At 45.0% G+C, this 144,179-nt stretch overlaps 4 protein-coding genes across 6 annotated transcripts; 1 reads left to right on the top strand and 3 right to left on the bottom strand.

Annotated features, from left to right (window-relative positions):
* Positions 1–23,667: 23,667 nt before the first annotated feature.
* CRELD2 (cysteine rich with EGF like domains 2) lies at positions 23,668–52,330 on the bottom strand. 2 transcript variants are annotated; one of them, XM_044280245.1, is made up of 10 exons: positions 52,077–52,330; positions 45,652–45,734; positions 43,728–43,838; positions 33,206–33,297; positions 32,888–33,064; positions 32,332–32,427; positions 31,911–31,994; positions 28,493–28,588; positions 27,328–27,468; positions 23,668–23,968 (listed from the first exon to the last, which is right to left on the bottom strand). In XM_044280245.1, the coding sequence occupies exons 1-10, from the start codon at positions 52,206–52,208 to the stop codon at positions 23,895–23,897; spliced, it is 1,086 nt and encodes a 361-aa protein (XP_044136180.1). In that variant the 5' UTR covers positions 52,209–52,330; the 3' UTR covers positions 23,668–23,894. The 2 variants fall into 2 exon arrangements, with proteins under 2 accessions (XP_044136180.1, XP_044136179.1); XM_044280244.1 differs by having other exon boundaries at positions 23,668–23,971; positions 52,077–52,329.
* Positions 52,331–52,470: 140 nt separating this feature from the next.
* ALG12 (ALG12 alpha-1,6-mannosyltransferase) lies at positions 52,471–78,316 on the top strand. Its single transcript, XM_044280242.1, has 9 exons — positions 52,471–52,876; positions 52,956–53,088; positions 64,512–64,685; positions 66,880–67,074; positions 68,180–68,283; positions 72,068–72,291; positions 73,618–73,787; positions 73,912–73,987; positions 76,826–78,316. Exons 1-9 carry the CDS (start codon positions 52,715–52,717, stop codon positions 77,049–77,051), a joined length of 1,464 nt encoding a protein of 487 aa, XP_044136177.1. The 5' UTR covers positions 52,471–52,714; the 3' UTR covers positions 77,052–78,316.
* LOC122927910 lies at positions 69,147–72,078 on the bottom strand. Its single transcript, XM_044280243.1, has 2 exons — positions 72,004–72,078; positions 69,147–71,724 (listed from the first exon to the last, which is right to left on the bottom strand). Exons 1-2 carry the CDS (start codon positions 72,075–72,077, stop codon positions 70,659–70,661), a joined length of 1,140 nt encoding a protein of 379 aa, XP_044136178.1. The 5' UTR covers position 72,078; the 3' UTR covers positions 69,147–70,658.
* A 46,982-nt stretch (positions 78,317–125,298) lies between the features above and the next one.
* Positions 125,299–143,546, bottom strand: ZBED4 (zinc finger BED-type containing 4). Of its 2 annotated transcripts, XM_044280240.1 has the most exons (3): positions 143,382–143,546; positions 133,869–133,934; positions 125,299–131,126 (listed from the first exon to the last, which is right to left on the bottom strand). In XM_044280240.1, exon 3 carries the CDS (start codon positions 130,930–130,932, stop codon positions 127,474–127,476), a length of 3,459 nt encoding a protein of 1,152 aa, XP_044136175.1. In that variant the 5' UTR covers positions 130,933–131,126; positions 133,869–133,934; positions 143,382–143,546; the 3' UTR covers positions 125,299–127,473. The 2 variants fall into 2 exon arrangements, with proteins under 2 accessions (XP_044136175.1, XP_044136176.1); XM_044280241.1 differs by lacking the exon at positions 133,869–133,934.
* Positions 143,547–144,179: the final 633 nt, after the last annotated feature.

The following is a 144,179-nucleotide window of genomic DNA, read 5'->3' as shown; positions in this document are numbered from 1 at the left end:
TTTGTTTCAAGTACATTCAAGTCATTCATTAGATTATTCTCCAGAAAGCCATCTAGATGACATGTGACAGCACTACTTATGTCCTAGTTTGCACATTTAATAGAGGTATATTTTTATAATCATGGAACCAGTAGTAAGTGGAGTAAGTGCTGTCAGTTAAGCAGTTTCAATGTTCAATGAATCAATCAATGAAATGTGTTACTACAGTAACTCGCTATCTCCCCTTCCGACGCACAGAGTAAAACTCAACATAATGCCTGCTGGCCGTATCAATCGTTATATGTAAATGTTTAATTATTATATCAGGTAATTATCTTATATCTTGAAAAACGCTTGGACTGAAGATTAATATGAAACCAGCTGACCTGTTACATGTGCGCTTGGCAGAAGAAGACATCTGTGTTGGTCCCATGTTCATATGTGCCTGCATTGTTGAGATATGTGCCCCAATAGTTGCAGTTCTACATATGTAAATCTGGAGCGACTAGCGGTGTGGCCAGTCAATCTGTGTGGAGGAGTGGGCCAAAATCCCTGTTGCAGTGTGTGCAAACCTGGTCAAGAACTACGGGAAACGTTTGACCTCTGTAATTGCAAACAAAGGCTTCTGTACCAAATATTAACACTGATTTTCAAATACTTCTGTTCAGCAGTGTAAGACAATAAATTCTTTAAAAAATACAATGTGATTTCCTGATATTTAATTCTGTCTCTCAGGGTGGGAATGCACCTACAATGTGAATTTCAGACCCCTCCAAGATTTCTAAATCGGAGAACAAAATCGCAGGGTGTTCGAATACTTTTGTTTCTCACTGTATATGTATTTCAATTCTTTTGGTATGATGATAGGTCTTTGTTAAGAAAGTGGGTACACATGCAAGTGGAGGGGGAGGACAAAGGGTTAATTTCCCTTAGGGCACCAATGGGGGAGATTTACTAATGTTGCCTAAAATTGGACTAAATAGTCAGAGCCAGAATTTTAGTGCCATTTTGAGGCACGATGACTAACTGTCACTAATGCCTGAGGGTCAGTTCTCTGTACTCACTTAATATTTTCTTGGGGGAGTTAAATTTGTTTAAGGCGCAGCATTAATGTACGGGATTACTGCATCAATACCGAAATTCTTACAGTCCAGGCAGGCAAAATGCAATCAATTGACCTCTCCTTGCTGCTGGTGCCCCCATCTTGCCAATCTTCTGCCTACCTACCATCACATTGTGTACGGCTGCTGCATTGTGCCACTTGCCAACCATCACGTTCCCACAAGCCCACTTTTTTTTTTTTTTTTCAGATAACATCATGTGTGTTTAACCACCTCAGGACCGCCGTACGCAGGATTGCGTCCTGGCGGCGGCCCTGCTCTTCTGGGTGGACGCATATACGCGTCCTCCCGCGAGAGCCAAGATCTCCTGTGAACGCGCGCACACAGGCGCGCGCGCTCACAGGATCGGAAGGTAAGCGAGTGGATCTCCAGCCTGCCTGCGGCGATCGTTCGCTGGCAGGCTGGAGATGTTTTGATAACAGCGTCTAATATACCTGCTACCTGGTCCTCTGGTGGTCCCTTTTCTTTGGATCGACCACCAGAGGACTCAGGCAGCTCAGTAAAGTAGCACCAAACACCACTACACTACACTAAACCCCCCCCCCCGTCACTTATTAATCCTTTATGAACCACTGATCACCCCTGATCACCCCATACAGACTCCCTGATCATCCCCCTGTCATTGATCACCCCCCTGTCATTGATCACCCCCTGTCATTGATCACCCCCCTGTAAGGCTCCATTCAGACAGTCCGTATGATTTTTACGGATCCATGGATACATGGATCGGATCCGCAAAACACATACGGACGTCTGAATGGAGCCTTACAGGAGGGTGATCACCCATATACACTCCCTGATCACCCCCTGTCATTGATCACCCCCCTGTAAGGCTCCATTCAGACGTCCGCATGTGTTTTGCGGATACGATCCATGTATCCGTGGATCCGTAAAAATCATACGGACGTCTGAATGGAGCCTTACAGGGGGGTGATCAATGACAGGGGGGTGATCAGGGAGTCTATATGAGTGATCACCCCTCTGTCATTGATCACCCCCCTGTCAGGCTCCATTCAGACATTTTTTTGGCCCAAGTTAGCGGAAAAATATTTTTTTTTTTGTTCGTTTTTTCTTACAAAGTCTCATATTCCACTAACTTGTGTCAAAAAATAAAATCTGACATGGACGCACCATACCCCTCACGGAATCCAAATGCGTAAAAATTTTTAGACATTTATATTCCAGACTTCTTCTCACGCTTTAGGGCCCCTAAAAAGCCAGGGCAGTATAAATACCCCACATGTGACCCCATTTCGGAAAGAAGACACCCCAAGGTATTCGCTGAGGGGCATATTGAGTTCATGAAAGATTGAAATTTTTGTCCCAAGTTAGCGGAAAGTGAGACTTTGTGAGAAAAAAAAAAAAAAAAAAAAACAATTTCCGCTAACTTGTGCCCCCCAAAAAAATATTTCTATGAACTTGGCATGCCCCTCATTGAATACCTTGGGGTGTCTTCTTTCAAAAATGGGGTCACATGTGGGGTATTTATACTGCCCTGGCTTTTTAGGGGCCCTAAAGCGTGAGAAGAAGTCTGGGATCCAAATGTCTAAAAATGCCCTCCTAAAAGGAATTTGGGCTGCTTTGCGCATCTAGGCTGCAAAAAAGTGTCACACATCTGGTATCGCCGTACTCAGGAGAAGTTGGGGAATATGTTTTGGGGTGTCATTTTACATATACCCATGCTGGGTGAGAGAAATATCTTGGTCAAATGCCAACTTTGTATAAAAAAATGGGAAAAGTTGTCTTTTGCCAAGATATTTCTCTCACCCAGCATGGTTATATGTAAAATGACACCTCAAAACACATTCCCCAACTTCTCCTGAGTACAGCGATACCAGATGTGTGACACTTTTTTGCAGCCAAGGTGGGCAAAGGGGCACATATTCCAAAGTGCACCTTTCGGATTTCGCAGGCCACACATTTGGGCCCCTAAATTGCTAGGGCAGTATAACTACCCCACAAGTGACCCCATTTTGGAAAGAAGACACCCCAAGGTATTCCGTGAGGGGCATGGCGAGTTACTAGAATTTTTTATTTTTTGTTCGCAAGTTAGTGGAATATGAGACTTTGTAAGAAAAAAGAAAAAAAAATCATCATTTTCCGCTAACTTGTGACAAAAAATAAAAAGTTCTATGAACTCACTATGCCCATCAGCGAATACCTTAGGGTGTCTACTTTCCGAAATGGGGTCATTTGTGGGGGTTTTCTACTGTCTGGGCATTGTAGAACCTCAGGAAACATGACAGGTGCTCAGAAAGTCAGAGCTGCTTCAAAAAGCGGAAATTCACATTTTTGTACCATAGTTTGTAAACGCTATAACTTTTACCCAAACCATTTTTTTTTTTTGCCCAAACATTTTTTTTTTATCAAAGACATGTAGAACAATAAATTTAGCGAAAAATTTATATATGGATGTCGGTTTTTTTTGCAAAATTTTACAGCTGAAAGTGAAAAATGTCATTTTTTTGCAAAAAAAATCGTTAAATTTCGATTAATAACAAAAAAAGTAAAAATGTCAGCAGCAATGAAATACCACCAAATGAAAGCTCTATTAGTGAGAAGACAAGGAGGTAAAATTCATTTGGGTGGTAAGTTGCATGACCGAGCGATAAACGGTGAAAGTAGTGTAGTGCAGAAGTGTAAAAAGTGCTCTGGTCATGAAGGGGGTTTTAGCTAGCTTTGGGTTGAAGTGGTTAAACATCATCTGCCCCTGATCAGGGACAATTTTGGGAAGTTTCGGAATATGAAAAAGCATGAGATATGTGACACTATTACTGTCATTGCGTTCCAGAGCTTAGGAGGAGAAAAAAATAATCATAAAAAATAAACAAAAGAGATAACAAGTTTTCCTAAGAATGTCAAGTCCTAGGAGGCTAGAGGGGGTTATATACCAACTAGTACAATTAATATACCAACTTGGGCACTTGGAGCAACTTCGGTTCGTCCCGAACCGATTTGAGTCCGAACTGAACTTTTATTTATTTATTGGCGAACCGGACCCGAAATGAATCTCGACTGGTTCGCTCATCTCTAGCTTGTAATTTAAAACCATACAGGATAACAAATGAATCCATTTCCCATTTCTACAAACTTGTGCACTGTGGATTCCAGAGCCCTCCACTCATCCTTCTGATTTTACTCTTACATTTGTCTTTTTTATAGCAACCACTACTTTACTAGTTTTGAGACAATTAGAGATGAGCGCACTTCGTTTGTTGGTAAAAAGTGAATTGCGTTGATTCCGTTACCTCTAAAGGCATTCATAATAGAAAAGGCTATGAAAAAGTATGTGACTAGGTTAGCAATGTAGGACATAGTACTGATCACACAAAACCCATAGCATTGTGAGTGAGGCTATTACGTCTACTTGAATGTGCCCTTTTAGGTGAATAATATAAGTTATTAAGTAAAATTCTATTTTATGCTTTCTCTCAGAAGCAGATTGCTTCAGTTATTAAAAGCTATCCCGTATCTATGTGTAGCTTTCAGAAATGTCAGCTAGCAAGCGTGCCAATTTTCAGCACTTTATTTCTTGTGGGATTTCAGATTATTCTATCAGAGAACATGATAATCATTTCATGTGACCATAGAGCTGCTGAACATGGAATAACTGCATTCAGTATAGTCCAAGGGAATGTTCTAAATCGGATTTGCTGATTTTGTCTGATGTTGGAAGAAATTGGGGTGACAGATATAGATTTAGTTTAATAATGGAGGATAAGCATAGGGAAGAATGGCTTGAAGATGGGTTTAGCATGGTAAGAGCACATACAACATAAGGCACAAATATTTTTATGTCACATTGGTATGGAATCTTTCAAAAAACACATGATATGCCTCCCCGGAATGTCAGAAGCACTTCCAACAGGTTAAATTTAAATTCACCTAATTTAATTGTTTTTACAAATTTGGAACGAACAGAAAATCAGATCAATATCTGCTATGAGCAGGTGTAGATTTGTGCCAGAATTTGCACCAAATTCAGCCTTTTGTGATAAACTTAGCTAAAACTATTCCTTGGAGTCCATGGTTACTGTAGGTGAGCGATAAGAAAAGTCACCATTTTTTGTGCAAATGTGTCACAAGTCATAATTTGTGACTTTAAGGTCTAGTTCAGGCATGCTCAACCTGCGGCCCTCCAGCTGTTGCAAAACTACAACTCCCATCATTCCCAGACAGCCTACAGCAGGGCATGGTGGGAGTTGTACAACAGCTGGAGGGCCGCAGGTTGAGCATCCCTGGTCTAGTTCACACTTCAGTGATTTGCTCAGTGATTTCCATCAGCGACTGGGCCAAAACCAGGAATGGAGCCTCCACAGAGAAAAGGTATAAGGGAAAGGTTTCCTCTTGTTCTGTGGTTTTGGCTCGCAATAAATGATGGAAATTAGAAAGGAGCGATGTTATGGAAAATTCGATTCGGCCGCTTTTCTGAATTTCACAAGGAAATTTGCTTTTTGACGAATTACTTCGCCATGAAGTGCATTTCATTGTAAGAAGCGGGCATAATGACTGGGAACGGCGATCATGCCGGCCCCTGTTATTGAACCCCTCAGATGCCGCATTCATTGCGGATCGCGGCATCAGGCCTTTAAGGGGTTAGTCGGGGTAAAAAATAAATACTCACCTTACCCATTTGATCGTGTAGAGGCAGTCTTTTTTGAAGACACCATGCAAAATCGGATGCCATACGCGAGGAAATTCGGCTTTGCAGCAAATCAAATTTTTCCTGAAATTCAGATTTAAGCCAATTCGTTTGATTTTGATTCGCTTTTGCGGTCACGGATCCGGTTTTGCGGTCTGCGCAGACCTTTAAAAATGAGAAAAAAATATATACCAGATCAGTTTTTCCAGGTGACAACCGGAAAGACGGATCCGGTATTACAATGCATCCGGATCTGTCTCACAAATGTATCTGTTTCAAAAATTAACCTAAAACTTTAAATATAACACATTGTATAAATCCTGGAGAACCTTATCCAGTGCAGCAGGTGGACAGACACTTTATTCAAATATATATTAGTGCTGGTAATATGGGTCTGCAATGTTGTGTCTTACTATCACTTGGACACAACTACACAGGCAATTTAAAGAAGCCAGTGTAGAGATGCTGAATGAGGCTCAGTACAGTAATCTGACATTCATGAGATCTGAATAATAATGTTCACTTATCTAGATTATATATTATAGCCCTTAACGACACCCTTTCCATGTCTCCACGTGCCTATTACTTACTCACTTATCTGCTAAAAATGCATTTATTCTATATATAGATATATTAGTTCTAACAGTCCTGCATAGGTTATTGCAACCCAGCAGCAAACAGGATGGCGCTAGAGATGAGCAACTGAATTGTAATGAATTGATTTGTCTCATTAGCAAGAGTTTTTCACTTGGAAAAGGCTGTCCCCACAGGTGAAGAAGTGCCCACCTGCCTGCTGATTGACAGGACCAGACGTGGCGCTTGCGCTGCCGCTATAAGTAGCGGTGCAAGAGGCTCTACTTCTGCAGCAGCAACTGTTCATGCGCAGCCATCCAGAAGACAGGGCGAGATGACCAGCAGGCAGGTGGGCGCTCCTCGAACTGTGGGAACAGCCTCTCACAGGTTAAGATCAGGGCAGAGACCCTCATTTCAGGGTATAGTATGTATGCCCTTGGTTCTAACAGTGCTTTAAATTACACAAGTGGCTTTGAGTAATCAGTAACATTATTCAGAATTCATTTTAAATGCTATTGACAGAGTTGCATTTTTTTTTTTTAATTCAACTGCTTCCTAAATGCAAAATTAATGCAACTAAGTAATCTTCATCAAAAATAATTTTCCTACCATTTTGCTTCGGCAAAGTGCGTGTAACGCCTTCACCTAAATGTGCAACTTTTTATTTTTTTTACTCAAGGTAACCATTAACATTTGTGAAAAAAAATCTTGTTTTATGTCAAGGGTGTGTTTATAGCCTTTAACCCCTTAAGGACTCAGTCCTATTTCACCTTAAGGACTTGGCCATTTTTTGCAAATCTGACCAGTGTCACTTTAAGTGGTGATAACTTTAAAACGCTTTGACTTATCCAGGCCATTCTGAGATTGTTTTTTCACATATTGTACTTCATGACACTGGTAAAATGAAGTAAAAAAAATCATTTTTATTTATAAAAAAATACCAATTTACCCCCAAAAAATTAAAAAATGCAAATTTCCAAGTTTCAATTTCTCTACTTTTATAATACATAGTAATACCTCCAAAAATAGTTATTACTTTACATTCCCCATATGTCTACTTCATGTTTGGATCATTTTGGGAATGATATTTTATTTTTTGGGGATGTTAAAAGGCTTAGGAGTTTAGAAGCAAATCTTGAAATTTTTCACAAATATTTAAAAAAAAACAATTTTTAGGGACCAGTTCAGGTCTGAAGTCACTTTGCGAGGCTTGCATAATAGAAACCACCCAAAATTTACCCCATTATAGAAACTACACCCCTCAAGGTATTCAAAACTGATTTTACAAACGTCGTTAACCCTTTAGTTTAGTTTGTAAAATATTTTATTGTACAAGTCAAGAAGAATGTCATACTTTGAAGACATCAATGGCATCATATTATGCATCTGCATAATGCACAGTAGGATTGACATTAACATATACATAAAATCTGTGAATTTGTATAGCAAAATGAGAACATGAACCTTAACATCAGACAGAGAATAAGGTCATATTAGTTGTATCGCACACCTTCCTAGTACTGTTCCTAGAATATAATTATTAATAACGGCTGAGTATCACTTAGTTCGGAGGACATATATGCATATACACAACAGTAAAATCTCTCAATTTCTTCCACCCCCCCCCCCGACTTTCTCAAACTTAGGAGTGTTATTACTCTCCCAGTGCGCTATTTGCTCAAGCATATAAACTTGGTCGCAGCGAGCCATCCAATGATGGGCAGCGGGCACATTTCTTGACTTCCAATTTGAAGCAATGAGGAGTCTGGCTACTGCCAGGAGATGTTGTTGAAGGCAATTGGCATGCGTTGAACTGCTATTAGATGGCTTAAGGCCAATTAAGCAGTGTTGTGGTGATAAAGGGAAGGGCTTATCCTGCAGTTTGGAAATAACCTCACAGACTTCCCTCCAAAAGGGTTTTATTAAGTGGCAGTCCCACCATATATGTTTAAAAGAGCCTTCAGAATCAAGGTATCTCCAACACAATGGCGAGGAGTTGGGGAAAATCCTGTGCAGCTTTGTAGGGGTATAGTACCACCTAGTGACCATTGTAAGGTAGTTCTCCTGCAGCCGCACACATCCGGATATTTTATTGGTTTGTGATAAGAGTGTTCTTATTTTGTCAGAGGAAAACGTGGTACCCAGGTCCTTCTCCCAGCCCTTGATGAATGGGGGGGCAACTGTCTGAGGAGATTCGAGTAGAGAAGCATAGATTTTGGATATTTTTTTACTTGGTTCTCTCTTCTCCAAGGATATTCGCTCAAAATGGGTGTGAATACTCCGGATCTGTGTTAGTCTCCCTGTCATGGCCTTAACTATATGGGAATAGTGAAATTGGGTTAGATTACCGAATTGGGGTTGAAGCAGAGATCCATCATCTCCCTAAGGGGGATTATCCAGTAGGTCAAGTATTGGGTTGGATTTGCCTTATGTCTTTCATTCAGAGTAGATCTAAATTCCGGGGAGGAGTCCCATAAGACTGGGACCAGTTTCTCTGATATTCCAGCAAACCATACTTTGAGCGTGTTACGTATTAGAGGATTAGTTATTTGCTTCATGATAGCCTGCCTGTGGCCTGTTAGTAGCGCTAATGAACGCAAGGGAAAGCTCACTAATACTTGTTTCAACCCCACATCTAACCTTTCTGGTGGGCTACGCATCCAATCCAAGACCCTCAATCCATGAACAGCTTTATAGTACAGAAGGAAATCAGGGATCCCTAAGCCTCCCATTTTCTAAGGTTTGGTCACTTGGCTGTACGGCAATCTAGGTCTGGCACTGCTCCAGAGGAAACGCGACAGTATCCCCCTCAGTTGAGTGAAAAACACTCTTGGTATAAAAATTGGCAATGCCTGCAGGTAGTACAGGACTTTTGGAAGGATCAATGTTTTTAATTAAGGTTCTGCGGCCAAACCAAGACGTAAATGGTAGATCCCAAGATGACATCAGGTCTTTAATCATTCGGGGAATATTTTTAAAGTTTTCCGTATACATCTGTGAGTAATGGGAAGTAATTTTCACCCCTAGGAAGGGTATACTGCTATTAGACCACTTGAATGGGGTACTGAGCTCTAAGTCAGTTTGTAGTTGCGCGCCAAGAGTAATATTTTAGACTTGTGACTTGGTGAGATTCACCTTAAAATTAGATAGGCACCCGAAATACTCCAGCAACACATGAATCGCCGGGAAGGCTTCAGCAGGATTTGTAATGATGAGGAGGAGGTCGTCTGCAAATGCTGCAAGAGAATGGGTTCTCCCCTTGATAGTCATTCCCCGGATCCTTTCATTTCGCCGGAGAGCCTGTAAGAGCGGCTCCACTGACAGAACGAAGAGGAGCGGTGAAAGGGGACAGCCCTGCCTAGTACCATTGCTAATGGTAAAGGGTGGGGAGAGTATGCTATTGACAAGAACTCTGGCGCTAGGATTATTATACATAGCCATTACTACAGCTATAAAGTTTAAAGGAATACCAAAGACTTTCAACGCCTCACTCATAAAGGTCCAATCCACTCTATCAAAAGCCTTCTCGGCATCTGTGCCGAGAAGGACTAATGGAGTGGTAGTGACATGTGCATGGTGAATGATATTGATCAAACGGGAAATGTTCATTCTTCCTTCACGCCCTCCCACAAAGCCCACTTGCTCCATATGGATCAAATGTGGCAGGAGCGACTGGAGGCGGGAGGCCAGCATCTTGGCTAATAATTTTAGGTCTGTGTTGAGCAGGGATATCGGCCTATAGCTGGCACATAACGAGGGGTCTTTCCCTTCCTTGGGAATTATTGTAATTTGAGCAGCTAGCATATGTGGATGTAATGATTTACCTTCCCATAGTGAATTGCAGACCAATAGAAATCTAGGCAGGAGAGTGTTTTGGAAGGAATCATAGTATTTCATTGGTAGCCTGTTTGGACCTGGGCTCTTATGAAGGGGGGGATTTTTAAGGGCCTTTTTCAGTTCTGCAGGATTAAAGGGGCGGGTCATATCCTGTGATTGTTCGCCCGTCAGCTTAGGGAGGTCAAGTGTTGCAAGCCAATTTTTCATCTCTGAGAGTTTAGTTACCCGATCTAGTGGTGATGTCTCCTGATTCAAATTATACAGTTGGGTATAATAATCCGTAAAGCAAGACGCAATCTGCTCAGTTTGATAGACTGTTTGCGCTGATGGGGATTGTATTTTCTGAATATATGATTGGGCTTTACGTTTTTTAAGCAGGGACAACATAAACTTAGAGGCCTTATCATCATGTGCATAATATTTGAACTTGGCGGATAGAAATAGTTTAGCTGACTTGGTGTTCAATAAGTTTTTCATTTGCGATCTAAGGAGATCGAGCTGTTGCAGAGCATCAGATGTTAGTCTTTTTTTATGCACAGATTCTGCTTTGGAAATCTGACTTTGCAAATCCACAATCTCCGCCTCTCTAAGTTTTTTAAGGTAGGAGCCTAAAGATATGAAGTGGCCCCTCACCACTGCCTTATGTGCCTCCCATATCGTCCCGGGGGATAAAATATATAGTCTAATCTTTGATAAGACTTGTGTGCTGGCGAGTAATAAGTATAGTCTTTTTGTCCCGGGTGATGCGCCCTCCAACTATCCACTAATCCGCTATTACTGAGGTTACTCTTAATAGATTTCAGTGCTCCATAAGAGACCGAGGACCTTCCAAGAGAGGTGTCTACATCAGGGGAAATAGCAACATTTAGGTCCCCTCCTAGGATTGTCGGACCTTCTGACAGGAAGGTAGTACTAAGCCACACAATATAGAAGCAGCTCTGTCAAAATTAGCCCAACAGAACAATGTTGGGAACAACATATAAAAATAAAAATAAAAGTAAAAATAAACTAAAACTGACAAAACCAAAAGTAAAGCTCCTTTAAGGAACAACTGATCCACACAAAATAGCATGGGGATCGTGGGCGTAGGCTGCCACCTAGAGGATCTAGGGCAGGGGTGTCAAACTCAAATTCATCGGGGGCCGCATCAGCAGTTTGGTCACCGTCAAAGGGCCGATTGTATCGGACTTATGGGGGGGGATCTGTGGTGACACTTATGGGGGGGGATCTGTGGTGACACTTATGGGGGGGGATCTGTGGTGACACTTATGGGGGGGATCTGTGGTGACACTTATGGGGGGGATCTGTGGTGACACTTATGGGGGGGGAATCTGTGGTGACACTTATGGGGGGGGATCTGTGGTGACACTTATGGGGGGGGATCTGTGGTGACACTTATGGGGGGGGATCTGTGGTGACACTTATGGGGGGGGATCTGTGGTGACACTTATGGGGGGGGGATCTGTGGTGACACTTATGGGGGGGGGATCTGTGGTGACACTTATGGGGGGGGGATCTGTGGTGACACTTATGGGGGGGGGATCTGTGGTGACACTTATGGGGGGGGATCTGTGGTGACACTTATGGGGGGGGATCTGTGGTGACACTTATGGGGGGGGGATCTGTGGTGACACTTATGGGGGGGGATCTGTGGTGACACTTATGGGGGGGATCTGTGGTGACACTTATGGGGGGGATCTGTGGTGACACTTATGGGGGGGATCTGTGGCGACACTTATGGGGGGGATCTGTGGCGACACTTATGGGGGGGATCTGTGGCGACACTTATGGGGGGATCTGTGGCGACACTTATGGGGGGGATCTGTGGCGACACTTATGGGGGGATCTGTGGCGACACTTATGGGGGGGATCTGTGGCGACACTTATGGGGGGGATCTGTGGCGACACTTATGGGGGGGGGATCTGTGGCGACACTTATGGGGGGGGGATCTGTGGTGACACTTATGGGGGGGGATCTGTGGTGACACTTATGGGGGGGATCTGTGGTGACACTTATGGGGGGGATCTGTGGTGACACTTATGGGGGGGATCTGTGGTGACACTTATGGGGGGATCTGTGGTGACACTTATGGGGGGATCTGTGGTGACACTTATGGGGGGATCTGTGGTGACACTTATGGGGGGGGATCTGTGGTGACACTTATGGGGGGGATCTGTGGTGACACTTATGGGGGGATCTGTGGTGACACTTATGGGGGGATCTGTGGTGACACTTATGGGGGGATCTGTGGTGACACTTATGGGGGGGATCTGTGGTGACACTTATGGGGGGATCTGTGGGTACTTACAACTACAAGCGCTCGCCAAGACTGAGAGGAGGGAGGAGGCAGGCCGGGAGGACAGGCGCTGGCAGCTTGAGTCATACGTCATGCGCCCACGCCGCCTGCTTCATTCATAAAGTGGGCGGCACAGGCGCGTGACGTATGACTCACACTGCCAGCGCCCAGCCTGCCTCCTCCCTCCTCTCAGTCTCGGCGAGCGCTTGTAGTTTTATTATCACTTCCTGCAGGGGCCGCCTGCAGGAAGTGATAATAAAAGGTGAAGGCCGGCGGCCGGCCACATGACAAGGTCTGGCGGGCCGGATTCGGCCCGCGGGCCTTGTGTTTGACACCCGTGATCTAGGGAGTTGAGCAGGCTGCAACTGCAACATAGGACCAGTAAAATACATTTCAATAAAAGGCACATATCTGATAACATCCTATGCATAAATACTGTATACTCAGTCATTATCCTGTGCCGGACTACTAGAACGGAGCTTCTCCATCCTTCTCCTCTGACGCTGGGGTCGTCCCGAGCCCACCGGTGTCCAAGGGGCTATCAGAGGTAACGCTGGCAGCTGGGTTAACTCCTGGACCAGGTTCCAGTCGTCGATCTGCAGGTCATCTATTTCCAATTTTTCATAGACCCTCCTGAGGTCGGCGGGTGATCTGATTGTAATCTTCCTGTCTGGAAAGCTTATCAGCAGACCGAATGGGTAAAGTCCAGTAAGGGCTTGAGCGCTTTCCTCTTTCTTAGGGTCAGCGGTGAGAGGTCTTGATAAATCAGGATATTAGAGCCTGCAAATGCAACTTGTGATTTAGCTCTGGCTGCTTTGAGCACATATTCTTTTGCTTGGAAACTAAGCAGCTCACAGACAATATCCCTTGGGGGCTCAGTCGGTCCAGGCAGTGGACGCAGGGCCCTGTGTGCTCTCTCCAGAGTAAAGTCCATAGTGTCCCCCTCCTGCAGTAAGCTCTTGAAAAATTCCATTAGAGTAGGCATGATGGCGTCTGTCTGAATAGACTCTGGAAATCCTCTTAGCCGCAAGTTGTTTCGTCTACCCCTATTGTCCTGATCTTCGATCTGGCTGTATAGAGAATTCAGATGAGCTTGTGCATGGTCCATATTGTGGGAGACCGCTGTATTAAAATCAACAATGGCCGCTTGTGCAGTCTCCAGCACTTCCACCCGGTCATTCTGTTGTTTAAGGTCACGTAAACTCTTTTAGTTCCATAACCAGGGGATCCAGTGCTTCTGACAACAATTGCCTCATAAAGGTTCTGGAGACAGGCAAGTCCTCATGTACCCCAGGCGCTGCCGCTTCACTGCCCGCTCAGTCATCTGAATCGGAGGCCTCAGGCGTCTCTGCTCTCGGCGCCATTTTGTCATTGCGCTTCACACTCTGGGGGGCCGCTTTTCTCACAAAGCGGTCTAAATCTCCTTGACCTGGCAGGGCTTTGCCGGTTCCTGGGGTCTCCTTTGCCTTGTCTCTTGTAGTTTTGCCCATGTTGGTGCTGTAAGAAAGAGCTAAATAGCCTGCTCAACAGCGATCCTCTGCAGAGCTCACACTAGTGCGTGCATCCGGCTAGGCTTCCCCCCCCCCCCCCGTTAACCCTTTAGGTGCTCCACAAGAGTTATTGGCAAATGGAGATAAAATTTCTGAATTTAAATTTTTTGTCAAATTTGCTATTTTAATCCATTTTTCCCAGTAACAAAGCAAGGGTTAACAGCCAAACAAAACTCAATATTTATGGCCCTGATTCTGTAGTTTATGTGGTCGTAAACCACTGTATGGGCACACGGCAGGGCGCAGAAGGAAAGGAATGCCATACGGTTTTTGGAAGGCAGATTTTGCTGGATTGTTTTTTTTTACACCATGTCTCATTTGAAGCCCCCCTGATGCACCCCTAGAGTAGAAACTCCAAAAAAGTTACCCCATTTTAGAAACTACGGGATAGGGTGGCAGTTTGGTTGGTACTAGTTTAGGGTACATATGATTTTTGGTTGCTCTATATTACACTTTTTGTGAGGCAAGGTAACAAAAAATAGCTGTTTTGGCACAGTTTTTATTTTTGGTTATTTACAACATTCATCTGACAGGTTAGATCATGTGATATTTTTATAGACCAGGTTGTCACAGATGCGGCGATACCTAATATGTATACTTTTTTTTTTATGTAAGTTTTGCACAATGATTTCTTTTTTTAAATAAAAAAAATCATTTTAGTGCTTCCATAGTCTGAGAGCCATAATTTTTTCAGTTTTTAGGCGATTACCTTGGGTAGGGTATGATTTTTGCGGGATGAGATGACGGTTTTATTGGCACTATTTTGGGGTGCGTGTGACTTTTTGATCGGTTGCTATTACACTTTTTTTATGTAAGGTGACAAAAAAAATGGCTTTTTTTTACACAGTTTTTATTTTTTATGGTATTCACCTAAAGGGTTAGGTCATGTGATATTTTTATAGAGCAAGTTATTATGGACGCTGCGATACCTAATATGTACAGGTCCTTCTAAAAAAATTTGCATATTGTGATAAAGTTCATTATTTTCTGTAATGTACTGATAAACATTAGACTTTCATATATTTTAGATTCATTACACACAACTGAAGTAGTTCAAGCCTTTTATTGTTTTAATATTGATGATTTTGGCACACAGCTCATGAAAACCCAAATTTCCTATCTAAAAAAATTAGCATATTTCATCCGACCAATAAAAGAAAAGTGTTTTTAATACAAAAAAAGTCAACCTTCAAATAATTATGTTCAGTTATGCACTCAATACTTGCCAATTGAGCACAGCAATACCATGGTCAGTAAACAATTTACCAGTGGTTTTGGCACTGTGAGCAGGTGCCAGGTCATGCTGAAAAATGAAATCTTCATCTCCATAAAGCTTTTCAGCAGATGGAAGCATGAAGTGCTCCAAAATCTCCTGATAGCTAGCTGCATTGACCCTGCCCTTGATAAAACACAGTGGACCAACACCAGCAGCTGACATGGCACCCCAGACCATCACTAACTGTGGGTACTTGACACTGGACTTCAGGCATTTTGGCATTTCCCTCTCCCCAGTCTTCCTCTAGACTCTGGCACCTTGATTTCCGAATGACATGCAAAATTTGCTTTCATCCGAAAAAAGTACTTTGGACCACTGAGCAACAGTCCAGTGCTGCTTCTCTGTAGCCCAGGTCAGGCGCTTCTGCCTCTGTTTCTGGTTCAAAAGTGGCTTGACGTGGGGAATGCGGCACCTGTAGCCCATTTCCTGCACACGCCTGTACACGGTGGCTCTGGTTGTTTCTACTCCAGACTCAGTCCACTGCTTCCGCAGGTCCCCCAAGGTCTGGAATCGGTCCTTCTCCACAATCTTCCTCAGGGTCCGGTCACCTCTTCTCGTTGTGCAGCGTTTTCTGCCACACTTTTTCCTTCCCACAGACTTCCCACTGAGGTGCCTTGATACAGCACTCTGGGAACAGCCTATTCGTTCAGAAATTTCAGTGTCTTACCCTCTTGCTTGAGGGTGTCAATGATGGCCTTCTGGACAGCAGTCAGGTCGGCAGTCTTACCCATGATTGCGGTTTTGAGTAATGAACCAGGCTGGGAGTTTTTAAATGCCTCAGGAATCTTTTGCAGATGTTTAGAGTTAATTAGTTGATTCAGATGATTAGGTTAATAGCTCGCTTAGAGAACCTTTTCATGATATGCTAATTTTTTTAGATAGGAATTTTGGGTTTTCATGAGCTGTATGCCAAAATCATCAATATTAAAACAATAAAATGCTTGAACTACTTCAGTTGGTGTGTAATGAATCTAAAATATATGAAAGTCTAATGTTTATCAGTACATTACAGAAAATAATGAACTTTATCACAATATGCAAATTTTTTTAGAAGGACCTGTATACTTTTTTTTTATTTATGCAAGTTTTACACAATGATTTCATTTTTGAAACAAAAAGAAAATCATGTTTTAGTGTCTCCATATTCTGAGACCCATAGTTTTTTCAGTTTTTGGGCGATTATCTTAGGTAGGGTCTTATTTTTGGCGGGATGAGATGACAGATTGGCACTAATTTGGGGTGCATATGACTTTTTGATCGCTTGCTATTACACTTGTAATGATGTAAGGTGACAAAAAATGATTTATTCAGCACAGTTTTTATTTTTTATGGTGTTTATCTGAGGGGTTAGGTCATGTGATATTTTTATAGAGCCGGTCGATACGGATGCGGCGATATCTAATATGTAAGTTTTACACAATAATGTCATTTTTGAAACAAAAAAAAAATAATGATGTTTTAGTGTCTCCATATTCTGAGCCATAGTTTTTTTTATTTTTTGGGTGATTATTTTAGGTAGGGTCTAATTTTTTGCGGGATGAGGTGACGGTTAGATTGGTACTATTTTGGTGGGCAAACTCCTTTTTGAGAGCTTGCTGTTGTACTTTTTCTGATGTAAGGTGACAAAAAAAAAAAAACTTAATTAGACTTACCGGTAATTCTGTTTCCTTGAGTCCACCATGACAGCTCTACTATGAGATTGACCCTTGACCTCTGTAGGGGCAGGAACACACAGAGTTTAAAAGGCCACCACCCACTCTCACCCTCAGTGCTTTCCAAATTACCAAGTGGGTGCAGCCTTAATTTAGGCAATATATAACTATATTTTAATTATATATATATATATATATATATATATATATATATATATATACATACACACACACACACAGTACAGACCAAAGACCAAAAGTTTGGACACCTTCTCATTCAAAGAGTTTTCTTTATTTTCATGACTATGAAAATTGTAATTTACACTGAAGGCATCAAAACTATGAATTTACACATGTGGAATTATATACATAACAAAAAAGTGTGAAACAACTGAAAATATGTCATATTCTAGGTTCTTCAAAGTAGCCACCTTTTGCTTTGATTACTGCTTTGCACACTCTTGATGAGCTTCAAGAGGTAGTCAATTGAAATGGTCTTCCAACAGTCTTGAAGGAGTTCCCAGAGATGCTTAGCACTTGTTGGCCCTTTTGCCTTCACTCTGCGGTCCAGCTCACCCTAAACCATCTCGATTGGGTTCAGGTCCGGTGACTGTGGAGGCCAGGTCATCTGGCGCAGACCCCATCACTCTCCTTCATGGCCAAATAGCCCTTAAACAGCCTGGAGGTGTGTTTGGGGTCATTGTCCTGTTGAAAAATAAATGATGGTCCAACTAAACGCAAACCGGATGGAATAGCATGCCGCTGCAAGATGCTGTGGTAGCCATGCTGGTTCAGTATGCCTTCAATTTTGAATAAATCCCCAACAGTGTCACCAGCAAAGCACCCCCACACCATCACACCTCCTCCTCCATGCTTCACGGTGGGAACCAGGCATGTAGAGTCCATCCGTTCACCTTTTCTGCCTCGCACAAAGACACGGTGGTTGGAACCAAAGATCTCAAAGCACAGATTTCCACTGGTCTAATGTCCATTCCTTGTGTTCTTTAGCCCAAACAAGTCTCTTCTGCTTGTTGCCTGTCCTTAGCAGTGGTTTCCTAGCAGATATTCTACCATGAAGGCCTGATTCACACAGTCTCCTCTTAACAGTTGTTCTAGAGATGTGTCTGCTGCTAGAACTCTGTGTGGCATTGACCTGGTCTCTAATCTAATCTGATTTCTGAGGCTGGTGACTCGGATGAACTTATCCGCAGCAGAGGTGACTCTTGGTCTTCCTTTCCTGGGGCGGTCCGCATGTGAGCCAGTTTCTTTGTAGCGCTTGATGGTTTTTGTGACTGCACTTGGGGACACTTTCAAAATCAGTTTTCCCAATTTTTCGGACTGACTGACCTTCATTTCTTAAAGTAATGTTGGCCACTCGTTTTTCTTTACTTAGCTGCTTTTTTCTTGCCATAATACAAATTCTAACAGTCTATTCAGTAGGACTATCAGCTGTGTATCCACCTGACTTCTCCACAATGCAACTGATGGTCCCAACCCCATTTATAAGGCAAGAAATCCCACTTATTAAACCTGACAGGGCACACCTGTGAAGTGAAAACCATTTCAGATGGACTACCTCTTGTAGCTCGTCAAGAGAATGCCAAGATTGTGCAAAGCAGTAATCAAAGCAAAAGGTGGCTACTTTGAAGAACCTAGAATATGACATATTTTCAGTTGTTTCACACTTTTTTGTTATGTATATAATTCCACATGTGTTAATTCATAGTTTTGATGCCTTCAGTGTGAATCTACAATTTTCATAGTCATGAAAATAAAGAAAACTCTTTGAATGAGAAGGTGTGTCCAAACTTCCAAACTTTTGGTCTGTACTGTATGTGTGTGTATATATATACATATATATATACACACACACACACACAGTCGTGGCCGAAAGTTTTGAGAATGAAACAAATATTAGTTTTCACAAAGATTGCTGCTAAACTGCTTCTAGATTGTTTCTGTGATGTAGTGAAATATAATTACACGCACTTCATACGTTTCAAAGGCTTTTATCGACAATTACATGACATTTATGCAAAGAGTCAGTATTTGCAGTGTTGGCCCTTCTTTTTCAGGACCTCTGCAATTCAACTGGGCATGCTCTCAATCAACTTCTGGGCCAATTCCTGACTGATATCAACCCATTCTTTCATAATAACTTCTTGGGAGTTTGTCAGAATTAGTGGGTTTTCGCTTGTCCGCCCGCCTCTTGAGGATTGACCACAAGTTCTCAATGGGATTAAGATCTGGGGAGTTTCCAGGCCATGGACCCAAAATGTCAACGTTTTGGTCCCCGAGCCACTTAGTTATCACTTTTGCCTTATGGCACGGTGCTCCATCGTGCTGGAAAATGCATTGTTCTTCACCAAACTGTTGTTGGATTGTTGGAAGAAGTTGCTGTTGGAGGGTGTTTTGGTACCATTCTTTATTCATGGCTGTGTTTTTGGGCAAAATTGTGAGTGAGCCCACTCCCTTGGATGAGAAGCAACCCCACACATGAATGGTCTCAGGATGCTTTACTGTTGGCATGACACAGGACTGAGGGTAGCGCTCACCTTTTCTTCTCCGGACAAGCCTTTTTCCTGATGCCCCAAATAATCGGAAAGAGGCTTCATCGGAGAATATGACTTTGCCCCAGTCCTCAGCAGTCCATTCACCATATTTTCTGCAGAAGATCAATCTGTCCCTGATGTTTTTTTGGGGAGAGAAGTGGCTTCTTTGCTGCCCTTCTTGACACCAGGCCATCTTCCAAAAGTCTTCGCCTCACTGTGCGTGCAGATGCACTCACACCTGCCTGCTGCCATTCCTGAGCAAGCTCTGCACTGGTGGCACTCCGATCCCGCAGCTGAATCCTCTTTAGGAGACGATCCTGTTGCTTGCTGGACTTTCTTGGACGCCCTGAAGCCTTCTTAACAAGAATTGAACCTCTTTCCTTGAAGTTCTTGATGATCCTATAAATCAGGGATGGCCAACTTGCGGCTCTCCAGCTGTTGCAAAACTACAACTCCCAGCATGCCTAGACAGCCTACAGCTATCAGCCTAAAGCAGGGCATGGTGGGAGATGTCGTTTTACAACAGCTGGAGAGTCGAAGGTTGGCCAGCCCTGCTATAAATTGTTGATTGAGGTGCAATCTTAGTAGCCACAATATCCTTGCCTGTGAAGCCATTTTTATGCAGCGCGTATGATGGCTGCACGCGTTTCTTTGCAGGTCACCATGGTTAACAATGGAAGAACAATGATTTCAAGCATCACCCTCCTTTTAACAGGTCAAGTCTGCCATTTTAACCCAATCAGACTGACATAATGATCTCCAGCCTTGTGCTCGTCAACATTCTCACCTGAGTTAACAAGATGATTACTGAAATGATCTCAGCAGGTTCTTTAATGATTTTTGGGATCAAGTTAATTTTCATGGCAAAGAAGGACTATGCAATTCATCTGATCACTCTTCATAACATTCTGGAGTATATGCTAATTGCTATTATAAAAACTTAAGCAGCAACTTTTCCAATTTCCAACATTTATGTTATTCTCAAAACTTTTGGCCACAACTGTATATATACACACACACACACACACACACACACACACACACACACACAGTGATCCCTCAAGATACAATGGCCTCAGGATACAATATTTTCAACATATAAATGGTCTTTTCTGATCCATTGTAAGTTGAAACTAGACTCAACATACAATGCCTCAGACTCAGATCCACCCAATCAAGGCCACTTCTCTGGTAAAATAGTTGTTTTAGTTGCTAGTGATCAGCTGTTCCATGACTGGTATATGTAAGGATCTTCCCTAGTTATCTGCTTATTTTTTTAAATCTTTATTTTCTCTTATCTTGGATGACATTTTGCAGCTTTGGAACCGATTACTAAACTTAGGTTTCAACATACAATGGTCGTCCTGGAACCAATTAATATTGTAACTTGAGGGACCACTGTGTGTGTGTGTGTGTGTGTGTGTGATCTATATATAGACTTTCTATGCTGCTCTAACTTGTGATTTCGTAAATATATGTTCAGTTCAGAGTGGTAATATTCTCTAAAAACATTTGATATCTTATTAAATTGCAATGTTGGCCCTTTAAACAATTTTCCTTCTCTGCAATGAACCTGAATGATTAATCAACTTTACAGGGAGAGTTTCGCTTTATAACTGTGTGACCAACATAATGCACATCAATAACAAATCTTGCTGTTTGGTGCCACCATGTGGTGCTTTCTAGTATTTCTCTGTCATTTCTATCAGATAATTTGCAGTAGCTAAATTCCAGGTATCTGCTTACAATGTGAAATTGATAGTCATTTTTTATTTGTTTTTGCTCTCATGAACAGGGCCCAGCGTGAACAAAGAGCAAGCCATGCATTTATTAGAATTGTGCTGTTAAAAATGGAAAATTAGGTTTTGTTTTTCAATCTAGTTTTATCTTGAAATTTGTCATTTTTCACAAGGAATATAGGAGAAAACACACACCACCATTTGTTACAAAATACCCTATTTGTAGTCGTATACTGTTGTTTGGGCACATGGTAGTACTCAGAAGGGAAGGTGCGCCAATTTTTGGGAGCACAGATTTGCTGGAATGGTTCTTAGGTGCAGCTTCACTGAGGTACCACTTCAATGGAACCCCCTGAGAACGGACCCGATTTTGGAAACTACACCCCGTACGGTATTCAGCTAGAGGTATAATAAGTAGAACATTTTGTTTGGGGTTCTACTGGTATTTCAATTTACAATGCAAGGTCATATGTAAGCTGTGCCAAGCACATCATGAAATACTTTTTTTTTTTTTTTTTTTTTAAGGGAGCAATGGAAAAAAAAAATGTAAGAAAACAGCAGGTTTGGGTTTCATTTTTACAGCTTTCGTCTTCTGCTATAAATGACATGGTAACTTTATTATGATGAATATGGCAATGCCAAACATATACCGTAGTTTTTTTTCTGTTTCTGTCTAAAAGATTGTTTTCTTGTGGGGCGAGTTGACCTTTTTTATTGGTACTATTCCAGGACAAATACAACTTTTTAATTGCTTTTTAATCTTTATTTTTGACGAAAAGTGACCAAAAATTCTGGAGTTTTTGACTATTTTTATTATAGTTCCACTATAAGGCATCACTATGCGATTGTTTGATCACTTGTATAAAAGACTGCCATACTTCTATATGTATTATAAATATAATTTTTTCACACATATAAAGCCTATTGGATACTGCCTCTCTAAGTACTTAATAGATCATCATAGCTGGTAGACCCAGAGGCCCTTATTCTTTATAGTGGGGGATGGGAAATTATATAATAATTAACACACAACAGAGTAAACTTTATAATAGGTGTTTGGTTGGGTCAGCATTTTAGTCAAAAAGTCGAATTTTTGAGCAATATTTGCTCACTATCACAGTTTAATGTAAAGTTGCTGAATCTCATACAGCCTGTCAGAGATGCCACTATCACTGCTGACTACAGTATCTAAGGGGTAAACTGTCAGGACCAGTGTTATGTCTGATCTTTGCTGATGTCATAGCAGGAGTTTAGGGGTGTAGTACACCAGACATACTGTACATCAGGATGCAGAAACTCACTCAGGATCCTGATGTACTAGTACGTCATTTTGTGGGAAAAGGTTTAAACCGGTGAATCTTTAAAATTATTTCCTTAATCCATCATTTACATGGATTTTTATTACTTTGGGACGTGGATCCGTGAGTTTACCGATTTATTCTACCATTCGGTGCTGGAGTATTTCACTTTAGTAAACGGCGACTACAGCATCAATGTTATTTTATTACAATTCCTAGCAGTGGGCAACTTTTTAAATATCGTATTTTTTGTCTCCATACAACGCACTCCCCCCCCCCCCCAAAAGTGGGGGGAAAATGTCAGTGAGTCTTATGGGGCAAATACTAATGAGCGCTTCTATTATGAAAGCGCTCATTAGTAGAGGAGGCCTAGGAACCAGTGAATGCAGCGCTCCCTGGGCTCTGTACTCACCGCTTCCTGGTCCGGCTGTGCTGCGACTGCGTACAGTGTCAGGACACTCTGTGACCTAACGCTGTGTGCGTCGGGTCACAGCACATCGCATGGCAGGAAGAAGAAGAGAGTTGGATCCTCGGAGCCACAGCGTTTGGAGCAGGAGAGGCAAGTTGATTTTTTTATTTATTTTTTCATTTGATCTGCAGAATGGGAGTCTGATCTGAGGCATAGGGAGCTGGTCTGAAGTCTGAATGGGGGGTGTTATTTATATTGGGGCTCTTATCTGGGGTCATTCACATTGGGGCCTGAGCTGAGGTCAGATCTTAGGTTTATTGGGGTCTTATTAACATTGCGGGTCTGATTGGTGGTCTGATAAGAGGTCTAATGAAAAATATTTTTCTTCCTTATTGTCCTCCTCTAAAACAACTCAACTATGAACAGTAATTATTTTTACATGTATAAATCAGCGAAAGGGTCTCTTTAAATGGAACAATACGGGTGAACAGCACTCCTAAGTAATAATGCTGCGGGTGCTCGTCTCCAGGGGAGGTGGTAAAAGCCCCCCAAAAATAACAACTAATGAATGTCCAAAAAATAAAAAAATGGAGACAGCACGTCCAAAAGGCGGAACTTGATTCCAGAAAGCATCTGGAATAAAGTTCCGCCTTTTGGACGTGCTGTCTCTATTTTTATTTTTTGGGGTTTGGACATTCATTAGTTTTTAAATGGAACAAGAGATTGTGAGGAATGACAGATGTGGAAACTGAATGAACGTTTATTAGAAAGTATTATATCAAAATAAAAGACACATCTCACTTATATTGAAAAGGGGCATGTACAACGTTTAGGACAAATCCAATCTGAATACCAGATAAGGGGCATTTATATCAGGTTAACAGAACCTGTAATCCACAGTATGCTGAGTGTAGAGATGGAGTCCAATAACTTAAAACAATACTTAAATTAATGTTAAGCCGGTGTCCGTCATAAATCTTCGTGCACGTCCAGAGAATCTTCTACTGCACTGGTAGACATGTTCTGTTCTGCCTCCTCTTCATCTTCTAAGCAGTAAACAGATGGTTAATAACGGAGCATTAACATCTTCTACCGGTATTAACATCTCACAATCGTGGCGATAAAGTGCGCAATGGTCAGACAAACTCAAACCTGCATAACCATGTGCGTGGGATAGCCTCAGGGTTCAGAGTCACCAGTGGTCCATCCTGCAACTCATGCCCCAGGAGTCCTGCTGCTAGAAAGATGTTCCCCTATAGTGAGGGAATACGCCACCATGCGTGGTTCAGATGATAATGCGGGCGGTTTCCAGCATTTTATCTGAGGCCCTGCTAAAAGTCACACAACAGGAAGTCTTACCTCTCAGGTCCAAACCCGATGATAGGGAAATAGAGCTGTCTATCACGACGAAAGAAGTATTAACCCATAGATGGCCTTGGAATTTGCCTACCGTTTCCAAAGGGGGTATGAGTTGCAGGATATACTACTGGTGACTCCGAACCCTAAGGCTATAGATTGCACACGGTCATGCAAGTATATGAGCTCAGAATATTATCAATATCAGTGAGCTGTCTTTGATGCACTTTATCATCTTGACTGTGAGATGTTAAAGCTGGTATTTGAAATGGGTCATATCTAGAATCCAGTACATGTCAGTGATATACGTCTACTTCAGGGATACATTGAGTTCTGGTAGATCGTTACATTGTGGTAACGATCTACCATGATCAGCAGAACTATCTTGGTGCACTGTGTCTGTTGTTCCATATGTCAATAATCCACAGGGTCTTTACAGCTCGGCGTTTCCCTCCTCTGATCTAATCAGTTAGCAATTTAATTATCTACTGTTGAGTGGCTATGGCTAACTTTGATATGGTGATATAATCTAATTGAGCTATTCATTTGCACCTTGTGATTTGTGTCCCCTAACGATACGTACATTGCAGGGAAACGTGTTGCGATTTGGACTGTGAGGATTTCGAGTTGTATATCCCTTTAGGAGTATTGCTATGGCAGCAGAGAGTCTTTTGTGCTTGCTTGTGGCACAGCTTAATAGGAATGCAGCATTTTTATCATACACAGCAATCGTAAACGATTATCATATACGCAATCATTGCAGTCTATGGTATCTGCAACCTAACAATCACATGTTCAAGGGGGGGGGGACGACGACTAAAAATAGAGTTTAAAAAAAGGTAAAAAATATTTTTTTCTAAATATAAAACAAGCCTAAATGAATTAGAAATTAAAATCACCCCCTTTTGCAGTGTTATGAATAAAAATGAAAGCATATACCATATTTTACGGTTTATAAGATGCATTTTACCCCCAAAAGTGGGGGGGAAATGGCAGTGCATCTTATAAAGTGAATACTAGCGAATGCTTCCATTATGGAAGTGTCCTCTAGTATCCAGGAGGTGTGGCGAGCAACGACTGTAGCCCTGCACAGCGTTAGGACATAATGTGCACACTCTGACCCGACATGGTCTGCAGTCAGGTCACAGTGCAGCGCGGCCCACAGAAGACCAGGGAATAGTAACTGCAGGGGCGACAGCTGAACCTGGAGAGTAGCAGCGGAGCAGGAAGTTAATTTATGTTAGTTTGATCTGATGTCTGACATGGAGGTCTGATCTGGGGTTTGAACAGGTGGTATAAGATGTTTGTGCTGATATGCTGTGCTTGGTTTTTGCTAGGGGTGCACCGAAATGAAAATTCTGGTCCGAAACCGGAACCGAAAATTCAGGATGCCCTTGACCGAAAACCGAAACTGCCTTTTTTCCCCAAATACTTTAAAAATACTTTTTTTAAGTAAAAAAAAAGGAAAGTGAATTAAAATATAAAGTTAAACAGATACATAGATATTATACACACAATGCCACCCAAAGTGGTTATTTTAAAAAAAATGTCACTCTCCCCCTCCCTCCTTTGTCACTCTCTCCCCCCTCCCTCCCTTGTCACTCTCATTTCCCCCCCTCCCTTGTCACTCTTATTCTACCCCCCCTCCCTTGTCACTCTCATTCTACCCCCTCCCTTGTCACTCTCATTCTACCCCCCCCCTTGTCACTCTCATTCTACCCCTCCCCCCCTTGTCACTCTCATTCTACCCCTCCCCCCCTTGTCACTCTCATTCTACTCCCCCTCCCCCCCTTGTCACTCTCATTCTACTCCCCCTCCCCCCCTTGTCACTCTCATTCTACTCCCCCTCCCCCCCTTGTCACTCTCATTCTACTCCCCCTCCCTTGTCACTCTCATTCTACCCCCCCTCCCTTGTCACTCTCATTCTACCCCCCCTCCCTTGTCACTCTCATTCTACCCCCCCCCCTTGTCACTCTCATTCTACCCCCCCCCCCCTTGTCACTCTCATTCTACCCCCCCCCTTGTCACTCTCATTTTACACACACCCTTGTCACTCTCATTTTACACTGCCCCCCCCTCCCCCTCCCTTGTGACCTCTAGTGTAGCCTGTGTAGCGTGGCCGAGCTCTGTTCAGTCCGCGGTACAGGAGCATTTGTTTCTTGTACCCGGCCGGACTGAAAGGAAGTGCACACTAAGTGAGCACTTCCTGTCAGTCCGGCCGGGTACAGGAAACAAAAGCTCCTGTACCGCGGAACGAACAGAGATCGGCCACGCTACACTAACAACAGCAGTAGCACAGAGCAGACACAGCAGGCTGCGCAGCACTGAGCCGGAGATTCTTTAGAGCGGCAAGCGTTTAGGAGGCACAGCATGAGGGGCGCTGCCGGCCGGCCGCCCGAACGTATATAACCAACCATATTTTCTGCCGATATGTACCAATATCGGCCAAAATGGATTAGGCCCATTTTCGGCCGCCGGAATTTCGGTGCACCCCTAGACTTTTTGCCAAATGTGGCCCTGTGCATTATGGCCAAACATATTCAGTATTTTCCCAATTGTACAGTCATGAACATTAAACATGTTAGCTGAAGCCTGCATAGTCTTCGATCTAGCGCCTGTGAGTTTCCCAATTTCACTTAACATTGCATGGTCTGAACTTGGGGTGAATTTGCTGGGACATCCACTCCTGGAAAGACTTATCTGTCTGTTTTCCGCTTGTGAATAATCTTTCTCACTGTTGAATGATGGACTTTGAAATTGTTTGGAAATGACCTTATAACCCTTCAGTGACTGATGGGAAGCAATGATTTCTTCTCTAAGATCATTGCTGAGGTCTTTCCTCTTTGGCATTGTGTAACACACCTGAATGCTCCAGACCAGCAAACTGCCCAAACCTCTGCTGTTACAGAGGTGATGACACTTGCCGAGGATCAGTTAATCAAGGGTAGTTAATTAGCGGCACCTAGCTGTTTATTTCATGACTTTATGACACATAGCAAATTCAACGACATATCTTGGAGGGCAAATGTCCTCTAATAATTATTACCTGTCTTCGTGATCTCCTCGCATTTTCCATCTCTGTCTTCAAATCCTTCTGCACAAACACATTTATAGCTTCCATGAGTGTTCACACAGTTCTCATTGTCTCTTAAACAGACCTGGTCAGAACTGTCACACTCGTTGATATCTGGAAGGGAAAGAAACATTACATATACATTTATAAGACAATAAAAAATGTCTTATCCCGAGATGGAACCGTTCTTTAACGCTGAGCTCACAAACCAATTTTCTGTAACTGAATACAAACTTTCATAAACAGCTTCACATAGTTCAATAATTCAACAGTTGCATTCAAATAAACAGATGGATCAGTTATTGATGTAAAAATGTATGTGTAGGTATGTATGAAGGACCATGTATTACAATGGCGGTACATGGCCGCCTGCTTCCTGTGTGTGAATAAGGGCAATTGTTTGTAGTAGCTCACCTCAGTTGTAGTACTGCAAGGGTTAACCATCTCTGGCTCTGTTCGCTGCTGTGAGGCTGTTTCCAATTGCTCATCAGCCTAGCGCAGTGATGGTGAACCTTTTAGAGACAGAGTGCCCAAACTGCAACCAAATACCCACTTATTTATCGCAAAGTGCCAACACGGCAATTTAACCTGAACACCAATATAGTATATCTTCCATGTACTTTATCATTTAGCTATAATAGCTTAATAGCCTACGTTCTTTGTGCTGCCTGTGCTGTTCATAGTGCGTCCTGTGCTGATGAATGGCAGGAAAAGTCTAAAGCATACTGGTACGCCATAGACTTTTTCCAAGGCACCCGTGCCATAGGTTTGCCATCACTGGCCTAGGCTATATAAGCTTTGCTGCTTCCTCACTTCCTTGCCTGAGCAATTGATCTCTGTAGATTCTGTCAGGTGTCTCTAGCCTGCAAGAATCTGTAAAGAGCTAGAATCCATTTGTCTGTCAGTGTACTGTCTTCTGCCTGTTTCCTAGATCCTGACTCTCTGGGGCCGATTGATTGCAGGGTGGTCATAAGCATGGAAATGAGTATAATGCAATGGAAAAATAAATCAAACCAGCAAAGGAAGCAATATGGACAATCCCAATACATTAGCAAGTGCCTTGTATTAATTTTCTCTACATGACAAGTGTCATTTGCTGAAGAGAGATAACCCATTTAATAAGTAAATGTATACTTGCCTGTACATTTGTCATCTTCTAACACATATCCATTCGCACAGTCTTTACATTTATCTGGACCCTCCCCGGAGCATCCTGCACAACTTTCATCACATCCTAGCATGACAAAACAATTATTACTAGGTATGAAATACTACTTCATTTAGAGACTCAAATTTAAAATCTTCATGAAGCGGCATAATAATTAAATGGATTGTCCAAGTTATCTTTTTTAAGTCATGGATGTCATTAGAATAAAAAAATTGAGTTTAAACACTCTCTCACTTCAGTGTTTACAAATTACCTTAGTGGGTGATATCAAGTATTTTCCCTAATTATATATAGTAGGGGGTTATTAGTATCACCGTTACTGGGTCTGTTAGAATTTTTTGTAGAACGCAGGGGATTAGCACCCAAGGAGGGAAAGCGTATGCTAGATGTCCATTTTACTGAGAAAGCGTCTACTGCCCATGGCTTTTCTCTGGGATCTAAAGAACAAAAGCACATGACCTTTGCATTTCTTTTTGAGGCGAACAGATCTATTTGCAGCAAGCCCCATTTGGTGGATATTTATTGAAAGATTCCTGGATTTAAAGACCATTCCCCTGGGTCTAGGGTCTCTCTGCTCAGGAAATCTGACTCTAAATTCTTTGATCCTCTGAGATGAACCACTGTAATGGATAGAACATTTTTTTCTGCCCAGGAAATAAAAATTCCACTAGAAATTTCAAACTTGGGGACCTCGTACCACCCTGATGCTTTAAATAAGCGACCGCTGTTGTATTGTCAGAAACATTTCTTAGATGTTTTTTTTTCTTAACAGACTTTGAGTTACTTTTAGAGTCTCCCAGACCGCACGCAAATCTCTGTAATTTGAGGATTAGTTTTTTTTTTTTATCTCTTCTGGCCACCTTCCTTGCCAGTTTGAGGAGGCTACCTTTGCTCCCCAACCCACACTAGTTGCATACGTTATGATCTTTATCTCAGTTTTTTAGCCAGATGACGCCCTTAGATAAATTTATCTTTTTCTTCCACCAATTCCGATCTGATTTTACGGGGTATGGAATGACTATTGTTTTGTCTAGGGACGATTGCTTTTTGTTCAAACTCCCTAAGATCCAGGTTTGCATAGTTTTGGTGCGGGCCAGACACCAGGCTACCGCTAGAATGCTCATAGCCTTCCTGATTGAGCACCGGTTTTGAGATTAGAAATTTTTAATTTTTTCTATGATGGCTTCTATCTTCTATTGTGGAGGAGATGATGTTTGTGATACTGAGTCCAACCTTACTCCTAGAAACTTCCTGTTGGGTGACGGGATTAAGTAGGACTTTTTTACATTTATTAACCAACCCAAGTCAGATATTTTTTGCAAAAAATAGTCTGTCTGACTGCTTCTTCTGAATTTCCTACTATGAGAAAATCGTCCAAGTATTAAGATTAACAGACCCTCTTGTCTGAGAGGAGATATCATTTCTACTACCAACTTTGTGAAGATTCTTGGTGCTGAGGAAATATTGAATGCAAAGGCGGAGAATTGGAAATGGTGCAATATGTCCCCGGGATCTTTTAGTGCAAATCGGAGATACTTTTGTGAGTTTAGATGGATAGGATTAGGATAATAGGCATCTTTGAGATCGATAGATGTCATGTAGGCTCCCTTTTTGATTAGGGGGACAATGGACGAAATTGATTCCATCTTGAACTTTCTTTATGTTATTGAATTGTTTAAATCCTTTAAGTTTATGATGGTATGGAAGGATTTGTCTGGTTTTTGGACTAGGAATAGCCTTGAATAGAACCCTTTCCCTTTTTCTGTCTCGGGTACATTTTTTTAATACACCTGTTTTTTTAATTCTAGAATTCCCTGCAATATTTTTTATTAAATGGTGGAACTGTGGGTAGTGGTCTGAAATCTTTTTTTTTTTGGGGGGGTTTGAGGCAAATTCTATTTTGCAACCGTTCTTCACGATGTCTGATGTTACAAATTCCTACTGGGTCAGAAAATTCCTCAACCTCTGACAGCTCCAGTGCCTTTTTTTATTTTCCCCTATAGGGTCTGGATTGCGAATTGAATGGACGAAAAAGTTTTCTTTTTACTTCTTCTGGAAAGCCCTTCTTTTTATCGGCCGCTTTTTCTAGGATTTTATCTGATACGGAACACATATTCTCCTGGAAAAGCAATGAAGCATAATTTTGCTTTGGAGGTTCTGTCACCCCGCCTCCTCCCTATAATGTCTTATAAGGGTGCATTCATGTAGATCCGCCAAAAATATGATGACATCTGTGTTGCATCCGTTTTTGTGGACCCACTGTATCAATACCTATCTTTGTCTTCAAAACTGACAAGAATAGGACATGTACTATCTTTTTTTGTGGGACTCAGGAATAGACACATGGATGCTCAGAGCACAGTGTGCTGTCCCATTTTATACAGTCCCATTGAAATAAATGGGTCTGCATCCAATCCGCAAAAAAATGTGGATAGGATGCGGACCAAAACAGTGGACAGTTGTGTGAATGGGGTCTAAGGGAGAGTCTTTCATATACAGTGTTCTGGCACACATTTCTAATAGAAGGTTGGACACAATGGACAGATTTATCAAATGTAATTGTACCTGTTTTCTGGTACAGTACAGTACATTACAAATATGGCAAAATGCCATAGTAATAAAGTTACTACTCCACTTTTTCTGGCATTAAGGGGTGTGGGCTTCACTGCATTTGTCCACACAGAAAACAATGTCAAGTCTGAATGTCCCCACTGTCTTTGAATGACCCTGCATCTCAGCTAGCCTCAGAGAGAAAGGCTTCATTTCTCTGCTCACATTCAGCGCTGGCCTTAGACAGGTCACTCATTCCAACATGTACAGTCAATAACAAGCTAAGCTACTTTCACACTTGCGTTGTTGTTTTCCGGTGTTGAGCTCCGACAGAGCATCTCAATACCAGAAACAAAGTGTCCGTTTAGTCCTTATGCATTCTGAATGGAAAGAGATCTGTTCAGGATGCATCAGGATGTCTTCCCTTCTGGCAGCATTCCGTTTTGAGGTTTTGTGTCCAGTCAAAAACAGATCTGGCGCTGAAAACAATGTAAGTCAATGATGACGGATCAGTTTTTTTTTTCCGTTTTGATTTCACACAACCACATCCTAACGGAATGGATGCATCCAGATGTGCAAAATCAAAACGGATCCATTTAATTCCACTGCCGGATCTCAAAATACCGGATTTAACAATGCCAGTGTGAAATTTGCCTTAGAAATGCACTGAATATTCTGACTGGTTCTCTTGTTTTCTAACAACCTAAATAAATGTGGAAAAACTAGACAAGTAGAAGATGAATGTAGGAAGCACTGAGGTGCTCTGATCCTTACATATGCAAGCAAAGAACAGGAAGGTGTTACAAAATTACTTATTAGGAACATAAAATATACTCACCTATGCAAGAAAAAGATCCTTCTATGTTCACACAGTACTGGTCCTCTTTACATGGAAGGTTTTCTGCTGCACATTCATCAACATCTAAAGAACCAAACAATAGAAGATATTGAAAATGCTTAGAAATATTAAAGTGGTTTTTCAAAATTACTATGATACAACTAAGAGTTGTCATGAGGACACAGACAAAGCAGTCTCGCAGCCAGCCAGTCATCTCCTAACAGTGGTGGCTTTCCACTAAGTTGCAGACTTTACTTTTGGGTGCATAAACTAGAAAGCCAACATTCAGGAGAACCCAATCATGCATTCTTTAGTCAATCTCAGCACAATTACACTAAATGCTCCTCTTAAATACTAAAACGAGCAGTGTTCCTTCTTTAATTTATTCCAAATGAAAAGTACACCATAAAGAGACACTAACCCACACAGCCGTCATCTCCTTTGGTCCACCCTTCCTCACATTCTTTGCAGCCTGTGTTAGATGGGCCATCACATGTTTTACAGGATTCGTGGCAAGCTGAATAGAGGAAAGATGACGGAGAAGTTTACTTTTAGAAGTATTCGTTTGAGAAACCCATGACCATCCTTCCTATTGCTACTGCAAAATCATATACATACATTGTCAATGCAAGAACATACCAATTTGGCTGGGACTTTTAACAGGGAGGTCGATTTGCATTTTTTTTTAAAATCACTTCCACTCTGTATTCTTGACTTTCAGTTATAACGTATAGATTTAAATGATCTACCTCCTGACATATACATTTAGTTAGGAGTCCAGTGGGAAGTCCTAATCAGTGATTGACTGCCTTCCATACATAGATAGCTGTCAATCACTCACTAGGAACGCTCACAGTAGGAAGACCAGAAAAAAATAATTTCCCCAAAAATCTGCCCAGTTCTTTCTGCTCTGGAACAATCTGAAGGGTTTCCTTTAGGTTAATCTGCATATAAAATATAGTAGAAATAGCCATTACCAGTACAGACAGAGTGAGTGTCATTTTTTTCTGAATTGAAGTATCCATCTGCACATTCAAGGCAAAATGGCCCAGAATACTCTGCCTTGCAACTGCACAATCCATCTCCACGTCTGGTACCGTCACCACTACAAAATCCATTCCCGTGACATGGCCGTTCTGCTCCACCTAGACAAGCTAGATTATAAAAAAATAAAAACAAAACACTGATTATGCTTAAAATGGAAGTTAAAAACCTATTAATTTTTTTACACTCATAATCAGGTACAAAGTACCGTATGCAAAATATATAGATTATTTTAATCCACTGCTCCTTACCTAAGCAGTCAGGTCCGTAAGTCCCAGGAGGGCAGCACACTTCAATCGTTTCTATGCAAAACCATTTCAGTAAATCTGGATACTTTTTCTTCCTGTCAAGCACCAAAAGACCAAATACCAATTTAAATTACAAAGTAAAAGGAAATTAAGATTAATCAAGAATTATAGGAAGAATTATCAGTCTCTTTTTTCATGATACGTCAACATCAAGCGCACAGCTCATCATACAAAGGGTTATCAAAAACTCAAAAATATCACAGTTCTTAATTCAAAATAAACCAACCCCTTTTAAAAGGAATGTATCACCGATATCGTTTTACTAATTAAACGCTGACATACATTCTTTTTGATTGTAACATTTTTGGATTCCATTTTTCTGTACTTCATTGCGAAGGCAACCATCTAGCCTGATTTTCTGCACTGCCCCTGTTAACAGCAGTTCAGAGGTGCTTTACAACATCCACATGGAGTATAGGAACCTGTAGGATAGGTCATCAATATCAGATAGATGGGGGTCCAACACCCGGAACCCCACAATCAGCTGTTACCTGAAGCCACCAGAACGATACTGGATGCACAGCTCCATTGAAAGTGTAGTGCCCGTATGTGGTTACTGCAGCTCAGCTCCCTTACAGGTAACAGCTGATTGGTAGGAGTACCAGGTATTGGAACTCCACCAGTATGATATTTATGAACTATCCTTAATCAATATTGCAAGCCTGTTAAATCCCTTTAAATGAGTTGTCCCATTCCAATGTATCCCTTATAGATGGGATAGGGCAGGGGTGGGAAACCTTTTTGCTGCCGAGGTCCATTTGGATATTTTTAACATCGTTACCCGCCATACAAAATTTGGTCAGCCTTAGATCAGACCCTCCCCAGCCTCAGATCAGACCCTCCCCAGCCTCAGATCAGACCCTCCCCAGCCTCAGATCAGATCAGACCCTCCCCAGCCTCAGATCAGATCAGACCCTCACCAGCCTCAGGTCAGATCAGACCCTCCCCAGCCTCAGGTCAGATCAGACCCTCCCCAGCCTCAGGTCAGATCAGACCCTCCCCAGCCTCAGGTCAGATCAGACCCTCCCCAGCCTCAGGTCAGATCAGACCCTCCCCAGCCTCAGGTCAGATCAGACCCTCCCCAGCCTCAGGTCAGATCAGACCCTCCCCAGCCTCAGGTCAGATCAGACCCTCCCCAGCCTCAGGTCAGATCAGACCCTCCCCAGCCTCAGGTCAGATCAGACCCTCCCCAGCCTCAGGTCAGATCAGACCCTCCCCAGCCTCAGGTCAGATCAGACCCTCCCCAGCCTCAGGTCAGATCAGACCCTCCCCAGCCTCAGGTCAGATCAGACCCTCCCCAGCCTCAGGTCAGATCAGACCCTCCCCAGCCTCAGGTCAGATCAGACCCTCCCCAGCCTCAGGTCAGATCAGACCCTCCCCAGCCTCAGGTCAGATCAGACCCTCCCCAGCCTCAGGTCAGATCAGACCCTCCCCAGCCTCAGGTCAGATCAGACCCTCCCCAGCCTCAGATCAGATCAGACCCTCCCCAGCCTCAGATCAGATCAGACCCTCCCCAGCCTCAGATCAGATCAGACCCTCCCCAGCCTCAGATCAGATCAGACCCTCCCCAGCCTCAGATCAGATCAAACCCTCCCCAGCCTCAGATCAGATCAGACCCTCCCCAGCCTCAGATCAGATCAGACCCTCCCCAGCGTCCAATCATACCTCAGGCTCCAGACGGTGCTGCCACTTGGCAGATTCACTTACCCTCCCTGGTCTTCTTCCTGCCGCGATGTACTGTGACCTGTATGTGTCAGGACACAAAGCGGGGCTGGAAGAAGACCAGGGAAGATGAGGACAGCCAGTGCAGTGCTGTTCTCACCTCCCTTGCCTCCCGCATGCTAATGACCACTTCCATAATGGAAGTGCTCATTAGCATTTTCACTATATGTTCTGGCACATAAATTGATCCCAGGGGACGGAGGTTCTCCACCCCTGGGATAGGGAATAAGTGTCTGAATGTCAGTGGTCCGACTACCAAGGCCCTCCGCTGATCTATAAAAATAGTGACCCGTTTGAATGGAGTGGTGGACATGCATGCGTGCTGCCACTCTGCCAGAGATAGCCAAGTGCTTGTACTTGACATTCTCCAACAGTTCCATGGAGAACACAGGCCTCCAATGTAGTCACCACTGGGGGCCCCAGGGTCAGACTCCTGCTGATCAGATACTTATCCCAAACCTACTGGATAAGGGATAAGTTGTTGAAATGGGCCAACCCTTCTTACTACATGTCTTTATGTGGTATTTGAATGTAACACAGTCAGATGTTTCAGATGTTAACAATACTAAAGAACACCTAAACCTGCGCTACGCTATTGTGCTAAATGACACATATTAGAAGTCCATTTATAAAGACTGTGTAAAGTGGGTTGGGAATCCAGGGTTTAGCTGCTGAGACTATGCCTGACCTACAGGTGAGTACTATGGGCCAGGGCATGTAACATCTCCAGTGCAGCAATTTTTTTTCCAAGGCCCAGTGCCACAGACTATCCTGAAACTAACGAGTAGCCCAATATAAGATATTCCTTTTAAAGATCTTTTGCAATCTTCAAAACTTAAAAGGGTTGTGTCACTTCATAGAATTATATTTATCGTGTAGACAACGTTAATACAAAGTACTTACTAAGATATTGTGATTCTCCATATTGCCTCCTTCGCTGGATGGATTCATTTTTCCATCACAATATACATTGCTCGTCTCCATGATTACGACCACCCTGCAATCCATCAGCGGTAGCTATGCTTGCACACTATAGGAAAAAGCACCAGCCTATGTGATCTCCCGCGGTCTCGGCCACCAGAGAGGTCATCACGTTTTCCGGTAGCGTGCAAGCACGGCCACTGCTGATGGATTGCAGGGTTGTCATAACCATTGAAACAAGCAGTGTATATTGTGATGGAAAAATGACTCCAGCCAACAAAGGAAGCAATATGGACAATCACAATACATTAGTAAGTGCCTTGTGTTAACTTTCTGTACATTATGAATGCCACTTGCTGAAGTGAGACAACCCCTTTAAGGCAGGGTTCGACAAATCCCAGGCGCCAGGTCGCTATGGCGACTAGGAATTTTGCCCTGGTGCCTGGGTATTTGCCTCTGCTTGAAAATAGGCCCCGCAGCCGGGCGCAGACACTGGAGGGTTAGGACCGCTAGCAAAATGAAACCTTTTTTTTTTTTATCACTTGCGCGGCGCGCCCAGGTTCGGACTGCCACCCTGCCCGGACCCCTCAGCTTTCGGCTCCATCGTGGTTTGGCCTCTCTCTCTCGCCATCTATCGGTCGCAGCGTGCGTCATCTCCAGGGCAGTTACAGGAGCCCGGCCGATACTTATCATCAGAGCCCGTGTGCCGGTCAGAGAGCCTCGGCGGGGAGAGAGGAGTTAGTGCAGGGGAGGCAGAGCGGGAGTACAGTTAGCGGCGCTGCACTCGCGGACAAGTGGAGGTAAGACAATCCGGCCGGCTCTGCTGCTGTAAATGAGGCGCTCTGCACTAAGTTTGTAATGTCTGCCTGCTACGGCCATGAACCCAGGGGGGAGCTGCACACCTGCTGCCGTCATTAGGCCGGAGCTCCTGCTAGCCACAACTGATGGCCATTCCTGCACCGTCCTCCATCCCTGCAGTTACCATTCGGCCACTTCTTAGTTCTGTCCCTTTCTAGGAAAGCTGGGTGACAGCCTGTACACCACACAGAAAGCCTGGTGGCAGCTCCTAGGAGAGCGGTGTGGTATACAGGCTGTCTGTCACCCAGCTTTCCTGGTCTCCTGAAGAGAATATATCTCCATATAGGAACATTTAGATACGATATCATATGATTTACCCATTCAGGAGTCTTGGAAAGCCGGGTTGCAGCTCCTATGAGAACTAAGAATGCTGAATGGCCAAATCATCTGACGACTTCTCTATATGTTTCCATACTGAGATATGTTCTCCTCAGGAAAGCTGGGTGACAGGCTGTATACCACACAGGTCTCCTAGGAGCTGCCATAAGACTCCAAAATGGCTAAATCATCTGATATAGCAAACTCAATTTATATCAAACTCTACATGTAGCGTGTGGATTTGCTGTGGAATTCAGTTACACGTGGTAAAATCCTATATTACCACAGTGCAGATTTGAATTGTGCACAGTAGGTTCATTTCCGTGTGGATTTTATGAAGTGTGAGGATTTTTGGTAAAATTTTATCCATTTTGCTGGTATTGGCTGCAATACGCTGTGGATTTCATAGCTGCAGTTCTATGAGATGAATGAGTCCGGACCAAACATCCTGGGGAAGGGATCTCAGTTCAGTCAGCTGCAGCGCAGGGATTATACACACAGTGACGTCACAGCGCAGGGATTACACACACACAGTGATGTCACAGCGCAGGGATTACACACACACAGTGATGTCACAGCGCAGGGATTACACACACACAGTGATGTCACAGCGCAGGGATTACACACACAGTGATGTCACAGCGCAGGGATTACACACACACAGTGATGTCACAGCGCAGGGATTACACACACACAGTGATGTCACAGCGCAGGGATTACACACACACAGTGATGTCACAGCGCAGGGATTACACACACACAGTGATGTCACAGCGCAGGGATTACACACACACAGTGATGTCACAGCGCAGGGATTACACACACACAGTGATGTCACAGCGCAGGGATTACACACACAGTGATGTCACAGCGCAGGGATTACACACACAGTGACGTCACAGCGCAGGGATTACACACACAGTGACGTCACAGCGCAGGGATTACACACACAGTGACGTCACAGCGCAGGGATTATACACACAGTGACGTCACAGCGCAGGGATTATACACACAGTGACGTCACAGCGCAGGGATTATACACACAGTGATGTCACAGCGCAGGGATTATACACACAGTGACGTCACAGCGCAGAGATTACACACACAGTGACGTCATAGCACACTGATAATAAACAATGCCCATGTTGTTTGGGTCTAGACTTCTTTATATGTTAATTTAAGAGGTGTTATTTTTGTCGCTGAAAAAAAAAAGGCTTTATAAAAGGTAAAAAAAAAACTTTAGCTGGCTCCTAGATTCCAAGGAAATTTGTCAAGCCCTGCCTTTAAGGTAATGACACTTATGAACACAGCACTTGTTTGCTATGTGCCGTTTGCTATATTTCATGAGTCGGGTTCCTTTGTTGGGCAAATATTCTCTGCGGTCCACAAGATGGCCGCTGATGGAGGGTTATGTGGCCAGGCAACAATAATTCCAGGCACATCACTCAGCCTTTCCATTTAAATACACTATAGACTGAGTGATTTGCCTGGTCACATGACCCTTCGTCAGAAGCCATTTTAAGGACAGAACCTCTGTGTGGACAAGGACAGTACAAAAGACTTGGCTAACAAGGGAAATCTCTTATAGAAAATGGTGCAAAATATCAACAAAGGCTATATTAGTAAGAGTGTAGTGCAGTGTCAAGCAGCTGCTTGTTGGGTCGTGTAGTCCACACCTTCACTTCACTGAGTTTCTTCAGACCAAACCCACCCACATTATTTTGGTTTACAGGGCAGTGTTTGGGAGGAGGGGGTGTCAAGCAGCTGCGTGTTGGGTCGTGTAGTCCACACCTTCACTGCACTGAGTTTCTTCAGACCAAACCTACCCACATTATTTTGGTTTACAGGGCAGTGTTTGGGAGGAGGGGGTGTCAAGCAGCTGCGTGTTGGGTCGTGTAGTCCACACCTTCACTGCACTGAGTTTCTTCAGACCAAACCCACCCACATTATTTTGGTTTACAGGGCAGTGTTTGGGAGGAGGGGGTGTCAAGCAGCTGCTTGTTGGGTCATGTAGTCCACACCTTCACAAATCCTCTTAAATTATAGTTTTGGTTTATAATGAAAACTTCTGTTTTTATTAGCTGCGAAGGAAGCTGGATGATATTATAGGTTTGCTTATGAGAGTGATGGTTTCTTTTTGTATATAGAAGTACAACACTAAATTAGGGTAACTTGTAGTCTCTTTATTCAGTCGTGGCTGGTATTTCCTTACTCAAGGCAACAATTCAGTTTTGCTGCCCTAGGCCAATACCCGAGTGCCTGTAGGCACCCACTTAGTACACAATATCCAGGGAGCATGCCCGGCCAGCCTACCTACGCCCCTGGACAATAGTAAATTGAATACACAAGCTGTTATGAAGCTGGCATGTATGCAGGGCAAGTGAAGAGGAATTCTGGGCAGTCCTGCTTGGTACTTCACACTGTTACTGCCTCTGCATGGGTGGTTTCTTATAGTACATATTGGTTTCAGTGGCACCACAGTAACTGCCATTGATTCGCGACTGGTTGGTTGGGGTCCGGGTGCTCAGACCACTGAAAAGAAGGGGCAGAACTCCTGAGCGGATTTTGAAATAAACTGTCTCTCATCAGGTAGACAGGTTATCATGTACTTCTAGTGTACAATTCTATATAGTCTGTCTTCCGCTAGCCCCCAACTCTCTAAGCAGAGTGTTTCTTCCCCTTCCTTTCCGCAATTTCTACGGTCTCAGCACCCTTCTGTTTCAGCACTTTGACATGTCACAAATCTGATGAAAAAGCAGCTATGCTTTAAAGGCGTATTCAAGGATTTTACTGTTGATGGCCACAATTCAGGATAGGCCATCAATATTTGATCAGCAGGGGTCTGACACCCCGCAAACCCATCGATTAGCTCCCGTAGCTACAACGCTCCATTCGTTGTGTAGTTGGTTACTGCAGTGCTGCTCCCATTCACTTCAATTGCCAATCCCTGCCGATTGGATATTAATGGCTTAAGGTGGTATTACACTGCCTGATGTACTGCCTGTGTCTGTGCCGTAGGATAATAAAACATTCATTAAATATGTCACATATGTATCTTACTTCCTTCAATGAAGGTAGCCTATGTGCGCCTACTTATGCAAATCTGCTCCTGGGCTGGTGGGAAGACACTGTGGTATTCTCCGAGTCTATGACCCACTGAACCAAATACATCCAGTTGAGGTTTATAGACGATATTTTGTTGTTGTGGTCCGGAACTGAGGAAGAATTCACATTGTTTATGGAGGAACTAAATGTGAAACATATAGGTTTATTTTTTTACTTTTGAACTGCACCATGATTCTATCGAGAACAACTGTATTAAAACGACCCTATACCGTAAAAACCGTATACCGTAAAAAAACGTCGACAAACAGCCTACTAAGATGGGAGAGCTTTCATCCAAAGGCATTAAAAAGAGGGATCCCGAAAGGGCAGTTTCTCAGAATTCGGAGAAACTGCTCTGATCATAATGATTTCACCAGGGAAGTGTCTAGACCAGGCATCCTCAAACTGCGTCCCTCCAGCTGTTGTAAAACTACAACTCCCACAATGCCCTGCTGTAGGCCGATACCTGTAGGCTGTTTGGGCATGCCGGGAGTTGGAGTTTTGCAAAAGCTGGAGGGCCGCAGTTTGAGGATGCCTGGTCTAGACTATTCCATTGCTTCAAACAAAGGAGGGTATCCGGACTCCTGTCTCTATGAGGCGTGGGGAAATGCTAACATCATAGATAGAGGTAGAGTACTCCAACCCAAAGAAAAGAAAAAACAAACTGAGGTAATCCGAATAATAGGGACTTTTGATACAGCATCCCATCAAATCTGGGAAATTCTTGTCCGGTATTGGTCCCTGTTAAAAATGGATCTAGATTTGGAGGAAATCCTCCCTGAGTTCCGGGCATCACCTTTAGACGTGGACGGAGCTTAGGGGACTCCATAGTACAGAGCCACCTTGAAACCCCCACTAAAAGTACATGATTGACCAATAAAAAAACCTGGTACATTCAAGTGTGGTATATGTAAAGCCTGCCAATACATCCATACGGGCGATACCTTCTCGGACAGCAAACAAAAAAAGATCTTAGGGCCCGTTCTTTCGCCAACTGCAATACAAGTGCTGTTGTTTATTTGGCCCAATGTGACTGTGGACTTAAATATGTAGGCAAAACCTGCAGAATATTCAAGAAAAGGACTTGGAACATATAGGAGATATTCGGAATAAACGCGATAAGCCATTATCCAGACATGTGGTACATTACCACTTGGGTGATCCCAAAATGTTAAATTTTTCAATTATTTGAGACCATTAGACAAGCTATAAGAGGGGGCGACATTTATAGGTTGCTAAAACAAAAAGAGTCAACATGGACCTATACCCTTAATACGGTCATCCCTTCAGGTCTCAACGAGAATATAGATTTTTCATGCTTCCTGTGAGAAACCAGCTTATTTTCCTTCTTTCTTTATACTAATAGTAATGTATTGCTAATATATGTAATAAAAACTTCATTTTATATCTAATAAACTTCCTTCATCTTCAAATAACCTAACAATTAGAGCTTTTTACATCCCATTATGGATGTGATAATAGCAATCTGACTATTGTATTGCTAATATAGAAAGATGTGCAGGCTGATACTACCCTTTTCCGATTCACCCTCCAACAGTATGATTCGAGCTGGGCATCTTATATCCTATATTGGTGTCATGGTTACCATGATGCCAACTCTCTGGTCATGTGATCTTAAACTTGGTCTTGTGACGGCAGGTCCCCAGATCAGGAAGTCTCGCGTTACTTGGCTCGATCAAGAGCGAGTCATGTGATCTTGGTTTGTGCATTGGCACTATATTTAAACAGCTCACCGCTAATTAGACCCGCCCTCCACTCTATCCTGCACGCGGGTACTACCGCTACTCTGGCGTCCTCATTATATCATGTTGGATATCCGCTGTAAGGTCTCCCGCTGTTACAATATGGATTCATCCCTGGCGAGACGCAAGTAACCGGCCGTGTTCGCTGAAACGAGTATCCTCTAGCTATTTAATGGCGTTACATAAATAGCGGTCTCTCCTGTAGATTGTTTACAGTGTGGGCATATGTAACTATTATACGGCATATGTACATACTTGATCGCTCAGTGTTGTGCAGCAATATATCTGCACGGGTAAACCGCCTTATATTACAGAATGCATCTATTCACTTACGGCTTAGGTGGCAATATTGTGTTGTAGCTATGGGACGTTGTGTAGCGTGGAGTAACACCCCATGATACTTACGTCTGCATCCCTTGACATTCGGCATCTGCTCTATGTCTCTATCAGAGATTACTTGACCTGGCTTTGATTCCTTCATTGGAGGAAGTAAGATACAGAGAGTTCATTGGGTCTCATGCAGTCACATTTTTGATCATCTTGGAGGACTAACTATATATTTGTTATAACGTAGGGAGCCGAGTTGTAGTCAGCTTTATCTTTGTAACACGAGTATGTAATCAGGTTACTGTGAAGGCACTTGGTGTAGGTTTTTGATTTAACCTGCATCAGTTTGACCTTGATATGTAATCAGCCTAATTAATATGTAATCAGTAACTAGCTAGCTTACACAAACAATGTGATTAGCACGTATTTGAACCTAGATATGTATTCAGTATGTACCCAGCTTATATTGTGAAGGTTCTTACATCCGGGGCATAATTAACCGCACACTAGGCCTGTGTTGAATTTGTGTTGGTGACACTGATTGCGGTGTACAGCTTTATTGTCCCCTGAGGAGCCCTAGATTGAACAGGGCGAAACGCGTTGGGACATGGGACCATATATTTAGAGATCTTGTATCTGAATAAACTATATTTATATCATCTTAGATAAGATAAGAAGCCTTTATTGTCACTGTACAATACAATACAATGTAATACAATGAAATGTTGTTTGGAGCAATCCTAGATGCCATGGACAGAGGAACAAGAACAAGCATTACACTAGAAAAAAAACAACCAACAACCATCACAACCATAGATGGATGGACAACTCAGATTGTGCGGTTATACCATTGTAGCTCGATTTGCGGTATTCTTTGTATAGACTAACTGTGTTTTCACATTTAATTTTCTCACAATTGCACATTATTGTTTATTCATTTTATGTACTTATGTCTAGTTGGGTCTATTATTTAGTGACAGGTCATCTCCATAATAGGTCTATCCCGAATTAGGGCCGTACTAAGGAATTTAGGAGGTTCCTGATACGGGATCGCCCCTATCGGGGACGCTATTCCGTCGTTGTAGGCAGGGTGTACAGTCTTAGGGTCAGATATAGGGACAGTGCCCAAGGTATATATCATCTTCGCCCTACCTACAAGACGGTGGACCATATCATATTTGACCGCGATAAATTGTCTAATTGTTATTTTGGGTTGTCATTTTTGGGAGGTTTTACCAATTTAGATTATAATAAAGGTTATGTTTTATGAGGGATAATCTGTGAATTCTGATTACTATATTACCTCAATGATTACACCCTTTAACGGGTAATTGTCCTAGCTGTGAATTCTTAGTAACTACATGACCTGCTGTCTGCCACAGTATGTCTCTCTGGTATTTCAGGTAGGATATAAAGCAGGAAACCTTTTCTAAAATCCCCAGAAAACTTACATTTTGAACCACCATTTCTCAATTTGCTCTTCGTGTTCTTCTACCATGACATTGCACTCAAAGTCACTGCTGTCACATAGATTTTCAATAATCTCCACAAGGCGGATTTCACTACAAGAAAAGTAGACAAACATTAACAAAATAACAATAAATGTACATTAACCCCTTCTACCCAGGCCATTTTATGTCACTTTATGTGGTAATAACTTCGGAAAGCTTTTACTTATCCAAGCCATTCTGAGATTGTTTTCTCGTGACACATTGTACTTAACGACAGTGGTAAATTTGAGTCAATATACGGTAGTTTACCTTTATGAAAAAATCCCAAATTTAACAAAAAGGTTGAAAAATGCAAAATTTTCAAAATTTCTATTTCTCTGCTTTTAAAACAGAAAGCGATATATTTTAAATTACTCTATATTATTGTTTTTTTGTGAGACAAGGTAAGCAAAAAAAGGCTGTTTTGGCACCATTTTTATTTTTTACAACATTCATCTGACAGGGTAGATCATGTGCTATTTTTACACAGCAGGTTGTTACAGACACATATGTCTACTTTCTTTGTTTGTTTCAGTTTTACATAATAAAGCATTTTTGAGAAAAAAAAATTATGTTTTTGTGTCTCCATTTTCTGAACGCCTTATTTTTTTTATTTTTCTTCCGATCGTCTTGTGCAGTAGCTCGTTTTTTGCAGGAAGAGTTGACGTTTTTATTGGTACTATTTTTGGGGACATACGATTTTGTGATCATTCATTATTACACTTTATGGGGTTGTTTTGGCACTGCTTCTATTCATTTATTTTTACAGCGTTCACCTGAGAGGTTAGGTCATGTGATATTTTTATAGAGCAGGTCGTTATGGACACGGCAATACTTAATATGTCTAACAAAAAAAAAAAATATGTTTTAGTGTCTTTGAGCGATTGTCTTATATAGGGTCTAATTTTTGGTGGGATCTGGTGACAGTACCATTTTGTGGGATATACGCCTTTTTGATCGCTTGGTGTTGCACTTTTTGTGATGTAAGGTGACAAAAACAGCTTTTTTTTAACACAGTATAGATCCGGTCGTTATTGATGCGATAATACCTAATATGTGTGTTTTTTCCATTTTATTTATTTTTTCCCCTCTGCAATGCATTACAAAACATCTGCGTGTTGCCCGCAAAAAAACAACAAAAATAAAAAACGGAACGGACACGGAAACAAAATACGTTTGTGTGCATTTAGCTTAATACTGTGAGCTCAAGGCAGAGGAGCAGTGGTCAGTCTAGGAATTACAGCAGTCACACGGATATTCCCTGGACTGAAACTGGCCGATGTCTGAATAGGCAGAGAAATATAACTTTCTAAGACTCTCAGAGTCAGTGGTCACACAAAGCGGGGAAACAAATGTTATGGATAACGGAATTAATGGTTGACATATGTGATGGTTAAGAGCCATAGCTATCCACATCAAACGCCATGATAACTGAAATCTAGTAGACCCTGTACTGCCACAGACATCCAGAATGTAGGTACATCAGGGCGAATTCAGGTTCAGCCATACTGGCTAGGTCGTCCTTCCAGAACTTCTGCATTTGGTGACTAGGTGCTTTCATCCAAGTGCTGTCCCTAACAGTATCTGAAGAGGTGGTCACAGACTACTGCTGCTGGGCAGACAGAACACGGACAGCCTTCCAGTCAACAGCTACTCCATGTGGTCCTTCTCTATCAATGTCCAATAGCGGAGACTGATGGAGGAAAAGGCAGCTACATCCACTGACTACTGAGGGAAGCTCCCTCTGCAAACATGGCCTCAGATTGTGTAAGGCTTGGCTTACAGGTGCATCTTAGGGCAGTCCTCCTACTTTTCATAACTAGCTCCAAGGCCTCTAGTTTACGGATACATGTGACACATCTGTAATCTAGACATACTTCAGTACCTAGATTCATATTTGGATAGTGTTTTTTCCTCCCAAGCAGTATTTCCTCCTCCAAAATTCTTTTTTGAGGTCTGTTCTAGTCCCTGCAATAACAAAATATCCAAAGATTAAAAGATACATTGAGCAGAGATAAAAAGAAGTAAAAAAACTAAATTAAAGGGGTTCCGCCAATTAAGTTGCTGGCTGCGCGTCTCCCGACAGAAGTATACAAGCAATGGAGGGAGAGGCAGAGAAAGTGGTTGGAGGCACCTTTTATAGCAAATCATGTGACTGCACATATCAATACTTGCACTAAAGTATAAAGCCGAATAAAACAAATACCAAATAATGACATCAAATTTCCCCTCTATACAATTATGTAGTGGAAGGTGCACATTGGGCCGAAGGATTTCTCCTTTACTTTATCTGTACACTCAGTGGTCCTAATATCAGTTGGTGACATTACTGATACATTATGTAATGGGCCCTTTAAAGGGAACCCGTCATCAACGTTATGCTGACCTCACAGAGGGCAGCATAAAATAGTGACAGAAATGCTGATCTCAGCGGGGTATCACTCATGAGCTAATAGTAAGGGGTTGCTGAGAACCAGCATCATAATCATTGCAGCCCAGGCCTGGAAAAGAGTCCAATCTACCTGAGAAGAGTCCTGGTTATCCATAATCTCCTGCTCTCCCGCCCGTCTGCTGATGATTGGCAGTTCTCTCCTAGAGATAAAGGGAGAAAACTAGGTAGAAGCTGTCGGTCATCAGCAGATGGGCGGGAGAGCAGGAGATTATGAATAACCAGGACTCTTCTCAGGTAGATTTTACTCTTCTCTAGGCCTGTGCTGCAATGATTATGATCCTGGTTCTCGCCAACCACTTACTTTTAGCTCATGAGTGACACACTGCTGAGTTCAGCATTTCTGTCACTACTTTATGCTGCCCTCAGTGAGGTCAGCATAAAGCTGATGACAGGTTCCCTTTAAATGGGTTATCCAATATCATAAACTGCCCCCCATATGCCGGGCCCCTCCACAGGGAATATACTTACCTCGTGCCGCTCCTGGTCCCTACGCCGCCGCTGCTGCTTCTCCTCCTCATCCAGTGTCAGGGGGAGCAGCCAATGGCAGGTGGGGATGGAGACTACCCTCCCTAGCATCGCGGGTGACGCTGGGGAGGCTCGTCCCCGCCGGCACAGAATGTTTTCATTCACACACGGGGAGAAGCAGCAGCTGTGGTATGGGGATTAGGAGCGGCACAGGGAGCGGGGTAAGTTAAAGGGACACTGACAGGCAAATTCAGCATATTGTGTTATATATCTGACATTACAGGTCTTATACAGTCTATTAAAAGCATGTAAGTATCCCCCCTGTCCACCTTCTAAATACCGAAATATAAAGTTTTATAACTTGCCTGTCTCCCCACCAATCTGCCCAAGGGGCGGCGTTTCATCTGAAAATGCGCCCAGCCAGCTGCTCCCAACTGCCGTTCTGTAGCCCCGCCCAGCTCATCAATATTCACTTCGCTGGGCGGGGCTACAACTCTCCGCACTATCATTAACCCCTTTGGAGATGTGAGTGAGCAACGCTCTGAAGCGCTGCTTTGAACAGTGCCTGGGGCATGCGCATGAGGCAGAGGCTGCAGCTGCCTCTGGGAACGCAGGCAGGGTGTGTACAGCAGGCGCGATCTAACCACGGCGGGGCGCAGAGGATTAGACGGACGCTGCCAAGAGGATTCTATCAACCATACGCAGGATCGTGACTGGGGAGAGTTGTAGCCCCGCCCAGCGAAGTGAATATTGATGAGCTGGGCGGGGCCACAGAACGGCAGTTGGGAGCGGCTGGCTGGGCGCATTTTCAGATGAAACGCCGCCCCTTGGGCAGATTGGTGAGGAGACAGGCAAGTTATAAAACTTTATATTTCGGCATTTAGAAGGTGGACAGGGGGGATACTTACATGCTTTTAATAGACTGTATAAGACCTGTAATGTCAGATATATAACACAATATGCTGAATTTGCCTGTCAGTGTCCCTTTAAGGCAGGTCAAGGAAAATAAGTAACAATTCAGATCTTTAGATTACAGACAATCACCAAGATTGCATTTCATTTAAAGAGGACCTTTCACCCCTCCTGACTCGCCTGTTTAATAGCTTCATGCATTCCCCATGTAATAACAATTCTGGAACATCTATTCTTATGTCTGTATGTTGTCCCATTCATCCTATTATTTGTACTAGAAGTTATGAATGAATTGCTAGCAGTCTACAGTAAGGGTACAGAGGGGCGTAACAGTTGGGGGGGGTGTACCTGCACAGACTGACTATCCAATCAGTGCTGCCATTTTCAGACTGTGCAGGTACACCCCCCCCCCCCCAACTGGTTACTCCCCTCTGTGTACTTACTTAAGGCTAATAGCAATTAATTCATAACTTCTAGTACAGGGCTCAGCAACCTTCGGCACTCCAGCTGTTGTGAAACTACAATTCCCAGCATGCTCCATTCATTTTTATGAGAGTTCTGAGAGAGTAGAGGAAGTATGCATGCTGGGAGTGGTAGTTTCACAACAGCTGGCGTGCCAAAGGTTGCCGTCCCCTGTTCTAGTAGAAATAACAGAGGAATGGCACAACATACAGACATAAGAATAAATGCTCCAGAATTGTTAGTACGTGGGGAATGCATAGAGCTAATAAAACAGGCAAGTCAGGAGTGGTGAAAGGTCCTCTTTAAGAAGCTTTGTCCTCTTAACATGTGGTCCAAATAGGTAGGAAATCTGAGGCCACCTTAAAGAGTTTGTCTCATCATGGATAATGGGGACATATCGCTAGGACATGCCCCTATTGTCTTATAGGTGCGGGTCCCAGCTATATCGAGAACGGAGCCCCACAAGCTGGTGGCTGGAGGACTCTGGTCCAGTCACCACCAAGCCGGCTCCCCATAGAAGTGAATGGGAGCGTACCGCGTATGCGCGGCCCCCACTCCCATTCATTACTATGGAGCCGACTGTTTACTAAAGGGAGATCATGTCAAACTAATCTTATTGATTTTTTTGACTGGGTGACTAAAATAATAGATGGAGGAGGTGCAGTAGACATCGCTTATCTGGACTTTAGTAAGGCTTTTGATGCTGTCCCACATAGAAGGCTAATCAATAAATTCCAGTCTTTGTGCTTGGACTCCCATATTGTTGAATGGATTAGGCAGTGGCTGAGTGACAGACAACAGAGGGCTGTAGTCAATGGAGAACATTCAGACCATGGTCTTGTTACCAGTGGGGTACCTCAGGGATCTGTTCTGGGACCCATATTGTTTAATATCTTTATCAGAGAAATTGCAGAAGGCCTCGATGGTAAGGTGTGTCTTTTTGCTGATGACACTAAGATTTGTAACAGGGTTGATGTTCCTGGAGGGATACACCAAATGGAAAAGGATTTAGGAAAACTAGAGGAATGGTCAAAAATCTGGCAACTAAAATTTAATGTTGATAAGTGCAAGATAATGCACCTGGGGCGTAAAAACCCAAGAGCAGAATATAAAATCAGTGATACAGTCCTAACCTCAGTATCTGAGGAAAGGGATTTAGGGATCATTATTTCAGAAGACTTAAAGGTAGGCAGACAATGTCACAGAGCAGCAGGAAATGCTAGCAGAATGCTTGGGTGTATAGGGAGAGGCATTACCAGTAGAAAGAGGGAGGTGCTCATGCCGCTCTACAGAGCACTGGTGAGACCTCACTTGGAGTATTGTGCTCAGTACTGGAGACCATATCTCCAGAAGGATATTGATACTTTGGAGAGAGTTCAGAGAAGAGCTACTAAACTAGTACATGGATTGCAGGATAAAACTTACCAGGAAAGATTAAAGGACCTTAACATGTATAGCTTGGAAGAAAGACGAGACAGAGGGGATATGACGGAAACTTAAATACATAAAGGGATTCAATAAGGTAAAAGAGGAGAGAATATTTAAAAGAAGAAAAACTGCTACAGGAGGACATAGTTTTAAATGAGAGGGGCAAAGGTTTAAAAGTAATATCAGGAAGTATTACTTTACTGAGAGAGTAGTGGATGCATGGAATAGCCTTCCTGCAGAAGTGGTAGCTGCAAATACAGTGGAGGAGTTTAAGCATGCATGGGATAGGCATAAGGCTATCCTTCATATAAGATAGGGCCAGGGGCTATTCATAGTATTCAGTATATTGGGCAGACTAGATGGGCCAAATGGTTCTTATCTGCCGACACATTCTATGTTTCTATGTAAATAGTAGGGATCGACCGATTATCGGATTTACCGATATTATCGGCCGATATTCAGGATTTTGAACGTTATCGGTATCGGCATTTATTTTGCCGATATTCCGATAACGTCCTGGGAACACAGATCGCGCTGCTGACAGCGCTCTCCGTGTTCCCTCAGCAGCAGCACAGGGGAGAAGGAGCAGTGTCTCCTCCCCCTGTGCTGCTGCTGCCGCTTCAGCCAATGGGAGGACAGGGGACAAGAGGAGGGGAGGAGCTATGGCCACTGCGCCACCAATGAAGCTTAATCTCACATTCATTCATATACAGGAGGCGGGAGCTGCAGGATCACATAGCCGGCTCCCGGCCTCTATGAGCTGTAGCTGCGATCTGCGGTAGTTAACTCCTCAGGTGCCGCGGATCGCAGCTACTGCTCATAGAGGTCGGGAGCCGGCTATGTGATCCTGCAGCCAGCTCCCGCCTCCTGTATATGAATAAATTAGAGATTAAGCTTCATTGGTGGCGCAGTGCGCCCCCCCTAAGCCCCCCAGTATCAGACATTGGTGGCGCAGTGCGCCCCCCCTCCCCCCCCAATATTAGGCATTGGTGGCGCAGTGCGCCTCCCCCCCAAGCCCCCCCAGTATTAAGCATTGGTGGCGCAGTGCCCCCCCCTCCCCCCCAGTATTAAGCAGTGGTGCGCCCTCCCCCCCACCCCAGTCGCAGTGCGCCCCCCACAGGATCCCCTCTCCCCTGCTCCTCCGATCGGAGCCCCAGCAGTGTAATGCTGGGGCTCCGATCGGTTACCATGGCAGCCAGGACGCTATTGAAGCCCTGGCTGTCATGGTAAGCTCCATGCTGCTGTGTGCACAGAGCACACAGCAGCAGGGACAGTGTGAGCTCCTATTCACCCTGATAGATCTCTATCAGGGTGAATAGGACAAGGGTTCTACTCTCTAAGGGGGCTAAAAGTTAGTTTAAAAAAAAAAAAAAAGTCATAAAAATAAAAACACCAAAATATTAAATATAAATGAAAAAGAAAGATTTACAAAAAAATATAAAAATACACATTAACAATAAACATTAATTTTCAGCAGATTTGTGGGAATTTTAATTTTTTTAAAAAATGAGAATTCCCAGAATATCGGTATAAATTATCGGCTATCAGCCTGAAAGTTCACAAACTATCGGTATTGGCCCTAAAAAATCAATATCGGTTGATCCCTAGTAAATAGCCGAGCCAGCACTCAGCTATTTTCACCAGCCCCATAGAAAATGAATGGAGGGTGGTAGCGCATGTACAGTGCGCCCTCCTTTACTTGCGGGGCCCTGTTCTCGATATAGGTGTGGGTCCCATCACCTATAAGACAATGGGGGCATATCCTAGCGATATGCCCCCCATTGTCCATGATGAGACAACCCCTTTAAAGGGGTTATCCAGGATTTTCATATGGATGGCCTAGCCTTGGAATCCTGAAGATGGACCTCTGCCAATCAGCTATTGATGGCCCCACACCCCGCACCCCCACAGATCAGATCAGTGAGGAAGCTCTGGGGCTGGAAGTTGACAGCTGTTGGCTGTGTAATGAACAGAGCTACTTATTGAATGGGAGAAGCCTTGAAGTAATCAGCTCCGTCCATGGCACAACAGACAGAGCTGTGTAGCTCTGGCATCAGAGCCACTTCGGAATAGCTGACCGGCAGGGGTGCGGATCAGATATTGATGGGTTGTCCTGAGGATAGGCCATCAATATAAACATCCTAAACAACCTCTAGTTCCTAAGGAGGGAGGGAAATAGGGAGAGCGTGGAGCAGGTCTAAATACTTAGACAAATGGATCTTTTTGAGAAGATTTATTCTTCCAATCCAAGATCTAAACGGGATCTGTCAGGAGCAATAATACATTATTTAAAAGTGGGAAGTAACTGAGGTCCTACCAGAAGGAAGGGACATGGAGTGTGATCCCTGAGGATTGGAAAGATCTAAACGCAGAGGACACTTACCTTTTAGATCCCTTCCTGCTCCAGCACTGATGGTTGGTCTCTATTTTCACCCCCACATCCCCTGTGGCTAAGGTGGCACTGGGCACCCTCAGGAACCAGGGCAAGGGCTCCCCTGCTACCTGAAGTCCAGATCCTATGGACTGGTGACAATGACAGTCAGCTGTCACTGCATGTGTCCCACGTGATAAGGAGGCTGATGTTGCTTTACCTTGTGGAACCTGTCCACCAACTTTCTGCAGGTGTCACACGGGTTCTTCTCTGCAGCTTTAGATGGAGTAGAGCAGCACAGCATCAGCATCCAGAGCAGCGACTGTAACGACACAGCAGCTCTGAGAAGCATAGCGGGAGGACTGCAGCTGGCTCACGTGTCAGGATACATACACGGACGGAGCACCGCTGCCAACGCCGCGCACAACCACAACACATTCATTCCAAGCGGCATCCCAGCCTCACTTCCGCGTCCTGCCCGCGCCCGCTGATTGGCTGGCTCTTCTAGTCAGTCAGGATGTGGACCAATGGGTGTTCGCCACGCTCGGGCCAATCGGCTCCCCACGCGTACTGAGATGACGTCAGTGTGTAGTGCGGAACTGGCCGCCCCAGCATGCACTGCGCGCCCATAGCTGTCACTGAGCCGGGGAATAGAAGCGCCGCTGCGGCACTAGCTAACATGCTCACCGCTACGAGGGGCGCATGAAGGGAACTGTACACATACATTGCGTCATTGTCATGGACGGGGGTCGCAGCGGCCATTCCTGACCAGCAGGGGGCGCTATGACATAAGGCAAAATGGTGTGGTAAATACCACCTTGCCAAGGGGCGTGTCTGTCTAGTGTCTTGCCGTCCAACATGGCGGTGAAGAGGGGCTCCAGGAGACAAGTTCTCCTGCTGCTCCTGTTCGTGTCCGTGGCGGCCGTGCATCTCCTTGCCTGTCCGTTCACCAAGGTGGAGGAGAGCTTCAGCCTGCAGGCGTGCCATGACGTGCTGTACCACAGGCTGGACCTGGACAAGGTAACCCCCGCCTGGCACGGGGAGTTGGGTGGTCCCTGGCAGTGGCGCTCTATGTACCATGTGTTTGTTTCCCGGACAGTACGACCATCACCAGTTCCCGGGGGTCGTCCCCAGATCGTTCCTCGGGCCGCTCCTCATCAGCGCGCTGTCTGCCCCTGGCGTCCACCTCCTCTCCCGCCTAGAGGTGGACACGTTCTACTCGCAGCTCCTAGGTATGGACAGCGTGGCTGCCGGACTTTTATCAAGTGCATTTATGTTTTTTATGGTCAAAACATTTAGGAACCCGCTTCTCACCCAAGGGACCCAAAGCTGAAGAACGTCCAGAACCTTCAGTATCTGTACTGAGGAGGGTCTCTGGTCTAGTTCTCTTCAGGGTCCCCTGGTGACATCTGCATCCATCTTCTCATGATGTAAGAAGCCCCATCTGATGCGAGTGAATGAGGTTTCTGCAACTCCATTGTTAGAGAATTTAGGTTGTGCGGGACCTCCACCTTAAGGGTCCATTCACACGTCCGTTGTTTCTTTCCTGATCTGTTCCGTTTTTTGCTGAACAGATCTGGACCCATTCATTTTCAATGGGTCCTGAAAAAAAATCTGACATTGTGCTGTCCGTTTTTTTTCAGGACCCATTGAAAATGAATGGGTCCAGATCTGGTCCAGATCTGTTCAGCAAAAAACGGAACAGATCAGGAAAGAAACAACGGACGTGTGAATAGACCCTAAGAGCTGTTTCACACGAGCGAGTCCATTGCAGGAATCACGCTCCGTGTGTGAGTGTGATCCTCTGCTCTGGACTTGCAGGAACGCCCGGCATTATCATGATTTATAATGCTATGTGTCTCTGCATGGCCTTATTTCTACAGAATCATACTGACAGCTTTATGTCACTATGATTCTGTGGAAAAAAGGCCATGCAGAGACACATAGCATTATAAATCATGATAATGCCGTGCGCTCCTGCAAGTCCAGAACGGAGGGTCACACTCGCACACGGAGCATGATTCCCGCAATAGACTCGCTTGTGTGAAACAGCCCTAAGGCTCCATTCACACATTCGTGTGTGTTTTGAGGTTCCGCAAAACACGGACATCGCCAATGTGCGTTCTGCATTTTGCTGACCGCACATTGCCGGTGTTCTGACAGATCTCTATAGCTTGCCGAAAGTCTATAGCGCAAGCGCACTTCCACAAATCATCAGAATCATCGTCTTAAAGTGACAGTCACCTCCAGTAAAATACAGCATCTACATTAATTTGTACCCTTGCGGGCACGCTTCGCTTGCCACGCATAGGGCTCGGCCTCGCTGCGCTCGGCATTTAGTAAAACTAACTGTGCCGCCATTGATAGTAAAGAAGGAAATGGATGGTAAAGAAAGAGACTATCCATCTCTTTCTTTACCATCCATTTCCTTCTTTACTATCAATGGCGGCACAGAGCTAGTTGTACTAAATGGCGAGCCCGCGAGGGTACAAATTAATGGAGCTGTATTTTAATGGAGATGACTTTCACTTTAAGAAATCTATACCCTTAAGTGTGCGCACGCGCGGTGTGCGAGCTACTGCAGTGGAGGCTGCAGGAATGCTTCACTGAAGTACGCTTGCGCAGCACGCCACGTGACTTCTGCTATAGACTTTCGCCAATCTATAGACTTTCGGCAGAACACTGGCACTAATGGAATATGCCTATTCATGTCCGCAATTGTGGACAAGAATAGGGCATGTTCTATTTTTTTCGGGAACAGAATTGCGGACGTGTGAATGGACCCTCAGTCACCCCAGAGATTCTGATTATTGTACAGAAGAATGCAGACGCACATTGGTCCAGATTCACTAATCGTAAAGATGGCATAAGCTTGAAGGGGTTCTCCGGGAATTAAGAAAATGAAAATATTTAACTATTACTTTATCATAAATATATTCCCAAATACATTTCATTAGTTATAATGGCTCATTTTGTCTAGTGAGCAATAATTAAAGGTGTTATCAAAGACTATTAAATTCCCCCCCATATGCTGGGTCCCTCACAATGAATCTACTTAGCAGGCTCCCTGCGCAAGGGAGAAGCAGCAGCGGCGCGGGGAGCCAGGTAGGTTAGATTCATTGTGAGGGGCCCAGGCATATAGGGGACATTTGTTAGTCCTGGATAACCCCTTTAAATAGCCCCCGTCCTATTAGTACACACAAAACCTGTTCTGATCACACAGCAGGACAAGTTACTTCACAACACGGAGCTAAAGAGCTGCCTCATCCTCCTCTCCTCTCTGCTCTGCTTGTCAGGGAATATGATCCTGAATACAGCCGATAAGATCTTCAGCTGAATCTCTGTAAAAATGGAGTTCATGAGGAGACATGAGGTACAGAGAGGACGGACAGGACAGGCTGTGGTAAAGCTAGGTCTACATGACGACATTTGTCGTGCAACAATTTTTATAATGGCACTTCGACACGACAGTCGCTAAGAACCTATTCCAGATGGATTTTTTTTTTTTCTGTGACTGTTGCAGCATGTCGCAGTGCGACACCATAGACTACCATTATAAAAATTGTCGCGCGACATTAAAGGGAACCTGTCACCTCCAAAAAATAACTCAAGCCGCCAGTAGCGTGTTTCCGACGTTAATTTTCTTCCTGAAGGCCGATGCGGCTAAAGCTTGGAAAATGTTTTTATCCCCTGCCGGCGCGCTTCTCTAGTCATGCTTGAAGTCAGGGGGGGAGCGGCCTCCTTGCTTCAAGTCAAGATAACCAGGCCCCCTTCCCTGCCCCTTCGCTGTGACTGACAGTGCATATGCAGAGAGTTCGGCAAAGCCGGCCAAACTGCTGGCTGGCTGTCACAGTAAAGGGGCAGGGAAGGGGGTCGCTGCCCCCCTGACTTCAAGCATGACTAGAGAAGCTCACCGGCAGGGGACAAAAGAGCGTTTTCTGAGCTTTAGCCGCATCAGCCTTCAGGAAGGAAATTATCATCGGAAACACGCTGCTGGCTACTCTCAGGTACTGCTGGCGGCTTGGGATGGTTTTTGGAGATGACAGGTTCCCTTTAATGTCACGCTACACATGTTGCAGTGTAGTTGTGCCCTATGTGTCGCGCGACTTATTGTCGTTGTGTAGACCTAGCCTAATGGAGACTGCATATAAGTGCTGCTCATTAGCCACATCCCCACCATCTTCTACAGTCAGGTCCATAAATATTGGGACATCGACACAATTCTAACATTTTTGGCTCTATACACCACCACAATGGATTTGAAATAAAACTAACAAGATGTGCTTTAACTGCAGACTGTCAGCTTTAATTTGAGGGCATTTACATCCAAATCAGGTGAACGGTGCAGGAATTAAACAGTTTGCATATGTGCCTCCCACTTGTTAAGGAACCAAAAGTAATGGGACAATTGGCTTCTCAGCTGTTCCATGGCCAGGTGTGTGTTATTCCCTCATTATCCCAATTACAATGAGGAGATAAAAGGTCCACAGTGCATTTCCAGCGTGCTATTTGCATTTGGAATCTGTTGCTGTCAACTCTCAAGATGAGATCCAAAGAGCTGTCACTATCAGTGATACAAGCCATCATTAGGCTGAAAAAAACAAATCGAAGCCATCAGAGAAATAGCAAACATTAGGCGTGGCCAAAACAACTGTTTGGAACATCCTTAAAAAGAAGGAACGCATCAGTGAGCTCAGCAACACCAAAAGACCCGGAAGACTGCTGAAAACAACTGTGGTGGATGACCGAAGAATTCTTTCCCTGGTGAAGAAAACACCCTTCACAACAGTTGGCCAGATCGAGAACACTCTCCAGGAGGTAGGTGTATGTGTGTCAAAGTCAACAATCAAGAGAAGACTTCACCAGAGTGAATACAGAGGGTTCACCGCAAGATGTAAACCATTGGTGAGCCTCAAAAACAGGAAGGCCAGATTAGAGTTTGCCAAACGACATCTAAAAAAGCCTCCACAGTTGTGGAACAACATCCTATGGACAGATGAGACCAAGATCAACTTGTACCAGAGTGATGGGAAGAGAAGAGTATAGAGAAGGAAAGGAACTGCTCATGATCCTAAGCATACCACCTTATCAGTGAAGCATGGTGGTAGCAGTGTCATGGTGTGGGCATGTATGGCTGCCAATGGAACTGGTTCTCTTGTATTTATTGATGGTGTGACTGCTGACAAAAGCAGCAGGATGAATTCTGAAGTGTTTCGGGCAATATTATCTGCTCATATTCAGCCAAATGCTTCAGAACTCATTGGACGGCGCTTCACAGTGCAGATGGACAATGACCCAAAGCATACTGTAAAAGCAACCAAAGAGTTTTTTAAGGGAAAGAAGTGGAATGTTATGCAATGGCCAAGTCAATCACCTGACCTGAATCCGATTGAGCATGCATTTCACTTGCTGAAGACAAAACTGAAGGGAAAATGCCCCAAGAACAAGCAGGAACTGAAGACAGTTGCAGTAGAGGCCTGGCAGAGCATCACCAGGGATGAAACCCAGTGTCTGGTGATGTCTACGTGTTCCAGACTTCAGGCTGTAATTGACTGCAAAGGATTTGCAACCAAGTATTAAAAAGTGAAAGTTTTATTTATGATTATTATTCTGTCCCATTACTTTTTGTCCCTGAACAAGTGAGAGGCACATATGCAAACTGTTGTAATTCCTGCACCGTTCACCTGATTTGGATGCAAATACCCTCAAATTAAAGCTGACAGTCTGCAGTTAAAGCACATCTTGTTTGTTTCATTTCAAATCCATTATGGTGGTGTACAAAGCCAAAAATGTTAGAATTCTGTCGGTGTCCCAATATTTATGGACCTGACTGTACTTCATGTCTCCTCATTAGCTCCATTCCTACAGAGATTCAGCTGAAGGTCTTATCATCTATCTTTAGGACCATAATCCCTGATGAGCAGAGAGGAGATTGAGGCAGCTCTTTACCTCAGTGTTGTGAAGTAACTTGTCCTCATGTGTGATTAGGACAGGTTTTGTGTGTGCTAATAGGACGGTGGCCATTTTATTTCCTACAATGATTGTTTCCTAGACGAAACAAGCCATTATAACTAATGCAAGGTATTTGGGAATATATTTATAATAACTTAGTATTTAAGTATTTTAATTTTTTTTATTCCCAAAGAACCCCTTTAAGGGGGGTTTACACTGCACAATCGCTGTGCAAATTATTGGGAACGAGTGCTCGTTCCCAATAATCTTCCTGTGTAACGGTGCCACAGATCACCCGGTGAGGGAGCAAACCTTCGTTTATCATTGAAGATACTCATCCTCATACAGAGGAGGTGATTGCTGCATGTAAATGTAGCTCTTTCCTCTGGTGGTTTCCCGATAATTACCTGTTTAGTGCTCCAGACTTAAAAATAAACCGAAGACTTGGAGAAGATGAGACGCGGGTCACAGTAGTGAGCCAGCACTACATACGTCTTACATCCAGTGACATGTTCTGTTTCCTCTTCTCCTCCATTTGACCCAGACCTCCATGACAAATTCTTTCAGCCACATCTCGTCTCTACAGAGTTTGTGACAGATGCGTTAGATTTCTTAATTTTTCCATCAACACCCCCCCCCACCATCCTGCTGCCACCCCCAATACTGTGCCTGTTCTGCCCCCCAATGCCCCAGGTACTACAGGGCTCCAGATGGCGACCAAAATGGTCACCAATGCGACTTAGAATTTACAAATGGCAACAAGACATTTTAGTCTTGTTGCCATTTGAGACTAGACCCTCCGCGGCAGCTCTGCCGTTGAACAGCGACAGGCGCAGGAGATGATAGTTCTCTGCCCCGCCGCCAATGTTCTTCTCAGTCTGAGTCAGTGAGTCACAGCACACATAGAGAGTGAGACGCTGGCAGCAGGGAGGGGAGGGACTCGGGAGGAGTGTAATCTGATCCTAGAGTGGACTGCTTCTGCCAGCCCCGCCCCTCCCCGCCCACCAACCAATCAGAGCTGAGGCAATGCAAGCACTAGCAGCTCTGAGTCTGAGTCACACACAGTACAGGGAGTCTAAGAAAGAATCGAATGAGTCACAGGTTAAAAGAATCTAAAGATCCAACTTAGTTAGAGACTCATTTGATTCTTTGAGTTAGAACCGTGAGTCAGACTCTAGAATTCTCAGCAGCGCAGTGGAGAAGGAGTCTCTCCCTACCCCTTGTGCTGCTTCTGCCCCCAATAAGGAGAGAGACGGGAGGAGGAGGGGAGGGGCTGTGGCCACTGCGCAACCAATGAAGATAACTGACCTGTTAATACAAATACAGGAGGCGGGTGCCGGAATCAAATAGCCGGCACCCGACCTCTATGACAGGGAGCTGCGATCAGCGGCAGTTGAGTTAACCCCTCAGGTACCGGACCTGAAGGGTTAACTGCTGCTGATCGCAGCACCCTGTCATAGAGGTCGGGTGCCGGCTATTTGATTCCGGCACCCGCCTCCTGTATTTGTAGAAGAAACATTGGTGGCACAGTGCGCCCCCCAACACCCCAGTATAAGAAACATTGGTGGCACAGTGGGAAGTGCCAATGAGGGCTAAAAAAAATATTTAAAAAATTAACTCGCCTCCTCCAGTTGATCGCGTAGCTGCCGGTCTCCTGTTCTTTCTTCAGGACCTGTGGTGACGTCACTGAGCTTATCACATGGTCCATTACCATGGTGATGTATCATGTGATGAGCACAGTGATGTCACCACAGGTCCTGAAGAAAGAACAGGAGACAATCAATTGGAGGAGGTGAGTTAATTATTTTTTAACCCTCATTGGCACTGCCCACTGCGCCACCAATGTTTATTATATTGAGGGGGGGCACACTGCGCCACCAATGTTTATTATATTGGGGGGGCGCACTGCACCACCAATGTTTATTATACTGGGGTTTTGGGGGGTTCACTGCGCCACCAATGTTTATTATATTGGGGGGCACACTGCGCCACCAATGTTTATTATATTGGGGGGGGTGCACTGCGCCACCAATGTTTATCATACTGGGGTGTTGGGGGGGCGCACTGCGCCAACAATGTTTATTATATTGACCTTCTACTATGCATTCTGTATTAAAGAATGCTAATATTTTCCCTTATAACCACGTTATAAGGTAAAATAATACAGTGAATAGACTTTCATCCTAGCAACCATGCGTGAAAATTGCACTGCATCCGCACTTGCTTGCAATTTTCACGCAGCCCCATTAACTTCTATGGGGCCTGTGTTGCGTGAAAAACGCACGACACAGAGCATGCTGCGATTTTCACGCAACGCACAAGTGATGTGTGAAAATCACCGCTCATGTGCACAGCCCCATAGAAGTGAATGAGTCTGGATTTAGTGCGGGTGCATTCCGGTATTTTGAATGCCAGATCTGGCACTAATACATTCCTATGGGGAAAAATGCTGGATCCGGCATTCAGGCAAATCTTCAGTTTTTTTCGCCGGAGATAAAACCGTAGCATGCTGCGATATTATCTCCGCCCTGAACAGTCAAAATGACTGAAATAAAGACATCCTGATGCATCCTGGACGGATTACTCTCCATTCAGAATGCATGATGATATGCCTGATCAGTTCTTTTCTGGTATAGAGCCCCTGTGACGGAACTCTATGCCGGAAAAGAAAAACGCTAGTGTGAAAGTACCCAAAAATATTTAAATCCCACCCTTTCCCAATTTTACATATAAAATATATAAACAATAAATAAATAAACATATTACACAGCGCTGTCCAAACTATTAAATTATTAAAAAATATCTCCTATGCGGTGAGCATTCGCCATTTTTTTGTCACCCCAAAAAATAGGATAGGACTGTTCTATTATGGGCCAAATGTTTCATAAAATGCGAAATGCACGCGGCTTTCTTTTTTTTTTTTTTTGCATGGTATTGAGTATCGCAATACTTTTTTATGGTGACGAAAGCGAATCAAAATTTTGGTATCAAAACAACCCTACGCTGATCTGATTGGCGTAGCGTTGTCACGATACCAAAATTTTGATTCGGTTTCGATTTGGCGACAAAAAATTTGATTTGGCTCCTAAATTTTTCACTTCAGGAGCCAATGGCTACTAGGTATTTTTTTTTTAGTCTGGAGCACTGTACTATACTGCTTAAAAAATAGTGACCCCAGTAGAAATAATGTCCCTATAGTGTCTACCTCAATTATAAATGCCACCTAGGGTGCCCCCAGTGATAATAAAACCTTAGATTAATTCCCCCACACACTGCCCTCACATAGTGATTTCCCCCACTCACACTGTCCACACATAGTAATTTCCCCCCACACTGCCCGCACAGTAGTAATTTTCTCCCACACTGCCCCCTTATAGTGATTTCCCCACACATAGTAATTATTGCCCCCACAGTAGTAATATGCTCCACAGTAGTAATTTCCCCCCACACTGTCCGCCCCCAGTGCCCCCCTTCCGGTGAGTGGTGTCTGCCCCCAGTGCCCCCCTTCCAGTGAGTAATGTCCCCCTCCAGTGCCCCCCACCTGCGCTAGGATTTCACTATCAAATAGGCCTCAGGCCTGTAGCCCATGACAGCGTAGGTCAGGCATGGCCAACCTGCGGCTCTCCAGCTGTTGTAAAACTACAACTCCCACCATGCCCTGCTGTAGGCTGATAGCTGTAGACTGTCCGGGCATGATGGGAGTTGTAGTTTTGCAACATCTGGAGAGCCTCAGGTTGGCCATCCCTGGCGTAGGTGATCGCGGCTGGGCAAGGAATTATGGGCTCCCGTGCCCCGCCGCAATATTCAGCTACAGCGCGGCAGCCCTGTCGCAAATCGCAACAAGGCTAAAAAGTCTTGTTGCCATCTGCAAATTTTAAGGCACATTTTGCGACCGTTTTGGTCGCCATCTGGAGCGATGCTGTTCCATCAGCACATGTAAATGCACATTTAGACAGGCTATGTAGATCGGCACCAGATTTATCACAGGTGCTCAGTCTGGATGAGAAATGGGGTGCAGGGATAGACACTGTCCACAGCTATTGGTTGGCAAATTTTTATGTCTGAATTAAGGTTGTTGCGGGTATCGAAATTTCGATACACAAGCGATACTTTAGTCCCGGTATAGCTAAGTAGCAGGCTACATAGCACGGCACCCAGAGATATCCCTGCACTTACTATTATTCCTGGGCGCCTCTCCATTCTCCCGCTGTGCACCCGTTGCCGTCTCCTGCTCTGTATGCTAATTACTACTATCGGAGCAATGGGGAGGAGACATCAGCTTCTCTCCTGGGCGTTCCTTCTCCCTGGCTGTAGCGCTGTCCAATCGCAGCGCAGAACGTCACAGCCAGGGAGAAGGAACGCCCAGGAGAGAAGCTGATGTCTCCTCCCCATTGCTCCGATAGTAGTAATTAGCATACAGAGCAGGAGACGGTAACTGGGGCGAACGGAGTGGCGCCCAGGAATAATAGTAAGTTCAGTGAGATCCCTGTGCGCCTCTCTTCATGTCCTGATATCATTAGCGGCTCAGTGCGCTTCCCCCTTCCCCCCCAGTACTAAAATCATTGGTCAAAGTAGAAAGCAGTTGGCACTCAACATAAAACTCAGTCCGCACGAGAAGGAAAAATGCTTCCAGACGGTATGTAATAAATATCAGCAGATGTTCTCTTCTTATATCAATATGCTTATTTTTATTCCAAAAATAAGCATAAAGATGTAAGAAGAGAACGTCAGCTGAGATTTATTACATTCAAATTATTGGTGGCAGTGGCCACAGTGTCCCCTCCCCTCCTCTTCATTGGTGGTGCAATGGCAGCTTCTGATCGGAGCCCCAGCAGTAACATCCCTGCTGCTGTGTGTATTATGCACAGGGCAGCAGGGACAGTGTGAAGTCCTATTCACCCTGATACAGCTCTATCAGGGTGAATAGGACAAGGGATTAAAAGATCCCAGGCTCTGGCCCCTAAGGGGGAAATAGTTATTAAATAAAAAGTAAAAAAAACAAACCACCAAAATATTAAGTATAAATCACCCTCTTTCCCAATTTCACATATAAAATACATAAGCAATAAATAAACATATTACATATCGCCACGTCCGAAAATCCAAACTATTAAAAAATTTATGCGGTGAACGCCGGAACAGGAAAAAAACGCACGTGGCTTTTTTGGTGTGTTTTTATTTATTTTTTTCACGTTGTATCGAGTTTCGCAATACTTTTTTATGGTATCGAAATCTAATCAAAATTTTGGTATCGCAACAACCCTAGTCCGAATTGTGCCGAAGTTTGATGCAAAATAATGGTGTCCTAGGCCCCACTCCCTTTCCCATGAAGTTCTGCCACTTTCCACCAAGCTTCGCCTTCTTGTCGAGCATGTCAGAAAAAAAGTGTAGAAACCCCTAGCAAATTTGCATCATTTTGCTTAACTTTCTTAGATTTGTGTCACAGATCCGTTAGTAAATCTGGGCCATTCTAAATTCAGCAAAGGTCTGACAATTTAGAACAAGAATAGCCAGCCTCTTCTATTTATTGGAGGGTTTAGTGTGACACATTTTATGTAGTTTGTAGATTGTGGCTTAATAACTAATATCTGTGGCGGTGACAGGGCCGTCTTTAATATTGATTGGACCCTGGGCAAAAATTTACTTGGGCCCCCTGGATCCCGCCTTCCCACACCTTAGCAGGCAATCACGCCCTCCACCACAACACACACACACAAAAATCCACACACCTGGTAGAGTCCAGTGAATGACTGTAAATACTTCCAGTTCTGAAGACTCCAGCGGCTCAGGATCAGTGCTCTGGGCAGCTGGGCTCAGGCTGGAAGTGGGCACCGCTCTGCAGGAAGGAGACCAGGGCTCTGCTCACCCTAGTGTTACAGTGCACCCCAGCACCCCACAGTATGCAATATAGCACCCTATAGTATACAGCACCACACAGTATGCAGTTTAGCACCCCACACTATACAGCCCCCCACACTATACAGTACAGCAACATAGCACCCCCCCCACTATACAGGCCCCCCCCCCCCACTATACAGGCGCCCCCCCCCCCCCACTATACAGCCCCCCCCCCCCCACTATACAGGCCCCCCCCCCCAGTATACAGCCCACCACACAGTATACCGGCCACCCCCCCCCCCCAGTATACAGCCCACCACACAATATACAGCCCATTACACAATATATAGCCCACCACACAGTATACAGCACCCCACTATACAGTATATTAACATAACAGCCCCTGTCACCTTTTTCTGATGTAATCTTTACACAAAAAAGCTCCAGTTAACTTCTGCAACACTCAGTAGGACCTGTGATGACATCATAGCCATGTGACCAGTAATTGCTAGGTTACTGGTCACATGGTAATGATGTCATTAAGGTCCTAGATCAAAACTCATTAAGGTCCTAGAATTAAGATCATTAACACAGTACGATCATGATGCCTGTGTAGCGGACCGCTTGACACCCGGGGCAGTAGCTAGCAGGGCTCAAGAGGCAGCTGCCTTGGGCCCCCCAGGAGCAACTGGGCCCAGGGCAGCTGCCCCTTTTGCCCCTTGGTAAAGACGGCCCTGGGCGGTGAAGGGGTTAAAGGTGCGCTGTGTCCCTGGCATTTAACAGGCTATGCTGGAAAAACCTGAGGAATATCTTTAAAGGTATAAAGTGTGTTGTGGGTGACTGTTTTCTGCCTTTATATCCACAGTACGAGCCTCTCTGGGTCTGATGGTCCTTTTTGCCCTATGGCAGCTGCAGAAGGAAGTGAGGAAGCAGTTTGGCGCTCATGTGTCTACATATTTCTGCCTGATAACAGCCACTCAGTTCCATGTGATGTTTTATTGCACTCGCACCCTCCCTAATATATTAGCGCTCCCTATTGGTATGTATGGTTGTAATTATTGCATTTTAGTGGTTACACAGCTTCTGTTCTATTCTGCCAGCATACATAATGTTCTCTGTTTTCTGTGCCGCACACAAGAATGGCTCCAGAAAGAAGAAAAAGAAAGGAAAGCTGACGTCTCTCCTCTCCTTTATATCCATCCCTGTGTATGGCTCAGAATTTGCATGTATGAATCTAACCTTACAGATTGCTCTGTATCTTCTATGACTTTGGTACTGTTTAGCTCCCTGGGATACAAAGGATCACGTACGTACAGACTCCAACATGCCTGATCCTTCTTTCCTGCAGCACCAGATGTCAAGGGAAAATCAGGTTACCCTTCATATTAGGCCTCATGCACACAGCCGTTGTTTTGTTCCGCATCCGAGCCGCAGTTTTTGCGACTCGGATGCGGAACCATTCACTACAATGGGACCGAATCTGTTTCTCCGTTCCATGGCCCTCCGTTCCATGGCCCTCGTTTGCGGACGAGAATAGGCAGTTATATCAATGGCTGTCCGTGCCGTTCCGCAAATTGCAAAACGTACACGGACTCCATCCGTGTTTTGCGGAACCGCAATTTGCAGACCGCAAAGCACACAGCGGTCGTGTGCATGTAGCCTTAGGCTGTATAGATCATACGAGTGTATTACTGTAGTGCCGCAGCAGCATGAAGCGCACGGCGTCATAGCAACTAATGACGCCATGCGCTCCTGCTCTCAGCAGGATGCCAGGCCGGGATACCACGGACCGCTCACGGCCGTGTGCATTTGGCCTTTGTGTAGCCCTTTTAAGGGGTTATCCCATGACTTATGTAAAAAATGAAAATCCGACATGATATAGTACATGACAACATCTTTGTAACAAAGCTAGAACCAGCCTTGTACCTGACATGGATCCAGAGATCTCCATAATCACTGCTATCTTCAGCCTGATAGCTCAGGGGTGCGTCCTTTCTGATGCCGCTCTCCCCCTGTAATGGCCACAGACAGAACAGAACATATGGCTGGTGGTAGTTGAAGATTTAAACTGAGCGCGTTCAAGCAGCTCAGTGAGACAGACAAAAAAATAAGGAAAGGACAAACAGCAGGTGGTGCTATACAGATACAGCCATTTTTAAGGGACACTGTGAGGCCTTCTGGGCATATTTAGATCTTTATATGCCCGCCTATGTCTTGTAATGCGTTTCCAATTCATATAAGTATTATCCCTGTGCGCATTGAAAACCGTGAAAAATAATCTTTATAATCACCTGTCAATCAACTGTCCTTTGTGCCCAAGGGGCGTTCTTTGCGCCGCATTTGTGCCCAGCCGCACCCCAACTGCCGGATCTTTAGAGACGCCCATCTCATTAGAATTCACTTCGTTGGGCGGTATTTTCCTGTCCCCGACATTCGGAGATCCCGCACATCCCCAATATGAAGTTACGGCAGGCGCAGAATGGAGAGGCTGAAGTGGCCTCATAGAAACATAGGAGACGCAGGCGCGATGTGATCCCAGCGAGTGAGGGTGCCGAGCGCATGCGCAGATGATGCTATTGAGGCTGATGAACGTAACTTCGTATTGGGCATGCGCAGGATCTCCGAATGTCGGGGACAGGAAAATGCCACCCAGCGACGTGAATTCTAACGAGATGGGCGTCTCTAAGGATCCGGCTGTTGGGGCGCGGCTGGACACAAATGCGGCGCAAAGAACGCCCCTTGGGCACAAAGGACAGTTGATTGACAGGTGATTATAAAGATTATTTTTCACGTTTTACAATGCGCACAGGGATAATACTTATATGAATTGGAAACTTATTACAAGACCTAGGCGGGCATATAAAGATCTAAATATGCTCAGAAGGCCTGACGGTGTCCCTTTTAAACTACATGAAATTTAGATCCAGGTGCTGGATTGATAAATGTAGAATGTGCTTTGTGATACAACCCCTTCAAAAATGTATCTGTATTGTGCATGGAATTAGAAATACCCAGCATGCCCTATCTGTCCATTACTTGCATTTGCTATGGTTTTCAACCTTGACGTTGCATGTGATCAGGGCCTTACTTTACACCTCTCTCTATATAGAAAATCTGGAAGCCAAGCTAGCGTTACAGGAATGGTTTGGTAAATGCACATATGGATAGTATTGTCCGCGTTTATCGTGTGGGAGACGTCTCAGCTAATTTACCTCCTCTCTCTTGTCTTTTAGTCCTGCTTGCTGTCACCTTCTGGATGAAACAGAAGCATGGTCCATTTATTTGGCTTTCTGCTTTGGCCATTATCGTCTTCAGGTCTGAGCTGTGTATACTGATGGGGCTGATGCTGCTGCTGTCGCTGAAGAAGGGAAGTGTCTCGGTTTTTACAACTCTCTTGCATGCAGTCCCAGCGGGAATTATATGGCTTGGTAAGTCTTATTTAGAGCAGTATTTGTACATCATTTCTTAAGTGTAACAAGTCATAGATATAAAGTGTCCATATCAATGAATCTTTAGTTTTCCAGTCCTAGGGAACCCCTATAAAAGTAGCTGATATGGAAGCACTGTTTAACACCGTACAATACCATAATAATGGTTAAAGAGGACCTTTCACCTGGAAAAACACTGTGAGCTAAGTATCATGACATATACAGCGGCGCCCAGGGATCTCACTGCACTTACTATTATCCCTGGGCGCCGCTCCGTTCTCCCGTTATGTCCTCCGCTGTAGCGCTGGCCAATCGCAGCGCAGAGCTCACAGCCTGAGGATAGGTCATTGGTATCAAAATCTCTGAAAACAACTTAAAAGGGGTTCTCCGGGAAAGAAGAAAATACCTAATTATTGTGTTATTATAAACATAGAAAATTATTTACAAATTCCGTTCATTAGTTATAATGGCTTGTTTTGTCTAGGGAGCAATCATTAGGAGAAATAAAATGGCCCCCGTCCTATTAGTACACACAACCTGTCCTAATCACACAGCAGCACAAGTTACTTGACAACACTGAGCTAAAGAGCTGCCTCATCCGCTGCTCTGCTTGTCAGGGATTATGATCCTGAATACAGCTGATAAGAACTGTAGCTGAATCTCTGTAGGAATGGAGTTAATGAGTTTCTAATGATTGCTCCCTAGAGAAAACAGTTGACATTGCGAGGAGCAGGTCTGATTGCAGCTCCTCCATTCCCATTTAGTTCAGTAGGAAGTTGGGGACGGAGTGTAACAGCTCCTTCCCATTGAAGTGAATGGGAACGGAGGAGCTGCAGTGCCGACAACGAGCAGATAAATAATAGAGACTTTAAACAGCTGATGGGGGGGGCGGGAGTCCCCCCCCGACGATCTAATATTGATAACCTGCCCTGAGGATAGGTCATCAATATAGAAAACCAGCCAACCACTTTAATACTAATAATAATGAAATGCTTTTCATGCTTTAATATGAGGAAATATTTCTCCACATTTGTTTTGTGTGTAAGATCAGCACATTGTGGTCCAGTGGGTTTATGAGACTGTTTTTCTGTATTGATTATATTAGGTGTGACCGTCCTGGTGGACTCCTTTTTTTGGAAACGCCTTGTTTGGCCTGAAGGAGAAGTTCTGTGGTATAACACTATTTTGAATAAAAGCTCAAACTGGGGCGTATCCTTCTAAAAAGTATTTTTGACCATTCACTCCCATTCTTTATCTGAAGATAAACTGTGCCACATCAACATATAAGGGTCCCCTACACTGGCGAAACATCAGCCAACAAACATTTGTTGGAACGCTCTGCAATTATCTGATGGTATAAAGGTGCTAGTTTGTTGGGTCATGCAGTCATATAAATAATCGTTTGTTCCATGATTCTGTGTGGGGAGGAGCGATCGCTAATGCCATACTGTGGAGGAGATCTGCATGTAAATTCAGCAGTCTACTTCACTGACGAGCAGAAGCTTGCCGAGAAGGAACGCTTCTTTCCCTACATTGTGCAGTGTAAAGGGGCCTGTAGACCCCCATGCATAGCTGGTGCTGCAGCAAACAGAAATGCAACCCGCTCAAACATGTGTGCGCTTGTGCATGTAATATCAAGGGGCACTGGTCATCAGATTAATATCTCTCCTTACATGGTTTGATCATCACTTCTGGCTGAAAATGTATATAGCCAACAGTTTGGTCAAGAGCCAGGCTACATGAATAGATAGGCATAGTCATATACACCACCGTTTGGTTTAAAGGGAATGTGTTACTTGTCAGTGTCAGGCTACTTTCACATTAGCGTTTTTTGCGGATCCGTCATGGATCTGCAAAAACACTTCTGTTACCATAATTCAACCGCATAGATCCGTCATGAACTCCATTGAAAGTCAATGGGAGACGGATCCGTTTTCTATTGTGTCAGGAAAAAACGGATCCGTCCCCGTTGACTTACATTTTGTGCCAGGACTGTTCCGTCTTGCTCCGCAACACATCGCGGACAGAAAAACGCTGCAGGCAGCGTTTTGGTGTCTGCCTCCAGAGCGGAATGGAGACTGGACGGAGCAAAACGTATCAGTTTTGGACCGCTTTTGAGAGCCCATGACGGATCTTGGAAACGGAAAACCAAAACGCTAGTGTGAAAGTAGCCTAATTCTGAGATGGCTGCTGAAAGGTTACCTGCACAGAGCAGGAAATAATCACCTAGTGGCCAGTGTGAAAATTGTAGAATTATATACTTTATTACAATTAGTAGCATGTAAAAAAAATCTTCATAAATAACAATTCTTTAAAAATGTGATTTAAACAATAGGTATTTTTCTGATGACCTTCTCTTTAGAGTGTGCCTAAGCCTTTATCTAAACTTTATTAAATCCTACTCTAAATGTGCTTAAAATAACTTTTGTAATACACTTTAAAGGGCATTTGTCAGCAGATGTGTTCCTGTTTGATGAATGCGGTTTTAATATATGCAAATGAGCCTTTAGGAGCAAGGGGAGGTGGTCATTACTCTTAGAAAGGGGGGAATTGGGAACTTAAAGTGGCCCCATGTTTTAGGAGTGTCTAAAATGAACATAAGTAGGAGGGGTCAGCAATATCATTGCGCAAAATACCATATACCACAGTGCACCATAATATATTGCCCCAAACGCTGTCCCCTCTGTGTGGCCATCAATAGATGCCATTTTATGTCCTTCTTCTCCAGTTGTCTCTGATTGAGATATGGAGCAGGGGGTATAGGAAGTGAGATGCGGGCCATAGTTAAATTCAGGAGGATATGTGCGGTCACTGGCTGGGTACATGAGTACTAGGTCTCACAACATGAATTACAGCCGAGAGCTCAATATATCGGATATCTTATAGCCTTGTGCGCCATTGTGGTATGCAGTCTATTAGCAGAGCTGGGGCCAAGGGAAAGCAGGGTGTAATAGGATGCATCCACCGTGTTTTGTACAAACGATCACATGTTCAAGTCCCACTAGGGAACACAAAGTAAAAAAACATTAATTAGACTGTGGGTGTTGTTAAAATCCCCAGTGCCAAAATAATATTGAATAAAAAATTATCAAAAAGTCATGTGTACCCTAAATGGTTCCAATGAAAACTACAGCTCACCCTCAGTCATGGGTGCCAAAACATAAAAGTATTCAAGTACTGAACTGCAGGAAAAGGTTAGAGCAACTGTCAGCAGGACCAACCCGATCATTAAACTAGGCATATTGTCCGGATTGGTTTTGCAAAGATTGTTTGCAGCATTCCCAAGAAAAGCCTTTTGTGCAGATGATGGCTTCAGTGCTCCGAGGAGCGCGGCCAGCACTGAAAAGCTGAGGGCACTGTTTTTCCTGAAGATATGTCATTGTTTTAAGACTCTTCTTGAATTGACCAAGTCTTGGCTTTGATTCATTTGTTATGCTCCTGATCCTTCTATATATTGTACCTGTGCACCACCAGAATGCCATGCTGTCCATTGTTTCATTTATGCTCCTGATCCTTCTATCTATTGTACCTGTGCACCACCAGAGTGCCATGTGGTCCATTCTTTCATTTATGCTCCTGATCCTTCAATCTATTGTACCTGTGCACCACCAGAATGCCATGCAGTCCATTGTTTCATTTATGCTCCTGATCCTTCTATCTATTGTACCTGTCCACCACCAGAATGCCATGCAGTCCATTGTTTCATTTATGCTCCTGATCCTTCTATCTATTGTACCTGTCCACCACCAGAATGCCATGCTGTCCATTCTTTCATTTATGCTCCTGATCCTTCTATCTATTGTACCTGTCCACCACCAGAGTGCCATGTGGTCCATTCTTTCATTTATGCTCCTGATCCTTCTATCTATTGTACCTGTCCACCACCAGAATGCCATGCTGTCCATTCTTTCATTTATGCTCCTGATCCTTCTATCTATTGTACCTGTCCACCACCAGAATGCCATGCTGTCCATTCTTTCATTTATGCTCCTGATCCTTCTATCTATTGTACCTGTCCACCACCAGAGTGCCATGTGGTCCATTCTTTCATTTATGCTCCTGATCCTTCTATCTATTGTACCTGTGCACCACCAGAGTGCCATGTGGTCCATTCTTTCATTTGTTATGCTCCTGACCCTTCTATATATTGTACCTGTGCACCACCAGAGTGCCATGTGGTCCATTCTTTCATTTATGCTCCTGATCCTTCTATCTATTGTACCTGTCCACCACCAGAATGCCATGCAGTCCATTGTTTCATTTATGCTCCTGATCCTTCTATCTATTGTACCTGTGCACCACCAGAGTGTCATGTGGTCCATTGTTTCATTTATGCTCCTGACCCTTCTATATATTGTACCTGTCCACCACCAGAGTGTCATGTGGTCCATTGTTTCATTTATGCTCCTGACCCTTCTATATATTGTACCTGTGCACCACCAGAGTGCCATGTGGTCCATTGTTTCATTTATGCTCCTGATCCTTCTATCTATTGTACCTGTGCACCACCAGAGTGTCATGTGGTCCATTGATTCGTTTGTTATGCTCCTGATCCTTCTATCTATTGTACCTGTGCACCACCAGAGTGTCATGTGGTCCATTGTTTCATTTATGCTCCTGATCCTTCTATCTATTGTACCTGTGCACCACCAGAGTGTCATGTGGTCCATTCTTTCATTTATGCTCCTGATCCTTCTATCTATTGTACCTGTGCACCACCAGAGTGCCATGTGGTCCATTCTTTCATTTATGCTCCTGATCCTTCTATCTATTGTACCTGTGCACCACCAGAGTGCCATGTGGTCCATTGATTCGTTTGTTATGCTCCTGATCCTTCTATCTATTGTACCTGTGCACCACCAGAGTGTCATGTGGTCCATTGTTTCATTTATGCTTCTGATCCTTCTATCTATTGTACCTGTCCACCACCAGAGTGTCATGTGGTCCATTGATTCATTTGGATCCACAAGCTTTTCCTTAACTGGCTCCTTAGACCTCTCCATTCCTGTGGTATTTTTATTCAGTAGTGCCGCGAGCAATGGCCTTTAGCTTATTCTTTCTGCCATTTGGCCTCTTTGATAAAAGGATGCGCCTACTGGTTGCACCAGTTGTGGCTTTCATATTTTTATACTCCTTCCTTCCTCACAAAGAACTTCGGTTTATCATTTACACATTTCCGCTGTTAAACATAGTGGCTTCTAAAGGATGTTCATATATGTAAGTATAAAGGAAGCTTGCCAAATACTATTGCATCATACATGACTAAGGCTACTTTCACACTCACGTTTTGTGCAGATCCATTCAGATAATACAACTGTCTGCATCTGTTCAGAACGGATCCGTTTGTATTATCTTTAACCTAGCCAAGCCGGATCCGTCTGGAACACCGTTGTGCCAGATTGTGTCAGTGAAAACGGATCCGTCCCCATTGACTTACATTGTGTGCCAGGATGGATCCGTTTGGCTCAGTTTAATCAGACGGACGCCAGAACACTGCAAGCAGCATTTTGGTGTCTGCGTCCAAATCGGAATGGAGACTAAACTGATGCATTCTGAGCGGATTCTTTTCCATTCAAAATGCATTAGGGCAAAACTAATCCGTTTTGGACCGCTTGTGAGAGCCAATGACGAATCTCGCAAACGGAAAGCCAAAACGCCAGTGTGAAAGTAGACTAAGGCTACTTTCACATCTGCGTTTTTCTTTCCAGTTTTGAGATCCGGCAGAGGGTCTCAAAACAAGAGGAAATTGCTTCAGTTTTGTCTCTGTTCATTGTCAATGAGAACAAACTGGAACGGAGTTCACCAGAATGCATTCCTTTTTGTTGCGTTCCCATGCATATGCAGCATGGGAAACTGAACATCCGACATCGAAAACCAAGTCAGAGTGGGTTCACACTAGCGTTATGGAGTCCGTTATAGCTTTCCATTATAACGGAATTCATAAGACGGAAGGACGGATCGTTTTGCTGCCCATAGACTCGCATTATGACGGAAGCCTTTAAGAGGCATTCAGTTTTGCTCCGTCCTAATAGAAATCTATGGGAAAACCTAACGGATCCGTCTGTTTTCAGTCTTGAATAACGGGACCCAAAGTCCAGTCGACAGGACTTTATTTTCCGTCTTGCATAACGGGACCCAGGCGGATCCATTATGTTTTCCCATAGACTTCTATTATGACGGAGCAAAAACGGAATGCCTCTTAAAGGCTTCCGTTTTGCATTCCATCCTATGGATTCCGTTATGTTCCGTTATAACGGAAGGCCATAACGGAATCCCTAATGCTAGTGTGAACCCACCCTCAGTGGTGCCGGCTCTGTCTTTTTCGGACACGTTTATTTTCAATATGATACAACAGGATCCGTTCTGAACAGATGCAGTCGGTTTATTATTCAAACTGGTGCGTTTTCCTCCATCCAGTTTTGAGATCCTCTGCCGGGTCTAAAAAATGGAAAGGAAACCACAGATGTGAAAGTAACCTAAGACTTTATCTGAGTTATTCAACCTTTCACTGTGTACTGCATTTCTTCTCCATACCTTTTGCAGACTGCAGAATTATCAGAAATCCTGGATATACAAGTTAGGCACTCTTTTTGTCATAGCCCATCTTTTTGGAAACGCAGCATACTCTGCTATGTCTTTGTACGTGTCCCATTTCAATTATCCTGGAGGTACTGCAATGGCTGAACTTCATAAAATGGTGGCCCCATCCACAGGTACTTGTCTTGTTACTACCCCCGGAACTTGTTTTACAATGTCTTTTTGCTGTATGACTGCACTGTTTCGAACTACAACAAGTACTGAAACATTTATCTATCTATATTACGGTATATCTTTTAGATGTGTCTGTCCACATAGATGTGGCTGCTGCTCAAACTGGAGTTTCACGATTTTTACAGTCTCATTCACATTGGAGGTAGGTTTGAAAGGGTTGTTTCTGGGTTTGTTTGTTATGTTTCTTCTTTTACCTGCTGTCTAGATTCCAGGAAAGGGGAACATTTGTGTGTTTTAGGCATGTGAAATTTCCGTTGGTAATAATGACTTTTCACAATGTGAGAAGAACCACTATATATTAATGTTGTACATTTTGTATTGATGGGATAGGAGAAAATATATAATTGTGCTCAAGTAAGCAAGGAGCACATATGTATGACTACATGTCCAAATATACCTATTACTAATGGGTAGCCATTCTGTAACTATACTGTCAATCCCTCTTAATAGGGACATTCAAATGACCTAAAAATGTTATTTGTGATACTGTATGCAATAGTGGCACAACTGCAGAAAAACAAGACTGCATAAGGCTACGGAAAAAGTGTGGGAATGTGGATAGTAGAGACTGAAACTTCCTCTGGACCTTAAAGGGAGTCTGTCACCTCCATATGGCCATATACAGTGCTTACATGGCTGTGTGGCACACCTAGACAGGATTGTAACAGTACCTTTGTCTTTGTCTTTAGACTTGCACCAGCAGGAAAAACAGAGTTCAATTCATATGCAAATGAGCACTTGCAAGTGCCCAGGGGCGGAGTTCAGTGTGTAGGTGCCCAGGCTGCTCTGCCTTCTTTTTACTTTACTCCTCCCCAGCCTTCCTTCCGCCCTCAAGTCCGGACCTATCGATGAGGCAAGAGACTTGGAGGCAGGCAAAGGAAGAGGCTGGGGAGGAGTAAAGTGAAAAGAAGGCAGAGCAGCCTGGGCTCCTACACACTGAACTCCGCCCCTGGGCACTTGCAAGTGCTCATTTGCATATGAATTAAACTCCCTTTTTCCTGCTGGTGCAAGTCTAAAGACAAAGGTACCGTTACAGTTCTGTATAGGTGTGCTACACAGCCATGTAAGCACTGTATATGGCCATATGGAGGTGACAGACTCCCTTTAACTCGTTCTCTGCCAAGGACGTATTTCATACATTCTTGCAGGCTGACAATTTAGTATCCAGGGACGTATCTTGTATGTCCTTCCTACTGATAAGCTGGATCCCAGAATATGACAGCTAGAGATCCAAGCCAGGTCTTGTTTTAAAGCTGACAATCTAAGCTTTAAAATGCTAGTCACAATTGGGGTCCATTCACACGTCCGCAAAATGGGTCTGTATCCGTACCGCAATTTTGCGGAACAGGTGCGGACCCATTCATTTTTAATAGGGCCGGAATGTGCTATCCGCATTCCGCAAAAAAATAGAACATGTCCCATTCTTGTCCGCAATTGCAGACAAGAAAAGGCATTTTCTAAGAGTGTCAGCGATGTGCGGTCCAGAAAACGAGCGCATATTGCCGGTGTCCGTGTTTTGCGGATCCGCAAGACACATATGGATGTGTGACTGGACCCTAAGTTGCATGTTAGAGCCCTTTGAAAAGGGTCTCAATGAAAGCTGCATATACCTGCAGCTCACTCCTGACACAATTTCCAAGCAAAGCTTTCATTTTCCAAGAGCCCAATAAGAATTGATTAGCAACGGGCAACAAAGAAGGATTTATTTTTAGACTGTTTCACAAATTGCCACATAGATTTGTGTACCTAACTCCTTGGGTAACTGTACATGTCCCCATGGAAAGGTTAACATGGACTTCTGTTCATGTTATCAACTCCCTTCACGAATAAATCAGAGAGCATACTTGTTCTGATTATCACTGCCCGCACTTCCGGTCCGCAGCTCCGCAAAAAAATAGAACATGTCCTATTCTTGTCCGCATTACCGGACAAGAATAGGCATTATAGTGCCGGCCATGTGCACATGGCCAGGGTCAGTGTTTTGCAGATTCGCAAAACACTTATGGACGTGTGAATGGACCCTTAGCCTGATCAAGTGTAAATAACAATTGAAATCTACTAAATTCTAGGCACACGGACTGACAGAGGATGTGCCTATTTTATGACAAGTCGTGTGCCTAGTCATACATTAGGCGCATTCTCTGGAAGTGCAGGGGCTATTAAAAGACTGGCATAATATGCTGGTCTTTGATAAATGACCCCCAATCTGTTAGCATTTTGGACAAAACGCAACATGCAAAAGACTGGCACTAGCAGGTAAGGCTCTGTCGATTTTATTCAGGCAGAAAAGTATTCAAATGATAGATTATAAATGTCTGATCGCTGGGAGCCCCATTGTAGCAAAGTCCACATTCTTAGTTGCTGCATAACTAGGGCGTGGGAGATTGAGTGGTGGTTAAACGTGTGCCATGCTGCTCCATTCATTGTCTCTGGCGGTATAAAAAAAAACTGCTGATTTCGGTAATAACTGTTTATTGTGAAAAACCCTGATCTGCATAGTAAGTAACACTGCTTTCACGTCTGTGGCTGGGGCTTCCAGCCGGCAGGTCTGGCATTGACCAGGCAAAAAACACTGCGTGCAGCGGTTTTTGTAAGACCGATTCTCTGCATATTTGCAAGGTAGCAGGCAGATCTCTGCCAGTTATAGTTAATGGGGTCCGCCGGTAGTGTCTATGCTTGAACAGTTCTCTGCAGGCGATGTGGAACTAGCCCAAGAAAGTAAAACTAGATTATGAAAAGTGTCATTGCCGGGATGTATTAGCGCCTGGCTTATTGACCAATGACTGCAGTGGTTAGGACCATATGTCTTATTGACCAATGACTGCAGTGGTTAGGACCATATATGTCTTATTGACCAATGACTGCAGTGGTTAGGACCATATGTCTTATTGACCAATGTCTGCAGTGTTTGAGCATGCGTCTTATAACCACTGCAGGCACTGGTCAGTAACTGATTTAAGTTTTGTTTGTCTTTTCATAGGTATGATAAAAGAGAAGACCTTTCGTCTGAAGAGAAAGCAATGGCTTCTTATACTCATATCATTATGGAATTTGACGCTTCTAAGTTGCATCACTACAGAAACACTCATAAAATACTGAGAGAAATACCTGGATTTGACAGGCTTGGCTTTAATGCTACTTTTCCACCAATTTATCTGAAATTATTAACAAAATTAATAATTTTACAAAGGACCCACCTCCTTTAATTTGTTTTCAGTATTTTTTTTTATTATCTTGAGATATGACTCTCTGAAGTGATCCCAAGTTGATCACTAGGCATTGTGCTCCCTCAAATTTAAAGGGTTATTCCGGTTACATTAAGTTATCTCCTATCTACAGGCTAAGTATCAGATCAGTGAGGGCTCTACCGCTGAGACCCCTACTGATCATAAGAACAGGGGCTCATACCCCCTGCAGTCCCTCTGAAATGAATGGAGCGGCCGGTTGGGCATGCGTGCGACCGCTCCATTCATTTCTTTAAAAATTCTGGAGATAGCTGAGCTCTGTACCTGGCTACCTCTAGAAACCCCATAGAAATAAATGGAGTGGCCACGCACATGTCGAACTGCCGCTCTGTTCATTTCAGGGGGGCTGCAGTGGATACAAAGCCCCTGTTCGTGTGATGGGTGGGGGTCCCACAGGATGGGGGATAACTCAATGTAACCAGAATATCACAGAAAAAACTAAGATAAAACCAGAATATTTCTTTAATCTCAAAGTTCTCAATCTTTTCAAAAGTCTCCAAACTAATGTTGACTTCAAGAAGCCAGTACCACACATCCATAAAGCAGTCCAATTGTACTCCATGTTACTGTTGCCATCTTCACGCTGATAGCTAGGGCAGACCGTTGTGAGATCCAGCCCATGATTCCCTTCAAGGTGTGATTTACTATATCAGAAATAAAAAAATATTTAACCCCTCTTCTGCTGAAAAATCTGTGGGGAGTATATGGGTATATTCAACATAGCAGATTTTATTTTTATTTCTGTCAATTCATTTAATTCATCCGAATGGGATTGTTTTGGTGGAAAGCACATTCAGATGAACAAATCTTGTGCATGTGACTTTATCCTAAAGGTCCTTTTACATGGGAAGATTTCTTGACTGTAACATAAGACTATACCAGAGATTTATCAAAACTGGTGTAAAGGACAACTGGCTTAGTTGCCCATAGCAACCAGATTCTACCTTAAATTTTCCAAAGGAGCTATAAAAAGGTGAAATGTGATTGGTTGCAATGGGCAACTAAGCCAGTTCTACTTTAGACCACTTGCTAAACCTCCCTTTATGTGCTGCTGACATCCTATTTTAACATCTGCACAGAAGATGCAATTAATGACAAGTGTACCTTTTTCTTGTTTGTCAGCTAGATAGGTGGACATGTTTACACTGGATACTTGCTTTGTGTCGCAGCTTTTGTCACTTGAGCAGTTATTGTCTTTATGTAAATAAATTAATTTGTTAATTTTCTGTCTGATGCATTGATTTTAGGTTGTAATGACACATGCAGTTTTGGTGCCTTTTATTTTAAGTGTACCTTACCTGGCAACTATATGACTTATCTGGCATTTTTTTTTAGCAGTTTTCCCCTGTGCATGCTAAATGTAGTTCTCTCAGACCTAGTGGGTGGAGACTAGCTGCCATGCACTCACTGCACACACAAAGTAAAGGAGAATCTACTTCATAACCTTCTTAGTCAGATGCAGCTTTAAGATGATGGACATTACAGAGAAGTACTGACCTGTATGGTTGTAAATAAAGCACTTCCTATGTAGCTGCAGTCATGTCTCCCTCAGCTCTTGCTCACCTCTCCATTGACTTGTATGGGAGGATGTAATCTGATCCTTCAGTGTGGAATGTTTCAAGTGATATTCAAAGGGAAAAACATTTAACAGGGAAGAGGGAAACAGCTGATAAGGAGATTATACCTGTAGATTGCAAAATTTCTTCCGATTCCTTGTACTATTGATTTGTGAAAAGTTGGTAACAATTTAAGGCCTCATGCACACAGCCATATTTCTCGCCCATTTTCCTTGGGGGACACAGACCTTGGGTATAGCTCAGCTCCCTAGGAGGCGTGACACTAAAACTGTTAAGCCCCTCCTCCATCAGCTATACCCTCAGCCTGGAGATAGAGGCTACCAGTTTTAGCTTAGTGTCCAAGGAGGCAAGACACTCCCTGCTACTGCAGGGCTGTTTTCTCCTTGTTATTTTTACTTTTTCTTCTAATTTTGTTATTTTATTTTTTCCTAGGGATACCAGAGACGCATTTGACCTCTCTGCTCTCCCGGGGTTGAGCTGCGCCAGTGCCAACTTATCTGCACTGCTGCCTCCCCCACAGAAGCAATAGGAGGATCTGGGCAGCAATGGCTCCCCTACATCCCGCCAGCTAGGGGGTCGCCCGCACGCCAAGCCCCTCTTCCAGCTTCCTGCCACTGCGGTGCCAGTGGCTGAAGGGGCGACCCTGCTGGAAAGGACTGAGGGTGAAGACGTCGCACGGTGAGATGGCTATTCCAGCCCATACCCCGTCCCTATCTGCAGCATCTACCCCTCTGGGTAAGGGGGGCATCCGTGGTCGCTCATTCTGAGCGCTCATCTGCAGGACAATGCAGCACAGCAGCATCCTCAGCACCCCCACGCTTTTCCCCCCCACGCTGCTATCTTTCTCCCCCCCCCCCCTCCCACTCATTCGGGGCTGACTCCATTTTTCTCTTCTCTCTCTCCCCCTTCCCGCCGAGAACGGGGGGCGGGGCTTAGCGGTCCCGGCAGGGGGCGGGGCTTCCGCGCGTCATTTTGGGGGCGGAGCTACGTTCTCCTTCACAGGAGACATTTCAAGCGCTGGAGGGGGCGGAGCTTGTTCCCCGCGCTTTCTGCTGAGGTTTCCCGCTGCTTCCTCACTCCTGACAGGAAGCTGGGACACGGTGGGGGACTCTAACCTCCTGTGTACATCGCTCGGCTTCTGTGGGCGCTCTCTGCTGCTCACTGCTGTTCACTGCTTCTCTGCTGCTGCTGATCTGGGCCATCTCCTGACGTTCTTCTGAGGCACTGGTAGGACAGTTAACCCTCTCCTAACCCTCCTGGTCATAGCTGCTATAACCCTTTGTGGTCTCTATATTAGAGTACAACCACACTTCAGCATGTCAGATCCCACAGGTGCCCCCAAACCCTGGTACCATGCCTGTACCGCCTGTAAGGAACTTTTTCCGCGTGGGCAATCTGAGCCGCATTGCCTTGCATGTCAGGCCCCGGTGCAGGGCCCGCTTCCCGCTGCGCCCCCCGGTGCCTCTGAACCCCCTGACTGGGCTAGGTCTCTGTCTCAGGCGGTGGAAAGCCTTACACACGTAGTGGGCCGTCTCGTGGATAGACCGCCTCTCCCGCAGGCTGCCACAATCCCTGTCGCACCCGCTGGGACTACCGTTTCTGCCGCCCCCACTGGTTCCCTGCCTCCCAGCGAATCTTCCAGGGCCCGGCATACTCAGAAACGTTCAAGGGTTGAGCGCACATCTTCTCCAGATGCTTCGCTCTCTCCGCCATGCGTGCGAGCTCAGTCAAGTCTATCCTCTCAAAGGGATACGCTTTCTGAGGGAGAACTGGCGGATTCGGACGTGGACATGGACTCAGAGCTTCCGTCCAAATTGGCGTCCGCGGTGGGGCATCTTGTCACTAGCATCCGTGATACCTTTCAGCTACACGATGACCCCCCCAGCTCTGAACAGGCCGGCGTGTCCTTTCTCCGCCCCAAACAGGCCTCCAAGGTTTTTCCCATACACGCTGATTTTTCTTCTGTGGTATCCAAGGCTTGGACTCGGCCTAACGTCCGCTTTATTACACCCAAAAAGCTGGACATTTGTTATCCCTTTCCAGCGGATTCTGTGACCACTGTGGACATCCCCGCCTAAGGTTGATCCTCCCGTGGCTCGCCTGTCCAAAAGCACTACTATTCCTGTACAGGACGGATCTTCCCTCCAGTCTGTTGAGGACCGTCGTACGGAATCCCTCTCCAAGGCCATATTTACTGCCTCTGGTTCGGCCCTTAGACCGGTCTTTGCCTCCGCCTGGGTTGGCAAAGCGGTCTCTGAATGGGGTTTGCAACTGGAACGGGAGTTAGGGTCGGACGTCCCTGTTCAGGACCTCCGTTCCTTAGCCCAACTAATTGTTCAGGCCGGAAAATTCGTCTGTGAGGCCTCCCTTGATGCGGGTGCCCTCATTGCCCGTTCCTCTGCCCTGGCAGTTTCTGTCAGGAGGGAACTCTGGCTGAAGGTTTGGGCGGCGGACGCCGCTTCCAAACGCTCTTTGGCCGGCCTACCATTCACGGGTTCCCGCCTGTTCGGAACCCGTCTGGACGAACTTATATCAGAGGCCACGGGTGGGAAGAGTACTCACCTCCCCCAGTCCAGGCCAATGGGCGCCCCCCGTGGTCGCGCTGGTTCGTCCCGTTTTTGGTCCTTTCGCAAGCCCACCGGGTCTAGACCCGCGGCCAGTTCTTCTTCCTCTGGCCCAGCCCAGGATAGACGCAAGAAGCCGTTTTTTCGGACGCAACCTACCTGGCGCAAGTCCCAGCCTGCACGGGCTCCCACAGGCCAGCAGCCCTCTGCCTGAAGGTGCGCCCCCACCCACCCGGGTGGGGGGCCGCCTTCTCCTATTCAGGAACGTATGGCGGGCCCACATCTCAGACGCATGGGCGCTCGAGATTGTATCTTGCGGATACAAAATCGAATTTGCGTCCATTCCGCCAGACCGTTTCTTCCGATCCCGTCCTCCGCGAGATCCCGTACGAGTGGCCGCCTTCTTCGCGGCCATTCACTCTCTAATGGACAAGGGTGTCGTCGCCCCCGTGCCTCCGACGGAAAGGTTCAGGGGGTTCTACTCGAACCTCTTTGTGGTTCCCAAGAAGGAAGGCTCAGTGCGTCCGATCTTGGACCTAAAACGCCTGAACCGTTTTCTCCGACTGCAGAGATTCCGGATGGAGTCTCTCAGGTCCGCAGTGGCCTCCCTGGAAAGAGGGGATTTCATGGCCTCAATCGACATTCAGGATGCATACCTCCACGTTCCGGTTGCTCCATGTCATCACCGCTTCCTGCGCTTTGCGGTGGGGGACGATCACTTCCAATTCGTCGCCCTTCCCTTTGGTCTGGCGACTGCTCCTCGAGTGTTCACCAAGGTCCTGGCCCCTGTCTTGGCCCTTCTACGTTCAAGAAGTGTTTTTCTTCTCCCATACTTGGACGACATCCTGGTCAAGGCACCCTCCTTCTCTCAGACATCCCGCAGTGTGGAACTCACTCTGGAGACCCTGACGCGGTTCGGTTGGATTATCAACCACCCCAAATCTTCCCTTACCCCCTCCAGACGGCTGATCTTCCTGGGGATGCTCCTGGATACAGAGTTGGCGGAGGTCCGCCTTCCGTCGGACAAGCGTCTGGCCCTTCGCGGGTCGGTTCGCAGTCTCCTCCGTCATCACCGCCCTTCCCTCAGATCCAGCATGCGGTTGTTGGGAAAGATGGTTGCCTGTTTCGAAGCGGTGCCGTTCGCACAATTCCGATCCCGCACCTTTCAGAGGGCAATTCTGTCGGCCTGGGACAAATCACTGAGGAGTCTGGACAGGACCTTTCTTCTGCCTCCCCTGGCTCGAGCTTCCCTCGGCTGGTGGTTGCATATCCCTCTAAGGGGGAAGTCCTTCCTTCCACTGAACTGGCTGGTGATTACCACAGATGCCAGCTTACGGGGGTGGGGGGGGGTTTTCCCTCCCCGGTCCGTCCAGGGCGTTTGGTCTCTATCGGAGTCCAGACTTCCAATCAATATTCTGGAACTGAGGGCGATTCTTCTGTCCCTCAGACACTGGACCCATCTGCTGAGGGGCCACCCTGTTCGGATCCAATCGGACAATGCCACGGCTGTGGCATACATAAACCATCAGGGAGGCACTCGCAGCGCTGCAGCGATGCAAGAGGTGACCCTCATTCTCCTCTGGGCGGAGACGCACGTGCCGGCCTTATCTGCGATTTACATCCCGGGGGTGGACAACTGGGCGGCGGATTTCCTCAGCCGGTCCACCATCGACCCGGGAGAATGGTCCCTGCACCCAGAGGTGTTCGAAGCCCTTTGTCTTCGCTGGGGTCGCCCCGACGTGGACCTCATGGCCTCCAAATTCAACCACAAGGTCCCCCTATACCTGGCCAGGGCACGGGACCCGAAGGCATACGGCGCCGACGCGCTCGTCCTTCCGTGGCGCGAATTCTCCCTTCTGTACGTCTTTCCTCCTTTTCCCCTCCTGCCACGGGTTCTTCGGAGGATCGCGGCAGAGGGCGTCCCCGCGATTCTAATCGCCCCGGATTGGCCCCGCCGGTCTTGGTACGCCGACCTAATGTTGCTGTTGGCAGACGCACCGTGGCCACTGCCCTCCAGGGAAGACCTTCTCTCTCAGGGACCGATCTTCCACGAGCATTTAGGCTCGCTACGTTTGACGGCGTGGCTATTGAGACCGCCGTCTTAACGCGACGGGGTTTCTCCGCGGACGTAGTCCGCACCATGATCCGGGCTCGTAAGCCCGTATCCTCTAGGATCTACTATCGGGTTTGGAGGTCCTATCTGGGGTTCTGTGAGTCCCGGAGCATCCCACCTCTCCGGTTTTCTCTTCCCACAATCCTGTCCTTCCTCCAGTCGGGTCTGGACCTGGGGCTGTGCCTCAGTTCTCTGAAGGGTCAGATTTCGGCGCTGTCTATTCTTCTCCAGCGTCCCCTGGCCCCTCTAGGGCCAATTAAGACCTTTTTACAAGGGGTGGCTCACTCTGTTCCGCCGTACCGCCCTCCAGTTCCTTCCTGGGACCTGAATGTGGTGCTCTCGGCGCTCCAATCAGCCCCCTTCGAGCCTTTACGGGAGGTCTCCCTTCGCCTTCTGTCCTGCAAGGTCATCTTTCTTGTGGCCGTCACGTCTCTCCGACGGGTGTCGGAGTTAGCGGCTCTTTCTTGCTCCGAACCTTTCCTGATCTTCCACCAGGATAAGGTTGTGCTTCGGCCTGTCCCGACTTTCCTGCCAAAGGTGGTCTCCGCCTTTCACATCAATGAGGACATCGTCCTTCCGTCGCTCTGTCCCTCTCCTTCCCACCCCAGAGAACGGGAACTGCACCGTCTGGATGTGGTCAGGGCGTTGAGGATTTACTTGGAGGTCACCGGGTCCTTTCGGCGCACGGACTCCCTGTTTGTGGTTCCGGAGGGTTCGCGCAAAGGGTTGGCGGTCTCCAAGGTGGCTATTGCCCGTTTCATTAAACTGGCGGTGTCTGAGGCTTATCGAGCCAAGGGCAGACCTCCGCCTTTTGGCGTCACTGCTCATTCCACCAGAGCAGTCGGAGCTTCCTGGGCGCAGAGGCATCGGGCCTCGGCTGAACAGTTGTGCAAAGCAGCCACTTGGTCCTCTCTGCACACTTTCACAAAGTTCTATAGGGTGCATACGCATGCATCAGCGGATGCTGCGTTGGGCCGCCTGGTTTTGCAGGCAGCGGTTTCCTGATGCTCTGGTGGTGTTCCGCCTTGGGTTTGTGGTCCCTCCCTTCTTGGACTGCTCTTGAACGTCCCAAGGTCTGTGTCCCCCAAGGAAAATGGGCGAGAAAAGGAGATTTTTGTATAACTTACCAGTTAAATCTCTTTCTCGCTCTTCCTTGGGGGACACAGCACCCACCCTTCTGTGTTTGGTTACAGGGTTATGGTCTGGCGCCCCGTTGGGTTGCTGGCTGGTTGTTTCCGTTATTGGTTGTTATCCTTTCACTACTTGGACACGCAACTGGTAGCCTCTATCTCCAGGCTGAGGGTATAGCTGATGGAGGAGGGGCTTAACAGTTTTACTTAGTGTCACGCCTCCTAGGGAGCTGAGCTATACCCAAGGTCTGTGTCCCCCAAGGAAGAGCGAGAAAGAGATTTAACTGGTAAGTTATACAAAAATCTCCTTTTTGTATCCATGTCCAATCTGCATTTCTTGCAGATTGCACACTGACCCAATTGTTTCTATGGGTCTGCAAAAAATGAAAAATGGACAGCACATTCATATCAACCATGTGTCCATTCCTGCTCTACTAAGTGGGCTTCTTATTAAGTGGAGTTTAAGACAAGGAGTTGGAAACTAAGGTTGGATATAATTTCCTTGTGTGTTGTTGGCTTAATTCTAGCTAGTCCTTCAACTACAGCAGACAGGCTCTAATTCTAAATCATATTACTGTTTTACTTTTTTTTACTGTTGTTATCCCCATTTAGTATGTGTTGCACAATTGACAACGCAGTCCAGCGCACATCTTGCATGATGTATGCAGTCCTGGAACAGCCGTTCGAGGGTGTATATCTTTGTTCAAGATGTGAGCAAATTACCCGTTTGGAATTGCAAATAGAGTCTCTAAACGGGCAAGTTGCAACACTGAGAGGCATTGACAATTTGCAAAAGAGTTTGCTTCTCACCGAGCAAGCACTCTTTGGGGTAGATGAGGGGGAGGGTGACAAAGAGGAGGCTGAGGAAAGTGAGGTAGCTAGCTAGCTGGGTAACAGAAAGCAGGGTAGAGGGAAGAGTGCCAGAAAGGCTAGCCCTGATCTGACACACCCCAACAAGTTTGCGGGTTTGGAAGATGAGGGGGGATGTCAGTCCAGGGACAGCACTGCTGCAACTGGACATTTCCTCTGGCAGTCAGGGGAATGTCAGCTCCAGTAAGCAGGGAACCAGGAGAGCAGGGCAGGCCAGACTGGTGCTGGTAGTGGGAGACTCCATTATTAGGGGAACAGATAGGAAAATCTGTCACAAAGACAGTGATCGCCGAACAGTGTGCTGTCTTCCTGGTGCTAGAGTTCGACACATCACGGATCGGGTTGACAGATTACTGGGAGGGGCTGGAGAAGATCCAGCGGTCATGGTCCATATCGGAACCAATGACAAAGTTAGAGGTAGGTGGAGAGTCCTTAAAAATGATTTTAGGGATTTAGGTCAAAAGCTTAGGGCAAGGACCTCAAAAGGTAGTATTTTCCAAAATACTGCCTGTACCACGAGCCACACAAGAAAGGCAGCGGGAGATTAACAAGTGGCTCAAGAACTGGTGTAGGAAGGAGGGGTTTGGGTTCCTTGAGAACTGGGCCAACTTCTCTATCGGCTACAGGCTCTATTGTAGGGACGGGCTGCACCTCAATGGGGAAGGGGCAGCTGTGTTGGGGAGAAAGATGGCTAGAAGGTTGGAGGAGTGTTTAAACTAGGGACTGGGGGGGGAATTACAATATAGGAGGGGGAAGATAGTGGGACTGGGGGAGGAATGGAAGGAGGGACTAGAACAGTACAGAAGGAAAGGTGTAGGGTAAAAAATATACATAAACCTCTCAAATGTATGTATACTAATGCCAGAAGCCTGACTAATAAAACTGGGGAGCTGGAATTAGTGATGCGTGAGGAGAACTATGACATAGTGGGAATAACTGAGACATGGCTGGATGATAGCTATGACTGGGCAGTTAATGTACAAGGTTACAGTCTGTTTAGAAAGGATTGTCAAAACCGGAGAGGGGGAGGGGTCTGTCTTTATGTAAAGTCTTGTCTAAAGCCCACACTCCGTCAAGATATAAGTGAGGGACATGAACATGTGGAGTCACTGTGGGTAGAGATACATGGAGCTAAAAACAAGAAATTACTAAGGCCTCTTTCACACTTGCGTTGTCCGGATCCGGCGTGTACTCCACTTGCCGGAATTACACGCCGGATCCGGAAAAACGCAAGTGTACTGAAAGCATTTGAAGACGGATCCGTCTTCAAAATGCTTTCAGTGTTACTATGGCACCCAGGACGCTATTAAAGTCCTGGTTGCCATAGTAGTAGTGGGGAGCAGGGGAGCGGCATACTTACCATCCGTGCGGCTCCCGGGGCGCTCCAGAATGACGTCAGAGCGCCCCAGGCGCATGGATGACGTGTACATGCGATCACGTGATCCATGCGCTTGGGGCGCCCTGACGTCACACTGGAGCGCCCCGGGAGCCGCACGGATGGTAAGTATGCTGCTCCCCGCTCCCCACTGCACTTTACCATGGCTGCCAGGACTTTAGCGTCCCGGCAGCCATGGTAACAATTGAGAAAAAGCTAAACGTCTCATCCGGCAATGCGCCGAAACGACGTTTAGCTTAAGGCCGGATCCGGATCAATGCCTTTCAATGGGCATTCATTCCGGATCCGGCCTTGCGGCAAGTGTTCCGGATTTTTGGCCGGAGCAAAAAGCGCAGCATGCTGCGCTATTTGCTGCGGCCAAAAAACGTTCCGTTCCGGAACTGAAGACATCCTGAAGGATGGACTGTCCATTCAGAATGCATTAGGAAAATCCTGATCAGTATTCTTCCGGCATAGAGCCCCGACGACGGAACTCTATGCCGGAAGACTATAACGCAGGTGTGAAAGAGCCCTAATAGGAGTTTACTATAAACCACCTAATATACCAGAGTCCACAGAAAATCTACTACTAAACGAGAGATAGACGAGGTGGTTATTATGGGGGGGACTTCAACTACCCAGATATAGACTGGGAAACTGAAACTTGTATATCTCAAAGGAAACAGGTTCTTGGCAATAACCAAAGACCATTACCTCTCCTAACTGGTTCAGGACCCGACTAGAGGTACGGCCATACTGGACTTAATAACCAATAGGCCCGACAGAACCACAGACGTGCAGGTTGGGGGACACCTGGGAAATAGTGACCACAAAGTAATAACCTTCCAATTATCATTCAAAAGAGCGTTTCTACAGGGAGGCACAAAAATACCAAACTTCAAAAAACAGCTAAATTTAGCCAACTAAGAAAGACCATAGGGTTAACTAACTGGGACAAAGTCCTCAAAAATAAAAATGCTGCCACAAAATGGGATATCTTTAAAAGCATCCTAAAATTTTGTACGGGAATAAAAGGTTAAGGAACAAAAAGAAACCAATGTGGATAAATAGAACTGTAAAGAAAGCAATAAATGACAAAAAGCATATAAAATCACTAAAACAGGAGGGAAGCACTGAAAAAATAGAACATGTAAAAAACAAATAAAAGCGGCCAAACTAGAGACATAGAGATGAATTGCCAAAGAGTAAAACTAAGGCCCCATGCACACGGCCGCTGTTCACGGCCGTGGAACCGCGGCCTGGATCCCTCCTGAGGGCAGGAGCGCACGGCGTCACTGGTTGCTATGACGCCGTGCGCTCCCTGCTGCCGCCGCAATACAGTAATACACTGGTATGATCTATACCAGTGTATTACTGTTCTGTGCCGGCAGCAGGGAGCGCACGGCGTCATAGCAACCAGTGACGCCGTGCGCTCCTGCCCTCAGGAGGGATCCAGGCCGCGGTTCCACGGCCCGCACACGGCCGTGTGCATGGGGCCTAACCCTGAGATGTTCTTCAATTTAATAAATGTTAAAAAGTATAAGTCTGAAGGTGTCGGCCCTTTAAAGAGTAATGAGGGGGGAGTCGCAGAGAGCAATGTATTTACTGAGGAAAATAAACTGTCAGATGACATGCAGAATGTAAAAAAAAAAAATCCCCATTAAAAGTGGCCTGTCTGACCCAGGAAGAAGTATATCAGCGACTTAAAAAGATTAAAATAGACAAATCGCCAGGACCGGATGGCATACACCCCCGTATCCTAAGAGGGAATTAAGTAATGTCATAGCCAGACCCTTATTTCTGATATTTGCAGACTCTATACTGACAGGGAATGTCCCACAGGACTGGCGGATAGCAAACGTGGTTCCAATATTCAAAAAGGGTCCAAAAACAGAGCCTGGAAACTATAGGCCGGTAAGTTTAACATCTGTTGTGGGTAAACTGTTTGAAGGTTTTCAGAGAAATGCTATATTAGAGCATCTCAACGGAAATAGGCAAACACCGTATCAGCATGGCTTTGTGAGGGATCGGTCATGCCAAACTAATTTAATCAGTTTCTATGAGGAGGTAAGTTCTAGACTTGACAGCGGCGAATCAATGGATGACTTATATCTGGACTTCTTCAAAGCATTTGACACTGTACCACATAAAAGGTTAGTATATAAAATGAGAATGCCCAGACTGGGAGAAAACGTCTGTAAGTGGGTAAGTAACTGGCTCAATGATAGAAAACAGAGGGTGGTTATTAACGGTACACACTCAGATTGGAGCACTGTCACTAGTGGGGTACCTCAGGGGTCAGTATTGGGCCCTATTCTCTTCAATATATTTATTAATGATCTTGTAGAAGGCTTGCATAGTAAAGTATCAATTTTCACAGATGACACTAAACTGTGTAAAGTAATTAACACTGAAGAGGACAGTATACTACTACAGAGCGATCTGGATAGATTGGAGGCTTGGGCAGATTAGGTTTAACACTGACAAATGTAAAGTTATGCACATGGGAAGGAATAATGCAAGTCAACCGTACATACTAAATGGTAAAACACTGGGTAACACTGACATGGAAAAGGATCTAGGAATTTTAATAAACGGCAAACTAAGCTGCAAAAACCAGTGTCAGGCAGCTGCTGCCAAGGCCAATAAGATAATGGGGGGCATAGATGCCTGTAATGAGAACATAGTCCTACCACTTTACAAATCATTAGTCAGACCACACATGGAGTACTGTGTACAGTTCTGGGCTCCTGTAAACAAGGGAGACATAGCAGAGCTGGAGAGGGTCCAGAGGAGGGCAACTACAGTACCCTGAAATATTATCAAATTTAGGGTTATTCACTTTAGAAAAAAGACGACTGGGGGAAGATCTAATTAATATGTATAAATATATCAGAAAGTGAGGCCTCTAGCCAAAGTCATGACATTTTTCACTGGGGCAAAAGTAGAAAACGCTGGGCCCCATGGCAAACTTTTGTATAGGCCACCCCATAAGCATTTCCTAGATCCTTGTGTAAAAATAAAAAACTTTCACCATGACCTGAAAAATGATCAGAGCATGATGGGTCACTGTTAACACACACATTCAGAAAAAGCAGGACGGGGGGCATAGGAGGAATAAAACCATGTCCCAGAGTGGTACTCCTGCTGGCCACTGCTGTTTTAGTCTTAACAATCCTTGCAGAGGAATAGGCTGGAGTGTGCACACTTCATCCTCGTGGCTTTTTCAATGCCACTGTCACTACATTGCTATCCTTAGGGCTGTTTCACACAAGCGAGTCCATTGCGGGAATCATGCTCCGTGTGCGAGTGTGATCCATCGCTCTGGACTTGCAGGAGCGCACGGCATTATCATGATTTATAATGCTATGTGCCTCTGCTTGGCCTTTTTTCCCACAGAATCCTAGTGACATAAAGCAGTCAGTATGATTCTGTAGAAATAAGGTCAAGCAGAGGCACATTGCATTATAAATCCATAGCAGAGGATCACACTGACACACGGAGCGTCATTACCGCAATGGACCCGCTCGTGTGAAACAGCCCTTAGGGTTGCTGCTAAGAGATGATTTTCCTTCAGTTCACTGATGTACGCTATGCAGCAGTTGCTAATTGTTAATTTAGGCCTAGCTATAAAAGGCTACGGCCAAGTTTCCCGATGCGGTTTTGGAAGCCAAAATCATGAGTGGATCATATAAGGAGAGAGTATAAAGGACTGATGCAATTTGATGCGTGAAAAACACTCATATACATAGACCCATTGAAATGAATGGGTCAGGATTCAGTCCAGATGTTATGCGTTCACCACATGGATTGCATCTGGACAGAAAACTCGCTTGTGTGAAGGAGGCCTAAGGCTACCTTCATAATTGCGGCAGAGAATCCAGCAATCCGGACACAAACTGATGCATTTGTGAGGCAGATTTGGATCTATCTGGCAAATGCATTGCAATACCGGATCAGTCTTCCGTAAAAACGGATCCAGTATTTATTTATTTTCATTTTTAAAAGTCTGCGCATGTGCAGATCGGGAAACCGGATCCAGTTTTCCGTAACACTTATTACATTAATACATTTCAATGGAAATTAAAGCCGGATCTTCATTCCGGCAAGTGTTAAGGATTTTTGGCCGGAGAGAAATATGAAGCATGCTGCAGTATTTTCTCCGGCAAAAAAACGCAAAAGGGACTGAACTGATGCATCCTGAACGGATTGCTCTCCATTCAGAATGCATTAGGATAAAATTGGTCAGTTTTTTTCCAGTATTGAGCCCCTAGGACGGAACTCAATACTGGAAAAGAAAACCGCTAGTGTCAAAGTACTCCAAGGCTACCTGCACATGTTACATATCTGTATGCAAAAAGTTTGCACCACATACATATGTTTCTTCGGAGTTAGGGCACTTAAGCCTTACTCTATTTTTGGGTCAGATATTATTTGTAGCAAACTTGGACTGCAATGGGGGCGAAAGTCACCCCCAGTTTCGCAAACCTTTTTATGGCCCTGTGGGAAAAAGAAATTGAGCCCATTTTATACTTAAAAAAAAGTGAAAGGTACAATAAAATTATGGAAACTGTATATAGATGATTGTCTATTGATATGGGTAGGTGAGCGCCAAGGTTTGGAAGATCTGATTATTGACATCAATAAGAATAGTTGGAACTTAAAGTTTGAGTTCTACCTTAATTGACCATTTTCATTGAGAATAACCTTTTTAAAACCAGAACTTTTTTTCAAAAGAGACTGATGTTAAGGCCTCATGCACACGACAGTATTTTTTCACGGTCCGCAAAAACGGGGTCCGTGTTCTGTGACCGTTTTTTCGTCCGTGGGTCTTCCTTGATTTTTGGAGGATCCACGGACGTGAAAAAAAAGTCGTTTTGGTTTCCGCCTGGCCGTGCGGAGCCAAACGGATCCGTCCTGAATTACAATGCAAGTCAATGGGGACGGATCAGTTTGACGTTGACACAATATGGTGCAATTGTGACGGATCCGCTCATATAATGCAGACGGTGGCTCCGTTCAGAACGGATCCGTCTGCATTATATTGTTAAAACATTTCTAAGTGTGAAAGTAGCCTCAGACGGATCCGTCCAGACTTTACATTGAAAGTCAATAGGGGACGGATCCGTTTGAAAATTGAGCCACAGTGTGTCATCTTCAAACGGATCCGTCCCCATTGACTTACATTGTAAGTCTGGACGGATCCGCACGGCCAGGCGGACACCCGAACGCCTCTATGTTAGAATATACTGTCGGATATGAGCTACATCGTGAAACTCAGATCCGACAGTATATTCTAACAGAGGCGTTCCCATGGTGATGGGGACGCTTCAGGTTAGAATATACTGAAAAACTGTGTACATGACTGCCCTCTGCTGCCTGGCAGCAGGGGTCAGACCCCCCCCTGTTTTTAACTCATTGGTGGCCAGTGCGGCCACCCCCCCTCCCTCCCCTGTAGTTAACTCGTTGGTGGCCAGTGGGCCCTCTCCCCTCCCTCCCTCCCTCTCCTAATTAAAATCGCCCCCCTATCATTGGTGGCAGTGGAGAGTACCGATCGGAGTCCCAGTGTAATCGGTTGCCATGGTTGCAGTCCCGGTTGCCATGGTTGCTTAGCAATTTGTAGAAGCTTCATACTTACCTGCGAGCTGCGATGTCTGTGACCGGCACATTGCCTATAGCACAGACCTGTCTGTCACTTACCAGTAGGAGGAGCTCCCGGCCGGTCACAGACATCGCTGCTCGCAGGTAAGTATGAAGCTTCTACAAATTGCTAAGTAACCATGGCAACCGGGACTGCAACCATGGCAACCGATTACACTGGGACTCCGATCGGTACTCTCCACTGCCACCAATGATAGGGGGGGCGATTTTAATTAGGAGGGGGAGGGAGGGGAGAGGGCCACTGGCCACCAACGAGTTATCTACAGCGGAGGGAGGGGGGGCCCAATGAGTTAAAAACAGGGGGGGGGGGGGGGTCTGCCCCCTGCTGCCTGGCAGCACCTGCCAGGCAGCAGGGGGCAGTCATGTACACAGTTTTTCAGTATATTCTAACCTGAACCATGGGAACGCCTCTGTGTTAGAATATACTGTCGGATCTGAGTTTTCACGAAGTGAAAACTCACCTCTGAAAAGGCTTTTATGCAGACGGATCTTCGGATCAGTCTGTATGAAAGTAACCTACGGCCACGGATCACGGACACGGATGCCAATCTTGTGTGCATCCGTGTTCTTTCACGGACTTACTGACTTGAATGGGTCCGTGAACCGTAGTCCGTCAAAAAAATAGGACAGGTCATATTTTTTTGATGGACAGGAAACACGGATCACGGTCTCGGCTGCAAAACGGTGCATTTTCCGATTTTTCCACTGACCCATTGAAAGTCAATGGGTCAGCGAAAAAAAACGGCACAACGGCCACGGATGCACACAACGGTCGTGTGCATGAGGCCTAATGCATACATTGACATGACGAGCTGTTACCACAACCCTTGGTTGGAAAATATTCCTAAAAGGTCAACTAAAAAGGATTTATCGAAATTGCACCGATGTAGCAGAGTATAGAAAACAAAGTACAATTATTCAGGATTGCTTTATAGAAAAAGGATATTCAAAAGAAAAATTGGAAACGTGTACCAAAAATATAGAACAAGGTAAAATGGAGAACAAAGAATAAAAATATGAGAAATGAAAGATTTTAGATTTGCGTTCATCAATATAATGTACAAGCAGGCTTTATGAAAAATACCATAAAGAAAAACTGGGCAGTACTGAAAAATGATCCTGTATTGGGTGCTGTGATTCTAAAACAACCGAAGATGATATATAAAAAGCACCCAATTTAAGAAACCATCTAGTACACAGCTTTATTCCTACAAAAAAAATAAGAAAATAATGTCAGGTGCAAGTTCACATGTTGCGGCTTTTGCCTCCCATGTAAAAATCGGAGCTAAGAAAATAAGTGTTCAGACAATCCGGTCTCGGGGAGAGGGTTCTGGCTTTAAAATAAAAGGTGAGATCACGCGTTAACATACAGGAGTTGTGTATATGTTAGAGTGCCCTTGTGGCCTCCAATATGTTGGACGAACTATGAGAAAATTAAAAACGAGGATCCAAGAACACATTAGGAATATTAAAAAAGGTCTTGAAACACAGTGTTCCCCTCCATTTTAAAAAAGCGCATGGAAAAGATCCTAGTGGTTTGATGTTCACAGGAATCAAAAAGGTTAATCAAAAATGGCGAGGAGGAGATCCACTGGCGAAAATAAATCACAGTGAAGTTGAATGGATTTAGAAGTTAAAGGGCTTCTGTCACCCCATTAAACCGTTTATTTTTTTTTCTTTACTAATAATCCCTACACTGCGATCTCATCATACATAAGCTAATTAATGATTTTCGTTCAGTAGAATTTGTTAAAAATCGATTTTTGAAATATGTAAATTACCTTGCTACCAGCAAGTAGGGCGGCTACTTGTTGGTAGCAGCCACGTCCTCCGATGGTAATGACGCCCCCTCTGCTTGTTGATTGACAGATCCCGTCCGCTGGCCCTTTCTCTGCTGGCCCTGCCCGTTTTGATTCAATATCTGGCGCCTGCGCCGCGGCCGTACCTCTCTTCAATCTGCGCTCGGCCGCTCCATCCTCAATGCGCCTGCGCCGATGACGTCACATCTACACCCGGCGCAGGCGCATTGAGGAGCGGAGTGGCCGCCTCTCAGTGCGCCTGCGCAGATTGAAGAGAGGTTCGGGTGCGGGTAAGCGGGTGCGGGTACAATTTGCGGAAGAAAAAGGCAACGGCCGTTTCGCGCAACAATAGCGCTTGAGGCTTGACAAAGCGCGATTGTTGCACGAAACGGCTGTTGCCCTTTTCTTCCTCAAATAGTGACCCGCACCCGCTATGTTTTAACCTGAATAAAGCTACCAATTGTTGAAGATTCGGTGAGTGCTGCCTTTCATTTTTCTTCAACTTTTTATGATAGGTAAGAAAAAGGTTCTATATGAATGGATTACGATATGTTGGTTTGATATTGTAACATCATTATGTGACAATTTTTTAGGAATATGTGGGGATATAAGGGGCAATATTTATGTATTAGTTTTACTTTATTTTATTATGGTTAATTTAAAGTTTAAATTTTTATATGTGAAATCTTTCAGATTGTGAATAGGGAGTTGCCTCTAGAGGGGATTGTCTCTTCAAGGAATTGAACATATAAATAGAACACCCCGGGGGCGTGGCGCATGCCCTTGACTAAGCGAAAGCTAAACCTAGGTCGGGCTGAATTACAAGGGTGATACACCTATGCGATATGCCTTATTTTCCGCTACTTTTGTGAGTATTATAAATGCCAATTGATTCTACTTTGTTGGTGGTTCTTCACTATTTTTGCGCCATTCTTGGTATCCGCAGAAAACTGACTTGTGAACTGTGAGTTTCCTGTGGCCATCAATGTTTGCCTATTTGAAAACAAGGTTGTTGACTTAATCCATTGAAAGGGATCTTCTGTTAATTAGGTGCAGCCCCAAACGGGAACATGAAACGGGAACATGACTAGCTTATTTTTTTTTAAGAAAATAAAGTTTTGGCTAAGAGAATAAAGAATGTTCATTGTGCAGATGTTCCTTATCTTCCTCTTATGCTAAGAAGCTATGCCAGCAGCGTATAGAGAAGACTGTGGTGGAGGAATCTCCGAGTATTTTGAAGAATATTGAAATCACTTATCAGGTCAGAATTGAAAGTTTCCTTAAAGTCATCCAAAAGTCAAAAGAAAACCTGTAGAAGACTGGGGGTCAGAGGCAAATTATTCAGCTGATAGGCAGTCATAGAAACATACGACTCAGAAGATGAGATGGAGGGTAAATCATTGTTTCCTGGGAAAGATACTGACAAGTTATTGAAGGCAATTAATTCCACTTTGGACTTTAGTGTTTGAGGGACATCAAGAGAAGAGACCTAGATATTTCCCGTTGCATTAGAGTGTGTTGGCCCTCATTGACCTGCTTCCTCCTGGGATAAAGCTCCAAAGATGGATATAAATACGTCCAAGATATCTAAGAGGACCTCTCTACCGTTTGAGGATATGGGGTTCCTAATGGGACCCATTAGATAAGTAGATTCCCATCTAAAAAACACCTGAAAAGCGGCAGATCCATAATTATCTGGTTGGAACGTTTAGAATGTCAGAGTATGGAAAAGTGTCCAAGAGAGCAGATTCTAGCCTCTTTGCCTACTTTACAGAAGGCAGCTGATTGTATTGCAGATACTTCTGTAGATTCGGTCAAACTGGTTGCGCAGGCATCCTCCCTGTCCAATTCTGCTCGCAGAGCGCTCTGGTTGAAGATTTTGAGAGGTGGGGATTTGTCCTCAAAAGCAGAGATTGTGCAGCGTTCCTTGTCAGGGTCAGTTTCTGATTGGGCCAGATTTAGATTCCCTTTTAGAAAAAGCTGTGGATAAGAAAAAGAAGTTTCCTGGATTCTCTCCAGTTTCCTCTTCTACCCCCTTTTTCAGATCCAGACTTGCGTTCCTAGTCTAGATTTCAAGGTAGGGGGCCAATTTAGCGACAAAAGCCAAAATTAGAGATCGAAAGGGCTTCCTGTTCGGAGGTTCCTCCTCCCAGCCTAAAATAACACCCCAGCAATGATGCCAGGAGTTCTGTGGGAGGAAGACTAATTTTTCTCCTTCCTGCATGGGAAAAGGTGGCAGGGGTATGGGTCAGAAGACTCCTAGGTGAAGGGTTAAAATTAGATTTTCGGGCAAGACCGCCTCAAAGATTCGTAGTTAAAGGTTATGGAGGTAGAAGTCTTAAAACTTAGATAAACAGGTGCTAATCCCAGTTCCATTGGCAGAACAGGGGAAGGGGTTCTACTCTCTTCTGTTTCTGATAAAGAAACTAGCCAACTCTTTCCGCACAATTATAAAAATCCGAAGCAACTAAACAAGTACCTTCTGTTAAAGGAATTCAAGATGGACAGTAAAATCAGCAGTTCATCTATATCCCAGATGTTTTATGGCAGTCTTGGATCTGAAAGACGCATATTTTCACGTCCTCGTACACCCTTAGCATCAGCAGTTCCTCAGAGTGGCAGTGGCTGTCGAAGGAAAAATCTGTCCCCTTCAATTTCAGGCGCTTCCGTTTGGCCTCTCTATGGCCCCCAGAATTTTTACAAAGGTAATAGCAGAAGTAGCCTAATTTATAAGGAGAACGTTTTATTCCTGCCCTATCATAGCAAGCTCTCAGCAGGCCTGTATGATGGCAGTGCAAAGGGTGATGAAAATTTTGGCTGGATGATAAATCTCAAGAAGTCTCGATTTGTGCCAGAGACTCGTCAGGTGTTTTTGGTTCTTCTCCTGGATTCGGTAATCCGGAGAGTTCTTCTAACCAAAGAGAATATATCACGTGTCCATGCAAAGCTGCAGTCCGGAAAGCTATGTCTGTCCTGGGGTCACTGAGCTCCTGTATTACGGATTTCATGCACGACTGCTACAGGCAGAAATATTTCTAGCACTAAAGACAACTGGTCAACTGGTAGTAATCTCGTTAGAAGGTCTGTCCCGGTGGGAAGACCGCACGAATCTGAGTCAGGGGGTTCCTTGGAGTTACCCCAAGCCAGTAGTTTTGACGACAGATGCCAGCCCTTGAGGATGGGGAGCACATATTTTTTTTAATCAGATGAATCAGGGTCGGTGGTCTCCTGTACATTTTCCTCAAACAGGAAGGAGCGGCTAGCTACAAGACTGGCCTTGGAGACAGCGATACCTTTCATTTGTTAAAGCATGTGAGGATAATGTCAGACAGTCAGCGGTAGCCTACATAAATCATCAAGGAGGGAAATCTGTTTCCCTCATGAAGGAAGCAGATCTGTTGTTCCAGAATCTGTAAGGGAAGGTCAGTCATCTTTCTGCTCTCCACATAAGAGGCCAGGAGAACTTCCAGGCAGATTTCCTGAGCAGTCATCAATTGAGACTGGGAATGGTCCCTGAACCCTTCAGTTTTTTCAGAGATAGTCAGGCATTGGGGCACTCCCTCCATTGACCTCTGCCACCAGAGAGAACAGAAAGGTAGGGAGGTTTTGCTCTCTCAACCCAAAGGAATTCCCAGATGGAGTGGATGCGCTCCTTCAGAAATGGAATTTCACTTTCGGGTACATTTTTCCTCCCTTTCAGCTCATTCCTCTAGCCCTCAGGAAAATCAGGGACGAGGGTGCAAGAATAATTATGATAGCCCCTTTCTGGCCAAGGAGAGCATGGTTCTCTCTCCTGAGATCCATGTCAGTTACAGATCCCTGGACTCTTCCAGACCTTCTGATGCAGGGAGTGTGTCATCCAAATATCAGGGGTCTGCACCTTACAGCCTGGAATTTGAACGGTTATTACTGATTAGACAGGGGTTTTAAGAAGCTCTAGTATCTACCTTACTAAGAAGTAGAAAAGCTGTGGCAGTTTACATCTATGCTAGGGTTTGGAAAAAGTTCTTAGAATTTCTTTGCCCTCTGAGACTTCAGTCATTCAGATCCTGGAGTTTCTCTAGAATGGATTGTCTCTAGGGTTAGCAAAGAGCACCCTAAAGGTTCAGGTTTCGGCCCAGTCAGCCCTCTGGCAGAAGAATTTCGCCTTTGAACCTTGGGTGGTAAGGTTCCTCAAGTCAGTAGACAGAATCGTTCCGGTTAAGGCAGCTAGGTTTCCCCTGTGGGATCTAAATTTAGTGTTAAATGCTTAAACTAGAGATCCCTTTGAACCATTGTCGGCCTGTTCAGTGAAGCTCCTTTACCCTTAAACTAGTCCTTTTGGTAGCTTTAACCTCTGCAAGGAGGGTTAGCGAAATTCAAGCTCTCTTATCAACCCTCCTTTTAGGTCTATTTTGGATGATAGGGTTATTTTCAGACCAGATCCAAAGTTTACCGAAGGTTCCTTCCAAGTGTAATAGGCTTCAGGTCCTCCCGACCTTTTTTTGTCAAACCCAAGCACCAGGAGAAAAGGGATTTCCACTGCTTAGATGTGAGGAGATGCCTTATGCATTATCTAGAGGTAACCAAGGAGTGGAGAAAGTCCTCTGTGTTTTGTTTTTGGCATAAATAAGGGTAAGGTGGCCTCTAAGAGTTCTTTAGCCAGATGGATTAGGACGGGGTTTGCTCTAGCTTACACCTCTTCTGGAAGTTCTCCTATTTCTCTGAAGGCACATTCTACTCGTGCAGTCTCTAAGTCTTGGGCTGAAAGAGCTAATGTTTCTATTAAACAAATCTGTAAGGCTGCCACGTGGTCTTCTCCTCCTGGGGGGAGAAAATTGATTACACTCACCGGTAATCAGATTTTCTAGACCCCACAACAGCACCACAGAGAGACAGGATCTGCCCCCAGGGACAGGAAACCTACAGCATAAAAAGGTGGAGCCTCTATCCCACCTGGTTTACAGAGTGTGACAGTGACTCCAACCTAGGTTAGTTTATCCCAGTTTATTTTTATTTTGCTACACCCAGTGCAACTTTACCAGAAAATAAGGCAAAATGGAGGGAAGGCATAACCTAGCTCCAGTCCTGTGCCAACTAGTCGACGGCTAAAAGGCTGTCCAAATGATTGAGGAAGAAGAACCTTTCCACTTTCCTGTTGGCTCTTGAGGCGAACAGATCCACCCACTGTAGGCAGGCCATATATTTGCATTATCTCCAGAAAAAATGTTTAGACACCACTCTCCCTGTTTTATGGAAGTGCAACTGAGAAAGTCCACTATCAAATTAGCCTTCCCCTTTAAATGGACTGCTGAAAGAAAAAGCATTCTTTCTTCCGCTATGTAAAAAATTTCCTGCCACAAACGTAAGAGTCTGAACTCTTCTTCTCCCCTGACAGTTTATATAGGCCACTGTCGTTGAATTGTCTGAATAAATTTTTTCCCCTTATGTCTGGAATAGCTAGTTCCAGAGCCATCTTTACTGCTTTTAATTCCTTGAAGTTGGAGATCCCACCTCCCCTGCCAGTACCTGTTCTGAGAGTGAGCACCCCAACCCCAAGGGATTGTAGCTGTAGTGATTAGTCTGATCCCTGAATGACCATGGAACCCCTGCAGACAGATTTTTCAAAACTGCCCACCATAACAAAATACCTGGCTCTTGAAGATAGGTGGAATTTTTGGTCCAAGGAATAAGGACGAGCCGTACCAGGATCTCAGAATGTCTGCTTGTAGCTCTCTGGAGTGGATCTGTGCATATGCTGGAATAGAGGATGTCATCTGACCCAGCACCGCCTCTCTGAAAGTACACTGGTAAGATTGACAAAATCTGCTCCCCGATTGATTTCCTCCTCAAAATTTTCAAAAACACACAAAATTGAGGAGAAACTAGGTTTGATTTCTTCCCAGCCTAAGTCTTTCAAGGTGAAGCAAAGGAAATTTATATATCTTTTTCTAACCCCTTTTTTAAATGAAAATATTATTTTAAAAAAATGTCCAAATAAGATACTAAAGTTATTCCTGATAGCAGCATTCGGAAGACTCTCTGCTACCACTTTGGTAAAGACTCTTGGAGCTTGAGATATGCCAAAGGGAAGCGCCCTGTATTGGATGTGTAGCAACTTCCCTTCTAACCAAACCGCTGTTCTTAAAAACTTTTGGGAACAAGCATGAATCAGAATATGATAGTATGCATCTTCCAGATCCAGGCTTGCCATCCAGCAATTCTGAAAGAGTAGATTTGCAGTTTTTATTGTCTCCATACAGAATTTTTTGTAAGTTAGGAATTTGTTTGTTTAGCTTTTTTGGTTTCAATATTACTCTGAATGTCCCGTTTGTTTTTTTTCACTAGAAAACAAAATGTTTTAGAAACCTTTCCCTACCTCCCTCTTGGGAACCAGGCAAACCACCCCCTTGTCTAGAAGGGCAAATACTTCAGATTCTAAAGCTTGCGTCTTTTCAGGGTTCTTGGGGCAGACTGGGTGAAAAATTCCAGGGGATGGAAAAGGAATTCTAAATCCTTCTCTATAACACTTAGGATCCATTTGTTGTGAGCAATGGACACCCAGGCTGGCAGAAAACCAAACCGCAACTGTAGATGCATCCGCTAGGAAATCTGCCGCCATAAAGGAAGGTAGGGAGGTAAGAAAGCAATTCCTCTCTAGGGGTCTTGTCCTTAATATGAGATTCAAGCTGTTCTAACCATAATTTTAGAGACCTAAGAGGCAGCGATAGCCGGCCTAAGACTGGTTGATGCGGATTCCCATGCTCGTCTGAGATCAACATCAGCTTTTTTTTTTTATCCAAAGGATCTCCTAGGCAGCCTAGAGCCTCGAATGGAAGAGCTGATTTTTGGGCTATTTTAGCTACAGGAGCATCCACGGTGGAGGCCCTGTCCCATACATTAGAAAGTATCCATTTGATGAGACTTTCTTTTAACTGTAGTGGGTATAAAAAATAAAAAAAAAGTCTGGATTTTTCCACTCCTTTCCTAATAAGAGCTTCTCTGTATAGGGAAAACCCTATTATGTTTAGGACCCAGGCCCTCAAAACCCAGATCAGCTATTGTCTTAGGCTGTTTCATGTGACTTAATGATTTAACTTCTGATCTCACCAAAGCCTTAATACTTTTGGACAAATTGTGCGACTCCTCCATAACCAATTTAACCACACACGTTTGACATAATGGTCTTACATAAGAAGCTGGTCTAGCTACTCTACATCCACCACATTCTTTATGCTTAGATTTGCAGGATGATTTTGCCGCCTATAACAATAAAACAAAACACTCATTATTAGGAAAGGACATTTCTCACCATTTGAAGAGGAAAACATTCCCACTCCTCAGGTCCAATACCGGGCTTGAGGGTTACAAGGGAACGGCGCGTCCTGAAGCACCCGGCTCAGACATTATGTCCAGGCACAGGATCCTGCACAGCACTGTGTGTGCAAATGTAGAGCTGGCTGCCTTCTACTGACATTTGTAGCACGCCTTGGCCTCTTTTTAACACTAGGCCCAAGCACCTAATCCAGTCAGCAAAGTTGCCCTCCCCCTCCAGTCTCGCACCACCAGAAGTGACATCACGATGCCGGAAGAGGCTCAGTCCTGGCGCGCATGCTAACAAGGCACCCCAGACTCTCAGCAACTATTTTGGAAAAGAGATGCCAGATGCCCCGCTGCAACAGACCAGGCTTGTGTGGCCTGACCACGGGCACAGCGGCTCCCCTTGAGGCTAGAATGAGGAAGACAGGCTTCCGCGAGCTGCTGCCAAGGAGACCGATGCCGCATGGGTTAGGTCCCTTCACAGTGAGGTAGACCCAGACCTTCCCAAGCCCCCCAGGGTGAGAACCCAAGGTAGGAGCAGGAGCTCCCTAGGAAACCTGAAATGAGGTGTGGTGGGGGTGTGAACCATTTTCTCTCTTCAGGTTTCCTGTCCTGGATGGGAGGACCTAGTCACATGGGTGCCGGGAAAATATTAACGCTAGTGTGAAAGTAAACTAAGAGCTCATGCACATGACTGCGATTGGGCAAGGAAACACTGTGTTGGCCACATCTCCTGGACTGACTGTTGTAACCCTCACTGGAACTGATTGCCCTTATACCTTATGTCTGTGGCGGCTCCACTCCTGGTTTTGGTTCACTGATAGAAAAATGTGATTACACTTACCGGTAATCTTTTGACAGCCCCTAAGACAGCACCCTTAGATAGCATCCGCCCCCTCCTCAGGACAGGAAACACAACCACTTTAAAAGGAGGTACTAACCTCCCTCACACCAGTACCATTTCAAGAACTAAGGAACAAACATCTCATACCAATAATATATATATATATATATATATATACACACATACATACATACATACATACACACACACACACACACACGGCAAGTTGTATTTTTGAGGATTAATTTTATTATTGAACAACCATGTTCTCAATGAACCCAAAAAACTCATTAATATCAAAGCTGAATATTTTGGGAAGTAGTTTTTAGTTTTAGCTATTTTAGGGGATGTGTGTGTGTGCAGGTGACTATTACTGTGCACAATTATTAGGCAACTTAACAAAAAACAAATATATACCCATTTAAATTATTTATTTTTACCAGTGAAACCAATATAACATCTCAACATTCACAAATATACATTTCTGACATTCAAAAACAAAACAAAAACAAATCAGTGACCAATATAGCCACCTTTCTTTGCAAGGACACTCAAAAGCCTGCCATCCATGGATTCTGTCAGTGTTTTGATCTGTTGACCATCAACATTGCGTGCAGCAGCAGCAACCACAGCCTCCCAGACACTGTTCAGAGAGGTGTACTGTTTTCCCTCCTTGTAAATCTCACATTTGATGATGGACCACAGGTTCTCAATGGGGTTGCCAGCCACGCTGTGGAGTACTTGGACACGTGTGATGGAGCATTGTCCTGCATGAAAATCATGTTTTTCTTGAAGGATGCAGACTTCTTCCTGTACCACTGCTTGAAGAAGGTGTCTTCCAGAAACTGGCAGTAGGACTGGGAGTTGAGCTTGACTCCATCCTCAACCCGAAAAGGCCCCACAAGCTCATCTTTGATGATACCAGCCCAAACCAGTACTCCACCTCCACCTTGCTGGCGTCTGAGTCGGACTGGAGCTCTCTGCCCTTTACCAATCCAGCCACGGGCCCATCCATCTTGCCCATCAAGACTCACTCTCATTTCATCAGTCCATAAAACCTTAGAAAAATCAGTCTTGAGATATTTCTTGGCCCAGTCTTGACGTTTCAGCTTGTGTGTCTTGTTCAGTGGTGGTCGTCTTTCAGCCTTTCTTACCTTGGCCATGTCTCTGAGTATTGCACACCTTGTGCTTTTGGGCACTCCAGTGATGTTGCAGCTCTGAAATATGGCCAAACTGGTGGCAAGTGGCATCTTGGCAGCTGCACGCTTGACTTTTCTCAGTTCCTGGACAGTTATTTTGCACCTTGGTTTTTCCACACGCTTCTTGCGACCCTGTTGACTATTTTGAATGAAACGCTTGATTGTTCGATGATCACGCTTCAGAAGCTTTGCAATTTTAAGAGTGCTGCATCCCTCTGCAAGATATCGCACTATTTTTGACTTTTCTGAGCCTGTCAAGTCCTTCTTTTGACCCATTTTGCCAAAGGAAAGGAAGTTGCCAAATAATTATGCACACCTGATATAGGGTGTTGATGTCATTAGACCACACCCCTTCTCATTACAGAGATGCACATCACCTAATATGCTTAATTGGTAGTAGGCTTTCGAGCTTATACAGCTTGGAGTAAGACAACATGCATAAAGAGGATGATGTGGTCAAAATACTCATTTGCCTAATAATTCTGCACTCCCTGTATGTATGTATGTATGTATATATATATATATATTTGTGGTCAAGGCTCCGGGGGAGTGTGGGAAGAGGGTGTGAACGGACACGGTGGGACCTGACTAGGCGTGTGGTGTGGACTTGGCTAGTGGTGTGCCTTTAGCCACGTGACGCGGGTAGCCAAAAAAGGGGGCTAACCCAGGGAGTCTGAGCTGAATGAAGCTGAAAAAGAGGGAGGGTCGGGTGGGGCACTGCACGATGCCGACACCAGAGGGAGGGCGTGAGCCGGCTAAATACCCTACGCCCCTCCCACAAATGCAGGCTGGGAATCCAGCCTGCTATACTTGTGGTCAAGGCTCCGGGGGAGTGTGGGAAGAGGGTGTGAACGGACACGGTGGGACCTGACTAGGCTGGTGGTGTGGACTTGGCTAGTGGTGTGCCTTTAGCCACGTGACGCGGGTAGCCAAAAAAGGGGGCAAAACAAGGATTTTTAGGTGGTTTAATGTTGGGAGTTTTACAGAACCAGACTGGAAAAGGCTTTGGCAATTTCGACCCGTGGATGAGGGATGTAGCGGGAAAAACAGGAAGATTGCCATCGTCCCATCTTCCGTATGACGTGAGCGGGGACACCATGTTTGGAGGCTGCCGATGCGGCCCCGATTCGGAAGGAGTGTCCGGAAATGGAAGCAGCGTGGAACCCCAGACCCGAAGCTATGGAACGCATATGCCTGATGAACTGCGCGGATGTCAGTGACAGCACGGGAAATGGCAGTAGGGGGCTATCGGGAGTTCTGTCATGGAGAGAGGAGAGCAGCTGACTGAACACGGACACTGGGCACCAAAGATTGCACGAATTAAAGTATTCGATCTGTACCGGTGGACCGACCTGGGAGGTTTTGGAGGAAGGTAGAGAGAAAGTGAAGTGGTCTGAACTATGGTGGAGCTGGCTGATGACCGGTCCTGGATTCCGGGCTGAGGTGCAGCAGAATTCCCCCGGCCTGAGAAACCCATAGAAGCTGAGGTAGAGAGCGGCTTTGAGGATCAAGCTTCTAAAAGGGCCAAAGGGATTACCATCTAGGGCGGCAGAAATTTTTTGGAATAATTCCCCTGTGACTGGTTGTCGGGTGGGTATGGAAGGGGAAGAGAGCTTCTGGATGCCTCTCAGAACTGCCTTGACCGCCTGTGAGGAAAAGAAGGAGGCATGATTGGGGTGACTGATCATATGGTGGTGCTGGATGCCCGCTAAATAAAGTCTGATGGTATTGTGGGACAGATGGAGTTCCTTGTGGCAGTAAGCCAGGAAGGCCAGGACGAAGGAGACTCTGTCCCTGCCCCCCCTGGGGTGAAGGTGGGCAAAACGCCTGAAGGTGTTCCACCCTGTTAAATAGTTCCGGGCGGAATTAGCCGAGAGAGACTTGCGTATGAGACCGTGGGCTGCGGAAATGTATTCTTCTAGTCCATGACCAGGGCTTCGAACCCCGGAGGGTTGATCCCGACTCTCCGTGCTCCCGGCATAACCTGAAAAAACAAATTAAAGTTTAACCGGGACAGAGCATCGGCCGCGGTATTCTTCTTGCCCTCTATGTGCCTGCAGATGACACGAAAGTTATTTAAAAGAGACAGCCAGGTGAGCCTGCGGACCAGACGCATGACCTTGGGGGAGCTGGACCTGCCCCTGGCGAGGATGTCGACCACCGCCTGGTTGTCAGTCATGAAGCACACTGGCCTGTTGCTCCACGACTGCCCCCAGACCAGAGCGGCTGCGACGATGGGATAAACCTCGAGCAGGGGGGAGGACCTGGCAGCCTCTTGGTCTGAGGAGACCTGCGCGGGCCAGGGACCCGCAAACCATTGATTCCCGCAGATGGCCCCGAAACCGAGGGAAGCCGCAGCATCGGAGAACACCAGGGGGGAGGCCTCGTCCCACTGAGGAACGAAGAGAGAGATGCCATTCCAGCTGGACAAAAATAGAGACCACATGGCCAGATCCGCCAGCGCATCACGCCCGAGGTGGATGAGGGCATGTTGATCTGAGGCTGCTGGGAGGAGTCTGAGCAAGCCGGCGGTGAAAGACCTGCCTTGGGGCATGATCCTGGCGGCAAAGTTGAAGGACCCCAAAAGAGACTGGAGTTCCAACTTTGACACCGTGCGGGTGCCCACGAGCCTGGCCACAGAGTCCTTTAACTTATTGAGTTTGTCCAGGGGGAGGCTGGCCTCCATCCTGATGGTGTCCAGGGTGATGCCCAGGAAGGTGATCACCCTGGCGGGGCCCTCGACCTTAGCTGGAGCCACTGGAACGTTCAGGCGGCTGAACAGGCTGAGGAGGCTGTCCAACCTGTCCGGGGCGTGTGCGGCCTGCTCGATGAGCAGGCAGTCATCCAGATAATGGATGACCCCCTGCTCGATGAGCAGGAAGTCATCCAGATAATGGATGACCCTCGGGCAGTGGGCATGGTTGACCAAGAGCCAATGGAGCGCTTGGGCGAACTGATCAAAGAGCCAGGGACTGCTCTTTGACCCGAACGTCAAGCGGGTGGCAAAATAATACTTTGCCCTCCATTTGATGCCGTAGAACTTCCACAGGTGAGGCAGGATAGGCAATAACTTGAAGGCATCAGCGATGTCCGCTTTTGACAGCCACGCTCCTGCCCCGACCTGTAGAATGAGTTCCACGGCCTCATCCAGGGACGAGTACTGCATAGAGAACTCGTCCGACTGAACCAGAGAATTTAGGCTGGGGATGCTGGATGCATGAGGAGCAGACAGGTCATAGATTAATCTTTTTTTATTGGATGATTTTTTTGTCACCAGACCTATGGGGCTGACCCGGTACAGGGGGAACGGGGATTCCGCAAAAGGACCGATCATGAACCCTTTCCGCAACTCTGCCTCCAATAGAGCGTCCACCGCCCCGGGATCCGCCAGCGAGGAGAGGAGGTTGGGGCACTCATGACTGATCTGCGGAAGGGTGACTAGCCCGGTATGAAAACCCTCCGAGAAACCCTGTGTGAGAAATCGGACAAAACTGGGATCGTGATGTTGTTGGAGGATGGAAAGTAATAGGTCAACGTTGACCCCGCCTAGTCAGGAGCGCTTTGACGTGCGTTGAGAACAGGAGGACTGGGGATGGGCCCTGAAACAGATGGTGCAGACGTGCAAAGCCTTGCATTTATCATAACTGCAAAAACCCAGGTTGAAGTTGTTGCAGATCTGATTTTTTCCCAGGAAAGAGATGGGACGACCGAGTTTGTCCGTGGTGGGGTTGGGTTTCTGCGCCCCTGAGCTGAATGTGGGCCTGGCCGAGGATGGGTTGGAGACATGGGGGCACCAATCAGATGAATGGAGGACCGATTGGCAGCTGGCACAGGCAGGGGATTTTTGCCCGGCGAAGTGCCTGCAAAAGATCTCCATATCCAACACCGCCCAGTTGGTAACATGCTGGTGCTGGAGGAAAGCCGCTGCAGCTTTGGCAGAGAAGGACCGGTGATACTCGTAGAAGGCGGTGCCGCCGTATCTGTAACCCAGCTCGGTGACCTTGTACATGTATGTGTCTAATTCTGCCCTGCGTTGGGGATGAATGGAGCAGACTATGTCCCGGTACAGGCTGAAGGTCAGCACAAATTCGGGGATGGACAGCTTCTTGTTGAGGCGGACATCCTTGGACCTCAGCACCACTGATACATCACCACAGGCGATTGTCCGGTTCTCGACCGTGTCATAGGTAGAGATTAGAATGGCGGCCAAATTTATGTCCTTTCCTGCCAGGATATCCCGCCTGATGTTTTCTGGCACAAAGAAAGCGGGGGCGATGTCCGGAGAGACCAGACTTGTACCTGGGACGTTGGCTTGGGAAGTAGAAGGAACGGCTTCGGGCTCTGGCGGAGGAGGAGGCGTAGCGATCTTGCTCTCGACGGCCTGGAGCCTGGAATCAATGTGCGACATTGAAGACGCTAGATTATTGATGGTCGCGTGGAGTTGGGTCAGGGAGAGCTGGATGGTCGACATGGAGACCAGTTCTTCGGAGGCTCCGGGAGGTTCGGGAGTGCCGGGAGATTCGGGAAAGAGCAGACGATATAGTTCTGCCTTCCGTGCAGATGCCGAGTGGCGGATCCCCTTCTTCCTCAGCTCGGCGATCATCTTGGGGATGGTCCAATGCCTATAAGATGCACGGCTGCCTGCCTTGGAGACCGCCGACTCAGGGATGGACATCGAGTCCTCAATGTCCGAGACGTGGGACATGTTGCGCGAAGAAAAACCGGACCCTGTGGACGGATCTGACGTGAATTGACAACTCCTCGTGCAACCCTCCTGTTTTTTTTTTTTTTTTTACCTGAAGCCTCAGGAGGTTTGGGGTGGAAAATTGTTTGGGAACCTGGGAGCAATTGCACCAAACTCGGGCAAGTCCGTGAGGAGGGTGAACTTCACACCCTGCGAATCTGAGATTGGTAAGTGAGGAAAAAACAATTTTTATCTGGTACCTGCGGGGAGAGGTACCCCAACATGTGCTGGTAAGACGAGACTTACGTGGTGATGAAACGGAAGAAAGGAACCTTGGAGGTGGCAGGCCAAAAACGTAAGAAAACGCTGAAACGATACCAGGCGATGGAAGGACAACCTGAAAGAAAAATACGAAAAAACCGAGCGGCCTGAGCGTATCAGGTAGTGGTGAACATGACCTGGCGTGACCAAGCGAACGAAGATCGCCGGGCCCTGAACGCGACCGAGAGCCGAGACGCGTCTGGAGACGAAGCCCCAACTGGCTGCCAGTGTGGAATTGACCAAAGTGGCAGGCAGTGAGGAGACATGACCCGTGCGTGATGGCAATGGCGAGCGACAGGCCTCAAACGAGACAGATGAAGACGCCTGAGCTGACCGTGATAGGTGCCCCTGTGGAGAGGGAGAAAGATAGAACAGGACAGTAAGGAAGGAAAGTGACGAGAAGTGAGGTGCCGACCCCAAGAATAAATCTGAAAAGATGAACAGGTCACCAACCTGACTGACCAAAACGGGACATGAACCACACGTAACAGGAGGGAGGACATGACGAAGGATTGACCAGTAAGAGGCCATAACGAGGACCTGAACGTATCAGGCAGAAAAACCCGGAACAGAGAACCCGAACGTATCAGGCGGACGGACACGAACACGGAAACCTGAACGTATCAGGCAGACAGACACGAAGACGGAATCCTGAACGTATCAGGTGGACGGACATGCAGACGGGAACCTGGATGTGTCGGGCAAACAGGCACGAAACGGAACCTGAGCGTGTCAGGCTGAAGGCCCACAGAACAACCTGAACGTATCGGTCAGGAGGGTGTGGAGGCAATCCTGGACATTCGGAGACCTTGACCTATGAAAAAAACAGACCCCGGACATACCAGGCAACCGGACCTATAATGGAACTTGAACGTATCAGGAGATTTGGACAGGCAGTGAGCCTGGACGTGACAGGCGATAGGACACGGAGAGAAACATGTTGGTGCAAGACAGGAAGAGAAAAACCACATGGACGTGCCTGGAAGGACAAAAGATGGCGGCAAGGTGAACTAGAACAGGAGCGGACATTTTCCTTGCCCGTGCCCGGTGCCCGTGCCGACCGGCCACGGCATCCCCGTGAGGTGCCTGCCCAGCTTGTTCTGACCTGGACATGTGACCCTGCGTGGAAAAACACCTGTGGGAGATGCCGTGGTGGAGGAACCGGGAGTGAGCGATGGTGTGCCTCCCGTATTGGAGCACAGTATGATGGAATGGGGTGCCCCCCGTGTGCCCCCATGATGGAGCCCAGGGAACGCTGGTAAGGGAAGGCACCTCTCGTGGTTGGTGTGAGTTTAGCTGCCGATGCGTTCCAGCGTGGAACGCATCGGGAAGGCAGTGGAGCTTCCGGGACTGCGCCTGCCGATGCGTTCCACCGTGGAACGCATCGGGGAGGTAGTGGATGGTGCGGGGCATGGTGCGCGGGCGAGCGCTGCAGCAAGGAGAAGCGCTGATGGTGGAAGCGGAGCCTGGGGTGCCCCCCGTGTGCCCCCATGATGGAGCCCAGGGAACGCTGGTAAGGGAAGGCACCTCATGATTGGTGTGAGTTTAGCTGCCGATGCGTTCCAGCGTGGAACGCATCGGGAAGGCAGTGGAGCTTCCGGGACTGTGCCTGCCGATGCGTTCCACCGTGGAACGCATCGGGGAGGTAGTGGATGGTGCGGGGCATGGTGCGCGGGCGAGCGCTGCAGCAAGGAGACGCGCTGATGGTGGAAGCGGGGCCGGAGGTAGGCGCCGGGAGATGTGGCGTGGCGGGGAAGCAGCTGATGGCACTTACCAAAGGAGAGACCGCCGCACGGGAGACGCGCAGCCTCTGCCTCGTCGCTCAAGCCGGAACCGGAAGTCGCACTCGGATGACGTCGCCGTAATCCGAGAAGCACTGCACGATGCCGACACCAGAGGGAGGGCGTGAGCCGGCTAAATACCCTACGCCCCTCCCACAAATGCAGGCTGGGAATCCAGCCTGCTATACATATACATATATATATATATATATATATATATATATATATTTTTCTCTCACTTTTTTTTTTTTTTTTTTTTAGGGAAGGGAAATAAACGGGTGCCGTCATAGGCTCAAGGAAAAAAAGATTACCAGTAAGTGTAATCACATATTTCCCCCCTCGCCTATGACAGCACCCTTGGATCTATAAGCGAGATCAGATTAGGGAGGGACATCTGCCTGAAGGACTTTACGTCCAAATACTAGACCCTCTTGAGAAGGTAACTGAATCCTGTAATGCCCGAAAAACGTGCGAGAACTCCAGGTGCCAGCCCTACAAATTTGGTCAATGGAGGCAGAGGCTCTCTCTGCCCAGGACGTAGAGATCACTCTGGTAGAGTGGGAACCAAATCCTATCAGCGGGGGAACCCCCTTGGAGGAATAGGCTAACAGAATAGCCTGTCTTATCCATCTGGCTATAGTTTGTGAGAAAGCAGCCAAACCTTTTTTCTTGCCTTGAAAAGAAATGAGGAGCTATGAGGAAGAAGATCTCCAAGACTGGGCGATTTCCAAGTACTGTAATAAACATCTCCTGACATCTAAACAATGGAATTCAGATTATTTTTTGGAGACGCACAAAAGGAAGGCAAGATGATATCCTGAGAGCAATTCTAAAACTAAAAGGTAAGTCAGGAGCTTCAAATACATTGACTGGTCTATTTGCAAATGCACAGAAGGCTTTCCAAACCTGCAAGTAGATTTTGGATGTGACTGTCTTACGGCTTGCTAAAAGAGTATTTACTACCTCCTCTGTTAGCCCCTTCTTCCTAAAAAATCTGCCTTTCAACAGCCAGGCAGTCAAATGCAGATTCTCCACCTCTGGATGTAGGATGGGACCCCAAGTCAGAAGTCTCGGGAAGACTGGTAGGACCCAAGGGGAAGATACTGACATCCTGCGTAGCCAAGAAAACCAAACCCTCCGTGGCCAAAAGGGAGCCATCATGATCACAAAGGCATTCTCCGCTGTTATCTTCCTCAGTACTCTCTGCAGTAACTTAAATGGGGAAAAAGCCTAAAGAAGTCCTCTCCAAGATTGAGCAAGGTCATCCACAGCAGACAGACGCTCCTCTGGAAAAAGAATTTGGTGGCAAAAAGAGATCGATGATTTGGAGACCCATAAGGCAACTATCTTGTTGAATATCTCCTGATTTAAAAGACCATTCTCCCTGGCCAATCTGATGGAGGCTTAGGAAGTCTGCTGTTCGATTATCTTTTCCTTTTAAATGAACTGCAGAAATTGAGAGACATAAGACTCAGGGATTTTGTACCTTCCTGCCTGTTGATGTATGTATGCCACCGCTGTCATGCTGTCTGAGTAAACCTGAACATTTCTGCCTTTTATTAGCTGAAGACTCTCGCTCAGGGCCATTAAGATGGCGTTTAATTCCCTAAAATTGTGAGATTGGGCCTGGATCTCCTGATTCCACAGACCCTGCAGGAGGAGATATTCTATGTGAGCCCCCAACCGAAAGGCCTTGCATCTGTGGTCATAAATAAGACATTGTGTCTCTGCCATGGAACACCTCCCTGAAGGTTTAACAGGTTCATCCACCACTCTAGCGAGGAGTGTGTCTGGGGTGATAAATGAATATTTTTTTATTTAGTCTTAATAAATACAAGTATATCAGAGAATAACATTTTTCCCTTATTCTTTAACCATATAAAAAGTAAACAGCAATATATAGTTTCAAAATCCCTTGTACCTTCCCTGTTGCGTTGTCTTGTTCTGAAGGGCATAGGGGGGGAAAAAAAATTAAAAATAATATAAGCATCACCTGCCACACTGGCAATAAAGAAACTCGAGGATTTATCAATCAAGCTCAAAAGAAACTCAGGTATCGATAACCCTTGGGATCAGTATTTTGGCTGGTTCACTACCTGGAAACAGGCACTTGTACAGTTGGGAATCATTATCCTGATAATTATAGTAATAGCAATAGTTTCAACATGTATCATAGCATGTGTACGGAAACTGGTAATGAAAGGAGTATCAAATATGTCATTTTATGAAACTCTGCTGCCTAATCCTGAAGATAACTCACATGAAGGCTATAGAAAATATCTGGCGGTATACAGGGAAAAGGGCAAGGGTAAGAACCATATTATCTAAGAAATTTGGTTCTAAAGAGGGGATTGAAGGCAAATGTGACTCCATCTTGCCTTCTCTATGATGTACAGAATTGTTATAATATCTCACCTACGCACTTCACATCGGGGGGCGCTGTGAGTTAGGTTCACTTATCTGTCTCAGGACAGAATGTTCTAATTAACTCAGGGTCATTCAGCACAACTGCGTACGTTCTTATATGTGACGTATTACATACCCATAAAAGGGATGTTCCAGTGGTATCTGTATGGGCGTCAATGTTTATCATTTATGATTGGTTTAACGCTGTTGTTGTGCAAACTTTTCTGCTGCCTATATGAGGCCAAGCTATAGCATAATAAAATTAGTGTTTCTCAGTGATGTGTGTGTCTATTATTGCCAACTGAGAAACATCTCTCCTGACATCAGTGTCTCAAACCAAGGTTGTCGTAGAGGTCCAAATCCTTTCAGTCAACCGCCAGCCAAGCCCGCTATATCCACCATTTATGCCATTTTTTTTTTGTTTTAGCAAATATATGTTTTTTCTGAATTGATACCAAGTGAAATTCCTCTCTAACAAGCGAGAGTCTAGTTAAATTCTCCCATTCATTGACTGTTGGTATTGTCCTAGCTCCCCAGTGTGGTACAATGGTTTTTCTTGCAAAGAATAAGAGTTTGGCTGCTACTTCTCGATCTTGAACAAAGTCTACTTTATCCATCACTCCCAGAACACAAACCTTAAAGCAAGTCGGGACTTTAAACTAGGGATCGACCGATTATCGGATTTACCAATATTATTGGCCGATATTCAGGATTTTGAACGTTATCGGTATCGGCATTTATTTTGCCGATATTCCGATAACGTCCTGGGAACACAGATCGCGCTGCTGACAGCGCTCTCCGTGTTCCCTCAGCAGCAGCACAGGGGAGAAGGAGCAGTGTCTCCTCCCCCTGTGCTGCTGCTGCTCCAGCCAATGGGAGGACAGGGGACAAGAGGAGGGGAGGAGCTATGGCCACTGCACCACCAATGAAGCTTAATCTCACATTAATTCATATACAGGAGGCGGGAGCTGCAGAATCACATAGCCGGCTCCCGGCCTCTATGAGCTGTAGCTGCGATCCTGCGGTAGTTAACTCCTCAGGTGCCGCGGATCGCAGCTACAGCTCATAGAGGTCGGGAGCCGGCTATGTGATCCTGCAGCCAGCTCCCGCCTCCTGTATATGAATAAATTAGAGATTAAGCTTCATTGGTGGTGCAGTGCCCCCCCCAGTATCAGACATTGGTGGCGCAGTGCGCCCCCCCTCCCCCCCCAATATTAGGCATTGGTGGCGCAGTGCACCTCCCCCCCCCCAAGCCCCCCCAGTATTAAGCATTGGTGGCGCAGTGCGCCCTCCCCCCAGTATTAAACAGTGGTGCGCCCCCCCTCTCCCCCCACCCAAGTCGCAGTGCGCCCCCCACAGGATTCCCTCTCCCCTGCTCCTCCGATCGGAGCCCCAGCAGTGTAATGCTGGGGCTCCGATCGGTTACCATGGCAGCCAGGACGCTATTGAAGCCCTGGCTGCCATGATAAGCTCCATGCTGCTGTGTGCACAAAGCACAGAGCAGCAGGGACAGTGTGAGCTCCTATTCACCCTGATAGATCTCTATCAGGGTGAATAGGACAAGGGTTCTAGTCCCTAAGGGGGCTAAAAGTTAGTTAAAAAATAAATAAAAAAGTAAAAAAAAAAAATATTAAATATAAATGAAAAAGAAAGACTTACAAAAAAAATAAAATACACATTAACAATAAACATTAATTTTCAGCAGATGTGGGAATTTTAATTTTTTCTTCAAAAATGAAAATTCCCAGAATATCGGTATAAATTATCGGCTATCGGCCTGAAAGTTCACAAATTATCGGTATCGGCCCTAAAAAATCAATATCGGTCGATCCCTACTTTAAACGCATGGTACCTCTCTTTTTTCATTCACCACTCTCCAAAATTGCTGCGTTTTTATACATGTCCAAAGTATATGGACATCTTCTCCACATTTTTTACAGTTAAATTGTTTAGTTTTATAACATTTCATTAATATCTTGGAGAGTAGTATAGGCAATATAATATGTTAAATTGCATGATTCTATAAGAGAAATGTGACACTATTTTTGGACCGTATAGCCTTTTCCCAAAATTCTTCCTGTTGCAGGTTAAGTACCTCTTGCCATCTATGATTTAAGGTAATAACGGCTCTTTTTTTTTGTCTTCTGGTGGAGTAGGATCCATATATCCTGGATACCAACTTCTTCCCTGCAACTAGCTTAGTGATATTGGCTAAGGGTAATGAGAGGGGGGCAATTTGCATTCCCTTTCTTAACTCTGCTCATACCACTTGTTTTAATTGATAAAAGCTCAAATCTTTATTTTCAAATAAGTATTCGTTTTTAAGATCTTAATATATAATTATATCTCCCTCTTTCCATTTCTGGCCCAGTTTAAAAATTCCATATTTCCACCAAACTTGTTGTTCTATTGCTTTAAATTCCCTTAGAGATGGATATTATGCCATAGCAGTGTATCTGAATGTAGACCCTTCTGGGACCACAATTCCTTTACCCTATTCCAGGATTTAATCCAAAGCTCAAATAAGGATAGTTTGTTAACTTGTTGTGAAAAAATATCGGCTTCTAATAGTTGAAAAATACTACAATTTTCCAAGTTTTTATTAAACCCTGCTGTCATACTTTTGCAGCTATGCGATTTACTCCACGTTATCATATTATATTTTTTTTAATCGGACCAGCCATAAAAAGTAGAGGTCCAAATCGGGAACTGATAATCCACCCTCTTTCTCGTGAATATACAATATCGGTGTTCTTATTCTAGTTTTTTTCCCCTCTCCATATCAGATCAGTTATTAAGGGGACTATTTAAAAAAATTCTTAGGGATTATTATCGGTGCATTCCAAAATATGCAATTCAAGGAAGGCAACATACACATTTTCACAAGCAAAATACGACCCGCCATCGAAATGTGTATATATTTTTTTCCAAACCTCTATCCTTTTACGCATCTCGTATTTTTGGGAGTACATTCAATTATACATAATCCCTAGGATTAGATGTTATCTGAATGCCTAGATACTTAACCGGTTCCTGCCTCTCTTTAATTTCAAGTGAGCCCGGTAAAAAACAAAAAACAAAAGCTCAAATCGGGATACAAGCTGATTTCAACCAATTTATATTCAGTCCCACATAGTTGCTATAGTCTTTAAACACTTGAAAGATCCTCCCAAGTGAACCATGCGATCCCAAAAACAGCATGATGTCGTCTGCATATAGGGAAATTTCCTCATGGGCCCCAAACCTGAAACCCACAATTTCTTTATCTTGTCTAATCAAATCAGCTAAGGGTTCCATAGCTATGGCGAATAGCAAAGGGGATAGGTGGCAACCCTGCCTAACGCCCCTGCCAATGCTGATTTTATCTGAGTACTCACCATTCAATATTAGCCTTGCAGAGGCCTCAGTATACAACAGCCTGACCCAGTCTATAAAAATATCTCCAAATCCCATTCTCATCAGTGTAGCAAATAGAAAGGGCCACTCTATCGTATCAAAGGCCGTAGAGGCGTCTATAGTTACAATCATACGTTCAACATTTGTGGGCTCCAGTTGGGTACCCATAAAGTATCTCATGTTATCAGTTGTAGTTTTACCTGGCATAAAGCCCGATTGATCCTCATGAATAATCCCCAGAACCACTCTTCCAAATCTACATGCTAGGATCCTTGCTAATATTTTGTTATCAGAGTTTATTAATGAAATAGGGCGGTACGAGTCCAGTAAAGTTGAATCTTTCCCTGGTTTTAAAATAAGTGTTATCAAAGCCTCTCTTACAGAATCTGGGAGTTTCCCTATCTCCCGCAAAGCGGTCCACATTGTAAGATGTTTTGGAATCAGTAGCTCTTTATATTGTACATAGATTTCAAATGGAATCCCTTCTATTCCTGGGGTCTTATTCTTGGTTATCCTTGACAATATTGCCTCCACCTTTACCAAATTTAGAGGGGCTTCTAGACTCTTTGATCAGCTGTTAGCATAGAAATAGAGATTTTACCCAGAAACTGTTGTAATTTGGGGGGGCCCCCCCCCCCCCCCCCCCCCACTCTTATTTGTCTTGCTACTGTACATGTCTTCAAAGTATTCCTTAAGGAGAATTATTTTAGCAGATTGTTCCGTAATTTAATGGCAAGATTTATCTATCAAGCTATGGATATATTTGTTTTTAATGGGAGTTGCTACTAAAGCTGGCAACTTTTGAAATGATCCCTTACATAGTTCTCTTTCTGTTGTTCCGCCATTAAGAGCAGCTCAGTTTCAAATTTGGCTGCTTTGTCTGTCCACTCTTTATAATTTTGGGCTATAAGGTGATATATGTGTATATATATATATATATATTTTTTTTTTTTTTCTTTCGTTCAAGTTTTTCCACCTCACTTTCTAAATCCATAATCTTTTTCTTTATGCTCTTCCTATAAAATCAGTGTATTTAGTGACAATCCCTCTTATAAAAGCCTTTGCGGCATCCCATTCTATGTTATTTTCAGTTAACCCCTCATTAATCTCAAAGTATTCCCTAATCTCTTATTAGCTTATCGTAAATACCCATTATGTTAATCCAACCTATACTTCATCCCTCTTGCTTTTTTGCGTTTTCATCTTTATAATATTTAAATTGTGATCCAAAATCCCTCTTCCATACTTAACCTATTCAACATCCTGTGCACCTTTATTATCAGTAAAAACTAAATCAATCCATGTTAGACTCCTATGTGTCTTAGAAAAACATGAATATCTTTTCTACTTGGGATTCATCTCCCTCCAAATATCGATCCACCGCAGTTCTAATGTAATATCTTAGTTTTGACCCGGCATTGATTAATTGGGTATTGTTTAATTTACATCTATCCATTACATTATTAAAATCTCCCACTCTATGCACAAATTCATTTATTTTTAATAAGACATCTGGGTCTAAAAGGGAGGGGGGGGGGGGTATATACAGACGTGGACAAAATTGTTGGTACCCTTTGGTCAATGAAAGAAAAAGTCACAATGGTCACAGAAATAACTTTAATCTGACAAAAGTAATAATAAATTAAAATTCTATAAATGTTAACCAATGAAAGTCAGACATTGTTTTTCAACCATGCTTCAACAGAATTATGTAAAAAAATAAACTCATGAAACAGGCATGGACAAAAATGATGGTACCCCTAACTTAATATTTTGTTGCGCAACCTTTTGAGGCAATCACTGCAATCAAACGCTTCCTGTAACTGTCAATGAGACATCTGCACCTCTCAGCAGGTATTTTGGCCCACTCCTCATGAGCAAACTGCTCCAGTTGTGTCCGGTTTGAAGGGTGCCTTTTCCAGACTGCATGTTTCAGCTCCTTCCAAAGATGCTCAATAGGATTGAGGTCAGGGCTCATAGAAGGCCACTTTAGAATAGTCCAATTTTTTCCTCTTAGCCATTCTTGGGTGTTTTTAGCGGTGTGTTTTGGGTCATTGTCCTGTTGCAAGACCCATGACCTGCGACTGAGACCAAGCTTTCTGACACTGGCTAGTACATTTCTCTCTAGAATTCCTTGATAGTCTTGAGATTTCATTGTACCCTGCACAGATTCAAGACACCCTGTGCCAGACGCAGCAAAGCAGCCCCAGAACATAACAGAGCCTCCTCCATGTTTCACAGTAGGGACAGTGTTCTTTTCTTGATATGCTTCATTTTTTCGTCTGTGAACATACAGCTGATGTGCCTTGGCAAAAACTTCGATTTTTGTCTCATCTGTCCACAGGACATTCTCCCAGAAGCTTTGTGGCTTGTCAACATGTAGTTTGGCATATTCCAGTCTTGCTTTTTTATGATTCGTTTTCAACAATGGTGTCCTCCTTGGTCGTCTCCCATGTAGTCCACTTTGGCTCAAACAACGACGGATGGTGCGATCTGACACTGATGTTCCTTGAGCATGAAGTTCACCTTGAATCTCTTTAGAAGTCTTTCTAGGCTCTTTTGTTACCATTCGGATTATCCGTCTCTTAGATTTGTCATCAATTTTCCTCCTGCGGCCACGTCCAGGGAGGTTGGCTACAGTCCCATGGATCTTAAACTTATGAATAATATGTGCAACTGTACTCACAGGAACATCTAGTTGCTTGGAGATGGTCTTATAGCCTTTACCTTTAACATGCTTGTCTATAATTTTCTTTCTGATCTCTTGAGACAGCTCTTTCCTTTGCTTCCTCTGGTCCATGTCGAGTGTGGTACACACCATATCACCAAACACAGTGATTACCTGGAGCCATATATATAGGCCCAATGGCTGATTACAAGGTTGTAGACACCTGTGATGCTAATTAGTGGACACACCTTGAATTAACATGTCCCTTTGGTCACATTATGTTCTGTGTTTTCTAGGGGTACCATCATTTTTGTCCATGCCTGTTTCATGAGTTTATTTTTTTACATAATTCTGTTGAAGCATGGTTGAAAAACAATGTCTGACTTTCATTGGTTAACATTTATAGAATTTTAATTTATTATTACTTTTGTCAGATTAAAGTTATTTCTGTGACCATTGTGACTTTTTCTTTCATTGACCAAAGGGTACCAACAATTTTGTCCACGTCTGTATACACATTCGCTATAATCCATGATCTGCCTTCCAAAATACAAGTCGATACAGACATATCGACCATCCTCATCTACAGGGAGTGCAGAATTATTAGGCAAGTTGTATTTTTGAGGATTAATTTTATTATTGAACAACAACCATGTTCTCAATGAACCCAAAAAACTCATTAATATCAAAGCTGAATATTTTTAAAAGTAGTTTTTAGTTTGTTTTTAGTTTTAGCTATTTTAGGGGGATGTGTGTGTGTGCGCAGGTGACTATTACTGTGCATAATTATTAGGCAACTTAACAAAAAACAAATATATACCCATTTCAATTATTTATTTTTACCAGTGAAACCAATATAACATCTCAACATTCACAAATATACATTTCTGACATTCAAAAACAAATCAGTGACCAATATAGCCACATTTCTTTGCAAGGACACTCAAAAGCCTGCCATCCATGGATTCTATCAGTGTTTTGATCTGTTCACCATCAACATTGCGTGCAGCAGCAACCACAGCCTCCCAGACACTGTTCAGAGAGGTGTACTGTTTTCCCTCCTTGTAAATCTCACATTTGATGATGGACCACAGGTTCTCAATGGGGTTCAGATCAGGTGAACAAGGAGGCCATGTCATTAGATTTTCTTTTATACCCTTTCTTGCCAGCCACGCTGTGGAGTACTTGGACACGTGTGATGGAGCATTGTCCTGCATGAAAATCATGTTTTTCTTGAAGGATGCAGACTTCTTCCTGTACCACTGCTTGAAGAAGGTGTCTTCCAGAAACTGGCAGTAGGACTGGGAGTTGAGCTTGACTCCATCCTCAACCCGAAAAGGCCCCACAAGCTCATCTTTGATGATACCAGCCCAAACCAGTGCTCCACCTCCACCTTGCTGGCGTCTGAGTCGGACTGGAGCTCTCTGCCCTTTACCAATCCAGCCACGGGCCCATCCATCTGGCCCATCAAGACTCACTTTCATTTCATCAGTCCATAAAACCTTAAACCATTTGCCTAATAATTCTGCACTCCCTGTATAGCAATATTTACTATTTTAATATCTATATTTCGATGGATCAATATACTCACTCCTCTCGCATAAGATGAAAAAAAACGAGTGAAAAGCATATTGTACCCATGGCTTATTAAGCCCTGATAGCATCTCGCATGTCAGATGTGTCTTTTGGAGACAGACAATGGCCAGTAGAATCCTATGTATTGAATAAAAAAACGCAACTCTCTTGGTTCCCCTACTAAGTCCCCTAATATTCCATGAGATTAGTCTCATCCAATCTCATTATGGCAGCTATCCATTTCCTGTCTATAATGTGAACCCAAGGGGGGGGGGGGGGGGGGGGTTGAGACAACAGAGGGCGCACAAGGAGGAGGGGGGAGACTGAACAAATAAAAAAAGTATAATATTTCCCCTTTGTACCTCCTACCCAGAAGCAAACGCTGCAACAGGTTACAAATTAATCTGAGTCTAGAGACAAAGGATTTTTGTCCCACATTTCCAGAATTTGTTGTTGGAGAGGTCGAGTGGAATTGAGCCCACTCCAGGAATAGCCGCAGTCATGAGATCCAAGACTGACATGGCCTCCCTCAGAGACACTGACTGGCGAGAGGAACCCGGGATCTGATGAGGCAAGCTTTGTGAAGGGGAAGAAAACACATCTGCGTTCCAGAGTGTCTAGGGACATCCCCAAAAAGGTACACACTTGACTCTGCACTAGGCTGGACTTCTCCATGTTCAGGTCCCAACCTAACTTGTCTAATACCCCTCTGAACCATAAAATCTACTGTTCTAGCCGATTTGATGTCAGAGAGAAGAAGAGAGGGGTCTAGATATGGGATAACGACCAGATCTCTCTCTCAGATGGGCCATCATTTCTGCCACAATCTTTGTGAATATTCTGGGGGCTTGAGATAACCCGAAGGGAAGAGCCCGAAATTGTACATGAAGGATTTTGTTCTGCAACTGAACGGCTACTCTTAGGCCCCATTCACACGGTGCAAGTATTCCGCGCAGATGCGATGCGCGAGTTGAACGTATTGCACCCGCACTGAATCCAGACCCATTCATTTCTATGGGGCTGTTCACATGAGCGGTGATTTTCACGCATCACTTGTGCGTTGCGAGAAAATCACAGCATGCTCTATATTCTGCGTTTTTCACGTAACGCAGGCCCCATAGAAATAAATGGGGTTGCGTGAAAATCGCAAGCATCCGGGATGGAGACGATCGGGATGGAGACCCGATTATACAGAATGCATAGTAAAACGGCGCTGGAGGGGTTAAAAATAATTTAACTCTCCTTAATCCACTATCGCGCAGCCGGCATCTCCTTCTGTCTTCATCTTAGCTGTGTGCAGTAACAGGACCTGTGGTGATGTCACTCCGGTCATCACATGATCCATCACCATGGTAAAAGATCAAGTGATGGATCATGTGATGACCGGAGTGACGTCACCACAGGTCCTGTTACTGCACACAGCTAAGATGAAGACAGAGGGAGATGGCGGCTGCGCAAGCAAGTGGATTAAGGAGAGTTAAATTATTATTTTTTAACCCCTCCAGCGCTATTTTACTATGCATTCTGTATTCAGAATGCTATTTTTTTTCCCTTATAACCATGTTACAAGGGAAAAATAATACAATCTACAGAACACAGATCCCAATCCCAAACTTCTGTGAAGAAGTTCAGGTACCAAACATGCGATTTTTCTCACGCAAGTGCAAAACGCATTACAATGTTTTGCACTTGCACGGAAAAATTGCGCGTTTTCCCGCAACGCCTGTGTGAAAGAGGCCTTGGGTATCTCTGATGATCGGGATGCATTGGGACGTGATAGTATGCATCTCTGAGATCCAGGGATGCCATAAAACAGTCCGACAACAGATTTAATATCACCGATCTGATGGTTTCCATACAAAGTTTCTCATACACTAGCTACTTGTTCAGAAGTTTTAAGTTTATTATCATACGATAGGTGCCATATTTTTTTTTTGTAAAAAAAAGCCAAGAGTGTTGAGTAAAACCCCTTTGATCTTTCCTGCATTGGGACTTCTAACAGAACGTTATTTTCTAATAGGGAAGATACTTCTGAAAACAAGGCCGCTTGTTTCTGGGGACTGGATCGATAATCGGTTGTTATAACTAATCTTTCTGGCGGCATTCTCAGAAAAAAATAAAAATATTGTGTAGCCCTCCGATAGGATGGAGATTATCCAAGGACTGTTTGATATTTTCTTCCAATGTTATGTGAAGAGAGAAAGCCGACCTACTACCGGGGCTCTGGCGTCATTGTTGCTGCTTTTGAGGCCTTTGCACCATAAAAGAGATAACCCTTGGATTTTCTAGTATTACTTGAAATCTGCCTGGATACATCTCACCTCCCATAATTATTTATATTGGACTGAGGGCAAAAAGGTCTCTTATGAGACTGCTGGTTAGTGGACGGGAAGCCCTTGTCTAAAGCCTTCTCCAGCAGGTCATCCAAGACAGGCCCAAATAAGAACTCTCCCTGACAAGGTATTGCACATAATTTTGCTTTGGAGGACGAGTCACCCTTTAACCAGATGGCTCTACAAGGCGAATTAGGAAGGCTGGAAGCAGAAGCATCCGCAAGGAAATCAATGGCTTTAAATATGGTTGGAAAGGAGGAAAGCAACTTATCTCTAGGGGTTCCCTCCTTAAATATGATCAATTCTTTCACCCATATCTTCAGGGATCTTGCAATAGAGATGGCCGCAATGGCAGGTCTAAAAGGCATCCGCTGTAGCCTCCCAGCTCTTTTTCAAATAAATCTCAGCCCTTCTAGCCATGGGATCTTTCAGGGAACCAGAGTCCTCAAAGGGAAGGGCTGCTTTTCTGGAAATTTTGGCAACTGGGGCATCCAATTTTGGGGGCTCCGTCCCAATAGGCCGAAACATCCTCAAACGGGTATTTACGTTTAAGGGCAGAGGGAATAAAAAATAAATAAATTCTATCTGGTCTACTCCACTCTTTTTATAACAGCGGCAATATTTTCATGGACATCAAAACCCTTAATCTTTCTAGGGCCCAGACCTTCAAACATGGGATTCTCTAACAGACTGTGGCTCTTTACAATCATCCAACCCCATGGTGGCTCTCACTACTCTAAGGAGCTAATATTTTCGGCCTGAAGAAGTGGCTTTCCCGCTACATGATCAAATATTTATCCGATTATGGTCTCCCTCTTCCTCCAATCCTGACAACAGTTCCTGGCCGCTGGAGGGGGGGGGGGGGGGGGGGGGGGGAATAGAAGCGGCTGCAGGGGGTGCAGGGGCGATTCCCCAGGAGGCTATTAACCGACTCCTTAACTTCATCCCGGATCATCTGCTTTAGGCTTGACATAAGAGATGGGGCCTCATCCTCTAGTAGCTTGCCTACGCAGACTTGACAAATAGGTTTCCCCAGTCTGAGGGTAACTTTCTTACAAATAGCACACCTTTTGTTTTTAGATCTGGAAACCCTTCTACTCTCCTTAACCTAAATATAAAAATAGGCTTATAAGAAACTTAAAGCTATAGAGATTTTGGGGTATTCACCCCTCTTACCCCACCACGGTACCGAAGATTCATTGGTGGTCTCAGTGGGTTCTGCGCGCTGCGTCTGTTCCATGATCTCACTCTAGTTAGCAAAAAATGGAGACATACTGCTAGCTTCTTCTCCAGCTGGCAGTGTGAGCTGGCTGAACGTAAACTCTGCCGGGCACACACCTGCCCCCCCCCCCCACTTCCGGTCTACAGCATTGTGCTTCCTCCCGCTGCCGAAACCGTAAGTGACGACAGATGCCGGCAGCCGAACATGCTGACACGTCCACACAGAGGTCTGCGCGTCTAGGAGACCTGTAAAACCTCCCAACGGGGAAGGGACCGGAGTGGGGGGGGGGGAAGAGTCAGAGGTCCAGGCTCTGCAGCGGCTTCCTGAGAAGACTTATGCTGCCGGGTAGGCCCTCCTCATAAGTACTCACATGGGGCGCCCGCAGCTCTCCTTGGAGTGGTTGTGAATCCAAACTCTGTCCCTTAAGACAGGAAACAGAACTGGCGTGGGGGAGGTTGGTACCTCCTTTAAAGTGGTTGTGCTTCCTATCCTGAGGAGGGGGCGGACGCTATCCAAGGGTGCTGTCATAGGCGAAGGGGGAATCATGATTTTGCCATTTGCTTTTTAAACTCATTTTTTTTTTAACACTACTGTAATATGGACTTTTAGGCTTTCTGCCTTCTTGTTCACAGAATACCTCAAGTAAAATCCTCAAAGGGAAGAGTAGTCTTTTTGCCACTTTCGGCACCCTGGAAATTTTATCCCCATTTTCCATCATACTACTCGTAAAAAGGTCTAGGACTGACATGCAAGCAATCCAAATCTGTTTCCCCCCCTCCTGACAGCAGACATTAGAGGGAAGGAAAATCAGGTTTGGCTAGTTATTTAACTAGTACATTTCCGAGGACACCGATTTCATAATACATTTTATCCATGTATGCTTTTCACTTGTCTATATAAAGCCAGGTTATGGCTACTTTCACACTAGTGTTTTGGCTTTCCGTTTCAGAGATCCATTCAGGGCTCGCAAGCGGTTCAAAACGGATCAGTTTTGCCCTAATGCATTCTGAAAAGAAAAGGATCCGCTCAGAATGCCTCCGTTCAGTCGCCTTTGTGCTCTGGAGCCGGACACCAAAAAGCTGTCCTGGCACACAATGTAAGTCAACGAGGACGGATCAGTTTTCTATGACAATAGAAAACGGATCCGTCCCCCATTGACTTCCAATGGTGTACAAGACTGATTAGTTATGGCTATAGAAGACATAATACAACCAGATCCGTTTATGACGGAAGCATGCATTATATTATTGTAACGGAAGCGTTTTTGCAGATCCATGACGGAATAGCAAAAAACACAAATGTCAAAGTAAGTAAGTACATGGCTGGAGAAATAATCCTGAGGATTCAATACATAAAACAAAACCATAAAGTTATCATAGAATAGACCAAAATGCTGTAAATAATGGTTTAATTTCAGAAACATCTGTTGACCATTTATAAATACACTAATACATTGATGTAAAAAAAATTAGGACTGACAAAGTACATTATCCTGAACAAAAATTACAATTAAAATGTAATATATTATACAGCTCCAAACTGAGAAAATACAGGAAAAAAAATAAAATAAAAATGGGACCAGTGAAACTTTTCCAAAAGGTAGCAAATTGTCACTCATTTAGATTTGTAGATTTAAAGTGGAAAAGTAGTTTTAAAAAATAACTGATTACTCATATGTACAACTGCAACATTTACATAATTTGAGGAAAAATAAAATAAAATAAACACCCGTCAGAACTTAATAAAATATGTATAAGGAGTGTCTTGGGTGTTTGTAGATATGCTTTGTGTGCAATAGTCTGGTTAGCCAATGGCACACATTTAGTTAGTCCACAAAAATGCAATAGAAAAAACCCGACATCTAATATTAAATAGCACAATTACAAACTTCCCAATAGGATAACGTTAATAGCAAACAGTCTCATCTTCTACAATGTGTTCCACAAATTGCTGCGGTTTTTACTTTGACATTTGTGTAACAGACCAAATAATGCACAAGAGACCGACGACAAAGCTGTAAACATTATTTCTCTATTACAAACGAGGGACTGACCGGGCCAAAGTAATGGAGCCTATGGCTGGGTCTACACGCTGCCGCATGCAGCTGAAAATTGAAGGTTACTCACTCAGTTAAACAGGCAAAATTGTTAAAGGGTTACTCTTTTCTAGAGTGTTCAATCCTGAGGCCTGTCCCTCAGAATAGGTCAACAGTGGTCTGACCCTCAGAACCCTCACCGATCAGCTATTTGAAAAGAGTCGTAGCCTCTCTTTGCCTGTGACTGCACATTCATTGGCGACATGCCCCAGGCACAACTCTGTCCCATTCAAGGGAGTGAGGCTGAGCTGCAATATCAAGCACAGCTGGGTAAGCAGTGAGGTCACCAGAGCGCTGCAGGCTCTTCAAAAACAGCTGATCAGTGGTAATTGCAGGCAATGGACTTCCACCTATCACATACTGATGACATCCAGAGGATAGGTCATCAGTAGGGATGAGCGAATCAACTTCGGATAAAACATCTGAAGTCAATTTGCATAATACCTAGTTTGAATACTGTATGGAGTGAGCACTCTATACAGTATTAGAGTGTATTGGCTCTTATAAGCCGAAGACTTCGCATAATAACTTTATAAATTAATTTCTACTGTAAAAGAACATTTCCTGAACTGTAGATCGGTTCCAAGTGGTACCTTGGAACCGAAACAAAGTTCGGGAAATGTTTTTTTTTCACAGTAGAAATTTATGAAATTATGCGAAGCCTCGCAAGACTTCCCGAAGTAATAACTTCTGCTAATAGGAGCCAATACATTCTAATATTGTACGGAGCACTGGCTCCGTACAGTATTCAAACAAAGTATTATGCGAATCGACTTCAGATGTTTCATCAGAAGTAGATTCGATCATCCCTAGTCATCAGTATTGAACACTCAGACAACCTCCTTAAGCCACTGGCCACTGCAGTTCAGGGGGGCGGGGGGGTCACAAAACCCGTGGCGTGTAAATCCTGCCATTGGAATATAGTCATTCTGATCTTAGGAATTTTTCTAAATCTACAAAAAACGCAACAATTGGTACAGACTACAATAAATTAGCACCTATGATGGAAATAAAACCTGATATATAAATGCCGCTTTATTCATAACACACAAGTATAAAAAAAATAAAAACACTATCAAAAAAGCCAAGACTAAAATACAGTACCTTTCCGTTTTGTACATACTTGAAATAAAACTACAGAATAAAACTGTTTACATCTTTTCTCCCCAGTCTAAGAAAAAGTTATTTTTTTACATTATGTATTTACAATCCTGAAGACAGAACTTCCTAGATGACAAGACTAGCATTTGTAGAACCTTAGGAAAAAAAAAAAATCATAAAATGATCCAAGGTCTGGCTGCCTGAAGAACCAAGTAAGGCACATGAAGACAAGAGTTAAAGCAAAACATTGTGACACAATAGAAAACTACAGTCACTTTTTAAAATGTCATACATGGCCCCAATGGGAGCAATTTATCACATACAAAATTCAGTTATTCAGTAAGTTACATTAAATTTCACCCGACTGTTTTCAATACTGAAAGTAAATCAAAGGGAGATTAACTTTTAAGAAAATTAGCTGCTCGAAGTGTTCCATCATTAACCTAGACTGGTTAAAACTGCCACTGTCGTTTGAGGTGTTGAAGAGTTTCTCGGAAGGAATAACACTTGGCGGACAGCCAAGAAATCGCACTGCCAACTTTGACAAAACTGGCCAAGAAGATTTCTTCAAGTTCCAATATGTTAGTGGATCACAGTTATGCTCAAGCACTTCTTCTTCTAAATAAGCCAACACAATGTCTTCAGGTAATTTCTCTTTTAAAGTCTTAGACTTTTTTATATTGGCCATAAGTGACCAGATATTGTCGTCCTTATGGTTGGGTGGTGAATGCTTGTTACAACCATTGACAACAGGTGTATCATCTGAGGTAGAATTTAGTATTTCCAGTTCCCTGACTAATCCAAGTTTATATTCCTCAGCTTCTTCTTCAGCAAATAAGGATGCTTTATACCGAGGGTCCAAAAGAGTGGCAAAAATGAATCTTGGATCGTGAAGTGTTGATGACAGACGACAAACCATGGCCTCTTTCAGAGACTTAAGCATGGTGTCTATGCCCATTGTCTCCTCAAACAGCATTTCAATCTTTCTATTTAGAATGTGGATCATTGGGATTACCTGACTTAGTGTAGCTGTGTGCATGCTCATTTCTTTACTGGCAGCCTCAAAAGGTTTTAACGCATGGCAAACAGACTGCATAACTTCCCACTGATCACAGCTAATCAATTCCCTGAAGTTGCACTCAATCGACATCTCGTCAATGGCTCTTTTTTGCTCAATCAAACGTTCTAACATATGAAATGAGGTGTTCCACTTTGAAGGGACATCTTGAATTAATGGATGTTGAGGCAATCCGTATTCCTTCTGCAATTCTGCCAATTTTTCCTTCGCTTTTGTCGATCTGTGAACACGTTCGCAAATTTTTCGAGCGATACTCAGAAGGTTTTGGACCATTCTTTGACTCTTAATAGCTTCATTTACAATTAAGTCAACAGTGTGCCCAAAACTTTCGACACTTGAATGATCACTTTCATTTAAGGTCTTTCCTATGCTATGATTATCAGTTACAGTGATGCCTATCTGAAGGCCATATGAGGTTATCCAAGACTCCCACAAGTATTCTAGATGCTTTTGAACACTCAGGCCATTATAATCACAGTCGATCTGGGAGACGTGTAGAAGTGCAGAACAGTGGTAATCTTCGCTGTGTGGCTTGAACGAAGAGTCAAATGTAACCCAGTGAGCAGTAAGTGTTAAGTATTCCCGTGTCTGACTACTCATCCAGATTCCTGCAGTGAAATGTATCACGCCACTTTCAGCTTCCTTTAGGTGGGAGACAATTATGTGCTTCACATTTTCATACATATCTGGGATTGCCGTCCTAGAGAAGTACATGGGAGATGGTAATGAATATTGAGGTTGTAGGTATTCAAGAAGTCTATTAAAACCAACATTATCTACAAAAGAGTATGGTTGAAGATCAAGTGCAATCATTTCAGCTACAAGACTTGTGATTTTTTTGGCAACAGGATGAGAGTCACTGAATTTATCATTGGTTTCATCAAAAGAGGAGGCTGCCAAACCAGCGTTTACTGGCATGTGTATATCAGCAGACGGTAAGGCTTCGGAAACACCATTATTCTGCAACACGTTGCTGTGAAATCTCTGCAGGTGCCTCAGAAGACAACTGGTGCCTAAATTTGTTGGCTTTTTCCCTCTGCTGATTGTGCGCCCACAGTGCATACATATGACTTTTGTTGAATCTGCAGAACAAATTGAGAAGTGATTCCACAGTTTTGAGGTCTTCTTGCTACTTGACGGAAAAACTATTTGATTATCATGAGGTGGAACAGTTGACAGCTCAATAACTTTTGAGGAAGAGCATTCTGCAGATGCCAAGGTAGCATACGGTGAATTTGCAAGACTAATGTCAAAGCTTTTTTGGTTTAAAACAATTTCTGGATGTCTTCTGTAAAGATGTCTCATTAAGCAACCAGTTCCTAAATCGCCCTTTTTACCTCTGCTAATCATGCAATTACAATACCGACAAACCGCTTTCAGATTGTCAGTAGGCGATAACGTAAAATGATGCCATACCTCAGACTTTAATCGTTTTATAGCCTTCTTATTTTGCTGAAAGAAAAGAGGCGAGTCATATGCTAACGATTTGTGACAGGCATTGGGTTTTTCAGGAGAAGATATTGAAGCTTCACCAATATTTTCTGAGGAATGCAAAACCGCTGCTCCATTGTCAATCAACAATTCACCATTATACTGCAAGTCTTCCGCAACTCTTTCTGGCGATGAGGGTACAGAAATGGTTTCCTTCCCACTTTTTCCTGGAGAAACTGCATTGGAAATTACTTCACTATCTGTTGATAAGAGGGACGGCAGCAGTGTAGGAGGGATTGAATATGGAGGCGGTAAACTTGTTCCAGCACTGTTTTCTTGCAGAACAATTGACCGATGAGCTCTCCACATATGCCTGATCAGACAGCTGGTACCAAGATCTTTTCCATTCTTTCCTCTACTAAACTCATTCATGCAATGGATACAAACTGCTTTAGAATTATCCAGTGGAGACAAATAAAAGTGTTTCCAAACAGCAGATCTTCTCCTTGAACCCGACGAATTTTTTTGAACTGACATTTGCTTTTCTACAACATTTTCAACAGCTTCATCGCTCTGATTATTTGGTAAAGATGAAGGAGAAACAGTAGCATCCTCTCTGGCATTTTTTTCAGATATTGACAAGTCTGAGGATATTTCATCAGAAGACATCACAGATAACGACTCCTCCACTATTTTTTGAGGAGACATTTTGAGTCTCCTCATTTTTGTTGGGGTAGCATTGGTATCCACAACATCAGGAGGCTGCAGAGGTAGTACTAGGGTAGGAGAAGAGTATGAGGATATGCTTGGCATATTTTCATTTTCAGAGGCAAGAACTCTAGGGTGTGCCCTTCTTACATGTCTCATCAAACAACTGGTACTAAGATCTTTTTCATTCTTGCCTCTGCTAAACTCTTTCATGCAGTACATGCATATAGCTTTGGTGCTGTCCCGAGGTGAAATGAAGAAATGATTCCAAGCTGGGGACTTTTTTCGATTACTCATATTTTTGTTCGTAATTATGCTCTGTGTAACAGCATCCATCGCTGCATCATAGAGTGTGGTAGTATACTGTGAAAAAAGGACACCGTAATCATCCTCGTTTTCATTCGATAAGGTTTGTGAGGTATCTGCACATTGTTGCTCTTTGTCTTCTTGTTCATCACTGCTTTCAGCTTGTTTGATGCTATCTGCCTCCATCTTTATCTGTGCGTGGTCAAAGTCACCAACCATTTCGTCATCATCTTCAACTTTTATCTTACTTACTTTTTCCATTTCGAGATTCTGTCCAGTCTTTATTGCTGTGCCCTCTTTTGTCATTACTTGAAAATGAAAAAGTATGCTAGGAAAGTTAAAAACAAGACAGCAGGTTTTTCTTATCCAATTTCAACAGAATGTTGTAATGAGTTTGGTCCGACCAGACATTCCTTGAGCCGTTCTAAGATGAAGAATCATTTCATTTCTTAATTGTAGAGTATTTTTGCCATTTTCAGAACTCCAATGAATATGATTGCCTAGAAAATAAAGATAAAGACTTAGTAAGCATATACAGATTTACATAAATAAAATAAATAAAAAAAACAGTGAATCGTTTTTGTTAAAATTATAAGTTAGGCTACTTTCACACTGACGTTTCTGGGTCCGCTTGCGAGATCCATTTAAGGGATCTCACAAGCGGCCCAAAATGGATCAGTTTAGCCCCAATGCATTCTGAATGGATAAGGATCCGCTCAGAATGCATCAGTTTGCCTCCATTCCGCTCTGGAGGCAGACACCAAAACACAGCTTGCAGCGTTTTGATGTCCGCCTGACGATGCGGAGCCAAACAGATTCGTCCAGACTTACAGTGTAAGTCAATGGGGACGGATCAGTTTTCACTGACAATATGGTGCAATTGAAAACGGATCCGCCTCCCTTTGACTTTCAGTGTAAGTCAAAACAGATCCGTTTGCATTATCATGAACAAAAATGCATGGTTCATGGTAATGCAAACGGATCCGCTCTGAATGGATACAATCGTTTGCATAATAGGTGCGGACCAGTCTGTGCAGATACCAGACGGATCCGCACCTAACGAAGGTGTGAAAGTAGCCTTACTTGCTATAAGCAATGCTTTCTAAAGAGGTTGTCTGGGCTACAGATATTGATAGCCTGACCTCAGGATAGGTCACCAATACCAGATCCATGGGGCCAAACCCAGGACCTCCACCAATGAGCCGTTTCATGCAACTATGGTGCTGGGAGTTATACAGTGTATGGAGTAGAAGCAGAACACTGTACATGATGTCGTTTCCAGTACTGAAGCTCCCCACGACCAATAAACAGTGCATGGAGATATGTGCTCCCAGGTCCGTACGCTGTATAGTTCCTGGCACCCAGAACAGCGGACTGAAATCGGATACTGGTGACCTACTCTGAGGATAGTACAAACAGCAATGTAGACCAGCACACTCAGACCTTCATTCACAGGTGTATCAAGAGGAGGACCGCTGGGTAGTATGGTGCACCAATAGGGGTAAGCACATGCACTTTAATTAATGCGACACCGATTTTAGGTCTAATGTTGATTGGTTATTCTTGTAAAGGGAAGTATGGTATACTGAGGAGATTGGTTCACCAACAACATGGGAGGAGTAGCTGTCTGGTTTTTACTGCACGCATTCTGTTAAGGCTCGTCCAATAAAGGAATACACTGGAGTTTTATGCTATTCTAAGGATAGGTCATCAATATCCGCCCAGCCTCTTTAAATATTAGTGTGTGCCACAGGCGAGAGTAATGTGACAAGTGCACTCAAAGGAGAGAGGAGAAAGCTGCCAAACACCTCTAGTGACACCTCTAGGTCACCCTTTAGCAAGAAAACATTTTGCCAAAATGTATCTGCATCTTAGTCAGTCCGTGCCAGACCCCAAACAGCTTCCTCACTTTTCCATGGTCATTTCTCTCCCTGCCCAACACTGATCCGTGTCGGTGGAGGCAGAAGGTGTTCTCTCATGGAGAGAACTGGGAGAAACACAACCCTCCCCATGCTGCAGGTCCCCAGGGGGCAGGATAGTTCTGACTAACTGAAGCTTTAGGGCCTTCGATGAGGTTACTGGGAGAAGACCAGGAAGACTATATTGTGGGCGCAAGCATTCAGAAAGGTGATTTTTATTACAGATAGTGTGTAGGATAAGAAGTTAAAAAGAGCAGAACAAGCAGGATGCTACACAGCAATACAGGAAAAGATGATGACAGGATACACATTTAGGGCTCATGTTCCTAGCCAATGTTTTGTGGTCCGCAAAACACAGATACTGGCCGTGCGTTTTCCACATTTTGAGGAATGGAACAGCCAGCCCATAATAGAACAGTCCTATCCTTGTCCGTAATGCAGACAATAAAAGGACATGTTCTTTTTATTTGCGGAACAGCCATGGAGACACAGAGCCATTTGTTTTTTGCATGTGAATGGTTCCACTTAAGGACTGCAAAAAAAAATAAAAAATCTTTGTGCGCATGAGGCCTTACATGCATACGTTGAATGAGGTGACTACATGTGCCATTGCTGTTTGGATTAATGAACAGATGACACACTGAGGTTAACTGGGGCTGACCACACACTACAAACTTCCCTTCCTAAGTTAGTGACCTTCACCCCTCCACTTCATTTAAAGGGGTTATCCCATCATAGACAATGGGGGCATATCGCTAGGATATGCCCCCATTGTCTGATAGGTGCGGGTCCCACCGCTGGGACCCGCCCCTACAAGGAGAACGGAGCTGGGGAGAGTAGTGGCTGGAGGACCCCGGGTTTCCCGGGGTCAGTCCACCACCAGGCGCAGCTCCCCGCCTCTCCCATTGAAGTGAATGGGAGCGCACCGCGCATGTGCGGCCACCGCTCCCATTCATTTCTATGGGGCCGACTGAAATATCCGAGCCAGCACTCGACCATTTTCGGCGGCTCCATAGAAATGAATGGAGGGCGGCTGCGCATGCGCAGTGCCCCCTCCTCAAGTTCCTCTGCTCCGTTCTGCTTGTCGGTGCGGCAGCGGTGGGACCCGCACCTATCAGACAATAGGGGCATATCCTAGCGAAAGGCCCCCATTGTCTATGATGGGATAACCCCTTTAACCACCAGGAAAGTTTGAGTACGGTAAGTAGAAACCATTTTTCTAGTTTTAAAAGCTTTGGTGCGTCTTATGGTCAGATGCGTCTCGGTCCACAAAATATTGGTAATTGTGTATTAATATAGAAATATTCAGAAGTACTATTGTACCTGAAAACCACTTTAACAGTATATTTAATAACCAAAAGATTCTTCCATGTTGGCGAGAGCTGTCACCTGAAAAAATAAATGGGAAACAATTACTTTCAGGGGATACGTACACACATGTTGATGACAGAAGGGTCATCAACCAATTACATCCAGCTTTTATTTAGGCAGGCTACAGTAATCCTACACCATCAGAACGGCTCAGAGGACCTGTTTGCTCCAAGGAGGACGTCATGAGTAACTGTAGATTCAACTATTTGGAAATGAGCTGCTACCAGTATTCAGTATAGGGACGCACCAGGTATAGAATTATCGATACCCATTCGATACTTTTGTACCGGTATCTATTTGATACCAGGATTTGACATTTTCAGATACTAGGCTGGGCTGCTCTCAGCGCTCTCCATGTTCTCCTCAGCAGCACAGGGGAGAAGGAGGCTCTCCCTCCTGTACCGCTGCTGCTAATAAGAGACGGAAGGAGGAGGGCAGGGGCTGTGGCACCAATGAAGATAAGTAACCTTTTAACACACATCTAGGAGGCAGGTGCCTTGTCGCCATTTGAGACAGGCCTGTTGCGCTGTAGCAGGCATGGGAGCCAATAATTCTTGCCCCGCCACCTCAGAGCAGGTGTTCGCTCAGCAGCACAGGGGAGAAGGAAGCAGTCTCTCCCCCCAGTGTCGCCGCTGCCACCAATGAAAAGACAGAGGGGAAGAGGAGGGGAGGGGCTGTGGCCACTGCACCACCAATGATGTTAACTCACTCATTAAATAGAGGAGGAGGGTGCTGGCTGCAGAATCACATAGCCGGCACCCAACCTCTATGACAGGTAGCTGCGATTTGCGTCAGTTAACCCCTCAGGTGCAGCATTAAAATATAAAAAAATATATGCAGTGAACGCCGTAAAATAAAAAAAAATAACCGAGTCCCCTTTGTGCCCCCCCAAAAAATAGGATAGGACTGTTCTATTATGGGCCGGACGTTCCATAAAATGCATTAAAGGTTTGCGTGGTATTGAGTATCGCAATACTTTTTTATGGTATCAAAATTTTGGCATTGTGACAACCCTAATATGTAGTGCTGGCTCATTACTGTGACCTGTGTCTCATCTTCTCCAAGTCATTTTTTTATTATTATAATTTTATATATTTTCAATTTGGCAACTAAAAATTTAATTTGGCTCCTAAAACTTTAGTTTAGGAGCCAATGACTCCTGTTTAAGCCCTCAGGTACGGCAGGGAACTCTATAACACATCCTAAGAGGTGACACAGTAAGTCAGAGGCAAAGTTTGTTCACCTCTTCAGCTTCAACTTTACAGTCATAAAAAGTCAAGAAATTATATTTTCCAATGTATTCTGCAGCCCAGTTAGTAAGAAGAGGATGCAGCAGTTTGTAAAAGGCTAGAGCTCATGTACACAGTCAGTGTATGGAAGAGCACAGCCTTCATGCCGCCATACAGACATCATGAGGCGGTGTACATACTGATGCATCTAATACAGCACGTCCTGATTGTATGCCTCTAATCGGCCAGCAGCTCTTACTTTTATAATGGGGAGAAGGGAGTAAGCTGCTGCCTAATCTGAATGTGGGAACAACTGATCGGGAACATGCCTGACCCCTCTTTCCCATGATATCTACCTACATTAGAAAGTTGGCCACTGTAGGTTTGGTCTGTCTACCAGCCTCCCGCCCCCTCACTCAGCTTTTAATGCTGGAAGTTTTAGTACTCAAAAGCTACAAGATGACCCGTCGGTCTGATATTCATGACCAATCCAGAGGATAAGTCATCCATATAAATTCCCAGATAACCGCTTTAAGAGGCTTTGATTTTTCTTCCTGCTGTAAATTGCAGCTTCTCCCTACTACAACTTCTTCACAGTGACATAGTGCACCTACAGCAGTAATACCTATTAAACTCACACACTACAGTACATAGTGTCCAAATATTACTTTATTAATAAGCAACATATCAACTGCCCATCACAGCCTGAAAGAAGCTAAAATACATTGAAATCACAGAGTGGAACGGGCATACAAAGCCCTATTAAAGGGGTTCTACAGTTTGTTTAAACTGACGATCTATCCTCTGGATAGATCATCAGCATCTGATCGGCCAGGGTCCGACACACAGGACCCCCGCCGATAGAGAAGGCAGCGGCGCTCCAGCAGCACCCTGGCCTTCTCACTGTTTACTGCAGGCCCAGTGACGTCACTACTAGTATCACTGGCCTGGGCGCGACTACACTCCGTTCACTTGAGCAGAGCTTAGCCCCGCCCAGTTGATACTAGTAATGACGTCACTGGGCCCGTGGTAAACAGAAGGCCACGGCGCTGCTGGAGCACCGCTGCCTTCTCAAACAGCTGATCGGCGGGGGTCCCGGGTGTCGGACCCTGGCCGATCAGATGCTGATGATCTATCCAGAGGATAGTCCGTTTAAACAAACTGCAGAACCCCTTTAAGCATGACAATTCTCCACTGCTATGAGGTGCAATGATATGATCACCGGTTTTACAACAGTAGATGGACACACATTAATCCAATTGGGACATAATCCAGACCGTAAAATAATCCACCACCTCAAACTCGGACAGGCCCTCAGCTTTCTCATGGACTCTATGATACTGTTACATATGTTAGTAATACGGAGATATAACACCGCCTGATCACTCCACGAGGGACAGGAGCAAATGCTTGAAATGTATTACAGAACTACTAGACCTAAATGTTTACTGTGGGAAAACACTTCATCACTTATCCTTCAGACAGGACTTCAGTAAGGGGCAGTTTATAGAGAATTGCACAACAGCCGAGCACTTGAAGGATGTCCTCATCCCACCATTTATGTGTGTAAATGTTTTACAGTCATCTAACAAGGCGTATAAAAACAGAAGACGTTCCTACTTTAGGGTGCCTTCGTATGTTGCAGAAATTTCTATGACAATCTGTTCAATTCAGCTGAATGGCGCCTTGGAGGCAAGCCTATACATTCAGCTGAATGGCGCCTTGGAGGCAAGCCTATACATTCAGCTGAATGGCGCCTTGGAGGCAAGCCTATACATTCAGCTGAATGGCGCCTTGGAGGCAAGCCTATACATTCAGCTGAATGGCGCCTTGGAGGCAAGCCTATACATTCAGCTGAATGGCGCCTTGGAGGCAAGCCTATACATTCAGCTGAATGGCGCCTTGGAGGCAAGCCTATACATTCAGCTGAATGGCGCCTTGGAGGCAAGCCTATACATTCAGCTGAATGGCGCCTTGGAGGCAAGCCTATACATTCAGCTGAATGGCGCCTTGGAGGCAAGCCTATACATTCAGCTGAGGTGAATGGTGTGTCTCCATTACAGAGGTCCCGCATTGACCCCTTTATGCCATAAATAGTGAGATGGGACAATCCCATTCAGCTTTCCATGCAACTTAGATAGCTGTCAGGTGAACATCAGTCAAAAGCCATCCCTCCCAAGTACCCCATAAACATATGCGTACTTGGGCTCTCAAATCAGGTGGGGGGACAACTGACAAGCTGCAGCTTATGTCCTGTGAGAACAAAGGATTGGGCATGTTGAAATCCAACTTGCCAATCCTCCTTTCTCCCAACATCTGTAGGAAGAGAGTTGGGATGCCCCCAAACACAATAGATAGTTAGCTAGTCCCATCGAAATGGTCATCCAAACTTCCCTTCTATACAGGTGTGTATGGTGTGGTGCCCTTTCCTGGACGGAATATGCTCATGGGGAACTGGCCCTAGAGATTTAGGTTATCCACCTGTAAAAGTAATACACTAGTTGTGTATACCACAAATGATGAAATAGTAACGTAATTCGGAAAACTATCAGAAGTCTTGCACAATAAAGAGGTCGATGTCCACTAGCTGCTATTGTGTAACAAGGCGACAGAACAAGATAAAATTGAAACACACCCGAGAAGCCTTTCAAATTTATATTTTCATTATATATTTTTTATTTTTACTTGTTTGGGGTTAATACAAATGTGTATTTTATATAATTTTAGTATTAATATCATTGGTGGTGAAGGGCGCACTCCCAAAGCCCCCTCCTCCCCCATATTATCACTGGCCACAAGCCCCCTCCTCACTGTTATATGGTGGCCACAGGGTCCCCTCCACTGCTGGGTCTCCGATCGGTTACCATGGCAGCCAGGATGCTACTGAAGCCCTGGCTGCCATGTTCAGCTCCCTGCTGCTGTGTGTATTATGCACAGGGCAGCAGGGAGAGTGTGAAGTCCTATTCACCCTAATACAGCTCTATCGGGGTGAATAGGACAAGGGATGAAAAGATCCAGGTTCTAGCCCCTAAGGGGGAAATGGTTATTAAATAAAAATAAAAAAAACCACCAATATACTAAAAGTTTAAATCGCCCCCTTTCCCAATTTTACATAATTTTTTTTTACAAACAAAGAACAAACATATTACATATCACCACGTCCGAAAAAGTGTGAGCTATTAAAATATTAAAAACTATTTCCACTCGGTGAAGGCTGTAACAGAAGAGAAAAAAAACCACGCACAATTCGCCATTTTTGTCACCTTGTCCCCCAGATGATGTCACTGGATGTGAGGTATGTGGTGCTGTCTTCCCCTATATGTAGTGCTGGCTCACTACTGTGACCTGCGTCTCATCTTCTACAAGTCCTTTGTTTAATTATATGCATTTTAAATTTGGCGACTAATTTTTTTTGTTTAGCTCCTGGTTATTTCTTTTAGCCTGGAGCACTGATCCTTTAGTCATAAGCATCAAGATACAATTGGGTTTTTCCCTGTACAGTGTGACGCTGTCCAATCAGTGGTATTAGGGACAGCCCCAGACTGGTAACACCCAGTTGTTACTAGTCAGACTTTCAGCAGGAATAAAAGATGAACACTACAGTGATAAGACTACACGCTCCCTCAGGATACAATATTCTCAAGGCTTTTCTGACCCATCCCAGATCCAACCAGTCCAGACCACTTCTCTGGTTAGGGTACTTTCACACTAATCTGTTTTGTTTTCCGGCATAGAGTTCCGTCACAGGGGCTCCATCCTGGAAAAAAACGCATCAGTTTTATCCTAATGCATTCTCTGTCACTCTTACGTATTTTGGACAGAGTAAATACCGCAGCATGGCCAAAAATAGTGATTACTTGCCGGAATTACATTGAAGTGTATTAGTGCCGGATTCGGTATTAAGAGTTCCAGCAAAACGGATCCGGCTTTCTGGTCTGCGCATGCGCAGACCTTTAAAAGTGCAGAAAAATATATACAAATTATACTGGATCCGTTTTTCCAGATGACACCGGAGAGATGGATCCGGTATTTCAATGCATTCGTCAGACGGATCCGCATCCGGATACGTCTGACAAACGCCATCCGTTTGCATCCGGACCGCTGGATCCAGCAGGCAGTTCCAGCGAATCCTCTGCCGCAAGTGTGAAAGTCCCCTAAATTGGCTGGATTAGATGCTAGTTATCCTGACTGTTATATGTAAGGACTTTTATGTTCTCTGCTTCTTCTATATCTTCTATGACAATTTAGGGCTTTGGAACAGATTACTAAACTTACAACGGTCGCCCTGGAACCAATCAATACTGTAACTTGAGTGACCACTGTACAAGCCTCAGATACAACTGTCAGGAGAGGAGAGTGCTACCTAGAACTGACTGACCTTATAAATCCTCCTTCACACGCATTAATGCATTGGTCCATTTTAGGTACTTTCTCTTTCCACTATAGGGCTACTTTCACACCTGCGCTTTTTCTTTCCGCTATTGAAATCCATCATAGGGTCTCAATAGCGGAGGAAAACACTTCGGTTTTGTCCTCATTCATCACAGAACTGAAGGGTGCACCAGAATGCCTTCCGTTCCATTTCATTGCGTTCCCATGACGCACACAAAAGAGCAGCATGCTGCGGTTGTCTTTCCGTACTGGGATGCGGAGCAAGACGTATCCGTCATGACTAACAATGTAACTCAATGCGGACGGATCAATTTTCTCTCCATCTTTAACACAGCAATGACAGATCCGTCTCTTAACAGAAACTGCCCTCACCAAAGTGACAAAATGACCTGACAGCAAAATGCAACGGTAACTACTCTCTGCTCATTCTCCTTGACCTCTCTGCAGCTTTTGACACTATAGACCACCATCTCCTACTTGCCATGCTCCTAAGGACACCGCCCTCTCCTGGTGTTCTTCCTATCTCTCTTTCAGTGTATCATTCCTTACCTCTCCCCCTCGCTGTTGGGAGTTCCTCAGGGTTCAGCCCTAGGCCCTCTCCTCTTCTCCCTGTACACAGCACCAATTGGACAGACCATCAGCAGATTTGGTTTCCAGTACCATCTCTATGCTGATGACACACAACCATACACTTCATCCCCCGACATCACACCTGCTGTATTACAGAATACCAGCGACTGTCTCTCTGCCATCTCTAACATCATGTCCTCTATCTGAAACAATCTTTCAAAAACTGAACTTCTTGTGTTCTCTAACTTCTCTCCATCTACTAACCTCTACCTTAGGCCTCATGCACACAGCCGTGTTCCGCGGCTGAGAGCGGACCGTGGAAACCCGGCCGGGATTACTGCTGACAGCATGAGCACACGGCGTCATTGGTTGCTATGACGCCGTGCGCTTCATGCAGCCGCTCCTGTAGAGTAATACACTATACTAGTGTATTACTGTACAGCAGCGGCTGAATGAAGCGCACGGCATCATAGCAACCAATGACGACGTGCGCTCATGTTGTCAGGAGGAATCTCGGCCGGGTTTCCACGGTCCGCTCTCGGCCGCGGAACACAGCCGTGTGCATGAGGCCTAAGGCTACTTTCACACTTGCGTTTGGGGTTCCGCTTGCGAGTTCCGTTTGAAGGCTCTCACAAGCTCCCCGAACGGATCCGTACAGCCCCAATGCATTCTGAGTGGATGCGGATCCGCTCAGAATGCCTCAGTCTGGCTCTGTTTCGCCTCCGTTCCGCTCAGGAGACGGACACCCGAACGCAGCTTGCAGCGTTTTAGTGTCCGCCTGGCCGTGCGGAGCCAAACGGATCCGTCCAGACTTACAATGTAAGTCAATGGGGACGGATCCGTTTGACGTTGACACAAGATGGTGCAATTTCAAACGGATCCGTCCCCCATTGACTTTCATTGTAAGTCTGGACGGATCCGTCTGACTAACAATTAGACTTAGATTTTTTTGCAGAAATATAATGCAGACGGATCCGTTCTGAACAGATACCATCGTTTGCATTATAGGTGCGGATCAGTCTGTGCAGACGCCAGACGGATCCGCTACGAACGCAAGCGTGAAAGTAGCCTAAGGCCTCTTTCACACTACAGTATTTTGCGTTCCGTATACGGTCCGTTTTTTGCGTTCCGTATACGGTCCGTATACGGTCCGTATACGGAACCATTCATTTCAATGGTTCCGCAAAAAAACTGAATGTGTTCCGTATGCATTCCGTTTCCGTATTTCCGTTCCGTTGAAAAGATAGAACATGTCCTATATTTGGCCGAGAATCACAGTCCGTGGCTCCATTCAAGTCAATGGGGCCGCAAAAAAAACGGAACACATACGGAAATGCATCCGTATGTCTTCCGTATCCGTTCCGTTTTTTGCGGAACCATCAATTGAAAATGTTATGCCCAGCCCAATTTTTAATATGAAATTACTGTATACTGTATTTGCCATACGGAAAAACGGAACGGAACAACGGAACGGAAACGGAACCACAACGGAAGCAAAAAACGGAACAACGGATCCGTGAAAAACGGAACGCAAAACACTGAATGCAACATACTGTAGTGTGAAAGAGGCCTAAACCTGATGTCTGCCTCTGTGTGTAACACCATCATCACTCTTATGCAGCACACTCGCTGTCTCGGGGTGACTTGACACTGATCTTTTTTTCACCCCCTATATTCAATCTCTCTCCCGCTCATGCCGCCTGCACCTCAAAAACATTTCTAGTATCTGCCCCTTTCTCACTATGGAAACAACAAAAACTCGCCCTGATCCACTCCCGCCTTGATTACTGCAACTCACTATTAATTGGCCTCCCTCTCACCAGACTCTCCCCTCTCCAATCTATTCTTAATGCAGCAGCCAGGGTCACCTATCTGTACAACCGCTACTCTGATGCCTCCGCCCTGTGTCAGTCATTGCACTGGCTACCCATACACTATAGAATCCAATTCAAACTGTTTGTCCTCACCCACAAAGCCCTCCACAGTGCTGCACCACCCTACATCTCTTCCCTCATCTCTGTCTACCACCCTACCCATGCTCTCCGTTCAGCCAATGACTTACGGCTGACCTCTCTCCCGGCTCCAAGATTTCTCCTCAGCTGCATCGGTTCTCTGGAATGCCCTACCCCAAGAAATCAGGCCAGGGCCTCATGCACACGGGCGCCGTTTTGGCAGCTCCGATACGGACCCATTCACTTCAATGGGTTTGCCAAAGATGCGGACAGCACGCAGTGTGATGTCTGCATCCGTTGCTCAGTTCCGTGGCCCTGCAAAAAAATATAACATGTCCTATTCTTGTCCGCACTTTCCGGACAAAAATAGGCATTTATATTGAAGGCTGTTCGTGCCGTTCAGCAAATTGCAGAATGCACACGGACGCCATCCGTGTTTTGCGGACCGCAAAACACACCTCGGTCGTGTGCATAAGGCCTCAATCACAATATGGACAGTTTTAAGCGTTCACTAAAAACACATATTTTCAGCGTGGCCCATCACCTCCCATAGCCCATTTATCATTCCCTGAAGCGGAGCCTCCACTGCTCCCAGAAGCACTTCTTATATTGGCTGCTTTATATCTGCTCCCCTATTCTCCCATTACTTTCCCCACTGCCTGGAACCCCCACCAATCCTGAAAACGGGAAGATATGGTAACACGGGGCAGGACAATCTCATTTTGCCTAAAAGTTGTTGTTTTTTCTTCTTCGAACTAAATTTCTGGGTTGTTTTATGTCTAAGGATGTGATTGTCGCATTTCTTAAAAATGATCAAAGTGGCCCCTAACGTAAAGTCACCGCAGGTCTCGTCAACAGTGATTGGTGGACGGCAACCAGCTCTCGTGGTCACGTGACATCACGTGACTGGGCGAGACGTAAGGAGGGTACAATACGCGCCTTATATATGCATTTAGGGCAGCAAGATTAATGGAAAGCTACATCTCTAGATGGAAAGATCTTGTGAGAAGCGAGAAAACCACGAAGGTCAGCGCTGACTGGAGGATGATCCCTACGGTCACCACTGACCTGTGCTGAGCACTCACAGCCTGGAGCTAATCCTCTCAGGGGGATCAGCACCCATGGCCACCACAGCCAGGCCTGCAGACACCGGGCATACCCGTGTAACGTGCGCCAAGTGGCAGCAAGTTGCCAGCAGCACACAATAGAGGGCGAGGGTGCCCACAGGCGGCATTGTAGGTCAGTACGTGTGGTCAGGCCTTCCGCGCACTACCCCTCCTCACCCCGGAACTCGAGCAGCCGCCCTCCCCCGGGTCACTTACCTGGCAGCTAGGTGCCTCTGCTGGGGCTCAGTAGCCGTTCACTACGTGCAGGCCAGCCTGTGGTCTCTCTGCCCCCATTCATTAGTTTAATGCTTTGTCTCCCTGCCGTTCGCGCGACGCTCCGTCCGACGGCGAGATGAAGACGAGAGGCGGAGCGCGGCCTGCGTGCGGCTACGTCACCGAGTCAAAGGTTCTCAAAATGGCGGCTTCCTGCAGGCGGGTGTCCCATGGCGTCAGCACAGTGGGGGGCGGGGTAGAACGGTTGGGTCGCTGGCTCCACCCCCTTCCATACACATCCACACTGGTGGCCCCGCCTTCCAGGCCGCGTCGCGTTTGTTTTGGCAGATGGCTGTCGCGCAATACGGGGTTTCCGGGGCACTTGTGGCCTGCGGCCAGGGCGGGGTGAGCTGGGACAACAGTGGCGGCTCATTCATCCCCAGGACGAGGAGGGACCGCGGCCAAGCGCTTTTGTTCTGTTGTTATGCAGGGCTTGCAAACTTTTTTTCCCCCACAAAGAATGCAAACGGTTTAAAAAATTTCGAAATTCATTTTTTTAGCAAGGGTTTGTTCCATTGAAGTTCTGTTGCTGAAAGTCCTTGTAGTCCAGGTCCATGCGGGATGTACTTTGTGGTGGAAAACTCTGTTATGGATCGACAGCAAAAAAATGGATGCAAAAGTGTAATGTAGTACGCTGCTGCGGAGTCCAGGGACACTGTGATGATGGAAGTCACTGTACAGCACCCGTCTGAGGTATCTAATGTACACGGCATACGTGGGACAGAAACCTGATGTGGACGC

This window comes from Bufo gargarizans, chromosome 2 (assembly GCF_014858855.1).
Source record: "Bufo gargarizans isolate SCDJY-AF-19 chromosome 2, ASM1485885v1, whole genome shotgun sequence".
In the NCBI taxonomy this organism is placed as follows: Eukaryota; Metazoa; Chordata; class Amphibia; order Anura; family Bufonidae; genus Bufo; species Bufo gargarizans.
The sequence above is the reverse complement of the archived record's forward strand: the minus strand, read 5'-3'. Positions and strand labels throughout refer to the sequence as shown.

Bases quoted from the DNA above. Each gene is read 5' to 3' on its own strand.
- CRELD2 (XM_044280244.1), bottom strand. From the start codon at position 52,208: ATGCTTCTCAGAGCTGCTGTGTCGTTACAGTCGCTGCTCTGGATGCTG. The intron at 31,995-32,331 runs GTTAGTGTCTCT...TTGGTTCTTTAG, and splicing joins AGGAGATGACGGCTGTGTGG to ATGTTGATGAATGTGCAGCA. The intron at 27,469-28,492 runs GCAAGTATACAT...TTTCCCTTCCAG, and splicing joins AGAAGATGACAAATGTACAG to ATATCAACGAGTGTGACAGT.
- ALG12 (XM_044280242.1), top strand. From the start codon at position 52,715: ATGGCGGTGAAGAGGGGCTCCAGGAGACAAGTTCTCCTGCTGCTCCTG. The intron at 64,686-66,879 runs GTATGTATGGTT...CTTGTCTTTTAG, and splicing joins TATATTAGCGCTCCCTATTG to TCCTGCTTGCTGTCACCTTC. The intron at 67,075-68,179 runs GTAAGTCTTATT...TGATTATATTAG, and splicing joins AGCGGGAATTATATGGCTTG to GTGTGACCGTCCTGGTGGAC.
- LOC122927910 (XM_044280243.1), bottom strand. From the start codon at position 72,077: ATGGAGAGGTCTAAGGAGCCAGTTAAGGAAAAGCTTGTGGATCCAAAT. The intron at 71,725-72,003 runs GTGGTGGACAGG...CATGACACTCTG, and splicing joins ATGGACCACATGACACTCTG to GTGGTGCACAGGTACAATAG.
- ZBED4 (XM_044280240.1), bottom strand. From the start codon at position 130,932: ATGACAAAAGAGGGCACAGCAATAAAGACTGGACAGAATCTCGAAATG.